General features: G+C 43.5%; 6 protein-coding genes across 6 annotated transcripts; 2 read left to right on the top strand and 4 right to left on the bottom strand.

Moving 5' to 3' along the window:
* The first annotated feature begins 5556 nt into the window (after positions 1 to 5556).
* On the top strand, positions 5557 to 51642 carry LOC149281799 (ral guanine nucleotide dissociation stimulator-like). Its single transcript, XM_089498946.1, has 18 exons — positions 5557 to 5652; positions 40293 to 40304; positions 41258 to 41368; positions 42928 to 43121; positions 43248 to 43322; positions 44628 to 44821; positions 45119 to 45204; positions 45554 to 45769; positions 45854 to 45957; positions 46189 to 46273; positions 48681 to 48758; positions 48886 to 49005; positions 49182 to 49303; positions 49711 to 49806; positions 50093 to 50294; positions 50538 to 50768; positions 50994 to 51108; positions 51467 to 51642. Exons 1-18 carry the CDS (start codon positions 5557 to 5559, stop codon positions 51640 to 51642), a joined length of 2313 nt encoding a protein of 770 aa, XP_089355072.1.
* Positions 51643 to 57190: 5548 nt separating this feature from the next.
* LOC149281798 (bile salt-activated lipase-like) lies at positions 57191 to 63108 on the bottom strand. Its single transcript, XM_089499011.1, has 11 exons — positions 63043 to 63108; positions 62597 to 62750; positions 61688 to 61810; positions 60596 to 60793; positions 60324 to 60454; positions 59946 to 60053; positions 59625 to 59742; positions 58891 to 59077; positions 58367 to 58570; positions 58019 to 58216; positions 57191 to 57365 (listed from the first exon to the last, which is right to left on the bottom strand). The coding sequence occupies exons 1-11, from the start codon at positions 63106 to 63108 to the stop codon at positions 57191 to 57193; spliced, it is 1662 nt and encodes a 553-aa protein (XP_089355137.1).
* A 2500-nt stretch (positions 63109 to 65608) lies between these two features.
* On the bottom strand, positions 65609 to 70741 carry LOC149281797 (general transcription factor 3C polypeptide 5-like). The gene is made up of 10 exons (XM_089498996.1): positions 70597 to 70741; positions 69704 to 69902; positions 68072 to 68267; positions 67693 to 67797; positions 67489 to 67603; positions 67095 to 67175; positions 66877 to 66974; positions 66620 to 66702; positions 66006 to 66148; positions 65609 to 65763 (listed from the first exon to the last, which is right to left on the bottom strand). The coding sequence occupies exons 1-10, from the start codon at positions 70724 to 70726 to the stop codon at positions 65609 to 65611; spliced, it is 1305 nt and encodes a 434-aa protein (XP_089355122.1). The 5' UTR covers positions 70727 to 70741.
* Positions 70742 to 80170: 9429 nt separating this feature from the next.
* LOC149281796 (zinc finger protein Gfi-1b-like) lies at positions 80171 to 83760 on the bottom strand. The gene is made up of 6 exons (XM_089498965.1): positions 83670 to 83760; positions 81620 to 81775; positions 81241 to 81509; positions 80904 to 81041; positions 80583 to 80748; positions 80171 to 80349 (listed from the first exon to the last, which is right to left on the bottom strand). The coding sequence occupies exons 1-6, from the start codon at positions 83758 to 83760 to the stop codon at positions 80171 to 80173; spliced, it is 999 nt and encodes a 332-aa protein (XP_089355091.1).
* A 17067-nt stretch (positions 83761 to 100827) lies between these two features.
* On the top strand, positions 100828 to 110963 carry LOC149281795 (hamartin-like). The gene is made up of 20 exons (XM_089498964.1): positions 100828 to 100933; positions 101054 to 101157; positions 101672 to 101824; positions 102275 to 102419; positions 102607 to 102761; positions 103040 to 103113; positions 103374 to 103528; positions 103742 to 103848; positions 104371 to 104494; positions 105174 to 105257; positions 106046 to 106066; positions 106632 to 107187; positions 107488 to 107531; positions 108184 to 108350; positions 108438 to 108620; positions 108883 to 108993; positions 109280 to 109402; positions 109631 to 109818; positions 110229 to 110390; positions 110537 to 110963. The coding sequence occupies exons 1-20, from the start codon at positions 100828 to 100830 to the stop codon at positions 110961 to 110963; spliced, it is 3189 nt and encodes a 1062-aa protein (XP_089355090.1).
* Positions 110964 to 114078: 3115 nt separating this feature from the next.
* On the bottom strand, positions 114079 to 116154 carry LOC149281794 (sperm acrosome-associated protein 9-like). Its single transcript, XM_089498963.1, has 4 exons — positions 116011 to 116154; positions 115400 to 115602; positions 114818 to 115052; positions 114079 to 114093 (listed from the first exon to the last, which is right to left on the bottom strand). Exons 1-4 carry the CDS (start codon positions 116152 to 116154, stop codon positions 114079 to 114081), a joined length of 597 nt encoding a protein of 198 aa, XP_089355089.1.
* Between the last annotated feature and the right edge of the window lie 5742 nt (positions 116155 to 121896).

The following is a 121896-nucleotide window of genomic DNA, read 5'->3' as shown; positions in this document are numbered from 1 at the left end:
TGTAGCGTGACAATAATACGACTCATTTTACTGGCTATGTGACCTAGGTGACCTAGGCTGCCCATGTACCTACCTGCTGTAAGACCACAAAACCTTTCTTGGCCCATGGTCTTTTCTCTTATTCAATATAGCTTGATGCCTATCACATACAAGCTTATCGTCCCCCACTGTATTAACCTCTACCTCATCTGCTGGAAGGCTGCTCAACTCATCTACCATCCCATCAGTGAGGTACAGTTAAAGGAGCATCCTTTAATATAGCACATATAGGTAAAAGCTATGTTATTCCCCAATGCTTTTTCATTAAAATTCGATTCTAAAATGCGGAACAGAAACCAAAATGTCCATCGCCCGTGACGGATAACTCGCCTCATTTGTTATCATTTTTCTTTTTCAAACCCGTATTCAGGTATTTCCGCTGAACTTCTACGAGGAAGCATTACCTAAACATTCTTCTGCTAAGTACCTGTCAGGCTAAACAGGCTGCCCGGTAGGCAGCCCCGAATCAGTAGAGTCTAGGGTGACGACATCAGTCATATTTTCCAGGACACATATATTTTTTACATATGACCAGCCGAGATAAAGTGCTGCCCTGCAGTATGGGGGATGTATAACTGACTAACTGGTTCATTCCCTTCCGTGAGTCTATACATCCTACATACTGCAGGACAGCACTTTACTTGTGCTGGTCATGAATAACATGGAAAACATGGCTGATGTGGTCACCCTAGTAGGGTCCCGTTGGGTTGGATTAATGTCAGGATTAATACTTGTGGAAAAACATCATTATCTTTCCAGAATCGCTTCTGATGGACCTGATTATACGTGGAACATCAGTGACAAAGCTTTAGCAGAATACAAAATGGCGGACAACATTTAGGGTGCCATTGATTCCAGGGAATGGGTGCGTGGGGCAGAAGAAAAGGTGGAGACCCCTTCAAAATATGCGTGGCTGTCCTTTGTGGAGGCCAAATATGACGTTTAAATCCTATCGACTCAATCAGGAAGTTGTTATAACCCACTTCCTGGAGTCTACCTGCGTCGTTGGGTGTCAGTTTAACGTGCGACAACAAAAATAACGGGAGATTTTGTACTAATGCGTACGTGAAAGTGAAACATGACTGATATGCTGTAACCGGGCCCTACTGGGAATAACGAGGCGGCCCTGGCACTTTAAGGCTGGTGGCCGCCTAGTGACATAAGCACGGCCGAAGGCTGGAAATGACAGACCGCACAATATGTTTTTACGCTCTCTGTAAAGTGTCTCCTCTCTCTCTTCGTAGTTTTCCTCACTCCCTCCTTCTGCTTTCCTCCTCTGTCTTGATTCGCCCCTCTCCCCACCCTCTGTTGAAATCCCTTTGCATGTCTCCGGTGGCTTCTCCGTCCCCAGTGAGACCCCCCCCCCCCTTATCTTTTGTCGTTTAAAAAGTCACTTCCCTCCATCTGCAAAAAAAAAAAAGAGTAAAAACAGCAAAAAAATATATTTTATTTTTGTTTGTGCCTAGACCGGGGTAATATCAAAGGACAACTGCCCCTCCTAATCCCCCTGGATCAGGCCTTCCTGTTATTGTGAATCAGGAAACGCAGTGGAAAGAATCGAATCCAAATGCAGGAGGAAAGGGGGCTCAGACTGTCCTTTTTCCTAGAAATGTTTTGGGACGGGGGGATAGTTTTAGGTTATATTGCTGGCCTCTGAATTGGCGGAGAAACCAACCTTCTCCAAACACATATTTATTGTGGATTTTAGTCCGGTTCCATATCTACCACTAGTATGTGCGAGTATTGGGGGCCGCCGGCCAGTGGGCCACTGACAGTATGGCCGTCCCGGGTCTGCACCTCGTATTTATCAAATAAAACAAATGCATAGTAGCCAACAGTCCTGAGCCAAAAGGTCCAGCATCAGGGGTGTACCACCGGTACCGGGCCCGGCCGCTCTGCTCTAATCTGAGATAGCAAGGAAGCTGGGCCCCCCTACAACCAGCTCCCCCAACTACCTTGGACAGACCGCTAGGCCGGCTCTGCACTCAATACTCGCACGAGTCTGAGTGCTGGAATATGACATCATTTTCCTGTCGCTCAGACATAGCACATGAGGCAGCAGAAGAGCCAACACAGGCCTACCCCCTCCTGAGTATGTTAGTATGTGTGAAAATATGTCGTATGTGTCATATATTAACTTATGTTAGTATGTTATGAGTACATGTAAGCATGTTACCGTGTGTAAATATGTTAGTATGTTAGAATGTGTATAATTATGTCACTGTGAGTGTAGAAGGAGGTTGGGGGTCCCAACCGTATGTCTCTCAGGGGGCACCAGCATTTTTTTACACCACGAGAGGTAGTAGTGTGTGTGTATGTATGTATGTATGTGTACTGTACTTTTGTGTTAGAATCAGTGTCTGTGTAATATACACACTGACTCTAACACTATGCATACTATACACACACGCACTCTCTTTCTCCTTCTCTCTCTCTCTCTCTCTCTCTCTCTCCTTCTCTCTCTCTCTCTACAACAAGAAGAGCCCGTCGTTAGTATTATAAATAGCCATGAAACATATTAATATAACTTATCTTATCTGATTGTCGGTGCTCATAATTTTTATTATATCTCGATTAAGACAAGGGTTTTTTGGCTGCGTTTCGTACCTCCGTTCATTTCTAAGTGCTGTTTATGCGTATTCCGGCCCCGTGTGCGTCGGTATCGCGTCTGTCTCCACATCTTTCCCCTGAATACTTCACTCCGGATGCCCCGTTTCCTGAGAGGTGTTCAGGTCAGGGGCTTCTATCCGACATATTTATTTCTAATCTGTCCTTCCTTCATTTATTTATTTTTTTACAAAGGAAATCTATAGTCAAAATATTCCCTTGACGATAAGAAAAAAGGACAAAAACTTGCAAGCAGAGACATTTTTGTACCAAACGGGGGGGGCTGGGTTAGAAGACACATAATGTAGTTGGCGTTACCAGAAAATGGTAAAATTATAAGGTAAATTCACCTAAAAAAAGGATTGTTTTTTGTTATTTTTTATAATGGTCTGAAAGAAACACTGTATCGCTTGCCTTTGCATGACACATCACTGAGCTGATGCTTTATGGCAATGCTAATGAAGTCTGTTCCTCCATAAACTTTCATTAATCAGAGAGTCCTTTTTGGTGATTAAGACTGAGCCATTCTATTGATCCCCACAGGCAGTATGATGAGGGGTGGGGGTGCTTGTCTCGCAGATTGGGCTCAGATAACAGACTGATTAAGAAGTAAAATATCTGAGTAAATTGTTAGATAATGTCTATGTTTATGCGATATATCACTGTATTAAAAGATAAAGCCGGGTTGCTGTTGGTAATAGCAAAGAAGAGACATTTACAATATGGAAGGTATAACAGGACAAGTGGTGTATAGTAACACCATAAGAGCAGCTAATGAAGAATGTCATCATTAGTAGATGGTCACTGCGAAGAGCCTCCAAGGTGAATTAAGAACCTGTTATGTCATCTCCTTATCCCTCACCTGTGGTTTATGCGGGTTATATGGCAACAATCTCACCCCCTGTCATCTTGATTGATCAGCAGCATGTGGCATGTGGTTGCCCTTCCCTAGCTTAGACTATCATTCCACCGCGCGAAGCCACCCGGTATGCCAGGAATCTGCCCCTGCAAGTGTAGATACACGAGGTGTCCCACAGCGAAAGGGGCAGGGAGTTTGGTTGCGCCCGTCATTTGCAAGAGACAATGGAAGGACGTGAGATGAGTCCTTAGCGCTGCCCTAGGGTGTGCTGTATGTGTATTATTAAATGTATTTGTTAAGGTTCTAGAATCTCGGAGTCCCCAGTAACTTTAATGTTCTGAACTTGGCAGGAACTCAGCACTGTGTTCCTACGGAGTTTATCTGCTCTCCATAGATTAATCATGGCATGAGTCCCAGCTGGTCGGGGTTTTTTTTCACGCTGGGCATGCCGGTCTAATCAATAAATCAAGAGGGTGATGGAATCCAGGCTGAGAAGTATCCCTGCAGGTATGCGTGACGTAATTGTTATTAGAGGAACACCCAGTGCAGGGATACCCCGGGCTGTTTATTTGGTTGTTAAGCTAAATGTGCATTGCTTTCGCCCTGTGGGTAGTCTCTGAATCAATGAGACACGTGAGCCTTCAGGAATCTCTGCTATTTCCATTCTCAGGGAGTTGAATTAGAGTGTCAGAGCTGCGTGAAATTGCGTGAGTGATCTCACAACGAGGGAAGCCCGTAAGGAGTACCGAGAAAGGGTTTGTGTCCGGGCCGGTGGGATACCAAGTACCAGTAATAATTAGAGACATTAGGCTACTTATATAAATACTTTATCCCAGAGGAACATTATATGAGTTGAGGTTACCTCGTCTGGTGAGGTCAGATGCACTAAACCTGGGGAAGTCTCTTTCTTACCTAAACAACCCTGCATGGTTGAGTATCTGATGATGACTTTTAGAACCCTGTGAAAGTTTAATTGCCAAGATTAGAAGATACATGGAACATTGATATATAATATGGATAATAAAATGGTGAGCTATATTGCAGGATGTGTACTTAAGTATGCTTCCTGTCTATGTTGTTACAAAGAGGAAAGGAGCAAAATGAGACAGAAAGCTACATTTATATTACAATTAATTTATAGAGCACCAGCAGATTATGTAGCGCTATTATAATAGGGTCTAATAACAATTTTCCAATAACAGACACACAAAGGGAAAAGAGCTCCCTGCTTTTGCAAGCTTACAGTCTATTAGACCGTCAGCTGGCATGGGTAAGGATCATGGAAACCATGGGCTGGAGACCCTCTTATTAGATTCCCCCTGGGTTATACCTGTCGAAAAGTTATGCAATTTACACAAGTTATCGCACTGGTAACAAAGTCACGGATCAGATTTGATAGAGGTTTTTTTAACGTCATGTTTTTAAGCAGTAGTGGTAACAGGGAAAGGCATCCTCGTGCCTTGTGCAGGTTTTACCCAGGACTGCAACACAGTCCGTTCCAGCAGCTGGCAGGTTAACCGTCTCCGTTGCTCTTAAACGCAGTTGTATTTTCACTCCCTCCCCAGAATTCCCTCTCTCTCCAGTGTTGGGAGACTCTCCATGGCCTTATGAAGCTGTTACTGCAGGCAGCTGCAGGCGGAGGGGCTGTCTGCTGCATACAGATGAGCTGGTGGTAAGAAGGATCTTCCCTTAAAGATCTCGCCTTCTTGTTGTGGCACGTTATATATATTTTTTTTTTATTTTTTTTTTTGGGGGGTGGGGTAAGGGAATCACATAACATTTCAGATCCTGAAGAAGCAAGAAAACCCTTCAAGGAACCCCTTGCTACACGAAAGATACAACGTATCACCTGTTACAGCTCAGTGGGGAAGCAGTTTGAAGAAGGTCGGTGGGGTGGGCAGAGAAGAATAGGGCCGATAATGATGGCCTTCATCACAACTGGTTGACGTATGACTCACAGGGCCTGAGATTCGAGAGGGGAATTCGTAAGGACGAGAAAGAAGATCAACAAGGGGTTGAAGAAGAAGAAGAAACGGCAACATTCTTCAAAGATGGAGATGAAGCCAACGTTCACCCTTCAGAAAGCCTTGCTGCAGCCGGTGAAGATGTGCATGCTGGACATGCCCCTGTCGGTTCAGGACCAGGAAGTGAGTAATTCTAACCTTGCAACCCTCGGATCATTACAGATGGGGATAATGTCTTCTTCTCGAGCCCTGCTGCTTATCAAAAGCGCCATATCCACCCAGCACTTTACACTGTAAAGCAGGTTAATCATTGATAGCCACGCAACCTGGTCTTTTAACCCCTTCTGCTATCACGCATCGGCCAATAACACATGAATAAGCCAGGACCTCCCGTAGGTAGAACCTTTGCAGGTCTGTAACGTTAAACACGGGCTTTACAGCCCCCCAAAAAACATGTCTAGACATCAATTACTAGTAGCCAGAGAGACGAGATTGCGAATAATCCCATAAAATTATAGTTTTGGTTACTCCCGGATGAAGTTCGGATTTATAACGCATGCTTTGTTTCTCGACAGTGTAGTGTTGGCAGCTCAGCCAGAAAAAAAGGGTTAAATTATAATAGGTGGGGGAAACCGTAACGAAGAATGTCCAGGAACATGTATCATGTATGTCGCTATCCCCTCTTCTTCAAGGCCTCTGTGCTCCGAGACAAACACCGAGCTTAGCCAGCGCCGGGGGGGGGGGGATTCATTTATAATATCGAGATCTTAAAGTTCCGTGTAATTCCGTGGACTTCTGGGGGGGAATCCTTTATTTTTCCTGCACTTTTACTTAATGGGCTCAGCCCATTAGATAACCGCCACTTGGATTCTCTCCCAAGGGTGTCGGCGGTAAGCAGCGTAAGGTGTGATTACTAAACTAAGTCTCAAGTGAAATCATGTCGTACGGGTTTTTTTTGGGGGGGGGGAGTGGTGTCCCTCTTAGAGATGTAAAATTTCCGGAAATTTTGAAGCCATGGAAAAAAACAGGGGGAAAAAACAGGTTTTTTTTCCTGAAAACGGAAATTTTCAGAAAAAAAATTGAGTAGTTTTACAAATTTAAAATTATTTTGTTACATTGGGAACATGAAATGCAGTATATATATAAAAGTATCATGCTTGAAATAAAAACATATGAAATAAAAAATAAAATGCACCAAATTTGATTTTCTAAAACTTTATTTCTTGTTGCAAATGGAACAACAAACCAAATGCAACAAAATGAATGAAAAAAACGTTGAAAAAAAACAAATAAACTCCCCTAATCCTCCTCCGTGGATTGGACGGGGAGATCACCATCGCCCAATCAGATTTGCACCTTAGCACCAATTGAAAAAGTTAAGTAACTGCCATTATTTGTTGCATCTTTCATAAAGGTCTTCATGTAATATAGTTTGAATAGTGTGTCATAAATATATTGTTTATCATTGTAAAAGAAGATATTACACGCTCTATTTTGTTTCAATTTTTCTGGAAAAAACCCCAGTTTTTTCCCAATGTTTCCATTTTCTTTTCGAGACCTTCCGTTCTCTAGTCCCTCTGCCTTACAGATTTTAATAATTTTGGAGCTAAATATAGCATTCGATAATTAAATATAGCATATTTACTCAATTATAAGATGACCCCCCCCCCCCCAAACTTTGGAAAAGGCCCGAATATAAGAAAACCATATTGGGGGGAAAAAATCAAAGCCACTGTTTTTGCTTTTGTTGCTTTCACACTTTCACTAACACTCTCTCTAACACTTTCTCTCACTCTCTCATTCCCTCTCTCACTCATGCCCTTTGTGGGAAAGGAGACACAGAAGTGGTCGGCAGAGAAGATAGGGAGACATTGAGAGAGAGAGAGAGTGAATGAATGAATGAAGCCCCTAGAATTAGTTGGCTGTGCAGAAAGTAAATTAAAGTCCCAAAATAATAAATTATATTATTGTTATTAATGTCATATTTTGCCTCATACTAACTTTTTTTAGGGAATGTTTATTTGTCACATGACATGAAAGCAGGCACTGATTGGTAGTTGATTTATGATTTAAACTCTCCGAGGGAAGAATAAAATGGCGGATCTAAGGTTTGTCGAGAGCTGGACATCCGTGTTTCGGTGGAAAAAAAATAAATATTATGGCTAAAGGTGCAAAGTGGTCCAATCAGCATAGCATCGAAAGGAATGGTTCCGCCTAAAGCAGGACACTTAGGAGGTATGGATTTGTGGCAGAATTCTTGGCGTGTTTCTGGAATCAGCGTCCTCGCTCTGCTTGCTTTACCCTGGGTACACGTTAGTTACAGGTAACTAACAGAGCGGACGATTCATGGCTGCTGATGGACGTCTCCTGGAATTGGTTCAGGATTCCGGTTCACGGGGGTTCTGCCGGTTCTCAGGGTTTCACAAGGACACTTTGGCTTCTTTGCCTTGCGTAGTGCAGGTTGGAACATGCCGGCATTCATTCTGGATCTCTCTCTAATCCCAGTAATCTGTCTGTATACAGGGAACTCACAGGAACACACACACGGGGGATAATAGATATCCATCCCTCGGGCGATATACACACGGAACCGTAAGAGGCCCCATTAAGTGGCCATAAGAACCACTTTCTGTGTGCTTTATATCTCATTCTTATATCCACCTACAAGGAGAACGGTTCGCGCATGACACAGAAGAGAGCTGTCTCTCCCTCTCTCTCCAGTATTAGTCTCATTATTCCGGGTTCCTGTGACTACGATGGTAAGCAGAGAAAGTACTGGGAACGGGTCAGTTTGCCGACAGTGTACCCTATTGTGACTTTATGAGCTGGTGGGTACTTGGACATCGAGATGAGTACAGAGCCCTCGTTGTATGCGTCGGGTATTTTGCCCCTAGGCAGTGTAAGTGGTTGCCTACAGCTCCTGGCATTTAAAGGAGCCTGCCACGGATCTCAACGAGTGCTGTAGGGCAAGTATATTCTCTACTGCCCCCTACAGCATTCTAAATTGAAGTTGTATGTGTAGGGCTTATGACTCTGGTTTTGGTGGTAGTTCCCCCCACTTGGTTTCTTCTACTTTGACAAGAAAGTGAATGCATTAAGGGGGTGCCTGGGTGTAGATTTTTAAAGGCAGGCATACAGGGCACTTGCCCAGTGGCCAATTGGGCTGCAAATATACTCCAGTGGCAGATCAGGGTCCAGCAACGTCCACCATCTTGATATGCCGCACGTATGTTATGTGGAATGCCAACACTGTATGGATTCCTTATCCCGGTAGTGATGTCACTGATGGAAAGGTAGATGAATTATGAAAAATAATTATCTTCTTTCACATTTCATAGACACGTGAGATCCCGATGTAACTCGAAGCCGCCATGCGGCCGTACTGGTCACCCTTAGAACTAGGTCAGCGTGTCACAGAAGGTGCAGCAGACCAGATGTAATGCGCAACGCTGGCCTACTTTCAATTAATGCAAATTTCAAATGAAATTTTAATTAACGAAATCACCCCTTGGGGTTTTTCTTGATTTTTTCATCTGTGATTACAGCCATGGGCTAAGTCAGACCTTCTGTGCCGGTCCTATTAATTAAACCCGTTCACTGCATGTCGATGTAACACACCCTGCCCTGTGTGCCGCTCTCGGCTCGGTTACAGAGAGAGTAGTAGGTCTATGGAATAGTTGCCCAGTAGATTATATACTGGGGACTGTTTGCTGCAGAAACAATAACCCAAGAAGTAAAAGGGTTCTGGATTTATAAAATAGGGGGTCATGAGTAGTGATTATACTTATTTAGATTGCAAGTTCCTGAGCCGAGCCCTCTTTCTTTCAGTTAATCTTAGTCTGTCGGTTCTAGTTCCTTCAGACCCTTTGAACGTAGGGACCGTAAGAAGAGCTACGGAAATTGTTGGCATCATATAAATAAAATATAATAACAACAATGGGGAATTTAATTGATTTACTGATAATTAGTGTTATTTGTCAATCGGTATTATTGTTTTGAAACATCTTTAGCGTTAAAAGATAACTTATAGAAGCTGAGATGGGTGGCAGCCTGTGGCATGCAGAGCCAGCATTAGGGAACTTCCTGTTCCCGAAGTTCTCTTCCTGTTCCTCCTTACTTACACAGGCTGTCTGAACCAATCAGCAACAATCAGCAACATGAGAACAGGAAGTTAGGATGGCTCTTTGGTATAATTATTATTGCGTGGGTTTCCGAAACATATATATTGCCTAAATCTACAGAATTGGGTTAAAGGAGTAGGGTAGAGATATGTGCCCAATGATAGAAGCCATTTGCATTATGGTGCAATATTCAAAGCAGTGGGAAGCTAAGAATGCCTGAGTCATGAAGATCCCTCTCCAACCCCCCCCCCCCCCCGCGTCTCCTTCCCAGAAATCAGTCACCTACAAAAAAAAGAAAAGCACATCAAAACGAGCTGAATTATCGGAGCCGGTGATACGGCGATTGCCGATGCAGCCCCACGCGGCACGTGACCCCCCCAGACATTGATGAATGCTTAGCAAGGCGTTTATGGCCTCTCGGTGGCCTCGGCACTTCAGGCTGGATTGTGAAACTTTCTGCTGAGATGAAATCTCGACAAAACATTTTTCAAATATTCTGTACTTAAGCAAAGAATGGCGGGGTCAACAGTGTCAAATATGAGCAGTAAAGACCCACTTTCCTTTCTTTCTTCTTTCATTTATTTTACTTCCTTTCTTCGTTCCCCTGTTTCCTTCTAAGCTCTTCCCTCCTTTCCTTCCTTCCTTCCTTCCTTTCTTCCTTCTTTCTTTCTTTCTTCTTTCCTCCCTTCCTTCTTTCTTCCCTCCTTTCCTCTCTCCAGTCCTTCCCTTGTTTTCCTCCCTTCCTTCTTTCCCTAAGGTAAGATGCTTTTGGAAAAGTCAGTATATTTATATATATATATTTATATTTATGTAGTGTAGAGAAGAGAACAAGGGGTTGTGATAAACCATTTAAAAGAGGAAAGGATATTTAAGAAGGATAAGTATGAGGACAGGAGGGGGGTCATTGTCTTAGGTGCGACGGAAAGAAATGTTACTTTTCTGGAAAGGTGGTAGTCACATTGAACAGCCTCCCAATATAAGTGGCAGAGCATAATACGCTAAGGGAATTTAACCCCTTCAAGACAAAGCCGTACATTGTGTCTGGCAATGAACATGACCCTGGATGATACCCACGGAAGATCCTCCGACACGCAGGGTTACATGGTGCCGTTCTCTAGTGCATCGCTCAGCGGTTTAGCGACACGTCCAGCACATATCACGCGTGAACCCAGCTCTCCGCGTGATATAAGTCCAAAGCAGTTTCGGTTACTTTACCATTTTCGTTTTACTAGAACGACCGCATTCTGTCAATTTCTGTTCCTCTTTTATGATGTTAAGCAATTACATTTTTTTTAAAGGCCCTCGATTGCCTAAGCAGTGCTCTTGTGTGAATGTATACCTGATGCATTGTTAGCTGAATTGCAAACAAGCGCATGGATAAAGAAAAAGAAAAAAAACAAGGTTTTTCGGTTTATTTGACCAAAATCTTAGCGGCATCCCCACACGTCGCCATATACCGATTAAATGGCCTCCGATTAAATGGATACCGATTAAATGGCCTCCGTGACAGTAGAACATTTGCATATAATGCAGCATGAATTTGTTTGGGCCAACAAATCTAACCCCCCCATGATCCATACATTGTATAGATTACAAGCAGTTCTCTATAGCATGTTGTTTAGGTTCCAGAGCCCCCTTAGTGACTAAACGTTAAATATTTTAGTCCTTATTCTATAAACTGTATCCAAAATGCATAACGCTGATGCGTAAACTTGTTTTTGTTAACGTTTAATTATTATTTTCATGATATAATTGACAAGTGATAATCACAGATCTTTTATATTCCATAATGTTTGTGAACGCTACCAGGAGTCTTTACTCAAGGTTGATACCTTTTATTGGGTGGGCATAGAAAAAAATGTAAAGCTACATAAGCGTTGCAAGGTCTCCTTCTTCTAGAGAAGACACCTAAAAGCTTGTTGGACTGATAAAAGGTATCAATTTCCGACAAATTACTTAATTTTCCATCAATTTCTCATTTCTCTTACCAAGGTAATGCTTACCGTCAATCTATTTTGGTTTGTATTATAGAGAAATTGACTTTTTTCTAAGGCGGAATGTAATTTACGGCACATGGCATGGCATAGCAGCTTTCTGGTAAATGTGCATTTCGATATCCGGGTTCTCGAACCCTCGTCCGTTCTGGAACCTCATTCTCTATCACCTGGATCGCCTCTGTCGACAGATCTGTTTTTCTGCACAGTAAATTGGGCACGGATTTCTGATCTGACTCGTTTTATGGTGCCCCAGATCAGCCGCGTCAGCATACCTAGCGGTGCCGGCAACGCCAAGAATAATGTTTATTATTCAGGAAAGAGAAGAGGAAAATTTCCCCATCTGAACATTATTCTGGATTACAAAACCAGGACACTAGGTTTGTCCCAACACCAGCAGCTGGGACTGGTCAGGGGTATTGGCCGTGTCTTCTGTGCTGGATTTACATAGTTTGGAAATCAGAGTGTTTCTCAATCGAGTTGGCTGCACAGGTGTTTCTGATGGACTGGTTGAATCCGTCACTCTGCTTCTCTTTCCTCTGTCTCCTTATCTTCTTCCATCTCCCCAAAGACCCCGACTCTAGGCCTTCTAGTGTGGCCAGGCACCTAGAGTATTTGCCCCCCAGGGCGGGTCCTATATTTGGCATCCCCCACATCAGCCCCTTGTCCCACCGGCAACTCACCTATCCACTGCCACATATTTTTACACACACTCTTACATTTGCACACTTATACACTCATGCAAACACACATGCATCCACACATACTCGCTAACACACACCGACACTCCACACACTCATGTTAACACATACTCCCTCTGACACACACTTATACATACACTTCCATACACATCAAGGCCAGACTGGGAGTAACGAGGCAGGCCTGGCCCTTTAAGATGGACGGCCAATAAAAAACATATGTGGCCCAACACACATAGTCTTATTCTCACGCGGTATGTGGCCTCGCTTATCCAGCCGGTCGGCGCACTGGAGAGTCAGATCGAGTGAGCATGGGTAGAAGTCGGCCAGTGACCCATTGGGCATTTGCCTTGTGTGCCAGATGGCCAGTCCAAGCCTGACTTACACGGACAGTAAAGATCCATTTTCTTTTCTCCTTTCCTTTTCCCTGTCCTTTCTTTCTTTTTTCCTTCCATCCTTTATTTCCCTTTTCCCTTCCTTCCTTTCCTTCTTTCATTCGTTCCTCTCTTTCCCTCCTGTCCCTCCCTCCCTTCTTTCCCCAAAGAAGGACCCTTCCTGCTTTAGCTGGGGGGGGTATCTACGCAGATATATTTTAAATAAGCGTTTCTTTCTTTTTGCAGAATAATGTATTTAATGTTGTCCTATGTTGTCACGTCAACGAGCTGACAACTCAACAATTCTCCAAAACAAAAAAAAAGAAATTGTAACAAAAATGTGACTAGTCGTGCTTGAAATAACAGCTGCACATATTATACAGAAACGGAAATTAAACAGATGCCAAAAGAGAACTTTGTTTCTAAAATGTGGTTTCACAGACCAAAAAGTGACAGATTAAGCAATTTTTTTTAGTATATTGCGTATATTGTATAGATTTAATAGCTAAGTATTCTGAGCGCTCTGCAATGAGTCACAAAAATACATAAATACATAAAGAAAATGCGGAACTGGTTTGAGCAACCAATCAGCGGGAACATTCTATTTGGTTGCTATGGCGATAAATCCACTTTTCAGACCCCATCTGGGGGTTTTTTATGCATAAACCCATTAAATGTTGTCCCTAGCACTTACAAGGAGGGAAAAAAGTATATTTTCACTTAAAATAACAAGATAGTGTCACGTGTCTAGTTTAGAATCCTAAATTAGGGACGGCCCCTGATAATCTGGGACAGTTGACAAGTATGATAATTGCACACACACGCTGTACTGTAAATAGCACCGGTTAATTTGCTTAGTCTGATTCCATTTAATTAACTCTTAATTATCTTAACGCGACGGAAGATCCTTCCTATCCAATGTAAAAAGTGATAGCAGACGCCGGGCTCGGCAGCGTTTGTGCCGGGGCAAATCACAGCCAGATACTCTCTTATTAGCAGCTCAACGGGGGTCTTTTTCACTAATCTAAGGATGATGTCATGTTTACCCCAACGGTGGCCACCCAGCGGGGGGGGCTCTGTAAGCCCCCCCATGGAGACTGCGTGACAGCTGCATGCCAAGCCAATTTCTGGGTATACATCCATTAACCAGATTGTGGTTTAAAAGCCACCGCAACACATGCATTGCCGTCTGGCAATCAAAGAGTTAAATTACAGTTAAATCCCCAAATTGTCTTTTTTCCCCCCAAAAAAGAAAAATTGCGGATGCAAACCCAGCTTCACGGTAGCATTGGGGTAACCGGGAAGGGGTGGATGACACATGGCAAAGGCATCTCCTCCTCGGGGGTATTATTGTATTGAGCAATGTATGTATGTACGGGGTCACGTGACCCTTTACTGCGGACCCCACACGTAGGTTCGCCCTTTTTCTTAAAGAGTCTGGGGATTCTGGTCGTGCCCTTATTTCTTGAGAATCCGTACGGGCCGCGACGATCGCTCGATTGTTCATAAGAGGAGCTGAGCGCGCTCTCCTTGTGCCAGTCGGTGTCCAGATCCCACACACTGCCCCATTGTTCGCCCCCCCCTGCCCGTCCTCCCCCACTTCCAGCAAAGAAACAGAATTTGCCACAAACATTCCAGTAGAATGACAAGCCATACCCCCGCGCATGGGCAATTAGCAGCGCGTGTAAACGGCTTTGATCAGATGACCCACTTGAGCCCCGTAAACGATAAATACAAATGAAAGTTCTTTGTTGACTGCATTATTAAAAGCTGCGTAAAAAGAGAAAACATGTACTTACCTTATGGAGAAGCTGCAGCTCCATAGATACAGTTACACCCCCCACACACACACACCCTTAAAAATATTTAATTAAGATATGGTAAATAAAGCCACAGCAATGTATATATTTACGTTACAGGCTGGTGAGCTCGCTGTAGATGTTAAACATTTCGGGTTCTTTACATAGCGCGTGTGTAAGTATGTCAGAAATGTACTGTATGACGTGTTACAGATGGCATCTGGTGCCCAAGTGACAGCCGACAGGCATGTGGGTGTTGATACGTGACACACGGTGGCAGGTGACCCACTAAGTCAAAAGAGACAGCGGATCCTGTCCTCCTATCTCACCAAAGCGAATTAAATTCCTCAGACTTATCTCGTGTACCAACTGAGACCCCTAGGCATGGGCTTGGCCAGCTGCAGGAGACGTGGAGCCCTGGCACCTGGGGATATTATTGATGGTACTTGATACGTAGGTCTACCTACCTACTACAAACATTCGGAACCACCGGTATTTTTGGATCTTCTGACGTAGACTTCTTGCGTAGACTCCTCCTAAAAGAAACCCCGGTAAAGCGATTGTCTGTTCCTTGTTCCCAAGCGTATTTTTGGATGTTATCATATCACGTTTTTAGGGAAGAGAATATCGCCTTCAGCTCACAGAACTTGGAGAACAAGCTTAGGTCTGCCTGAGAGTGCCGAGAGTGGGTAGAAGACAATAAAGAGGGATTTGGCCACCAGCTAGAACTTCAGAATTCTTTGAGTGTTCCAAGAGTATCGATTAATTGAAGCGACTAGCCATTGAGTGGTATTCTTGTTAGAATGCCGGATGAACATCTTGGAAACATTATAAGTCCCAGGAGCTTAATAGCGTTTAATCATTCGAAAAATCGGAATCTTGATCATTTTTAGAGACCGCCAAACATCCTACAGAGAGAATATTCCCCATCGAAGGCCCCTCTTCTAAACTTCTGCCTTATCGTTGTATCTAAAACCCTTTTCTTATTCTTTAATTCTGCCAAAGTATCCGGTTTTAACTTCATAGTCACCAGAGGACTTGGCAATATTTCACTCGGACCACTAAGACGTCAGGAAAATACTGTGGCGCGAGTCTATTGGAGTGGGTTAAATGTCTCTCCTCTTTCTTGCATGGGTGGAACCGAGATCCCTCAAGCTTTGGCCAAGAGCTTAGCTCCTTGTCTTAGACCGTGACACAGAGACGAGGAGGAATTCAGAGGGGTTGTTAGGATTATACGTCCGCGCTCGGAGCACAGACCCCAAAACCCAAGATTTTCATGAAGGCAAGGCATGTTTTTATCATTTTAATTTTTCATTCCAGTCTAGAAATCTACATGACCTTTGGTTGTTGTCCTAAGTGGGGAAAAAGGAAACTTTTGAAAAATTTTTTATATACCGTTCATAAAGCTTGGATTTATTCAGTTCTAATCCATTTAAGGCGAGCAGCCCAACAACTAAACAGTTAAAACTGACACACGCAGTCCGTCGGTTGCTTAGCTACCGTCATAAGGAGTCAGATTGTCGCTGTTTCTCGGGCTGCTTGGTGTGGTCTCCAGGACGAGGCTCATCAAGAGTTATCTGTTGACCTGTTATTGAACTACAAATCCCATGATTCTCTGGTGACTTAAAGGCTAGCTAAGGATCATGGGGATGTTACTTTGTAAATAGTTGGGGTCCTTATGGAATTCACAACCTTGAAATCCTTGGCAAATAGAAGCGGGAAGGCTACTGAACTTATCAAAGAAACGGTTCGGACGCCTTTTACATGCGGAGTGCCATCCTGGTCCACACTGGCCATCTGGCAAACCGGGCAAATGCGCGGTGGGTCGGTGTAAGATGCGCTGGCCACTCACCATCGTGCCGCTCAATGATACACCAGCCAAATGATGTGCAAAAATGTAGCGTTCCAGAGGCCTCTGGCCTTAAAGAGCCAGGGTCGCTTTTGCCCCCCCCACCAGTCCAGCCCTAGTGCCATCAGTGGGAATAAACTGGTGGTTTCCATAAGATTTTATAGTACAAGCAGAGAGCTAAGTTGCCTTGAAAGCTTGCAATCTAATTCTATTTAGCCAATAAAAGTATCACCTTGACCTTACTTATTTCCATGGCTACCTGTTTTAAAAAAAAGAAAGTTTTATAAATCCAACTGGAAAAATACCAGTTTGTACAAATTGCTTTTTTTTTTTATTTTTTTATTAAATCACGCTTTCTTCCCTCATGTTTCTGCTCTTGCCTCTGGCTGTAGCGTTAAATAGAGAAACATAAGAATAAATTGATACATTGTGCAGTTCCTGTCTTAGTATTTATAGAAGAATGCCTTGGAGGAGAAGGACTCTGTAAAAAAAAAAAAAACAACAAATTATTATCAGAAAACAGTTTTCTCAGAAATTACTCATTTCAAAATAACACAAATGTTACTAAATGCATTGTTTGTTTTAGCACAATTTATTCTGCAAAAAGACGTTTGTCAATGTAGGCGCGGGGTATGTTCTTGATAATCAGATGGCCACTGTGACCTTGCCGTTGGTCATAAGGGGGCGGGGGTTTAGGGATCAGAGTGCAAAGAGTGAACCATTGCCCCAAAAAGGGGCGATGGTTCAGGGGGTATAGTCACTGCCGCAGTCCATGTGACCCGTTGCCTTGTGGTCCATGGGAGCAGAACATAGTCCTAGCAATACCAATTTCTTGCAAGGGACACAAGTGATTGTAGATCAGTGATGTATTCTGGCCCAGGGTGGCAGGTCCAGGTGGGTGGCAGTCCCCCTGCCGCAAAAAATGGTCAGCAGCTCACCTCTTGGGCTATAAGGTCCCCATGGTGTGTGCCACTGTTCAATGGGCTGGTTACAATACTCTGATCTCCTCAACTGGCCCAGTTACTCTATGAAAGACTGCGGAGACTGGGATATCCCAGTGCTCTGTAATGAAGGTGGCCACCGCAGAGGGGATGGCTGAGGGACCTTCCCTATTCCTGACCCAGAGCCGTTCCCCAGGTAAAAAACACCGCTGTTGTACATTGTAAGCCCACAAGGCTGTCCTCTCCCTTTGTACCAGTATATCTCAGAGTGTCTTCACAAAACATATAGACTTGGAAGAAGCACAAGGTAAATTTATGGAGCTCCGCATATCTTCCTGAACTTGCAGTAGACCACCAAGGACATCTTCCCTACGGCAGGTGCCAAATTTCTACACCAATATGTGCCGGGGAAATCTAATGAGGATTGACAGAGGACCTTATATCTTTAAGGCACATTTCCATTTACCTTTGTTCTTCTATGCGTCTACTCAAGGAGCCCCTTCCAAGGTTTAGTGATTAAAAGTGATCTGGTAGATCCCATAATATGTTAGTTTAAAATGACAAGAACGCAAGGACACTCAACTCCGCGTCCTATCCGAAGTTCCTGCTGCTGATCAAGCTAGTCAATCCACTATGATTAAATGCCAAATAACGTAGGAAAATATAGTGATTTCAATCAAAACCACTCAAAATCACTTGACCGGCAACTCGAACAGACATTCATTCCTTTATGGAAGGTCAGGTGGTTGTTAAGCTGAGCCTTTTGGAACGTCACGTCTCTCCCAATGAGTTGGGTGAAGACGCCATAACTTTCCCAACTCCATGGTGGGTTTCCAGTTTGGCTTCAAATTTGAATACATTCTGCCATAGTTATTTTTGGAACGCCATTAACAAAATTAGTAAGCGAACAGCACGTGAGGTCATGCGGGATTATTGCACGTCTTTCAGGACCACTTGCGAAAGTTTACTATTTTAAGAAAAACCACAAAGTGTGTTACAGCTGAAATTACAGAACGAGCTCGGATAATATTTATATAACTGGCAACGGCAACAACATTTAAAGGGATGTTACCAGGGCTGGACTGGTGATGATCTGGAGGCTTCGGCACTTTAAGGCTGGCAGCCGCACAATGACGGAAGTGCGGATGTCGGCTGGATGCAGGCAGTCGCTTGTTTTTTATGCTTACGTAGCCCCGGCCGGCATAGCCTCAGAGTGCACCGCCCCGTGTGTTGCTGGACGGTGTTTTGTGCTGTCGGCCAGCAGCCCAGCGTGCCAAATGGCCAGTCCGAACCTGGATATCGTACCTAATTGGAACCCATCCAGTAAGTTTCCTTGACATGGATCGCCTTGGAAGAAGCCTAAAAAGGATATCCCATTCCAAAATAGAATTCCACAAATTCTCAGAATCTGTTTTGTTTCTTTTTCTTTCTAGAACAAAAGGCCAATAAGACTTTACGTTTTATAAAATAGGCCAACATTTTCCCTTATCAGTGGTTCCTCTGTATTTTATTCATATCTTAAGTGTATTTTTATTGCGTAATATTTGTTTCGCTGTTCAAATAATTTTCCTATTGAAAGCTCGGCCGTACCCATTCCTGGCAGCCCTACCTACCCTTTTACAGAAACACGTTTTTTGTTTTTTTGGATAAAGTCCTTAAAAATCTTCTTTTTTGTTTTGTTCATGTATCTGAGGATCGTCCACCTTCTTCTTTGTTGGAGGACGCCTTACCAGGACCCTTAAAGAAAAGGGCCCTGAGCGGCACGCATACAATAACCTTTTAAATCTAGAAAAATATTAAATTTTCATCGCCAAAAAAAAGTGAAAATCGGCCATAAGAACCTTTTTTTGTAAATTTTAGCAATAACGGAAGTGATGTCTCTTAAAGTTTTTCTAGAAAATTGTCACAGTGTCGCCAAACCTTTATTCTCTATAAACTAACTTTTCTTGATGTAGCTACCTATAAACTATTTTTTTTTTATAATTTTTTCTATTTTTCTTTTTTTTACTATTTTTTCTGCTAATTATTATTATTATTATATTTTATTTAATTTTTTTTTACCTTAATCAGTCGCTGGTTTCGTCTTAGATTCAGGAGCCGTGTCTCTATCCCATGCATGTTTAAATCCCCTCACTGTATTACCCTCTACCACTTCTGCTGGGAAGCTGTTCCACTTATCTACCACCCTCTCAGTAAGGTAAAGCTTCCTTACATTCCATGTAAGCCTCCGAGGCTCTCGTTTTCGATTATTTATGTTTTATACATCCAGTTTTTTTTTTTTTTATCGTTGAGAACTTATGATGACCAAAATCCTCCTGGAATTCCACCTCCACGATTGCTTCATTTAAAAAAACAAAAAAAATTGTTTTTTTATGTGATTCATGCAAAACTAGTAAGCAAAGCTGTGTTTGCTCCATGATGTGCACCGGATACCTTGGCTAATCTCTGCCGCGCTTAAAAACGAAAAACAAAGTGCGAGAACATTATGAATGGGTAACTGTTTAGAATTTAAAGCCAACTTCTCGCCTTCCGCGGCATTTAGCGGATTTGTCAAAACAGCTCGAAGTTTGTGCCTCTTTGTTTTTAATCTGCGGTTTAAAAGATTGAGTGTAAATTAGTACAGCAATCGCATAATTAAAAGGGAACGCTCTCTAGTTTTTTTTTTATACTATTATTATTGCATTAAAAATTATTATTAATATTATTATTCAAATATTTTGCTGTTTTTCTGTATAAACCAGTTTTTGCCCCATGATATATATATATATGCATATCAGTTCTCGCTCTGTTATCTGAGCCCCAATCTACGAGACAAACCCCCCGACTCCTTATCATACTGCCTGTGGGGAAATAGCTGAATGGCTGGGTCTAAATCACCCAGCCAAACACTAATGAAAGTCTATGGAGGAACGGACTTCATTAGCATTGCCATAAAGCATCAGCTCAGTGTGGTGTCTGAGCCGGGAAAGTGACCCAAAATATCACATGACCGACAACAATGGCGGCCTCCGTATCTTTCATATCTTTCTGCATCTATTTGCGGGCTCAGTCGTTTGTTGCGGCATTGAATTGGTTAAATGATCCCAGACACTGATTGAATAGGAGGTCAGCCGAGTCTCTTTTTTGGATTTACGTCCAGCTGTTCCTTCCTTTGCTATGGATTTCTGACGGGGTAATTAACAGAGAGGTGCCGCCCGGCGTTTACTATGCGCGTCTCTAATGAGTTGTCGCCGGTTGGGAGTCCGCGTGCCCCGCGTCATGTAGGCATGGGATGGAAAGGCCAGTTTAATGCGCAACAGGTTCATTCTATCCAGAATGTTATAGAAAACCGGAGACTTTCCAGTCTGCTGGCGTTTCGCAGTCCGCTGGTGTCTGTCCAGCCCGGGACGGAGTTTTATTCCTGGAAACTTTCCCTGAAAGAATGTAATAAATTAACCCCTAAGCATAAGATTTCACAGGATAAAAATTATCAGGAAAGTCTAAGGGATCCTAATATGTACTTTGGGGAGAGAAGAGAGAGGGGGGATGGCATAAAGGGGCCTGTAAAGCCATGTAGCCCCCTGTAAATAAAAAAACCCACCCTTACGTGCAGACTAACATACACACTCACTCTATCAGACACACACTCTAACACACACTCACTCTATCACACACACTTACTCTATCACACACACTTACTCTATCATACACACTCAACCAAACACACTCACTCCATCAGACACATGCATTCTAACACACACACTCACTCTATCACACACACACTCACTCTATTACACACACACTCTATCACACATGCTTTACCAAACACACTCACTCTATCCGACACACACACTCTAACACACACACGCACTCTATCACACACACTCTCTATCACACACATTCTACCAAACACACTCATGCTATCAGACACACACACTCTAACGCTCACTCTATCACACACACTCGCTCTATCACACTCACTCTATCACACTCACTCTATAACCCACACTCACTCTAATACACACACTTACTCACCTCGCACCTTGAGCCTGTAGCGATCTTCTACCATGGGGTCACGTAACTCAGAGCATCCTTAAAATTCAGACTGGCCCATGAGGCAATGTTTAAACGAGTACTTCAATAAATTCCGTTGTACAGCGCTGCTGACTATGATGGCGCTATATGAATAATAACAACATGAATTCTGGTGATTGAGTATAAAGGGTTAAAAGCTGCATCTCCCTGCTTGTTGGACGCTCTGATGTGAAGCAGCCCTGATCACGCTCTGTGGCTAACACGTTAAATTTAAATCATTTTCGGATAATTCGTGTCGATCGACCTCGGTGAAACCTGCCGTAAAATATGCTGTTGAACCAAAAACTGCCATTTCTCTGTGTAATTTATAAAGGAATAATTATATAATATAATTCATACCCTGGGGGGGACAATTGCCGGCCAATCATCCTATGCCTGGGGGGTCGAGACCAAAAACAATATAGAAAGCAGCAGTCCCGGGGAGCTGCGGTTTCACTATGTGACCGTCCACATGTTTACACACTAAGAGAGGCTGCTGTGGGCTACAGCTCCCATCATGCTCAGCCAGAGCATTTATTTTCTTGCTGGCACAGAGACGTCCCCCCCCCTCAATTTGGCTACTGTCTTCAGCAACTCCTATCACGGTCAGCCAGGGATGTTCAAGCACCCCCCCTCATTGGTAGACAACTCTCATCATTCTAAGTACCTTTATTTTCTTATTGTACAGGGGAAAGACACCCCGCGCTCGATTCAGTTACTGTAGCCTACAACTCCCATTATGCTTAGCCACCTTTTAACTGGCATCAGCCACAGCCTTGATGCGTGTCGCCATCCGTGGCAGCCAGCGACTGGCTGAGCGTGATGGGAGAGGACTTATGTTGTAGTAAGAGGCATACATAGTCCTTGGTGCCAAGAAGGTCAGCGCGTGAACTCTGTACATCCCTCCGAGTACACATGCCCCTGCTGACAAACCTAATAAACTGCAGATTTACCAAAAAACATCCAGCGTTCTGATTGGCCGGAAAACCGGGATTCATTCCCAAGGGTTTCCTGTTTGTTCTGCATTCCAGGGTAAAAAACGCCGCAGAGCAACAGATCAGCACTTCTAGGGAAAATGACGGAAACCGAGTTAAAACCCCCAAAACGTTTCATCCTATTTGTCTTGGCTTTTACCCCGTGACCCCAAACTCCCATCAGACCCAGTAAACGCAATTAAAGGGCATTTTATACGAGCTCGGTAGCTGGCAGTATACCATGTTTTTGTCAGCCATCCTTCATACCCCCCCTTCTTGCTTTTAACTCCCCCCCCACCCTCATGACATCTTTTTGTTATACAAAAACTTTGTCCGAGGGTAATTCAGGTCATCGGGCTGGAAAAATATATCATACTAACTCCTTATTTACTTTAAATGGTTAATGCCCCCTAGTTTGTTTTCTTTAACCATGCAGACATTGCATTACATCCCATGCCCCCACCTTGAATTCAGGTGTGTGTCTCTGGTTGCTATTATTATTTATTGTTTTATATAGCACCAACGTGTTCCATAGCGCTGTACAATGGGTTAAAGAGTGAATAAATATACACCTGAGGTCGGAATTTTTTCATCCTGCCGGTAAAAACACTAATTTGGGTAAATCCGGTATTTCTTAAGTAAAGCTATCATTTAGACTGTAAACGGGTACTAATTATTGAAATAAGCAGGTACCGGGTCACCAAATCCTGAGCTGCCCCCCCGTGACCTCATGGCAAGCTGTGTAATGTCACCCATGCCCAGTGAGGATATCGGGCCATTTTCTGTTTTAAAAGTGAGTTTTCAGGAAATATCATTTTTTAATGGCTGTATAACGGCTTTTTGTCTGTGTTCAGGTCTGTAATCTTTCCCCAACCTACTAGACAAAAACATAACATGCTATGTAGTAAACAATAGAATGGCTCCGTCTTAATCACTCATAGGGACACTCTGACTAATTATATATATATAGATATATAAATATATATAAGGAAAGATATCTCATTAGCATAAACAGGACTTCATTAGCATTGCCATAAAGAATCAGATCAGTGTGGTGCTTGTGTAGGAAATGTAACCCAAATATCACGATTGCTTCCCAACTTGTGAATCTATTATAACTTTAATTTTACTAAGTGGGTGGTAGATAAGTGGAGCAGTCTCCCAGCAGAAGTGGTAGAGGGTAATACAGTGAGGGTATTAAACACGCATGGGATAGACATACGGCTCCTGAACCTAAGACGAGACCAGCGACTGATTAAGGTTTGAGCCTTCACAGCATTTATTACCTGGTGTAACGTGTCGCTTTGCTAGCAAATTGTCTCCGAATGTTCCCTTTTAATCTTGTCAGTGTATCAAAGAGAAAAACTGTAGCTTTCTGACACTTTGTTTTGCATTGAAGCTTGAAAGCCTGGCGTGATGATGTCACAATACTCTAATCCTTCAAATAGATACATTTCCTTAAAAAAAGATAAAAACACAGAATGCTCGCGATTGTCCGTAGTCCTATAATTAGAGCAATCGGATAATGCCAGTCCAAACCTCACGTTCCAGGCTCCTGATACCGCGTCAGGAGCTATACTCTTTTAATATAGAGGCAGCAAAAGGCAGCTTTAGCCTTAAAGGGGCAGTTTAATGCCACTGGCCCCCCTACCATACAATAATGTGCATGTGAGTAACCCGTAGCCCTGCAGCTGCCCTTCTCCGTAGCTGTTTGAAGCGGCCAATCCGTGGCAGGAAAGTTCTCCCATTGAATTAACTGGAAACACTTTCTGCCAGGCCTGGACTGGCCATCTGGTACACCGGACAAATGCCCGGTCACTGGGCCACTGGCCAACAGCACAGACGTAGCCGCACTTACGTCATCAGGGGCTGTCGGCCTTAAAGTGCCAGAGCCGCCCCGTCGTCGGCCTGCTTTCTGCACGGGGTTCTGCCAAGTCAGCACATTACATTTATTTATATAGCGCCAGCACATTACATTTATTTATATAGCGCCAGCACATTACATTTATTTATATAGTCCCCTGCCCTTGTGAGTTTACAATCTACAGTGTCCCGCAGACACTACTGATGTAGTATTATTGGACACCCTGTGCCTAGCTAATAATGACTTTATTTTAAATGGCCCAGAATTAGCCAAATTCTAAACACTCTGACGTTCATTGTTTTTTATGCCTCCAGCTTTGGGCTTTGAAAGGACTTTAAAGTCTCCTGTAGGGTTTAAGAAGGTTTTACAACCCTCCTTAAGGAAATGGGACTACTCATTATGGGGAGGATTCCATAGATTGTTACCATTTCGCCTTTTTTCCCCCTGGTTGTTGGCCACTGTTTTTTCGCCCTCGGGGACAGAGATTAGGATAATGACGTCGTAGGTCAGGAACCTCGGGGAAATTGTTGAGATAAATGTATCATTGGTAATCAGATGCCATCTCTGTCAAGGTCTGCATAAAATTGAGATAAAAAAGCAAACCAACATTCCAATTTTGGTAATATCTAGGTTGGATTCTAAAAGCTGTCCTATAAGGAGACAAGTAGGGCCCCATATAGGAGCCACCAGGTTGACCACCCAAAGAGACAACATGAGAAGACCTATAGCTGAAGGACAACCAATCTAGAGATTATTGTGACCTTCTCAGCATCTATCAGACCTTAGTGCTCATGGAATGTACTGCTGGAAACAGGAGACTATTTATTCACACATCACATTACAAAAAACGATTTTTCAGCCCCTTTTTCTATATGGACATATATAATGTCCATATAGAAAAAGAGAATTACGTAGTAGGTATCTAAAATGGACAAAAAAAAATTATAGAATTTGATTTATAATATATCATTTATAAAAATAAATGATGTAATATAATATTTATTGAAATATTTATATGTATTTTTTTTATTATAATAAATCATTTATAATAATACCTTGATTTGTAATAACAAATAATTAAAATAATAATAAAATAATAATATTAAAATAAAGGCAGGAATGCGGTGGCTTAATAAATACACATATATATATATATATATATTTCTATTTGTTTTCGACAAAATTCTACATATATATATAAATATATATACATAAATATATATTTAATATATATACATAAATATATAAATATATATACATAAATATATATATAAATATATATACAAAAGTGATATATTCACCATTTCACTTTTACATTATAGAATTTATTATTATTATTAGAATGTATTATTATTATTATACTTTTATATTACTGTATAAAGTTATAATATAATTATTATTATAATTGGTATGCCATTGCCTGCCCAGGCTAATGCATCAGAAGTGTCTGTAAACATAGCGCAGTGGGAATTTCTTGCGGGGGGAGGGGCTACGCAAATCAGAGTTGTTTTTTCTTTGGGCGTGGTCATGCAAATCCACCCTGGCTGTCAAGCGCGAGCCCGGCCTCGCGTTAGCCGTTGCCAGGCTGTCCCTGTTACGTCACCCGGCAGGCGTCACTCGCGAGCTCTCGGTGAATGGTGATACGTTAGGCTTCACAGCGCTGTGTATTGGTAGAGGCGGATCGGTGCTTGTATTTGGTATCTAGCTGGTGACAAACCGGCCACCAGTGTGAACTATGTCGGCGTGAACATGTCCCGATTGCCCCCATGATTTACTTCACGGTGAAGAAGCGTCGCTATGCAAAAGTCAAGACCACTCTGGAGATGTTTGAGGGGACCAAGAACCTGAAGAGCATTTGGGATGGTGTGAAGCTGGAGCTAGACGGGGAAACCAATCCTGTGGTCCTCAGCAGCTTTACCCATGTGGATCCGGACCTGCCCCAACCCAAGGTGCGATCTGATACATACTATCTAATCAATGGGCTTCCAACGTAAACACCCAATTCACAGAGATACAAAGTATCTGTATATCTATCTATATACAGCTATGCGTTTAACTGTTTAAATGCTGCCAAACTTCTTATTTTAAATCGATGTTTTCAATCTGGTGGAGATTAAAAAAAAAAGTCAAGTAACGTTACTAATCTTTTGTAGTGTTGTTTGCCCGTCTGGCTTGGGAAGGGTTAATCATTGTTTTTTTTTATGGATTTTTTTTTTTTTTTTTTTTTTTTGAATGGTTGGACTTTTTAACTGACGGCTTTCAAACTTTTGGTTGAATTCAGAAATATAAAATGTGAAATTATTGGTAGTCCTTTATGATCCCCCCCCCCTCCTCCCCATCAAATTTTTTTTGTTAACCCTGTGGTTCAACTTTCTCTGGCGGTTTGTGATGTTGGCACTTAGCAATGAAAGGGTTAATTTTTTTCTTTTTCTTTGGTGGCAGAAGGAATTTTAATCATGGCTGGATTACAGTTAGATGGAAAACCACATCAATTTCACTTGGATTGGTTTATTGGGCAACTTAAGTTTCCAAAAGTCCTGGGACTGCAGAAGGAGTTAGATTATCAAAGGAGTTGGAGGGGAGGGGAGGGGGGATGAAGGGGCAGATGGGGGGAATGTGCCAGGGGTAGAAATACAATAACCCAGGTCTTGCGCGCCATTTCCATCATAATACTGTACCTGGGTCCAGAATACATCAAAACCCAATCTATTTAAGGACTTTGATCTTTGTAATGCAAATGAATGAGACACACTCAGCGGTGTAAACAAAAGCAGAACTGCCCCTGCCTGGGGAGGAGAGGGAAAGGGGTGTATATATATTAAATATCATTAGAAATTAGGGTGTACAAATTCAAAGCCTTCCTTTTTTGTTTATTCTGCATAATCTAATGTGTTAACCTTTTAGGCTGCAGCCGGCGACTCATTGCGCTACCCTGGCACTCATTCTTGGTTTTCAAGTGATTTTTTTTTTTTACTCATTCGTTATTCATGGTTATACATCTCTCTGGTTAAAAGGGATCTGTATTGATTCAGACTCTTTAAGGGTTAAATGCCCCCCCCGGCATGGGAATCTGAATATATATATATATATATATATATATATATAATATTTTTTGTGTTTAAGTGCCCCAAGGGGGTATTAAATTCATTTTAAGGATTTCAGAAATGTAATTGGGTTGTTTTTTATAGCAGGGATGCCATCGGCATGACGATGTGTGTAAGTGACAACTGAGCGCATCCATTGTGAATAATGTAATATTTCAGACCGTCTCCCCGTGACGCGCATGGCCGTCCGTCCAGTTAGAAACCAGTTCCAAGCAACAGATTTAATATCTTTTCAAGTGACTGGGGAAAAAAACCCTCCCAAATATAAGAAATATTCCAAACCACCCATTATGTGTGATATTCAATATGTTAATCCTATGTAATTCCCTGTCTGGCTGAGAGTGATGGGAGCTGTAGTCCAGTGACATCCGGATTGGCATGGTTCTGTTGGTCCGTGACCCTCACTCAGACGACAATCTAATGAATATCTAGGCCAGACAGTGTCAGGGCTTAACCGTTTAATTTCTCTTCTGGCAGACGAAGGGTTAAGTAGTATTTATCCATCTGTATCTGATCTCCTTCCCTGGGGACGCAGATAGCTGGCAGGGGTTTATTTTCTCTGCAGAAAGTGATCATTGACCTTTGGAAAAGGATGCTGACCTCTGGGAACTCAGGATGTCACCACAATTCAGCCAGTTTAACCCCAAGAGTACCACACCCTGGTTCCTCAAAGGGTTAATAGCGGTCACTGGGAATAGGAATATGATTTCAAACCCGGCACTGGCAGCTTTGTGTTAATTCACCGTGTGTGCCTTTTTTTTTTTTAGGGTTAATTTTCCTATTTTCTTTCGATATTGAATATTTGAGCTGCATTTTATTCCTCCCCTTGCTGTAAAACCTCTGGCGCTGCGAATTAGCTACATCACCTTTTATTGCCCCATTCTACAGACAGATGCCCTTAAAATCATTATTTGCCTGGGGGGGTATTAGACATCAGTAGATGCCCCTCTATTGCCCTTTTACATGCGCAATAATTGTAATAATCTGTTTTTCAGAATTATTAACTCCTAAATTGCTGCGCCATGTCAAAAAGGGTTAATTTTTGGGCAGCCAGCTTGCGTGTTTTTAAAAGCTCTTTATTTTTTTTGCCTTCCAACAGCAGTGATTGTCCTCTGAAAGAATCAAAGCCATTATTGAGCAGATGAGTCCGTCCCCTGCCCTGCCTGGGGCATTAGCACAGTATGATACAGCCAACACAAAAGGCTTTATCACAAAATAGCTCTGGAAAGGCAACTGTGGCCCCACGACGCTTCCAGCAGCATCCTGACCCTATCGTTTATTTCGCACATAGAACGTAAAGCCCTTTAAATAGAGTGCAAGCTCTTTGGCTCGGCGAGGGTTAATGCTTCCCAGTAGACAGTAGGGGGGAAAAGTTCCTTGTTTATAGTCTTTTGAGCTGCTCCCAGGCAGTGGGGGTAGAGTGTGTGGGTCCCACTTATCCCGGATCACATGGCTCCGTTAATACCTTGCAGATGCTGGCCTGACTCCTTTTATCTGGCTCGCCACATTCCTCCGCATCCTCTCTCTGGGATACTGGAATGGAGAATTGAGTCGGTTCTGCTGACTCCGGGGTTTGAGAGGGGGTGGAAAACTGTTCCAAAAAACATGCGCGCTATTTAAACAAACACCGCCGCGCAGAGCCACATCCATAATATCACGGCCCAGGCAAATGGTCACTATTTTATTATTTATTTATTTATTTATTTTTTATATATTATTGTTATAATATCATTTTTTATTAATATTATTAGTAATAATAACAACAAAAATAATGTTACAATCATAATAATAATTATTTTTATAGTGCCTTCATATTCTATAGACTAAAATGATATATATATAATATATATATATTTATATATAATATAATATATGTATATTTATATATATAATATGTATATATATATATATATTTATATATAATTATATATATATATATATATATATATATAATTGGAAACCTCCTTATGTGTATCTTACTTTTTTCTGTAATTTGAGACCTGTAGTTGGGTGTGAATACTTAAAATTCGTCATATAATAGAACAAGCATTCAACGTATAGATAGCATTTACGTCACTGGAAGGAGAGGAGCATGTTTGGGGTAACAATACAATGCGATAGAATGAAAACGCTTTGGAACTCTAAGATTACATTATGAAAAGGGCTTTACGTAAACGTCTCGCCCCAACAGAACTGGTTCTTATGAATCTTAAAGGTTTTTTTTATAAATTCGTTAAATTACATACCCAGAAATGATTAGCGTGAGATCGCGGTCCGTAGACAATAGCTTCCCATTTGCATGATTTTTTTTTAAGGATGCTAGTGTTTTGCATATCAATATTTTTCTTTTGCCTATGGGCTGCTGGATCACAACTCCCATCATTCCTGCCATGATGGAAACATAGATTTAGCCCATTCGGCCCCCGTCTAGTCCGCCCTTTTTTTTCTGCTGTAAAGACTCAAACCTTAATCAGTCGTTGGTCTCGTCTTAGATTCATTGCATGCGTGTTTAAATCCCCTCACTGTGTTAGCCTCTACCACTTCTGCTGGGAGGCTGTTCCACTTTTCCACCACCCTCTCAGTAAAGTAAAGCTTCCTTACTCTGCAGGTTGACATTTCTACAATAGTAGAAAATGTTGTATACACAAAAGTGCAGGGATGACCAAAAGTTACCCTCCGGCCATTTCTGTTCTACATCGCTACGAAGTATGACGGCGCTATATAAATCAATCAATAATAGTACATCTCCACTTATTCTCGGCTATCGAGGCTAGGGAGGGATCAGGGGAGAGTAGAGCTCAGGAGAAGCTGGAGTTCCACCTATTGTCCAAACCCGATCAAGCGAAACATCATTTAAAAAAAATATATATATATATATTATTTTTATTATTATTTTATTTATTTATTACTCTTAATTTATACGAGGCGTTAAATTTGCTCTTTTTGTGGATGAAAGCGATTGGATCCAAACACCTAGAATATGTTCTTCACGCTCCTTAATTAACTTTCGTTTGATGTTATTGTTACAAATATTCCTTCAAACTTCGGCGCTCGCCTCCTCGTCACCCTGACAATTGGTTTCGTCAATAAGTTACTTGGACTCCATTGTGCGTATCGGGGCTTGGGACCCGCCGCCTATCTAAACGTTTAGTCCCAGTCGCCGGGTGCAGGGAGGGGGGCCGAATATATATTTTTACATAAAGAACGATTAGGGACACTATTTGCTTTAAGATACTGCAGGGACAATGCCTGCAGCTCAAAGGGTCCTTTGTTGATCGATCAATTGATGATTGATCAAGCTGTGTCCGGGCGTATTGTTTTACTTGCGTTAGAGGCAGGAGAAATGTAGAGGGTCTCCGGGACCACTGTGCTGGGATCAGAGCTTTCTCTAAAAGAGTTAATGTCAGGAGGTTTTACTCTACTGAGAGGGTGGTAGATAAGTGGAACAGCCTCCCAGCAGAAGTGGTAGAGGCTAAGACAGTGAGGGGATTTAAACATGCATGGGATCGGCATACGGCTCTTGAATCTAACACGAGACCAACGACTGATTAAGGTTGGAGTCTTTACAGCAGGAAAAACGGGCAGACTGGACGGGCCGAATGGGGCCAATCTGCTGGCAGATTCTATGTTTACCGCTTTAAACCTATATTCCTCTCCGCAATCACAACCATACCTTCCAATAGTCCTTTTTGTAGGCAGGATAGTCCCTCTTTGGGACTCAAATACCTCTACTCTGCTTTACTGCATTGATGTCCCCCCCCAGCACAAAATCCCATACATTTCTGTATTTTCACTGGATGGGGGAAGCAATTTTCTGTTGTACTTGAGAACTTCCTGTGTACCTTCTGAGCAACATGCTGCAGCAGGAAGTCATTAATGCAACACAGAATTCATTCCCCCCCGAATAAAAGACGCTGTTGCAAATACGGACACATTTCACTATTACCTCTTCCCGTTTCCATGACTTTTATAGATCGAAATTTAGCCCAACTAAGTAAATCTACCTTTAAACCTCGAAACACATTGGGATTTCATAAAGAATGAAGAAAAAAAAAGGAAAATAATAGGAAATCATCGTTTTTTTCTGCTGGCAGGAGCCTGAGAAAGGGCAGCAGGAAACTCAGGAACTTCTACCCTTATCTGCTCTAAAGTTTAATATTTACCTCCAGGGACCTTTAACCCCGCGCTTATTGTATTATTGATCTATAAATATTACTATCCTCGGTGACTGTGGAATGTAAGGTACTTAATCTTTTTTTTTGTTTGTTACATTTTTTTTTTCCAGGTTTTGGGGAAGGTTTATGGCCAAATGAAACTATTATGAGCAGCATAAGCCTTTTTTCTAAGTCAAGGTTCAGTGTCAAGCGATTTATAGAAAAAATCTTCTTTTAATTCAAATGATTCTCCTCTACCGCACCTACTAGGTCGACATGACCCGCATCTACTACTCCATGTCTTCATTTAGAAATGTACCTTCCCATTGGTGTGATATGCACCCGGATTTTCTACAGGCTTGTTTCCTGGGTTATGGTTCCCACTTTGAAAATTCATTTTTTTTTTTTTAAAGAGATCTGTATTTTTTGGGTCTCGATCTGCAAAGCGAGGCTAAATATATGACTTTTCCTTAACCATATCCTACGGTGGTTAATGATATTAGGGTTATATATCGCAGAGGCGGGCAGCGTACGGGAATCCGCTGCACAATTTTGGGTCTGGAATGCAAATTATTGTTTTTGGCCGAGGTTAAGTTCCTACAGCTGCTAAAACACATGTGCCTACGGGGGCCCAACCTCACTGGGGTAACAATCTCCAAAAGAACCGAAACATGCAAAAAATTAAAAAAAATAAACTACATACGTCCGATTTTATATTTATTTTTTTATATTTTTTTTAATATTTTTATATATTATCTATTATTTATTATCTATATATAATTATATATATTATCTATTAAATTATAATGTTTGTTTTATTTTCTTTTTACTTACTTACACCCCAATGGTGTATAGCTAAGCTATAGGTGTAAGTTAAGTGGCCTGAAGAGCTTGCACTTTCAAAAATTTTTTTTAAATCCCTGCTTGAGAACAGGTGGTTTGGTCATTACTTGGGGGACAATGAGGGTGTTAAAGTGTTACAATAGCAAATACCTTAATTTTGGTAACATTTCTTATACAGCTCAAGCCACCAGCCCCCCCCCCTTTAATAGAGCCTGTAAGTTGTGCCATGATTAGGAAAAGGAAAGCGACGAGCTGGCAGTGTAGAAGAATTACCCGACGCCTTGTCATGTATTTGTTTATTCTGTCAGTCTATTCAGGGCAGCGAAAGCTGAAGAGTCGGAAACCAAAATGCAGAAGTGGGGTTTTTTTTGGTGTTTCCCAAAGAACGTTGACAGAGGACTTCAGATACATGTTATTAAGTGAGAAGTTCCTCATTTTAATGGGTGGGGGTGGGGGGGGAGAGAAGATTGTGGGTTTCGAAATATAAGAATTGCAGTTTTTCGTCAGTTACTGGGGTTTACTTGTTACATTTACGGATCTTGTTCTCTTTTCACTGATGGATACAATCTGAGTCTGATTTCGGTCTTCTTGGTGGTTATCAGACATGGAATGGACCCTTCAGGTCTCAAACAACTTGATTTCTTAGTATTGGGCTGAGGTCCCCAACGTACAAAGGCCAGTGTCCTGCTACTTAGTGTAGTGGGACAGGGTTCCATCTCATAGGAGGCTTCCTTTAGCCACATGACCTCTTGATGGCCAATGGGAAGGCTCCAACATGAAGTCTAATCATTGTGGAGAGGTTCCATCTTTTTGGAAGCTTCTAGTAGCCGTGTGACCTCTCAATAGCTGATGTGAAGGCTCCACCATTACTGCGTTCTCTCATTTGTGGCTTCCTGTAGTCATGTGACCTCTTGATGACCAACAGTAAGGCTCCGACTATTTACTGTAGCAAGGTTCCACCTTTTTAGGAGCGTCCAGTAGCCATGTGGTCTCTCGGTAGCCAATGAGAAGGCTCCACCATTAAATATTTTTGTAGTGGCTCCCATCTCATAGGGGCCTTCCTGAAGCCATGTGACCTCTCGATGGCCAATGCGAAGGCTCTAACATGAAGTGTAATTAAAATAGTGAGGCTCCATCTTTGTAGAGGCTTCTTGTAGCCAAGTGACCTCTCAATAGCCAATGAGAGCTCTCCACCATGGAGTGTTTTAATGGGTTCTGTCCCATCAGGGGCTTCTTATAACAAGACAAGGCTCATTGTAGTTGGCTTCTTCATATGGATGGCCACCTGTAGTCATATGACTTCTCGACAGCCAATGAGAACGCTCCACCATGAAGTGTACCGACATAAACAATATATATTCTATTTTTAAACGACGACTTCCTGTGACTGTTTTATGATTTACACAGATGTATTTACATTGTGTTTCCAAGCGCATAGAATATTTTTCTTCCGGCAGAGAAGGGATACTCCGTGGCTCGATAGACGGCCATAGCGCGCGGAGTCGGCTTCTCGTCCGCTCTGATTCCATTGTTTTTTTTGGTTTCCTATAATGGGTCTCGTTTCCTCCATCCTTTAATAAACAGCGTGCCGTTCCCAAGAGAACCCGAAGCGATGGAGCTGGTTACGCGTCCCATGGAGATAATCCAAGCTCCAGCCCCTTCGCGTCCATGCCTCTCCCCGTAGAACTGGTTGGACTTCTATATAACATCCAGCAAACTACGTCGGCCGTCATGTAAGGTTCTGGTCCATATTTGGCATCTCGGTTTAAAGTCTCCAGTTCAGTTGATAAGACAATTATCGACCAGAGTGTATAATAACTTGTGGATCCCTTGAGTTCCCTGAGAAGAGCTCTAGGCGTTTGACGTAAATCTGCCCAAGTTCCTTGAGACTCCATCCCAACCATTCGCCGGCAAATATGGCCGCCTAACCCGAATAATCCATTTATGGAACAAAAAGTCTAAAAGTGTGAATTCTATTGTTTTGTGTCGCGTGATGTAATCGTCGTAATTCTTCACGCCGCCTGCGAGATCGCGCCTACACGTCCCCAGTTGTATCTATACATTTGCTAGACGTTTAGTACGATATATCAATTGCGTCAGTGTCTGGCCCAAGTCTGAAAGGCTTTATAATCTAACGCGCGTTCCTCGTAAGCATGGCGGCGGCGGCGGCGGCGGCGTTGCTGCACTCCCACTCAATAACCAGATGGGAGAGTGGGTTGCTCGCTTGGGTTTGGAAAAAAATAATACTTATTAAGACGCCAAAATGATGGGAATTATAATATTTTATCGTGAATGAACCGTGCGGCCAGTATACCACAAACTAATGCATATCATCTTAATTCACGGCTATTCTTCAATTTTTTTTTATATTATTATTATTATTTATTTATGTTGAGTTTGAATTTTATCTTCTTCTGCGGAATTTGTCGATTATAAATCTCTCGGTCGGTTCTACACTTTCATTTTTTATTTTTTTTATGGATAAAGTAGAGCCCTCGGCACATTCGGTTTTCATCTTTCAGATGTTTCTGTTTTTCATCCCAGCCAGCGTTGAGTCTGATCTCATTCTTCCTGGTCCCCCCCCCCCCCCGGGGTGCAGCCATGGACTTGGTTGCCAGGGAAACATGATTTGGGATAATTGTCAGCTGACCTGAATGTGACAGGGATGGAATTGTGTGGAGGCCGAGTCCCTGGGAGGCTGGAAGGGAGGCAATGAGGATACATTCCAGCGCAGCCAACAACGGGCTGATTCCCGGATATATTAATGGGGGGGGGGGAGACTGGAGCTAGTCCTGAATTCATCTTAAACCTACGGCCTGCTATTTCTTTTCGTAATTTATGTGTGTGAACCGGGTTAAAAAGCCACTGTATGAGATTACAATTTCTACTGTAAGTATATATGTGGAAGAGCCTCCCAGCAGAGCTGGTAGAGGCTAATACAGCGAGGGGATTTAAACATGCGTGGGATAGACATACGGCTCCTGAAGACGAGACCGACGACTGATTAAGGCTTGAGTCTTTACAGCAGGAGAAACGGGCAGACTTGACGGGGGCCGAATGGGGCCGATCTGCCGGCATTGAATTGTTTTAACAATATATTACACCTGTCCCTCGTATTGTTGCTGTGGACGTCACCTCCGCGGATCACCTCCGTCGGTGACATTTCTACCTCTTCCAGGATGTAGAGCAGGTGGGGGGGGGCAGAGCGTGGTGTATACGTTCAGACGGGGGGCAGAGCGTGGGGGGCAGAGCGCGGTGGGTTTGTTCAGACGGGGGGGGGGGGGCAGAGCGCCGTTAAGGGCTCGGAGGTCACTATTCCAAGGCGTGTGATTATTGCGCAACAAGCTAAATAAACCTCATAGAACCCGCCGGAATCCTGTACACTCGGAGAATGCTTAGTGTTCGGCAGCGCGCCCGGCACAAAAGGTTTAAGTTATTTTAAAGGTGAGGTCACCTACTTAACCCGTTCGGTGCCAAAATGCGTGAGCGACGACAACAAGAAACCCGGTCTGGGACGAGGTCGGGGACGAGGTCTGGGACGAGGTCGGGGACGAGGTCGGGGGGTTCTTACAGAGTCTTGGATAACCCAGAACGGATCATTTGTAGCCGGATGGGAGACGGTCCCTAATGAATGGTTTCTATCAGAGAGTCATTGTGAGCGACAGGCGGGGGGCGTGGGGGGGGACAAGATACTCGTTTTATTTATTTATTTTATTACTTTTCTCCACCCCATCCAGAGATTCAGCAACAAACACAATAAGACTCTTTCTTTCTTTCTTTCTTTCTCCTTTTCTCTTTCTTTCTTTCTTTCTCTCTTTCTTTCTCCTTTTCTCTCTTTCTTTCTTTCTCTCCCTAGACCCCTCACTTTGTCCGCTCCAGCAGTATCCTGGGCAGGTTTCACAGAGTCCATGCCGGAGAGCTCACACAATGGGGGCGTTTGTTTATAAACATTCGATACATTGTTGTTGTTATTATTTTCCTTTGTCTAATTTGTTTCCTTTTTTCATATACTATATACTGGTAAAATCCACTAATAAGTTTTTATTACATTATTCAGGAGCCGTATGTCTATCCCATGCATGCTTAAATACCCTCACTGTATTACCCTCTACCACTTCTGCTGGGAGGCTGTTCCTCCATTGTCTCAATAGAGAATATCATTCGATTTGACGGCAGATAAATATGTTGGAGAACGTTGTACGTTGTTAGAGGGAGGACTTATCTAATGTCCCTTTAAATATAACATTAAAAGCATGAAGCATTTAGGTGAAGTACAATAGCTGCCGAGTGACTTGCATAACCGAGAGCTGTCCGGAAGAGCTGAAGCCCGGGCTCTTCATTAGTTATCGCAGGTTACATGTTGTTGTTACATGTAGTTGTTATTCGGCAGAGGTGTCCGTCTGCTTAGCCATTGTGTTTATTGTTGACGCCCCTCTCCTTCACACCTTGGTGTATTGTTCTTTGTTACTAAAGCAGACGGCAGTCTTGTTGCTAAAGCAGACGGCGGAAATGCTAAATATATTTCTTTACTTTGTTTTCTCGGTTTCCATGCAAATATATATATTGATCCTTAGGCACGGCGCACTCAATTAACAATAGCGGGGGGCTCGAGTAAGAACTCACGGCCTTGGAGTGCTTGCTTTTGTACCAGGACCCCCTCTGGGGGTTATTCTCTGAGTTGCGAGACGTTGTGGACAACAAGTTTTTTGTGAATTAACCAACTTTTGAATTTTTTTTTGACTTTTTTATAATCGAGAAGCTACCAAGAGCAAATTCAGAAGCCAACCTGAGCCGAGGGTAGCTTCCTCCGAGGTGGTCTTCATACGCAATTACAGAGTTTGGAGCCTCGGTTCCTTTGATTGTTGTTGTTGTTGTTTTTCGGTAAAATCGGCCCAAATCGTCTTTTTCCGCCGTGTTTCCTGCTTCAGCCGTAAGAGGTTTAGGGACCAAATCCCACCTTGAGCTCCTGGCTCGCTCTGGGACGATGTCACAAGACCCAAAATAAACAAAGTTGTGTTCCAGGAATGAAGGGCCACTTGGTGCCGCGGCGGCCGTGATTGGTGTCGGGGACGTACAGCTTGTGCGTCGTGTGTGTTGTGTACATTGTTGTCACCCCCAAGAAGACAACACACTGCGGGTTACCATCCAAAGGTCGGCCGGCACGTCGTAGCCGGGCAACAAAGTAGCTCTCTGATTGTTGTTTGGTTGTGACAGAGTGACTAAGCCCAGGCATAGTAGTCTGACGGGGGAGACAGAGCCCGTGGCGGTTCTCAGTCCCCCCCCCCCCCGTGGCAGTCCTCAGTCCCCCCCCCCCCCGTGGCAGTCCTCAGTCCCCCCCCCGTGGCAGTCCGCAGCCCCCTTCTGTGTATAAGTTTGTAGCACCGGCAGAGATGCTCTGCACTAAGTCGGACCCCCTCTGTGGCCGGCATCTTTCTTGCGTTTAAGGACATGGTGTGCGGGGGTATGATGTCATATCCCGGCAAGGTATGATGTCGTATCCTGACGCTCAGTTCCTTAAAGTCATGCAACGCCTCCATAATGTAAATGAGCCGTTTGGGGCGATCGGAGATCTCTCCTGTACCCGGGAGGAAGCGATCTGCCCCTCGGCTCTGCCCTAGGCCAGGATACGTCGCTGAGCGCCGGGGGCTGGGCCTTCGCTCTAAAATCTGATTTATTTCTAAGAGGGAAAGAGTTCCTCGTACTAAATGACGTTGGATAAGCCGTGTTTGCAGTGATGGGAGTGATGCTTCTAATGCTGCATTCAGGCCTGAGAGGGTTAAGCTGCGGAGCGAGCGGCATATGGTCGGGACAGCAGCACAAATTAACCCCCGGCTGGGAGCTGTCTGTCGCGTTGCCGCTCAATCTATATTAAACGGGTTTATTGCTGCTCAGAAAGCGTTCTCGGGTCCCGTTACTTTTGCTTGTGGTCCTGCCGTATCCCACGCATGTTTAAATCCCCTCGCTGTATTACCCTCTACCACCTCTGCTGGGAGACTGTTCCACTTATCTACCGGCCTTTCATTAAAGTAGACTTTTTAATATTTTAGATTTATAAGAGGTACAAATGTTTGACTTTGCGTGGATTATGAGCCCCTGAAGTCCCCCCCCCACACTGTTGCTTTTCAGAATGTGATCATCAGAGCAGAAACGTCAAATATCTTCCATTTTTTCCTCACCGTTAGAAAGGTCACTCGTTTCCCGCAGCAGGGTCGCGGAGGAGACGAGATCTGAAGCTGTACTTTGTTTCTGTACAATTCTACAAACCGGTTCTAATGCCAATTTTCAAGTGGTTTTGTTGCCGTAGCAACCAGTGTAATGTTGCTGCTGATTGCATGTTTCCATTTGGTTGCTATGGCAATAATACCACTTTCCAAAGTGTCGGATACCCACGTCCATCAAATCTGATTTGTTCGATATAAAATGCAGTCATCATCTATAACTAGGGGGTCAGCGGCTTGGATGGAATATAAGGAAACTTTGGTGAGAAAATAGTAGATAAGTAGAACAGCCTCCCAGCAGAAGTGGAAGAGGGTAATACAGTGAGGGGTATTAAACATGTATGGGATTGACATACGGCTCCTGAATCTAAGACGAGACCAACAACTAGTTAAGGTTTCAGTCTTTACAGCAGGAAAGATGGGCCAACCAGATGGGGCCGAATGGGGCCGACGCAGCTCCCTTTGCATAATGCTGGAAGGTTAACACGTTTCGCATTCATCTCTGCCTCCCGTACCGGGCGACATCAGCTGCTTTGCATGAAAAGCAAAGCAAACAAAACCACCCGGCTAGCATGTGATCGCCGACATGTCTGTAAGGTGTGGAGGCAGTCAGGGTGCTGCTGGGCAAACACGCAGGAATCCCCCCTCTGAACCACCTCTGCCCCGGCCCGCTCAGCCAGTGATTACCGTACTTGAAATTTTCTTACGTCTCTTTCTTTGTTTGGTTTCTTGGATGGAATGTAAGAAAGTTTTAATTTACAGAAAGAGTAGTGGATAAGTGGAACAGCCTCCCAGCAGAAGAGGTCGAGGGTAATACAGTGAGGGGATTAAACATGCATGGGATAGACATACGGCTCCTGAATCTAAGACGAGACCAACGACTGATTAAGGTTTGAGTCTTTATGGCAGGAGAAACGGGCAGACTAGATGGGGGCCGAATGGGGGCCGATCTGATAGCAGATTCTCTTGCCATCTTTTTGCAGTTTGTGTTTTTCCTCCCCTCCTCCTTTCCCCTTCCATCTGGTTCCTCTCCTGGTGAGATCTGGTGTTGGTGGTTGCAGGGGTTGTGGTCACTCCATAGTAACAGAATAAGTACTCGGGAAACACAACTGCATTAACCCTTTAAAGGTCCAGTGGGTCCGGGGACTTAAAAGGGTTAAAAATAAAGGTTTAACCTAAAAAAAAGTAGTTAAACTAAACATATTTAGGGACTGTTATACCAGCCGTGAACATTTAGACTCTCCCCCAATGAAGCGATCCTTTAAATCATTAACCCTTTAAAACCACTTTCCCCTTCTGCATTGTATGGCACTCATCTAAGGGGTTAATTCCCCTTACTCAGTAGTCCGTTTCTTAATCTCTGATTTTGTATTTGACTGAAGCCAAGCTGAGAACCCCTGCTTGAAAACAGGTGACTCGGTGAAGAGTCTCCTATTTAGGGATAATGGGGCCGTCAGTTGCTCGTCTCCGACGATAACGTCCAAGATGTTTTCTTGACATAAAGAGGGGGCTTAAGGATGTGCCGGGGGTCCGCGCATGGGCCACGAGCTCCATGACAGCGACGTGTGAAAGTGTTATTGGAATTCAGAGGGGGCGTAGAACGCGTCGGTTGTCATGGCCGCCGGTTTTCATTCATTATTATGTCAACATTAAGGAAAAAAAAAGGAAGTTTTGGGGGATTTCTTTACTGTGCGGTGATTTAACCCTTTAAAACCACGCAGTATTAGTGAATATACACAATGAACTTACCCATGATGCTCCCTGCCGGCTACACTGCCACCGATCCGAAAACACGAAGCTGTAATCTATAGGAGCAGAGAATTAGATGGAATGTAAGGAAGTTTTTTATGTTACTGAGAGGGTGATAGATAAGTGGAACAGCCGCCCAGCAGAAGTGGTAGAGGTTAAAACAGTGAGGCAACGGGCCAAATGGTTCTTATTGTCAAATTCTATGCTTCTAGCGTGGAGGAAGGGCACGAGCCGCACCCCAGAATAAACCCCTGGGTAATCGGGACGGTCGCCAAGAGATATCTCAACTCGATTTCAGTCTAGTCCCAAAGCCTTAGAATAATATGAGGCTTCATCTGCTCAATGTCTCACCTCGTCACACATCATTGGCTGCGGGGACACCCAACCCCAAGAGCTTACAATCTGGGTCTTGTAGTCTTGGGCTGAAAGGATTAAAAACAAATGCCAGCCATTGACGCCGCGAAGAGCAAATGCCCCAAAATGCCTTTTAATCCCGTAACAGATTTACGAGGTAATCTTATTTTGTTTATTATGTGATACGCCTTCAGGACCATCTGGCTGCCGACAGCTGATGGGGACGCGGCGCGCAGGGAGCCGCTATACGGGGGGCCGCGTATCGGATTACAGCATGTGACAGGATTACAGGCGGCGGCGTGGGGGGGGGGCTGGCGTTGGGGGGCTTTTAAACAGGACAGGCCCGTGTTGGGCAGGAGCGCTCCGACAGCTGCAAAGGATTTATTATATAATCACAGGACAAGACATACCTATTGTACAGCGCTGCGGAATATGATGGCGCTATAGGAAATAATAAGTAATAATAGACATATATGAACGGGAGAAAACATTAGGAATTGTAAATCCAATTTGTTTTTCTGAATAAATAAAAATAATAATAAAAAAATGTATTCTTTATTTTTTTTCCCCGCTTTAGATAATTGTATTTTTCTTTTTTAGCCCCAAAATAAATTTCCTTTTTTTTCCCCCCCATTATATTTTTAAGTTTATCTGTGAATAGTATGTATTAAATCGCCATTTGTTTTTTTGTTCCTCTAGAGCTCCACTCAGGAGATCGGAGAAGAGGTCTACGATGGAGTCGTCTATAGCATCTCGCTCCGTAAAGTGCAGCTGCACCACACCGCCAACAAGGGGCAGCGTTGGCTGGGGGTAAGCAGAGTTCCATCACCCATGGGCAATGTGGAAGGCGGGCTCGCCGGACCCCGGGATGCCACGGTGAGGAAGGCCGTTGTAGTAGACATTGGGGTGGTGGGAGGGTGAACGGGACCTGTGAACTAATGTGGCTCCTCCGGGGAGGTTGGCCGTTCTTTTTGTGGATGGTGCAGAACCTCAATGAACCGTCTGCTTCCCTGCTTTGTGCTCTTTGATGACCCCAAATGTGCTATCGCTCCTAAACTCCCTAAATCATGCATGTCGCTGAGGTTCCTGTGCTTTATTGTGACGCTTACACGCTTATCCCACGATTCCGTGTCCGTTGCCCGCCATTGTTCTCAGCTTTCTCCATTCATTAGAAGTCTCGTGACCATGCCTGGGAACTTGTGGGCTCCCTGGAGAGAGGAGAGAATTGGCCAGCCAGATGTAGACCCTTAACAGCCCCATCATGTTAGAGGTCTACAGTCTAATCATTTCTGGTTAGCCAAGAACTTCCAGGGGAAATGGACAGGGAGTGGGGGGGGGGGTATCAGGACCCCACTCCTGCGACCCGGTGGATCCGGGTATTGACCCGGAGAACCCGAGAAGTGGCGATTCTCCTGGAGTTCTCTCGACCAAACCCGATGAGTTCCCAGGTACGCTCATGATTACGAAGCTGTAACTTTTTTTTTTTGCATACGTACCAAGTTCTGACGGAACCCAGTCTGACCCCGGTGACCCCTTCGGACGGGGTCGGTTTATCTAATCAGCAGTGGTGCTTTATCTTAGTGGCAAAGTGGACATGGATCAGGGCTTCCCCGCTGTCTAGAAACACTTGGAATGTGACGGCGGAAATAAACCATTCAGCCCATCTGTATTTTTTGGTTCCTTTTCTTTTTTGGGGGGGGGAAGAAGGGTGATTTACATGGAAAATCTCCTCCCGGTGAAACCTGAGACAGTTCATACACTGGTTCACCTCCAGCCGGGACGATGAACAAAAACTTAAAAAAAAAAAGAAGGAAATTAAAACAAACTCTGGCTTGTGTAACTGAAGTTGTCTCCGTGTTATTTTTTACATAAGACAGAATCCATAGCATGGCCAGGGTGTGACGAGGAGGTGCGCGGGGCAGGAGGCTAAGCGGAGGTCAGCCAACTTCTTACATTAACAAACAGCCTCGTAAGACAGAATGCCGCGAGCCTACCTTCCCCCATGCTTGTCCCTCGAGACGCAGTTGAGTTTATAGAATCTAGAAACCGGAAGGGCAAGTGTTAGAGAAAAAAAAAAGCATACTCAGGAGAATAAGCAAGGAAAAAATCTATATTCAGACGGTTTTCGAATTCCTTTCCGACCCCGGGTAATATGGCGAAAAAAAGAATCCTGGTCTGATACTTTGTCACGGTGTCAACCAGGGTTTGTTGATGGTCTACAGCTTCCATCATGGTCCACGGCTCAACTTGGTCAAGATGTTGACGTCCAAGCTTTATCATGTCTCTCCGGCTTTTTTATGATGACTGCCATCGATTTTGTTGAGCTTCCTTGGTGGTAATGAGGCAACTTTTTTTCCCCTCATTTGTAGTATGAAAACGAGTCAACTTTGAGCTTGTATGAGACCTGCAAGGTGAGAACCATCAAGGCTGGGACCCTGGAGAAGTTGGTGGAATACCTGGTCTCCGCATTCAGAGGCAACGACTTCACTTACGTCACCATCTTCCTGTGCACATATAGAGCTTTTGCGACCACTAAGCAGGTTCTGGACCTTCTTCTCAACATGTGAGTTCCAGGTGTCACCTTTATCTGCCATAGCTTATGAGCACCTAAAAAAAAAACCTACATCTTAACACCCAATATAAAAATGTAAAAAAAAATAATAATTGATTACCTTTCCTTTCTCAAAAGGTTTGGACGGCTAAACCCCAAGCTGAATGGGGAACTCTCTCATGACACTATCGACGATCGGCTGGAACTGAAAAAGTAAGTTGAACCCATGGGTCTTACATTTGTATGAAGCGCGTGCGTGCCGACATTATGTTTATGGAAACAATTTAACCGTAAATAAATAAATCGGAACCATTTGTCCCATCTGGTCTGCCCCTTTTTTTTCTCTCTACTGTAAAAGGTTAAAGGCTTTAACGTTGAGGAATTTAAAGCTTGCGTTATATAAGACAGGCCAGAAAAAAATCATGTTTTTCTTCCTGGAATACAAAAAAAAATGATAAATCTGTCATCGTTATAGAGAAAGCCACCTCCTTTTGCCTATTTGACTGCTCTGTTGCAAGCGTAATTAAAAGCATATCTTTAGGAGAAACAGAATGTTCTAGAAATCAGAGATGAACGTTATTCTGCCTTCTGGAATGGTTCCTGCCGAGGTTCCTGATGGCCTCCGGCGATCAAGAGGCTCGACAGTTGTCCTTTTTTATATTTATTTTTTTTGCAATGTGCCCCAGATGGTCAGTTTCCAAAAAAAATCTGCCAGCAGAGGGAATTGCCGAGTCGGACGTTGACCCTTAACAGTCTTGTTAGAGGTTTACAGTCTAATCTTGTCTGGTTACCCAAGAATACCTACAGGCTTGGGCTTGTTCATTTAATTGCCGGAAGATTTACACACGAGGTTAATCCTCCGGCATTAACAAATTACAACAAGGAGGGCAGTTAGCCCAAAATGTATTATTGTTATTGGTGCGTGCGTTTTTTTGCTTGCTCTGGTGGCCACGCTGGCTCCTCTAGATGCTTAATATTTCAGCATTATCATACCATTTACCGTATATCAAACTGCCTTCTTTGCCCTTCTTATTCCCCAATATGAAGATAAATACATACCAACAGAGCCGGCTTTAGGTGTTCTGGCGCCCTGTGTGGACTACTCCTCTGGCGCCCCCCCTCCCAAAAAAAGAAAGGGAAATAATCTTGTCACAAAACTCCCCTTTCTCACTATCTATCCCATCTCCCCCTTTATCGCTATCTACCACCTCTGCCCCTTCTCACTGCCTTCCCCCCTCTGCCCCATCTCTTCATGAGCAACCGCTCAGCGCCCCTGCCCGGGACTTAAATTAAAACATTGTTGTTTTTTTTGTTGTTTGTAGGATGTTAAATAAAGTTTAAAAAAACAAACAAAAAACCCCGATGTTTTAATTTAAGTCCCGGGCAGGCGCCCCTGTTGCCATGGCGCCCTGTGCGGTCGCACACCCCTAAGGCCGGCCCTGCATACCAAGTACAAATATGCACAAATGCCCTTAGTGTGTTGAAGGTGGTGGCTCACTCTTCTGTTTCCCCGCGTAGCACCATCTCGTCCATCTTGGGTGCCTGGCTCGATCAATACTCCGAGGATTTCCGTCAGGCCCCGGATTACGTCTGTCTGAAGCAGCTCATCGCTTATGTGCGGTACAACATCCCCGGCTCAGACTTGGAGCGAAGAGCTCGCAATTTATTGGCGCAGTTCCAGAGCCAGCACCTCATAGGGACCGATCAGAATGGTGAGTTGTAAACTTTGGACTCGAACGTGGGAAGGGGAAATTTGAGGAACTTCCATAACGTCTAGAGAATTCAAAATGGCCTCCTTGTTAGTCGTGCACTTAAAGAAACATAACACATCTGCCAGCTCTGTTAGCCTCATGTTTCTCAGCCATCTATTGACTTTATATCGATAACTATTGATACCAAGGCCCAATTTTTTTGCCCATTCTGGGACTGATCATTACCCCTGATGTTTTTATGGTTTTATTTTTTTTTTGCAGTTGTGGACCATTCGAGCTGCACTTTACGGCTGATAGAAGAAAACTCTCTCTTGGAAGGAAAGCCCGATTTCCTCTCCTTCCGGAAGGATATGCTGGCCGAACAATTTACAGTTATGGACGCTGTAAGTGCTCACTTCCTGTCCTACTTCAATTATTTCCCCCACATTGTTATTCTTTCTTCACCATTCCTCCCTTCTGCTGCAAGTTCATTCGGATCTCTCTTTTTACATCTCAGTCCTTTTATAACATATCTTGGAACACATTAAAGTAGATCAAGGAGAACTTCCCCACCCCAATATTGTAGTCCGCATGTTCATTGTAATGGTGTTAATATATTACAATACCCAATATATTTTTGCGTCTAGGAGGGAGGCTATAGATTTTTGTTCTTAAGATGTCCCCCTTAGGCTTCTGTACTGAGAAGATGGTGGCTTTTTATTCATTGCTAACATGGTTGGTGTTCTACTGTAGGACCTTTTCAAGAAAGTGGTACCTTACCACTGCCTGGGTTGTATCTGGTCCCAAAGAGACAAAAAGGGCAAGGAACACTTGGCTCCGACGATCAGGGCCACCGTTTCGCAGTTCAACAGGGTCACCAACTGCGTGATCTTCACGTGCCTGAACGACCGATCTCTGAAGCCCCAGCAGAGAGCCAAAGTGTTGGAGCGCTGGATAGACGTGGCGAGGGTACGTGTAACCATAACTATTCTCTCCCGTTTTACCATCCGTTATAATGGAGTCGAGGTTTATTTTATACTTCCTTGCCCGCAGGAGTGTCGCATTCTCAAGAACTTCTCATCCTTACGGGCCATTTTGTCCGCTCTTCAATGTAATGCTATCCATCGCCTGAAGAAGACATGGGATGAGGTGTCCAGGTAAGGTCAACCCCTTAAAAAAAAAAAAAGACATCCTAGGGTTATTTGGTTTTGCCCATAGATTGTCACCATGGAGCAAAGTTATTCTAATGATTATTACTGCTAATGTGGCTGATGACCCAAAACTGTGTGGCCGATCTTGGTCAACACAGTATTTGCCATACTTGCATAATCACATGTCTTCAATCTTGAAGAAGAAAAACAACCCAAACTCTGTTCTCTTTGGTACAGGGAGAGCTTCCGCACATTCATGGAACTTTCTGAAATATTTTCTGACGAAAATAACCACTCGGTTAGCCGAGAACTGTTGATTAAGGTAAGAGCGTGTGTACGTTGTGTAGGGTTTATGCATATTTTTACATTTAAATGATTAGTAGAACTATTTCTGGGTTCAAAACGCTTACTTCTGGGTTTGGTTATTCATCGGTACGGGGAACTACGTTTCTAATGTCGCATTTATTACATCCAGCACCACCTTTACATGACCCCACAGTTCTTTAAAGACGCCACTTTTTTGACATCAGTTTAAAGAGCCCGTTATCTGATCTCTACATGGTTTAAATGTCTTCCAGACACGCACAAAAGGCCTTTTCTCCCTTTCAAAGAGCTAAATATCGCACTCTTGCCTCCTTGAGCTGTGTTTCTCTTTCTCCCTCCCCAGTAAGATGTCCTCTGCACCAGACAGATAGGGCGTTACATAAGCATTTTGCAACCCCCTGTGTTTCAGCCTGATATGTTTTCTTTGTATGTGCTTAGTAGATCTTCCCCCCTCCTGTCTGTGTCACCCCTGTTATCAGAGAAGGGATTCCCTGATTCACACCCTTCAGCAAACACCCGGCCAAGTTCATGCTCAATGTGTCAGACTGGGCGTCATCCCGATGAGTACTATGTGTGTAGGAGTGTAGAGGGATTCCCTTCTCTTATCTCGAATTCCAGCTACAGACCAGCACAAACGGGTCAACTCCCAGTCCCCATCTACATGTTTTCGTTCTCATTTTTTTTGCCGGTGTATGTCGAGTGGAACCTGCCATGTGTATATATTACGGCTTACAAAAGTATCCGTCTATTTCCATAATGTCTTTGCTATTGGCGTCATCCAAAAGTGCACCAGTTGGATTCCTTTCCGCACCTATTATAATGTTGTCTTCCAGCCGCACGCCGCCCCGGGGCAAATTGGTGGTTGTATGTACGAGAAATGTTTGTTAGAGACATTCCATTTCCGTTAACAATAAAGTCTTATGCCAGCCTATGTCTTCCGGGCATTTGTAAATACCTCCTTGCTTATTCCTGCGCTTGCAGCAGGGCAGGGGTGCGTCTTGACTTCCAGATCTCGTCCTGACTGCGATTGCTCATCCATAGTTGGAATATCAGAGCAGGGAAGTTCCTTGAGATGGCATCGATGTGGGAGGCAGTGACACCTCCATGCAGCTTATGCTCATTCTGCATACGTTCCAGAGCTGTTCTATGAGTTATTTCTGTCTAAAGATAGGTGGGCGGCTGCAGGGCGAACCAGCCTTGTATCTTGCAAACGTGCACGTGTTCTGGAGATGGTTGTGTTCCGGAGATGGTTGTGTTCTGTAAGGAGGTTGTGTTCTGGAGATGGTTGTGTTCTGGAGATGGTTGTGTTCTGGAGATGGTTGTGTTCCGGAGATGGTTGTGTTCCGGAGATGGTTGTGTTCCGGAGATGGTTGTGTTCCGGAGATGGTTGTGTTCTGGAGGAGGTGGTGTTCTGGAGGAAGTGGTGTTCTGGAGGAGGTTGTGTTCTGGAGATGGTTGTGTTCTGGAGATGGTTGTGTTCTGGAGGAGGTGGTGTTCTGGAGGAGGTGGTGTTCTGGAGGAGGTTGTGTTCTGGAGATGGTTGTGTTCTGGAGGAGGTGGTGTTCTGGAGGAGGTGGTGTTCTGGAGATGGTGGTGTTCTGGAGGAGGTGGTGTTCTGGAGATGGTTGTGTTCTGGAGGAGGTTGTGTTCTGGAGATGGTTGTGTTCTGGAGGAGGTGGTGTTCTGGAGATGGTTGTGTTCTGGAGGAGGTGGTGTTCTGGAGGAGGGGGTGTTCTGGAGGAGGGGGTGTTCTGGAGGAGGTTGTGTTCTGGAGATGGTTGTGTTCTGCATTGCCTGATATAAATCTCCTTAATAATCCACCATAACTGGACACCGATATCATTATAACCCAACAAGGGAATCTAAACACACATGGGATAGGCACATATCCACAGGCAGCCATATTTACAGGCCCTTAAAGGGACATATTTGTAAAGTTAGTAGTTATAGTGACCATGCACGGTCACCTTTTAATGCGTTATATCTTCTAGTGTACATTTTCTATAGAATGTAAGAAATGTACTGAAAAGAAAATTAAAAATCTCTGTTTTCTCTATGAAATGTTCCACAAACAGATATGTAATGAGATTAGAAAGCAGACAGAGCGCAGCAAGGTAAACAAAGGCTTTGGAAAACCTATTTTATTACCCCCCCCCCCCCATAATTTTACTATGTGCCGCACACATGGTGCCACTCATACAGTTGGGAGAGATTTAGAAAACGCACAGTGATGCTTTACTGCTGCTGAAAAATGGTCAGTAGATATACCGCAGTGTGCCAGTGCACCTTCCTATAGGGAGCTGATAAAGGCAGGCTGGGCAACGGATAAAGCGGAATGAAAGCTTTGGGGTGATATATGTCGCAGGTATTATATTTAACATATACCATTTCTACTTGCGTTTCAGGAAGGGACTTCCAAGTTTGCAACGCTTGATATTAACCCTAAAAGGGCACAGAAGAGACAGCAGCAGCAGAGAGAAATGGTAGGAGTTAAGAATATACAAGACCGCCGCAGTAAAAGAATGTATGCACGTGTGTGCGTGTTAGGCGTGTGAGCGCCCTCTATTGCTCATTGAGAGAATTGCTCAGGGTTTCCTCTTCTCTACGCAGGGTGTAATGCAAGGCACCATTCCTTACCTGGGTACCTTCCTGACAGACCTGGTGATGCTGGACACAGCCATGAAGGATTATTTGGAGGGAGGACTCATCAATTTTGAGAAGAGACGGAAGGTGAGTGATTTAAGCTGTTAAATTTCACTTTAGTCTTTTTTCCTTTTGACCTTTTTTTAAAAAAAATTGTATTTAAATAAATCAGCAGGGGGAGGGGGGTAAGAGCCAAATCCAGCTCTTATATGACAAGTCGGTCAATCAGAATTCATATGTGCCCATTTGTCTTTTCCTGGCAGGAGTTTGAAGTAATTGCCCAAATAAAATTGCTGCAGTCAGCTTGTAACAACTACAGCTTCCTCCCGGATGAATCCTTCGTCGAGTGGTTTCAAAATATGGAACGACTAACTGAGGGAGAAAGGTGAGTCACACCTATAAATTAGTTTATATTAGCATATGTAAATAAACAATAATCTATAGACATGTCGTAAAGGTAATTATGGTTTTCAGCTGGGGGAAGTAATTCTGCGTGGCATTCCTCACTTCCTGTTGTATGTGCCAGCAACTTCCTGTTTAGTATTCTTCCTCGAAGTGCTCTTGAGAGCAAATGCAAAGGAGGAGATTTTTCCATGCAATGAAATATCTCTATGCCTTAGCTCGGGGCAATTTCTCACGCGTCTTAGCTGTATTTCAAATCGAAAATAATGCAATTCTAGACGGGTGGGTTATCTGGTCAAATCCAGAACGGCGGCAAAGGATGTTATGGCTTCTCACTTATAGTTTAATTAAGATACTTATTGTAACCTAACATAATCTATTGTGTTACAGTTACAGCCTGTCCTGTGAAATCGAGCCTTTGTTGGACCCTGCCAGCAACACATTGAAAGCCAAGAAGAACACCGGCATCATCAAAAGATGGAGCGAGTAGGTGTCCCCAATATGCTTCTCTAGGTGTCTTCTCTTGGTAGACCTCACCCTCAGCTCTAATTCCAATCCATTTAAAGTCATTTAAACCTCAGCGAATTGATATTAATGTAGTGTTGGGTAGGATTTGGGGGTTGAAGTCCTTCACAAATAGTCCACCATCTCTCAAATGGTAGGTGGTCAAGTGAGATTAGGAGTCTAGTCTCCTACAAGAAGAACAAGGCTGTATTGATTAGAATACAAAGTCTTTAATCAATTTTGGTGTTTTTTTTTCTGTCTCTTGTAGTAGACAACCGGCCAACTCGGAGCCTTGTACCAGTGTCAGCTCCCATTCCAAGTCCTTTGACCAGCTCAGGTGCAGTCTGCACTTTTGTGGAAGCGAAGCACCAGACTCTCTCAGCGTGACCTCCGCTGGCTCAAGCAGCTCAGACGTGGAGGAAATCAACATCAGCATTGTCCCAGACTCCCCGGATTGTCAAGAAAAGAAGGTACAAGAGGAACCGGCTTGTTCATCGCCGGCAAAGCCCACAGAACACTGCGTTCCCAAGGGGGTCAGTTTCTGCTCCCTGTGCTTTCATGTGTGGACGGGATAAATAAAAGGAGTGGGCTTTTCTAGACAAACATAGAGTTATAGTTTATATGTTTAGAGGTGGACTTCTCCACTGTTTTGTCTACTTATGTCTACTTTATTGTCTGTCCTAAACTTGACCATCTCGTTAATTTCTCTCCAGTTTTGGGAGTCAACCTCAGTCTCCTCTTTGGACACTTCTGGAATCGGCTCAGCCTCTAGTAGCATGACCTCAACCCCTGTTTCAGCCTCGCGGGCTCACAAACGCTCTGTGTCCGGTATATCCAACTACTCCTCCATGTCCCTTCCGCTCTACAACCAGCAGATAGACGACTGCTGTATTATCCGCGTCAGCTTAGATGTGGACAATGGAAACCTGTACAAGAGCATTATGGTGAGTGGATATCCAAGACCTTCCTGGCTTCCAGTGGAACATTCTAATAAATAAAAAGAAAAATTAATATAATTAATACATTCAATAAAACCCACATAGGACACAGATGGAACCTGTGCTGTCCATCTGCGATCCCACACACTTTAGCTGTCCCAGATTTTTGGCACCCATGAGAAGATTGTATGTGTTAAAGTGTTATTCTGACCCTTTTTCATCCCTTCTTAGGTGACGAGCCAGGACAAGACCCCAGCTGTTATCAGGAAAGCGATGGCTAAGCACAACTTGGATGGAGAACGTCCAGAGGATTATGAACTTGTTCAAAAAATGTCTGAAGAAAAAGGTGTGTGTCTGACTAGTTGAGTCTGTACCCCAAATGTAAACCCTTTCAACAAGACCTTATAGGTTAAGGTTGTGTTTGAATAAGCAAGGGGCGGACCAGTCTAACCACTTGTCTGCATGATTTCTCTGTGAGAGAGGGAGGGAGAGAGAGCGAGAAAGAGATGGAGTAAGAAGAGCTTTGTTTAAGATGGGACAGTGTGTGGGAGAACAAGATAGTAGTCTGTAGTGGATGGGGAGAGAGATCAGAGCGGCCATTGGTGGATTGCAGTTTAGGGAGTAGAACATTCAATATGATTCACTTACTTGAAATCTCAACCATATTGATATTTTTTTATTATATATTTTCTTTGCCTCCTCAGAATTAAAGATCCCCAGCAACGCCAACGTGTTTTATGCCATGAACTCAGGCGCCAACTATGACTTTGTACTGAAGAAACGCGGCTACTCCAATGCAGTCAAGATAAAACATGGCTCGAGCTCCACCTTGCCGCGCATGAAGCAGAAAGGACTTAAGATTGCCAAGGGCATCTTCTAACCGACCTGATGCATCCCCGACAAGCTCCCTGTATCTTTAACGGGAGATAGCACTTACGACTCTTACGACTCCACTTTACGGCAAAATTGGCCGTGCAATGGTCAAGACCACCATGACCATCAGACCACCATGGCCGTCAGACCACCATGAACATCAGACCACCATGAACATCAGACCACCATGACCAGAGAACTGTCCCACTGTCTCCTTCCTTTAACTGTGAAGAAAGAGCAAGCCAAAAAAAAAAAAAGAGGTTGCCAGTCTTCTACCCAAAATGGAGTTATTGTGTGCTGCCGTGCAACCGTCAAGACCACCATGGCCGTCAGACCACCATGGCCGTCAGACCACAATGACCAGAGAACTGTCCCACTGTCTTCTTTCTTTAACTGTGAAGAAAGAGCAAGCCAAAAAAAAAAAAAAAAAGAGGTTGCCAGTCTTCTACCAAAAATGGAATTATTGTGTGCTGCCGTGCAACCGTCAAGACCACCATGACCATCAGACCACCATAGCCATCAGACCAGCATGACCACAGAACTGTCCCACTGTCTTCTTCCTTAAACTGTGAAGAAAGAGCAAGCCAAAAAAAAACAAAAAACGAGGAGGTTGCCAGTCTTCTACCAAAAATTGAATTATTGTGTGCTGCCGTGCAACCGTCAAGACCACCATGACCATCAGACCACCATGACCATCAGACCACCATGACCATCAGACCACCAAGGCCATCAGACCACCAAGGCCATCAGACCACCATGGCCATCAGACCACCATGGCCATCAGACCACCATGACCATCAGACCACCATGACCATCAGACCACCAAGGCCGTCAGACCACCATGGCTGTCAGACCACCATGTCCATCAGACCACCATGTCCATCAGACCACCATGGCCATCAGACCACCATGTCCATCAGACCACCATGTCCATCAGACCACCATGTCCATCAGACCACCATGTCCATCAGACCACCATGGCCATCAGACCACCATGGCCATCAGACCACCATGACCAGAGAACTGTCCCACTGTCTTCTTCCTTAAACTGTGAAGAAAGAGCAAGCCAAAAAAACAAAAAAAAAACGAGGAGGAGGTTGCCAGTCTTCTACCAAAAATTGAATTATTGTGTGCTGCCGTGCAACCGTCAAGACCACCAAGGCCATCAGACTACCATGGCCATCAGACCACCATGACCATGTCTCCTTCCTTTAACTGTGAAGAAAGAGCAAGGCACAAAAAAAAAAATTGAATTATTGTGTGCTGCCAATATAAGACCACCAATGCCCTAGCAAGCAGGACCCAGAAATCGCCTCCATGCCGCGCATGAAGCAGAAAGGACTTAAGATTGCCAAGGGCATCTTCTAACCGACCTGATGCATCCCCAACAAGCTCCCTGTATCTTTAACGGGAGATAGATCTTACGACTCCACTTTACGGCAAAATTGGCCGTGCAACCGTCAAGACCACCATGGCCATCAGACCACCATGACCAGAGAACTGTCCCACTGTCTTCTTTCTTTAACTGTGAAGAAAGAGCAAGCCAAAAAAAAACAAAAAAAAAAACGAGGAGGTTGCCAGTCTTCTACCAAAAATGGAATTATTGTGTGCTGCCGTGCAACCATCAAGACCACCATGGCCATCAGACCACCATGGCCATCAAACCACCAAGGCCATCAAACCACCAAGGCCATCAGACCACCATGGCCGTCAGACCGCCATGACCATCAGACCGCCATGACCATCAGACCACCATGACCATCAGACCCCCATGGCCATCAGACCGCCATGGCCATCAGACCGCCATGGCCATCAGACCGCCATGACCATCAGACCGCCATGACCATCAGATCCCCATGATCATCAGACCACCATGGACATCAGACCACCATGGACATCAGACCACCATGACCAGAGAACTGTCCCACTGTCTCCTTCCTTTAATTGTGAAGAAAGAGCAAGCCAAAAAAAAACAAAAAACGAGGAGGTTGCCAGTCTTCTACCAAAAACGGAATTATTGTGTGCTGCCAATATAAGACCAACAATGCCCCCCCACCCTAGCAAGCAGGACCCAGAAATCGCCTCCATGCCGTAGGTGCCTTCAAGAGAAGGGGTTGAGAAGATTCTGCTAGAGGGCTGTGAAGAATGACGGTTGGGCCGTTCCAGTGGATCAGTATTAATATAAGATGAGAACAGAACAAACCCAGGGAGGGTTTTGCGCTCGGAGATTCGGACAACATTCTAATCCGTACGTCTCTTTTGGCTATGAGAAAGGACTCAGATTTTAATGGCTTTGGAGTCGTATCGTAGAACGATGAGCCGCTTTCCCTCTCAACGGGTCACTGCTTCCATCTCTTCCCTGTGGAGACATTACTTGATGACGTTTTATAGTTTACTATGGATATTTTAAGCACTTTAAAAAAAAAAAAAAAAAATGTTACAAAAAAAAACTATTATTATTATTGATAAAGAATCCTTACAGAGATGGAGTTGTTGCATTTCGTCTGCGTCTGTAAACCTCTTTATTACTGCAGGGTTTATAATATAAGCCATGCTTTTTCTTAAAACCCGGAGAAAGTGGGACTTTGGTTCAATCTCAACCGATCCAGCATTTCAAAACACACCAAAGATGAAGCTCCGCAACATTGACCACATAGTAAAAAAAAAAAAAACTCTCTTTAATTTTTATTTTTGCAACAAACCACAAAAACAAAAAAAAAATGGTGTAACTTTCCCCCATCGGGCTGAATAAGTGTTACAATTTACAGTCAAAATGTACATTCATACAACTTTTTTCTTTCTTATGTAAATATTCTAATATTTATTTTTTTGCCATTACAAAAAAAAAAAATTTGGGGCCAAATCAATGTTTTTAGCTACTTTCCGGCAGTGGCTCCGAGTGCAGGCTATGAAATCGGTCAGACCAGTGAAAAAGGTTTTTTTTAATGTGTATAAAATGAATATTTTTTGTAACTTTTTTATCTTTATAAATATTTATTGGTTGTAAATAGATGCTAGAAAAATTATACATTGAGTATTGTTACCTATTTTTCTTTGATTTTTTTTTTGTTTACTGTAAATAGCGTGAAAATGTGGCAAACCCCCCCCTTGCCCCCCACCCCCTATCCATTACCCAATGTAATCACTTTAGCACCATAACGGCTTTGTAATTGATCTCAGTGTTTTTTGGGGGCAATTGTGGTGCTAAAATGATTAAACATATTTTTTTTATTTTTATGACACGCTAGCACGGCAGCAAGCGAAAGACTCCTATTGGTTCTTTTAAGTGCGTGCCGCGTCTTAAAAGCGTTTGGTTGGAATGTTTACATTTGGTTTTATTTTCCAATTACATAGAAAAAGAAACATTTTTTTTTTATTTCTAATTGTCTTTCAATAACGTGGAAGGATGATCTGCTGGTGATTAAGGAACTGAATCATATGCATTTCGAAATGGGGCATTTAACCGCTAGGTTATGTATCTCGCTGCTGATACAGGATCTACGGGGGTCGGGCTGCAATTCTCATAAAAGCCTTGGCTGAGGATGGTGGGAATTGCAGTCCATCAAAGCAGGAGTACCAGAAGATGCCTTATCCCTGTTACTGAGTGATTGAGTTTGCTGCGGATAACCAACCTGTTATAACAGAGACCCACCACTAGGGGCATCAGTTGTCCATTTCAATGATAGAGAGGTCCTATGCCAAGCATCTAGGGTTCTGTCTGCTATATGTATAAGAGGGTCTTTAATGGACCCCTTAATAATATATTTAAACAGCATTGGGTTAACCCATGCATAGCTGGCCAGAGAAGATATAGGTATGGTCACAGAGGAACCAAGGAGTTCTCTGAGATCCATAATGCATATTGCCTCTATAACACGCGCCTTAACGCTCCTCTCCTCGATTCCTTAAACCATTTATATTTTTTAGAAAGGTGGGCACAAATACCCTTAACGCCTCTCGAGCGCGGTTCGGAAGAGGGCAAACCTTACAGTTTACGTGGAATTGCATTTGCAACCTGTTTACCTGCCATTATCGGAGGTTACCCTCCCGTCTCACAAGTGCCAATCAAACCTAGCAGGGAAACGGCATTTATTGGGTAATATTCTGATATACCCTGACTGGTGCATTCTGGGACGTGACGTCTCTAAGCAATCTCTTTTTTTTTTTCTGGATTAACGTGTATTTCTCACTTTACCAGCCACAGTGAATGGTTTATACCCGTTTAACGATGCGGCGCCATGTTCCTTTCCGTCTCACAACTGGAGCGACTCAACCTGCCCATCTATACGGCCTAAACCTGTATTATTTAACTAGCAATGGGAGTTTTTCTCTTTTTCTTAAAATTTTCTTAAGCGGCCCCGGAGTTTGAGATTTCGTAGGTTAAACAGAAATCCCTTCAGAGTCTCCACCTAGATTAATAAAAAGTAATGTATTATATGAAATCGAAGGATTCCTTAAAGAGCTGCTCACTGTAATTAGCGCAACCGGCAGATGGGATCTGCGGCGTTTTGTAATTTAAATGCAGTAACGTAAGATAAGTGAAGGAAACCCCCCCCCCTACCTGGGGTATCCTATTTCAGCCATAAATCACCATTCGGTGACATGCTTGCTGCAGTCATCAAATTACATCTAATGGCTTCTTGGCTACTAATGCAAAACCAGACAGCTGCCTGCATGGTAAATTACCCCTTAGTAACTATGCTTCTGGCACATTGTCAGATGTTCTTTTCGGTGGGTAGTTTGAGCGCTGAGCGATGCGTCTGTCTCTTTAAGGAACCGGTAACAGTAACAGACCCGACGCTAGAATTCATAATTCCTACAGGTCATTAAAATGTTAATTTGCGACAAAGAATGTATTCTTCCCAATACAGATTCTCTGATTGTACCCGCTACACAGATTTAACCCTTACATGGGGCCGAGTCCGTTTACTGTTGCTAAAGCCCCCAACTGGACTGTGATTTCTAACAGCACCCCCCCCCCATAACAAAGGAAAGTATATTCGGTTCACCACCAAGACTTTATGCGATTCCCCCGAACACGGTATTCCGTTTGCCCCGTGTTTCTCCGTTTTTTTTTACCCCCCCCTCCCTTTAAGTGCAATCTTCTTTTTTGGTGTAGAAGCCTGGGTGTTAGTGTGTGCGCGTGCGTGTTCGTGAGACTGCGCCACGAGGCGTCAGCGTTTACATTTGTTAATGATGTCTCTGATTGTATGTTGTGTATTTTGTAACTCGACTAAAATGAAGGAGACTGTTCTACGATGCTCAGTGTACACAAGCAATGTAAATGAATCTTTGCAATAAATCACTCTGTATAAAGGTTACTTTGTTACGCACGGTGTCCTCAGCATTCTTTGTTACAAAAGGACTATTAATCTAATATAATGGAAGCCGTGGGGGTAGCGGCACCACCAAACTATCCAAGGACCCGAGACAAAAAAAGGTAAATATATATATATATATAAATAAATGAAATATACTCATATATGACGTAGAAATAAGTCACGATGAAAACACTTTAGAATGTTGCTAGAATGAGCGTTTAATGGTTTGCTCGCCTAGGCTGATGGCAGATTACGGTAAGTCTGGGCCCAGAATCTCACGTACGGTGAACGGAGGCTCTGTTTCATGGACTGGTAGCTAATGGAGTTGTTGATTTCCAGGTACATGCCGTAGTGAGTCGTGTAAGAAAGCCAAGGAGTGGGGACTTTGGATGGCCCGTTAGTGGGATCTCTGTAAAATAGTTAAAAAAAAAAAAAAAAAAAAAAAAAGAAATGTAATGGCATGTTAATGGAGACGGGGTGCAGGAGATATTCAGGCTGATGCTATACGTCCGCTGGTCCATGCCCCAAATTTTAATGGTAGCATATAATGCATTCTATCTCAACCTATGGTAGATACACACCATGGGGTATTCCTGAAAGCTTTAGGGGTAGTTAATACCAAAGGTTAAAGGTAGTTGAGACATGCGCTGGTCAGTAATGGGACAAAAGGCCAACCCAGACCCTGGGCCCTGATGGCAATGCTGAGCCCGACAAAACATCAGGACTGTTGCCTTAGCCAGCTCCGCTCCGGCTCGTGCTGGTCCCCTCCTGACAAGCCGACCCCAGCCCGTGCTGGGAGTGCTTTCTGTACATCCGAAGAAGAGGTCCCGTTAGACCCTCACATATCCAAATATTGGAGCTGGCTGATGGCGGGTATCCGCACCTATCTACCGCTATGCAGAACATGCCTTCGACCAAACGCGTCTTCTGCGATGCGGGAAAACAGTGCCCATAAAACAATTTAAAGGGAACACTTAGCTATCAATATTCTTTAAAGTGCATGGGATGGCTGGGGTGTCCATTAAGGCGATCCCAGGCAGAGGGATCGCTGCTAGTACTTACCCGGTAGCAGCAAAGTTGGTCCAGTAGGCGATCATTGCAGCGGCAATATCTCTATCCTGGGGTCTGTAAGCCAGCTGGTTTCTGAAGGGCTTCCCAAACAAATACTGCAGGTCTTCGGCGTGGTCGGCTCCTGCCCAGCTTGGATATATCGGCATACGCGATGGATGTGAAAAGAGATAGCTGTATGTCCTGGCGCTCCTAGGATACAGAGAGAGCATCGAGTTAATGAAGGTGCAAGAGAGGAAGAGAAGATGCAGGGTACACGGTGGTATGAAGCTAGGGTTTGCTCCTTGAGGTCTTCAGAGTCCTGGGTAGTGTTTAAAGATACATGATACTGTTTGCACTTACTTGGCATTCTGACTGTGATATGCCAGGGCTTCTTGCGTGGGTACCAGGAAAATATAGTCTGTTTCGATATCAATGACTGTCTTCTTCATGAGCTCCTGACTCGGGCTGGGTCCCCAGTTTGCGGTGTAGAGGTCATAAGCGATAGTTAATCCTCCGGGGCCTTTTGGAAGGGTCAGTCCCTGCACCAGTTGTTGCACGGTATCCCTGCAAGACACAAAGACACACGAGACCAACTATCAACATGTCCAGCTTTCCAGCGAGTGCCATGAAATTAAGGCTCCAGACTTAACGTCTCCGCGTGCCGTACGCCTGAGCGACACGTTCTTCACCCAGTCTACCAACCAGTGTAGGAACCCCCAAAAATTATTGGGAAGTTCACCGGTGGCGAAATTCAGGGCAGAATCGTCTCCCTGAACTAACCTAGAGCCTACAACAACGCAGCTTAGACGGCTTCTCCCAATAGCACTGCTCATTATGAACTTTCCCAGCTCTCCCGCTGGGGGGGGGTGAAAGGAAAAACTTACGCAGAAATTTTTTGTAAGGGCTCGTTGATAACCGGCAAATCGACCCCCGCAAACAGATGGCCATCCATGTCGTTTACTCCCGCTAGGTAATCTACGTCGGCTGCGTTGGTGAACAGGTTCCTCGGCTCATCGGGAATGAAGTCGCCGTCGATCACAGGGGCGTAAGCCAAATAATATACCAGGGGATCTGCAAGAACAGAGACGCGAGAATGAACAAACTGCCCTGTAGGAACGTATCAGTTTAAGACCCGCTGGGGCTTCCAGGTGCACATACACACGCACACATGCACATAAACACACTCACATACACACACACACAGCTCACGGGCCCCTAGGCACATGTACGCATCACGGGAAATGCCTGGATTCTGGCTTTCCCATTTTCAATAAAGCCAATGCCCAACTAGTCAACAGACAAATCCAGCAGGACCCGGCAAGAACAAGGCTTTGCTTCATTGCGAATCTTTAATTACAGCAGCGGGTTCCCAAAACACTCCTTGGGTTCTATTCACTAATGTTTGCAGGAGAGTTATGGCTTCTACTCATTCATCATGGACAAGTTTCCCCAGTAAGAAGGGCTGAGCTGGCCCTGAATAATACATAATTTTTGATGGGTGAGGAGACTTAGGAAATCTCAGTGACTTTACTTATACATTATACAGGGCCAGTCGAGCTGCTCCTGCAGCAGACGCTCAGTGGGGTTGGACCTTCGTAATGTATAGTGATGGACTTACACTGCATGTTCCCTAGTTCCAGCTTATAGGCCACAGTAATGGCGCGAGGATCTGTCCCTCGCAGGCAGTTGGCCAGAGCCGCGGTGTCGTCGACGGGACAGCCAACCCTCGAGGCGAGCTAAAAGAAAGCGTTTTCATGGAATGATCACCAAACCACAGCTCCCAAGTCCTAGGAGCATGGAGTGGCTATGTCATCAACAATAAGAATCCGCTATATCAGTTAAGGATGTCCATATGCAACCAGGAATATGCAGAATTCAGTAAATGGTTATAAAATTGGGTTTTAAAAGCACCAAACTCAAGGTTCCATTTGAAAGTTACCTGCTTGGCCCACTTGAGGGGCTCTTGTTGAATAGCCCAGGGACACAGCCCAACTCCGCTCTGGCTGATGGCACGTCTGATCAGGCCGACATTGTAAGGGGTCAGAGTCTGGAACATGGAAAATGCAAAGTCAGGTTTAGAGACACAGGTGATGAGTATAGCTGCATTGAGCCAGGTCGACCAAATCTTAGGGTTGAGCAGCCCTCCAGCCGTGAAACATTAGGTAGGACTCTCCACACTTGGGGTACTTTGACGTAGTGGCGGGATAAGCAATATATGGCCATGTAATGTGACGGACCCCCAAAATTTTTGCCACAGATTGATGGTTTTTTTTTTTAACGGCATTTGGTGGGAATACACTGAATTCTTGCTCTGTACCTGCAGAGAGACGCTGGCACCTCCAGCCGACTCTCCAAAAAGCGTGATGTTGCTGGGGTCCCCACCAAAGGCGGCAATGTTCCTCTTCACCCAGGCAATGGCCAAATGTTGATCCCACAAGCCATAGTTACCTGCGTGTTAAAAGCAGAACTTAATTTCAGGGCCGTAAATTTTGTCCAGCCAAAAATATTAATCAAAAGCCCAAGCACCAAATCGGGGTCTCCAACAAGCCACGTTCTCCAGAAACAAGAACTCATAACCAGAGATCTTACCTGGAACGTTGGCATCTCCAGTGCTCAGGAAGCCCAAAGGCCCAACACGGTAGTTAAAAGTCACCACGATCACTTTTCCACGCAGAGCTATCTCCTCTCCATCATAAAGATAGTTGTCCCCGAAGTTGGCGCCTTGTCCTCCACCCAGAAGGAAACCACCACCATAGATCCAGACCATCACAGGGAGTTTTGTGGAGACTGAAGAGAAGAGAAGGTCATTAGAAACCTCGATATCACCCTATTTCCGTTTCCCTTTAAATCTTAAACACACTGAATTCTGAACCCTGATACTCGTGGAAATGGGTAATTGTTCGGTGATTCAAACCCCTGAATTATTCTAAGGGCCATGGCTGATACCCAGGGGGACCTAGTGGGCACTCAATGTAGATACTTTCCAGCATAAAAATGGCCAAAACAGGCCATTTTAGGGGCTATACCCAGACTTTTTATGTGACTTTGCGTCCTATTAATAGCTACTTCTATTGACTAAGTGAGGCAAGAAGAATAATAATGGTTTTTATTACGTAATTCATCACATACCTTAAATGAAGATGGACAGACTCAAAGTTTAAACAGTTGGTCGCAGTGACCATTATTTGATGCTTTTAGAAGAGAAAACATGCTCCGTTGGGTATAAAGTCCTCGAATGTGGTGCCTACTCCTTACTAACCGCTGCTTTAATGTTTTTTTAACACAACAAAATTCATATTATGTCCCAAAAGCGGGCAGACCAATGTTATTAAATAATAAATAAGAATAAAATTCCGGATCTGCTAACGTTTAAGTGCTGAACATTCTGAAGAGTGCGATTACAAACCTTTAAATGCTACAGAAATACATGGAAGAATTAGTCTTGATTTTGGAATAGAAACATAGAATTTGTCCACAGGTAAGACCCTTTCGGCCCCGTGTAGTCGCCCATCTAGTCTAGACTCAAACCTTAATCAGTCAGTCGTTGGTCTCGTCTTAGATTCAGGAGCCATATGCCGATCCCATGCGTGCTGAACATCTGCCACTTCTGCTGTTATCACCCAGTATTGTTATAATGATTCCATTAGAAAACCTAGAGCAGCCCATTATTGCCCAACTAACCTTCTGAACGGGACTGGGGTACCCAAACATTTAAATAGAGACAGTCCATTTCTCCACGAACATCGGTTTGAGTTAGGGTGGCTTGCATACATCTCGGCTTGTAGTCTGTGGCCTTCAGGGTACCTGTAGAGGTAGGAAGTAAAAGAGGAGGAACATCATAGATTGAGATAAATGTTAGCAAGAACTGTCACAATAGGATATTATCTGTTTTATAAGTTTAAAAAACATGTCCAATGCCATTACATGCCTCCAGGGCTTCAACCGCACCTGATCTCCTCTACCTGACCAGATACAAGTCATTATTTTACGTCTACCTTTTCTGTTCAATACTTTAAACAGATAGAAGTCCCCATAAATGAGGAGGAGGGTTGGTTCATGAAGGTATATCAAGGATCCAAGCTTTATGGATATCCGTATTCAAACAGGATGGGATAACCCTGAATGTTCAGGCGTCGGTGGGCCTGGAGGACCAGGTCATTGTCTAAAGGGTCAGACCACTCATGGACAGGGGGCTTCGAAATTTAAGGCAGGGGCTGTAAACATTTTACATTTCATTTTGGAGGACTTAGGTAGTGAACGCGTTTTGTTACACAGTGTTAACAATTCAGTCGGGGATTGGGCTTGAGGTAGAAGAGGACCGGCGAGTAAAAGAAGATACCGTGGCCAATGGAGACAACAAGACTGGACTTTGACAGGGCTAGGATGAGTTGAATTTGTATTAAAACTTTATATGGTGGTCGGGGCGCCTGTATCTTGTTGGAACATTTGGGGTTGGAAATGCAACGTGGTTAAAAACAGAACCAAAACCCAGCAACAGTATCTGAAGACCATGAGAAGATCCAAGAGATGGTGGGAGACGTTTGCTTACAGCATTCCCCCAAACAGAACAGGCAATGTGGATGGACATACCTGACCAACCAGTATGTTTTTCTGGCTTTTCAAGGACTTTTGTTGGGAGACCAAACGGGATCCCCTTGAAAATATCGAGATATTGTGGGGAAAGGGTTCCAATTTTCTTACTGACTCCCTCCACAAATCCTCCTTCTGTATGAACCACTCCCAGCTGCAAGACGGAGAGCTCACAATCAGTACGAAGCAGAGCAAGTTACGCAAGTCAAGCGTATAAGAGTTATATTCTCCGAGAACTGGCCAGTCCCTCCATCTAGACTTGAATAGTCCACAACCATCTTTTATAAAGCTTAATGTGGTCACATTTGGGGTGAAAACCAAGTTTTTTCAGGTGCTTCCCAAACATACCTGGGCAAAACTATCCAAAAAGTTCTGTATATATATATTTATATATATACTTTTCTTAAAACAGCCAGTTCTTCATATAATATTCATAGATATCTTACCGTAGCAGCATGAGCTGCAGCCAGGAGGCACGTAAACGCCAATGCTAAGGTCACCCGCCGAGCCATCGCTTCTGCCAGAGGGTCCTTTCCCAAACTTGGGAGGAGTACGAGGAGATTATATATATATATATATATATATAGATAGATAGATAGGGAGAGAGAATCACCAACCACCTCTTATTGCAGCTAAATTCCTGCGAACGAAACGCCCATTCATGCCGGGGTTAGATTGGTGGAAGAGAAGGTTGGTGGAGGTCCAAAACTCAACCGGAGCGTGTGAGACCCTCTCCAGGTGCACATACACAGCTTATCTAGACATGTTGTTGAACGGCAGCCCTGAGTGTTTTACAGGACACAATCATAAAGTCCTGCGAGTCCAGTCGAAACACCAGTATAGATATATATATATATATATATACTGTATATTCGGAATCTGCAAGGGAATGTACATCATTGTCCTAAATTAGTAAAATAAATTCGCCAACAGAAGATACTTCCCACTGGACAGACACAGTTTGGTCGCACGGTGTGATATAGCACAAGGCAGTCACTGACCCATTTGCCATCTAATCATGGTTCTAAACACACTGCAAAATTACACTTTTAAATTAAAATCAAATTAGTATTCTTAGTAAGTCAGTGTCGTTCGACCTTCTAAAGGGGAGCTCCCGACATTTCTTTTATTTTTTTTATCACTAGTATTAGACTAAAGATACGTTTTCGGTCTGTTATCCGATCCCCAATCTACTAGACAAACACCCGACTCCTTATCATGCTGCCTGTGGGAAAAATAGAATGGCTCAGTCGTAATCACTCAGTCTGACTAGTGAAAGTCTACGGCGGGACGGACTTCATTAGCATCGCCATAAAGCATCAGCTCAGTGCGGTGACTGAGCAGGGAGGGTCATTTAAAATATCACATGACTGACAACAATGGCCGCCTCCAGGTCTGCAGATGAATGTAAAGTATACAGCATTGGGGCTTGTGATACAGAAGAACATGTTTTTAAACAATCAAAGCAACAATTATTATTTAAACAGGTTCCCTGCCGTAACATCTGACCTGTATTTTTCTTGGTATTTAAATTGCTTTTTAGAAAACAGAGCCAGCCGGACAGTAAGAGATACGTTATCCACGTTATCCAAGGTTATGCGGCAGGCCGGGGTTCTCTGTTTAGTGAACACCTGCGTGGTTTCCATCTACCGTATCCCAAGATAAGCAGATGTTACTTATTTTAATGCCAAGTGCGGCAGCGTGTCCATAATTCCAATACACCATTTAGTTTTGGGAGGCCGGTAAGCTCAGGATATTATTTTTTTAACCCTGTAATCCATTCTTCCTAGAAACACAGCTGTAATTTTGCGATTATCCCAAAAACAGGTTAAACATCCTGAAAATAAATACAAAAAAAAGGTTTTTTTTCTTCTCTGAATTCAAATTTTTATGATATATATATATATATATATATATATAGGATTCGCGCTGGATCCTTGGATTTCATCTGAAGGATAAAAAAAGGAAAGTTTCCCCAGTCTCAAAACTAAATCATTTGGATTCGTATGAATTTGTTTAAATAAATTCTGCCTAGATCGTGCATTTGTTCGAATCGCCAAAAACGAGGAGGAACCCCACAATGAAATAAAGTTCCGGCCCCTCACCTCGCTCTTTCTATTCTTAACTCAATCACTTGGAACCTGGTCAAGATTATCTGGGATGTTATCCAACAGTCAATAAACGCTTGTTCCGTTTTATTGGAGCCATACTTAGCGATGTAACAATCGCTAATTAACTGTTGGATGATATCCCTGAATTTATTTTCACACTGAAGCGGGGCACTTTGTTTAGAGATCCCCTTGGGGGTCTTTCATGACCCCCAGGGACTTCAGTTGGCACAGAGGGGACCTGTACAGCAATCAGAGATGCTGAGGCTTGAAGCACATCTTGTTGAAATGTGAGTTCAGAAGACCCAGGGACCCCCCCCCCCAAAGTTTCATCTGAACTAAAAGTTTGTCCGAAGCAATTTGTCCCTCTGTGCCCAGGTCTAGCGAATGTGCATAGGTGCAGAACTAGGGGGAAATTAAAGTTTCAGTTCCGCCTTCACATCAACACGGAGCATGTATTAGAAATAAACGTCCTTTATTAAATATGTGTACTGAATGAGCACATGCGCAAATCCCTAAATAGCATTGGCATGAAGTGTATCGAAAACGTGAGCGGACACCTTCTCGGCGGCGAGTTTAGAAAACAATAAAAGAATTCCCCGATTTATATTTGGGCATCAAATCGTTCAAATAAAAAATCGTTGAATGATAGAAAATCCACATCGAGCTTCAGCAAATAACAGCGTAACGTGGAAGCCGCGATAGAACGTTAAGTTCCCTCCGGCTCGAAGGAAGGTACCTCTGTGCGCAGGAATAGCTTCATTCGTTCGAGGAGCTCGTGCCGCCGCAGATACCCGTCTTTCACATCTCTGTGTTCTGCTCCAGAAAACATCACTCTCCGATGTCACGGGTGTAAGGTGACCAAGCTGAGCTCCAGAATACACTATGAGGCCGAAAAGAGTCTTTAAACATAGTCCAAAAGTTCTGTTTCCATCTCATTTTCGCTGCCTTCGGACGGGTGGAATTCCTCCTCCTCTTCGTCGTCATCCTCTTCCTCGCCAGATTCGTAAGCCATCTGCCCCTTGGTGTCAGTGGAAGCGGAAGGCCCGGTAAAGAGAGCTAAGACACAGCCAGACAGTATGAAGGCAACAATATGTTAAATCAACAACTTAACAATGAGATAAAGAAATAATGGCGCAGATCTTAAGAACAGGGAGTAAGGATGGCTGATACAATGTATATGCTATAAGGGGAAACACCACTGCACAGGGCTACTTAGTGTACAGAACCGTAAAATGTAGGATAGGTCAACGCATTCATTCCCAACCTGCTTGGCCCGTACATGCACTGCTCCTTCCTACCTGGTCTCTTGGACCGTATGATCTTTTTGATCATTAAAGACATTGCGTCTCGCAGCTGGTCGCTGGTCTTCGGGAGGCACCAGCCATCTCTCTCCGTGCAAACGCTTTCATTGCCATCGTTTTTCAGGATCATAGCCTGCAAGCTGTAAAAGGAGATACAGAGAATTTGACGTCCAGCTGCAGCCCGTTTCCTAGCAAAATACACCTTGTTTATTCATAGTTACTAGTAGGCTGAATAATGTCCGCTTAGGACTTTGTCGCCAAGGATAACTCATTGGTTGGTTTACCTAAAAATGAAACGTATTCCAGGTTTCTGAGGTTGTTAAGAGGAATTGGGCTTAAGGCTGCAACAGACTTTCCACACCTCGGCGAGTCCGTGAAGAAGATAATTATTTGGCAGTTTTTGGTTCCGACGAAGTGTGAAAGGTTCTCGACAAAGCAAAATGGCAGCATCCCCTGACAAGAGTACAGGTGGACCTTTTGGAAAGAGCGAGATCATGCGAGGAGATCCTGCAAACCTACCCTGTTGTCGAGACTCAAATGAGGGAGAACGATACCAAAAACAATATCTTCCTGTACGCTTTAGTCTGTATCGGTGCGGAAGCAGTGATTACCTGTCTACTTGTAAATCACAAAGCTGGTAAAACATCTGACGATACGGGGGCAAGTTACCTTCTCGGAATATATAAACGGAATCCTGCGGGGAGAGGAAAGAATGGGGTTAAGAAAAAGCCACGAAACAGCAAAAAACATTAACGTACAAGCGAGGGAGAGAGGTCGGTAAGACAGGATCTTAATCCAAACAAGTTCCATTTAGGTCATTAGTAATACCCAATGGTCAACATCTGATTGGGACCACCGCGGTACTTACTTTTAGTTGGTACTTGTTAGCAGCGGTCTTCTTACCCCCTGAAATGCTAGACGAACTGAGCCCTTGCGTGAGATCTTGCATGCTTAATGTCTGTGGGGCTGGAGAAACAATTTATTAGTGGATACGGCAGAGCTAAGCGGCTGCCCAGATCCAAGGCGGCGTGCGGATGAAGCTTGCGGTAGAGAACGGGGTCGAACCGAGTCTTTTTTCGCACTCACTTGGCTTCTTCAAGGTGATGGGCAGGCTGTAGTTGTAAGTGCTGCGCTTGGCTTTAACAGGCATGTCATTCGGGGCATACCCTGCCGGAAGAGAAAATAAAAAATGGTCTGAATCAAGTAAGCTTATTCCCCTGATATCAGAAGGAACATTCAACTCTGGCTCAAGGGGACAAAACAAACACGTTTTCAGAACGATACATTAACAAGTTACTCAGCAATTCACGATATTAACTGTTCCATAATCTTAGGAAAAATTATCTGCCTCTCCGAATTCCGGAAGTCAAGTTGGACAATAGTAACGACTAGAACTAGTGTATGTACCAGACTGTCGCGATCGGGGCCATTAACCCTTATGTTATGGATATGACGTTTCGTTCTATGACTTTAATGTTACCGTATTTCATTCCACAACGAATCCTGAAATCCAGCACTTGATACATTTTCGCTTCTGGGTGTTTTCTGGGGTCGTACCCAAAACGCACCCAAAGACTTCTCCAGGGACCCGTCAGCTGCGTCGGAGCAAAGCGGAACGAGGTTAGACGGAAAACATTGCGAAAATCCGGAACCAGCAAGAGAAAATAAAGTTGGAACCACTCACCATGTAATAAGCCACATAAGGTAGAAGCAACTTGAGTTTATCTGGATGGACATTTACGTTGGCCTTGATTGCACTCCGAGACCAGATGGGACGGACATCAAAGAGCTAGAAAAACAGAAGTTTCTTGAAATGTTCCAAGCAAATATTCAATAAAACCCACGAAACGGGTCGGCGTTCTCTGTATTGCAAGAACAATGGAATCATACAGCACATCACAAAGTATCTCCGCCGTCTCAGCCCCTATACTGAGCAGATATTGTTACTGACAACACACAAAACTGAAAATAAAATGTGGCCATTTTTGATGAAACGCCCGTCCCCAATCAGACTCGGTAAAGGGGACGACGTGATGAAGTAAGACTTCCGATACAGGACTTACCCTCTTCATCTCCTCCTCTGCCTTCACGTCTATAGGGTTTGCCGACAGCTTCTGCCAATTCTTTTCGGCCGCCGCGTGCGGGCTGGTGGGCACCTCGGCATCGTCAAAGTTGACAAAGATGGCATTGTGTGGCCTTCGCGCCCGGCTCAAACCGATCAGATTCTCGCTGGAAACGGAAGGAGGCTGGAAACCCTCCCTGCGATGGAAAGGAGCATTTCAATGAACAAAATCAGGGGAAACCTTCTGGCTTCTCGCTAACCTAGAAAAGCATGTTTAGAATATACATATTCCGATACAAAAAATAATTACTTTAATGATGTGCTTTTCACCCCTTTTACCGTGGTACCTTGACTTTCAGCATTATGGGGGGGGGGGGGGGGGAACGTACCCGTAAAAACCTTTACTTTTTACTACATAAGTGGAACCGACTCCCAGCAGAAGTGGTAGAGGCTACTACAGTGAGGGAAATTTAAACATGCATGAGATCCAAAGGATTAATGACTGATTAAGTCTTTACGGCAGGGAAAAGGGGCAGACTAGATGGGGCCGGATGGGTCTGATCTGCCGGCGGATTCTGCTTTTAACCTTTTTTAGCAAATGCTTCTGTTGAAGCCTAAATGGGCCACTGACAGTGTTATGGGATTTGCAGTAAAGCGATCGTAGATCACTTACCCCACTATTTACTACAAGTATCACACACATCTCTACTAGAAGAGACAACTCACTAAGTCTACAAACTAACAAAAGCATTAGAAAACTATTCTGGATTCTGGAGAAAATTATTACTAGGACTGAAAAAGTTGCTGAACCAACATAAATAATACTATAACTAAAAGGCAAGTTTATGTTTTTATTAACGAGAGGGGATTTTTAAAGAGACCCTTTAATGGGGGCACGGACTAAATTGGTATGCAGGAGGAGAGAGAGAGACGGCAGATGAGATCGTGACCCAACTGTTAATAGCTCGGGGTCTGTGGGCACCCCGTTCCCTGCCAGCAAACGCTGAGAAAGAACTCAGCTGAGACAGCATTCACCTTCCAATTACAATGCAAACACCGCACCGTCCCTCCGCGATCTGCCAACAAACTCAACAGCTTTATCGCGTCACGGCCACCTTCATCTTTATTCTTACAGGTGCCGGGAGAAAGTCTGCCAACCTGCCAACTGCCCCAAACCTTAAAGGGAAATCCCTCCTGTACAGCAGCATAAGCCAGGCTTCCCACGGACACATCTCTACACGGCGTCGGGTGCGTTTTCCCGCATGTATGTGTTCTGGCATTCTGATGATACAGACTTCTTTCTCACTCCCTCCGGCTGCCTCTACTGAAAGGAGGACGTGTACTTTAGTACACTTCCTGCGCATGCTCTGCCGCACTCCCATCAAAGGCATCAGAAACCCAGCTTCACAGGAAGGTTCACGAGTAGAATGTCCCTTTATAACATGAGTGTCAAAACCTCTTGCAACAGCACTCCCAGGGGACAGAGCTTCAGCCCGTGGGTCCAGAATGCTGGGAGGTGACGCTCTGGTTTGCCCAATAAAGTGCATGGCGAGTAAGCCTTCGTGGGAATAAGCAGAGAGCCATACAACAGAGTGGGGTCTGAGTAACAAACGTGGCACTGATCAGAACGTACCGATGAATGATGTTGGGTCGGTAATAATAATCAACTGGGTTGTCCAGCCGGGAGAATATGGGTGGTGGAATGTGAAGGACGATGTCCTGGTGGAAGAAATCTTCCTTCTCCGGCTTCTTCAGGAGAACTTTGTCGTACAGAGACGTGCAGGAGCCATCAGAACTGCGGCTGAAGGCCAGATACTGGAAATCGGACATACCTACGCCCAGAGAGTCAGAAGAAGGAGTCATTACAGGGGACACACGGCATCATTTCAAGTGGTTTTTTTTCCACTGAATAAAGTGCGACTCTTGGGCATATTGGAAGTATACATTTTATTTAAAATGTCAAAGTCCCTACAGCCCTTGTTTAGTTAACGTCGAGGCATAACTAGCCACAAACTCACAAGTCTCTTTAATGTCTTTTATTTATATGGCGCCCACAATTTCAGCAGCACATCTTACAGTCCATACGTTCAAAGGGTCTGACTAAACTAGAACTGATGGACTAAGACAAACCGATACATTAGGGAAAGGGGACTCGGCTCACAAGCTTACAATCTAGAGTATATATATGCTAAATATTTTATATAATTATGGGTTTATAGTCTATTTCCCAAATCAGAGCACAAAGCACAGCAAGCATCTATCTGCCTATACACATTATATATATATATATATATATATATATATATATATATATATATACTGTATCGACATACTATATGTAAATTGACCCAAAAATCTGATGGGGGTGCTAAACAGCAAAATATTTGGGGGTATTTTTAGAAGACGTGGTTCGATAAGAGGTCTTCTGAAGTTGTGTTGAGCTTTAGGACTCCTGGATTACCAGCTAATGTAGTTCGTCAAGCTGTAAATTACTTGATGACCAACAAAGTACCAGGAGATAAATACCTTGGAATTTATAAACTGCGCTTACAACCCCAACGATCTCCATATCTATAGAACCCTCCTGGCTGGGCTCAGACGTTTCCATCTCATTTGCCTTCTTCTTACGGATTTTCCTCGTCACGCGAAGAATCATCGCGTTTGTCGGAAAGCGGTTGGCACACAATGGATGGCAGTAAGGATCTTTAGGTCGGAAATACAACTCCAACCGCTTGGCTGGGTCGGTGTACACCTACAGGAGAGAGAGAGAGAGACACCAATCAGAGAAGCCGCTTAAGCATGACATCATCGCGGATACCGATCTCATCGTCATTATCGGTGCTTGAGATGACTGGTTATCAAAGACTAGTGAAAATGTACAAATTAGGCTCAGTTATGGTTAATTAAGAGAGAACTTGCTCCATGGGATGGTGTCCGATTTGGAGCATGACGCTCTTCCCATTACGCTGTTATATGGTCTTCTGCGTTGAGGGTCTAGGTCCGCTGGTCTACACCCCCTTAAAAAAAGCATTTGGCCATAAGGTTCAATTGGAATGATGGGCAACCAACTGCCACACGGTATCTGTAACCTGGCTCTATCCAGGACCAGCCATTAAAAATACAGGTGCCAGGAAGTGGCATATTCTTACTAGGGAGACAGGTCCAAAGTGGCCCTCCGGCCAGTTTAATAGGGGCTGATTATCACATTAAAATCAAAATCCAATGTGCCCTTTTTCCTCCCCTGATGCCCAGAATGTTTGCTGGGTATGAGGGTATCACAGGGTTCTACAGCCCTAAAAGCCCCAGTAATTTATATAGATAGAACATGTATGTAATTTAAGTAATGTAAACGAAAAAGTTAAAAACTATTGGGGGTGCCAGAAACGGCTTGGGGTAATACTTGGTCAAAGAGCAGTCCTGGCTGGATCCTTTCTGTGCTCTGCTCATCAGCTTTATATATACGGATTGCTGACTGTCGAGGGTGACGGACAAGACTAATCGGTGCATTTGGTTAGCTATCCCTGTCCTTATCAGCTGAAACCTGCCAGCTGGTCCCTGTTTGGTCTCCATGTTTTGCAGATTTTATGCTGTACATTATTGCTGTAATACTCGGTACTGATGTATACAGGGGATAGGTACTCAGTAGCAGTGTACACGCTGTATATTATTGCTGTAATACTCAGTACTGATGTATACAGGGGGTAGGTACTCAGTAGCAGTGTACACGCTGTATATTATTGCTGTAATACTCGGTACTGATGTATACAGGGGGTAGGTACTCAGTAGCAGTGTACACGCTGTATATTATTGGTGTAATACTCGGTACTGATGTATACAGGGGGTAGGTACTCAGTAGCAGTGTACACGCTGTATATTATTGGTGTAATACTCGGTACTGATGTATACAGGGGGTAGGTACTCAGTAGCAGTGTACATGCTGTACATTATTGCTGTAATACTCGGTACTGATGTATACAGGGGGTAGGTACTCAGTAGCAGTGTACACGCTGTATATTATTGGTGTAATACTCGGTACTGATGTATACAGGGGGTAGGTACTCAGTAGCAGTGTACACGCTGTATATTATTGGTGTAATACTCGGTACTGATGTATACAGGGGGTAGGTACTCATGCAGACACAGGGACCACATGTAACGTGTCTCACCCGGGACACCCCCTGCTCCCCTCCCAGGGTGAGCAGCATCTTGTCCACGTTGCGCACCAGTCCCGGGTACTCCACGCAGACCATGGGCTTCTTCCGCGGCAGGAACACCGTACCTGAGCCCTCGATGCCCGCCATCGTTCCGACTGTTAAAACAACCCCCTACGCCACGCACCAAGGGTTCCGCAACAGAAAGGTTCCTACCCTGTGATCCAAAGCAGCACGTGACCCGTTAGACTCCCAGAAACCCCTGGGGCGTCCCTGTCAGTGTCAGCACGTGCTTGGGGGCTTTTCCTGAGGGCTTACAGTCTCTGGGGCATTTGGGGTAATATGGAGGGGCAGTAATTTTTAATTAACCAATTTATAGACCAGCTCCATCACCACAGGGCAACACGAACCTTAATAGTTGCAGAAAGTCCACTTTTTTTTAGTACCCCCTAATATGTCATTTTATTGAAGGTTTTACTGTTTTACTTTGTAAGGCTGGGCAGGAGGAGAAGGGAGAGGGCATCAGGACGGGATTGGATTAGATAATGCTGGCTCTGCCACAGGCTGCCGACAAACCTCGGTTTCCTGGAAGTGAATTTTAAACTCAATATCCCCGCTAATATTAAATTAAAAAAGGAAAAAAAAAAATAACGGGTAGTTTGGATAAATTAATTTATTTAACCCAAAAAGTGTTTTCTGGCTTCATTTGTTCTTGGGAGTATTCCCACGTTTTGGGCAGTAGGTGGCGCCGCGGTTCCACTAAACATTATTATATGATCCTTCTATATTTATTATATGTTCCAAAAACACCATCCATATAAACCATAAAACACGTCGTTTGCTGTAGAGCGCAGAAACTGTCCGTTATAATCCTGTTATTTATCTGAATTTATTATTTTAGATCTATTAAAAATCCAAGTGATAAAATAACTAAAAAATACAAAGAGAATTTTTATGCTGATACCAGTGTGGAAAATGGTATTAGGTTATAAGGGTATAATAAATATCTCATTTATGACTTGAAGTTATCAGTGCCTCAAATTATCCAAGTATGAAACCTATTATACTCGTTATGCCTCACATGGAACCAAAGGGATCCAAGGATAATGGCAGAAAAGCCTGGCCAGACCCTGGAGGGTCTCCTTCTCATATAATTGTCCCAGGACCCATCTAAAATTGAGGTGAGATCGAGTCTTGGGCTTGGGACAGAGGAACGGACCTCTGAATACAACCTGTAGGTTGTGAAGGGACTGGAAAAACGAGGAAAAGGTAGGGATGAAAAGTTAGGAGAATTTAGAGCATGCTATCTTATAAGTTATCTATCTAACAATGTATAATTAACGTGACATTATACGATCTGACGGATCCGCCTGATTTTTTGGTGTCTAGAAATTCCTCCATTGCAAATAGGATTGGAAACGTCGAGACTTGTGAGACCTTCCACTGCTAAGAACAGAAGTCTTTGTGAAGACGGCCAACGTGTCATAACCGCGTAACCAAAAATAACTTTCTTATATTGGCCACAGCTGACGGACCTCACCGCTTCGCTTTATCTCTCATCGGCAGCTTCCTTCAAGAAGAAGCCACCCCACCCTCACCCTCTGAATCAGCACTTTTCCCCCAAAAAAACAAGGCTGAAGAAATCACACACCCACTTTGCAACATCTACTAGAAAAAAATTAAAACTGAAACCTCGTGTCCAGCGCCTCCCACCAATTACTAAATGTTGGATCAAAGTTGTGCCGATTTTCACCTAATGTCCCTTATGGTGACTTTTTTTATTAATTTTGGGGAGTTGCTGCAGAGCTTTAGGTTGGTGGCCTTGGGCATCCATGGTCAAGTCGGACAGTCTGGAGGTTTCAAGCAACCTAAATGGCTAATAGGTCCCTTCTCTGGGCAAACTTTTCCAGCAATGGGATTCTCCCACATATTCCAAGATGAGAGAAATACTCTCTGGTTCATCAAAATAAGGCAAACGCTTCATACGGGTGATAGAGCCGTCTCCTTCTATCCTTGGCGATATCCCTACTGCCTCAGACCACACACAATGGTCCATAACCTCTGAAGCCTACAGCTACTTGGTTTTGGGTATCATGGAGGCTCTTATTTGGTACCCTGTCCAGAGTCATCAAAAACTGACTGACAATTACGTAATGAGATACTCCACTACTTTAATAAAAGAAACAATTGTGATGTCTTGTATTTGGTAAAACAGAGGAATCCCGCAGAACTTGATATTTTTGATACTGGGCTCCTGGTTGTGTTCCATGGAATGTCCTCGTACTACCTCTTCACACAGCGTTACGCAGTAAGAACCACAAGCCCTGTTGACTTTAACAAAATTTTCCATTTATTAACTCTGAAAGCCGTAACCCTAGGGAAGTCCGTCATTAATTGGTCATTCTCATCCAATTATTACCCAAATTATCCTTGGATGGCTCCAGGTGGTAACTTTTCATACAATACTCAACATTTTTATTAATGTCCAAGCATTCCGAACGCCCAAGTAGAGGAATGGTTAACTCTTCATAAAGCCTGTTCTTCTGAACCATCTTCTTCCTCGCGAGGCTAGTTTTAGAGCCCTCAGATGGAGCCTCAAGATAATTTGCAAGGAAAAAGGCTCCCTGACCACGACTTCCAATCCTTCTGGCCACGTCCGGGATCAGCAGCATGCGGCGTCCGATAACCTCGCTTATTTTTAAATTGCCACCCAGTCGGACTGAAGGGATTTCTATTCTCCATGAGAAGAGTCGTGGTACCTTCATAGAAAGACGAGGATCACAGCCGCGTACATGAAAGAATATTAGGATGCAAAAACAGCCTTAGGGTATAATATTAGAACATACAGACTGTCCACGGATGCAAGGGATTCTGGGTAGCGTTGCTTGGATGAGCAACACTTTAGTAACCCAGAGCTGAAATCTCTCTACAATAGAACAAGAGGCCATAGTCTAAAACTTTAGAGGTTTAGATGAATGTATGGAATTGTTACTTTACTGAGAGGGTGGTAGAGAAGTGGAACAGCCTCCCAGCAGAAGTGGTAGAGGGTAATGCAGTGAGGGGATTAAACATGCATGGGATAGACATACGGCTCCTGAATCTAAGACGAGACAAACGGCTGATTAAGGTTTGAGTCTTTACAGCAGGAGAAACGGGCGAGGGGCCGATCTGCCGGCAGGTTCTATGTTTCTATATGTCCATCATGTCGATTTCTGGCTAAGAATGTAAAGAAATGGCTGTAAATACTATGTAAAAAAAAAAAATTGTGGATATCCTTCACCAGTTTGAATTTCACTCATTGGCCAGGTCTCTGTTAAGCCAGACCACCACATCACATATCGCAACATCACTCCTCTCCTTGGATCCTTAGGTGCCGAAGATTCTATATACTATATATATATATTATACTATATACTAAATTTGATTTATCTCATTATTTTATGTAATTGTTGCCGCAGCGTCCCCCGGACCTCATCACTCCCTTGCGATGGTGTTCCTGACAATCTGTCTCCCGAGATTAAACAGTCAGAAGGTTTACTGCGTCTCCAAAACTGCCACAAAAGGTTTTTTTTCCCCCAAGCGTTTGATAAACTGTGGGTTGTATCCTTTAAGGACAGCCACTCATTACTTGACAGTTTGCACCCGGGAGGAACAGATAACGCTATCAGCCCAAAACAACCCCTGGAGGCATCTCACCGCCTTCCAATCCTCAGATTTGTCAGAGTTCTTCTTGATACGTTAGGTTCTTTTTTTAATTCTTTATTTACCCACAAAACGTCCTTTCCCGTACTCGAGAGGAGATACGGAATTTAAGGACATTTGAGAACCGCCTGTTCCAAAAACTCCCAAAATTGCCCCGTCTTCTGTGAAGAAGACCTATAAATTGCTAATAACCTTTTTTTAAATGAGGCGTTGGTCGACTAACTTGGGGTACTTTGACGTAGTGGGGGGCTACGCAATATAGTGTGACGGAACCCCCAATATTTATGCCGCAGATAGGTGTTATTGAATGATGTTCACCGGGTATGTGCTGAATTCTTGCTTTTTTGTGTATTTATTGGTCATTATTATTATTCTAGCAGCAACCCCTATAAGTAAATTTAATGTAGAATGTTGGGTTATTGGCTCTTTCAGTGCCAGGAGAAATCCATATGAATGCTCAGCCGGTGACATGAATCATATTGGGACATTACAGAGGCGTAGGGTGCCTGGTTCCTAGCCAAGAAGGGTCGTCTTATTTCAGTTCAAAGTCAGGGCAGGACAGTGTAAAGAACCCCAGATCACAAGCTGAGGTCAGTAGACGTGGCTATAGAGATATGGTGCCCGATGGCCGTGTGTTGAGGCTGATCAAGGATAACACCTGGTGGACACACCTGACATTTCATGACTACACAAAGGTGTTGATGAGGCAGAATTTTAGGGGACATGAGAGGGTGAAGAACAAAGGTGACATGACACAGCTCTATGGACCCCATCGGCCTCTACTCATAGGGCAGAAGAGTCGGGTCAAACGTCACTTCATCTGCCCAGAAATTAAACAGTACATTGCCCGCTACCCACCCCATCCAAGGTTAGTGTGTCTAGCCGTGTGCAGGACGTGGACAGAGAGAGGGCAAAGCTGAGCATTCCTGCCCCATCCCCAAGACAATGGACCCACTGACTGGGAGGCCAAGTAATTAGAGAGTTCCCAGGGATGCCTAGATGCCCTTGGACAAGCCATGCCCTCAATCAGGGGATGAAGGGGGCATTAGTTCTGCAGAATACCCCCATATATATGGTATATGTGTCCTGTTTCCCATCTATTTGCCATGCTGGGGATGTCCCAAGCATGGCGAGAAGCGCTGGACCACGGAGTGGGCATTCTTTTGCAGCTGGCCAACGTAATTATTAAAAACATACGATGATTTTGGGTGTTTTCTCCCTTCCCCTGCGGCTGTGACAGCTTTACCTTTCCGTAGTGTATTTACAGAACAAATAACCCTGTCTTTATTCCTTTTCTCCGGGGCGAAACAATTAGCCCTGGCTGACTTAACAAAACCATAAGTAACGCCATTTCCAAACACTGCGTTACGACCGTCTACACCATCTCCGTCTATCGAATAATTCCTATCTGATAGGACTAAGATTGCTCCTGAATTATTCATTAAAATTCAAAAATATTCAGGTTAAAAAAATTTTACATTTTTTTTAACGCTGCTGAATCCCAATAACAACAGGTCCAGGTTGGGGTATTTCTGTGCTATGTGCCCATCTTATACCACCCAACATGGCCAAAAGAGGGGTACTTTTGTTTTGTGGGTGTGGTAAGAGGTGTGGCTAGGGGCGGGGCTTTACCAGGATTTTTTATTTAAGAAGAAGAATTCATTATTATATTTAGTATTTAATTTATAAATGTACACATTATCGGAGGCTTTTAGGTCTGTAGAACCCTGTGATACCCTCATACCCAGCAAACATTCTGAGCTCCAAGAAAAGAGGGGCATCAGGGGAGGAAAGAGGGGGACACAGGGATTTAGGTATTGCACTACTCTGTATCACAAAGGGTTAAGAGGAACAGATATATATATTTGTCTGCTTATGACAGGAAGAATCTGATCTATGAAGCAAATGAAAATGAGATTGATCTGGATGAATATAATGATTCCATTCATAAAGTATGCAAATACCGAGAGATTAAGCTGATGGTTCAGCATCCTCTTCAATGTAACCTGTAAATATCATTAAACGGACGCTAATAATAATAATAATATCTAATAATAATATCCCCATTCCTGGGAATTCTCCGGGTTTTGCCCGGAATCTCAAATGTTGGTCCAAGTCATGGCTGCATCGGAATCCTGCTGTCAGCCCAGTGTATACCTACATCGGAATCCTACTGTCAGCCCAGTGTATACCTACATCGGAATCCTACTGTCAGCCCAGTTGATACCTGCATCGGAATCCTACTGTCAGCCTAGCTGATACCAGCATCGGAATCCTACTGTCAGCCCAGCTGATACCAGCATCGGAATCCTACTGTCAGCCCAGCTGATACCAGCATCGGAATCCTACTGTCAGCCCAGCTGATACCTACATCGGAATCCTACTGTCAGCCTAGCTGATACCTACATCGGAATCCTACTGTCAGCCCAGCTAATACCTGCATCGGAATCCTACTGTCAGCCCAGCTGATACCAGCATCGGAATCCTACTGTCAGCCCAGCTGATACCTGCATCGGAATCCTGCTGTCAGCCCAGCTGATACCTGCATCGGAATCCTGCTGTCAGCCCAGCTGATACCTGCATCGGAATCCTACTGTCAGGCCAGCTGATACCTGCATCGGAATCCTGCTGTCAGCCCAGCTGATACCAGCATCGGAATCCTACTGTCAGCCCAGCTGATACCTGCATCGGAATCCTACTGTCAGCCTAGCTGGTACCTGCATCGGAATCCTACTGTCAGCCCAGCTGATACCAGCATCGGAATCCTACTGTCAGCCCAGCTGATACCTGCATCGGAATCCTACTGTCAGCCCAGCTGATACCTGCATCGGAATCCTACTGTCAGCCCAGCTGATACCTGCATCAGAATCCTGCTGGGAGCTGACTTCCCAGACTCTCCCTGCATTCTTTTAGCACTAGAGACTGTAAAGTTATTGTCACAAACACCGCAGCGACATGGCAGCTCACAAGTCAACAGAAAATAACAGAGGAAACGTTTATATTAATATGTAATAAAAAAGAAAATAAAATCCGATCAGTATGTGGCACGTAGAAGATTAAGGATCAGAAATATTAAGGTGTCTGGCGTGTCCATAACAACCCAGTCATATATATGATATAAAACTGCAATCCTGATGATCCAGGATTATTATCCAAGTTTATTTTATCACAAAAGGCATTTTTTCACATTATCAGAATACAGCATGGTATTACTAAAGTTTGGTAAAAAGTAACAAAATTCAAAAAGTGATGAGAATAAAATATAGTAATTACAATTTATTCACCACTTTGATAAAACATTCATAGATCTCCAGCGTCTGCAATAACATTTCACATTCAAATAATCTCATGTTCCGCGGTAAACTATTCCGAAAAGCTCCGTGGATTAAGGCGCCATCCATCTTTTCCACTATTACAATATTTGTTATAATAAAATGCAGTGATTTGCATAGAAACCATCAATGTCATAGTTTTTACAACATGGATTTATTGGGATTTATTGGAGATATTTAGTTCCTGAAGTTCTCTCCCTTCTTCTCCCGTCAACCCTTACAGAGGCTGTCGGAGACCAACCGGCAACAATCAGCAACTTAACGGAAGGGAGAGGTGCGGATCCTGAGAACACGAAGTTTAGCAACATGTTTGCTTATTTTCTTCTATAAACTGTAACATTTAGGTCTCTGAAAAGTGGGCTTAAAGCTGGAGTGTGCGAGGTGACTTCCCCAGACCTGTTATACGACAAAGTCTCTCTGAAATGCTATTTCCTTCTTGGGCCCCCTGCCAACGTGGCTCCTCCGACCATGTCTGAGCTCCAATGGGGTTGAGACGGGACATTCCGTGGGAGAAGCGTGTTGTGACGTCCAACAGACACCCGTGTTACATGGAAGACAAGCACGTGGCAAGGAAGTGAAATGCCTTTAGATTGTAAGCTCACAAGCCGAGTCCTCTTTCCCTAATGTATCGGTTCGTCTTAGTCTGGCAGTTCTAGTTTTGTCGGACCCTTTGAATGGACGGACTGTACGAAGCGCTACGGAAATTGTTGGCGCTAAATATAAATAACAGATTATTTGATAAATACAAGATAACACTAATAATGTTGGCAGTGGTCACTAAGCACGATCGTGGTGTAGAATTTATTTTATTACTCCGCTGGAACCGCGTGGCAAAGAAAAGCGTGGCCAGTAACACGCAGAGCAGCCGTACAGTCCATAGAATAGGTGCGTTCCGTGATTTCGAGTGGACTATCTTCATTTTATCCCGTGCTGGTTCTCTTTGTGCCGGCGTAGATCCACCTTGCGCTGGAACCCTTTGCCACAAAGATCGCAGGTGAACGGTTTGAAACCTGTGTGCTTGCGGCTGTGAGTGATGAGGTTGGAGCTTTGGCTGAAGGCTTTCCCGCAAACCTGGCACTTGTGAGGTTTTTCGCCTAGGGGGACACAAATTATTTAAGGAACGCGGATACGAAAAAAATGGAAAGGCGAGGGCAACGGATGGAGTTAGAATTGTCCTACACGCGGCTTCTGATCTACCATGATCCACTCTGGCACTGCTTGTATTATAGTGATAGTTATGGGTACCCAGGGTTTTTATCTAGCCTTGTAGGACCTGCAAACCATTATCCCACCGTAACACATGCTTATAGTGGAGCCATTGGCTCACCTGTGTGAATGTATGTATGCTTCTTCATGTCTGACTTCTGATGGAAACGTTTGCCGCAGAACTGGCAAGGGTACGGCCTGGTGTCCGAGTGAATGAGGAGGTGGGTGGACAGGGTGGAGGAACGTTTGAAGGTCTTCCCGCACATCTTGCACTCAAAGCTTCTCTCCTGGGACGTTCAAAGAGAAGAATTCATACATTAGAGGCTAGCTTCAGGACCAGATCAAACAAAAAACCAAGACAAGCCTTCAGCAACAGGTATATTAATTCTTGAACCACTAGTGTAGGAATGTTGTGATCGTTGTTGATATGTACAGCTCTCACCTGGGAATGAACATTGAGATGTTGCTCCAAGCTGACCGCATGTCCAAAAGACTTTCCGCAGATATCACAGACAAACGGACGAGTACCACTGTGAGACCTCCGGACATGGACCTCTAACCCGTGTGACGTCGAGAAGACCTGGTGAGAAATACAAAAGCTAACAGCAATTGCTTTAAAGTCTGACCTTCTCCTATTTGCCACACACGTTGACTTGTTCCACGTATAATGGCCTGTATTGATGTATCAATATTAAGGTTATCAACTCCGACCTTGGATCTATTCTAGTTCTCGAGCTGAAAATGTCTGGTCAGACATTCCAGTCCCTGGAGATACTCACTTTGCTGCACTTGATACAATGGTAGGTGTCCGTAGCAGACGAGTAACCCAAGCTATAGTTGATGGGGTTCTCTGATTCAGTGTCTTCTGTGAGAGGTGCGCGGTACATGCTTACAGAGTGTTGTAAGAGCGCCGGGTGCATATGCGAAGGGATGTGTTTAAATCCATAAGCTGAGTGCAGAGCGTCCCATGAGAAGTTCTGCTTATAGAAGGCGGACAGCGGAGGTGGCGAGCTGTAGGGCTTTATGGGCACGGAGCGCAGGGCAATTCCTGAAGAAGACAAAGGAGATCGAGAGTCATCGGTGAAAAGGAGTTCATGGGTCATGAATACAGAATATTATCTGTTTTGCGTTGCGTTGTTCTTGTTGGTATTCATGTACCTTGGACCGGAGGTGTGGAATTACTTCTGTCCACGAAAACAGCTTTTCCTTCATCATCATCATCGCATGGGTCATCCTTCACGTCTTTTTCTTCGGCATGTTCTTTAGGGACGGGGCACAATGGATGGATTTCGGCTGGTGACCCCGAACTCTGAGCTGAAGCGAAATAAAAGAAAGGTAACATGAAATTGGGTGCAATACCAGTAAAAGTATCCATGACTATAGCCTTAAGAACGAAGATGATCTGATATAGATGTCATCTTTAGATGTGGGTGGACATTGTGTCATGGCTGATGTTGGATACTTGCACAATGCATAGGTCTAGCTTTAAAAATAAAGTCTCTAGGGTTGTCTCGCTGTCTCATGATTTACTACGCGATGTCCCCATTTTAATATTTGACGTGATTTAACATCATTGAGACACAATATTTGCCAAAACCAATGTTATAAAAGAAGATTGTTGACACAGTGTGTGTGAAACCACAGTGTTTGTGCAAGTTCGATGCCAATTTATTGTGTCTTAAATCCGGCATTGATTGAGCTGAAAAAACATTTCCTCCAAAAGCGGAGTATCGTCTTTACACACAAGGTGTCCATGCAGGTGGGACACACCCTTATCACGATTTCTTCATGGTTTCTCCTTCCCAGAAGTTCACTTCGGCAGAAATCCTGATAATACGTATGGGGGAAAAAAATACATGAAGTAGTATAATGATATGTTTGGAAACCGCACGGATTAGAAGAGCTAAGAGCCAACGAGGAAGGCTTTCTCGATCAACGATGAGTATCGATGGGTCTTGTGGAAAGATGTAGGGTTTAATTCAACTTGGAGGAACTTGTGGCAACTTCAGCCGTTCCAAAAATATTTACTTATCATATCTGATGGACCTGGAATGGAGTTCTGTGTAAAGTAGGGGTTGGCTGAGATGCTTCCTGAGAACGTTGGTCAAGCTGTCATTGTAACCTACAAAGAACCACCAAGGTCCTAAAGTGTGAGAGTCCCAGCTGAGTTTATTCCCTGAGTACAGAATCAAATTTTAGATACAAAGGTTCCATTGGGGAATAAGCCATGGAAATATAGATTGCCCGACCTTTACTCGCGAGGTGAAATCCTCAAAATCGTTCCTGTTTTATTGACCGGGGCTGATTTTGCTTCTAACACCTAGTTTCGACAGCTCCATTTATATCACAAACAACGCGGAGTCCAAGCATTACCTTAGAATCCTTCCAGATGATGATAACTGGATTGGTAATCAGACTACATTTCGTCAAACTATGAGTCGATCTCTAGGGTCAACCATGGCATAGGATGGCAAGACGGCTTTATTGCCATAAGGAGACTTATGAGACCTTTTGATGACCTCAAGGCGGTGAGAATTTTTATCCAACAGCCCTGTTTCATTGGTCATGATAAAAATGTTCCTGTTTCGTCGTTAAACGTGGTCTAGCCGTGAAGGCTGGTTCCAGGAAAACAGTTATAGGTGCTTAGGGATTAGCCAGAAAACGAACACACAATGGCATATTTGAATAAACTTCATTTGAATGAGCCTGAAGGGTTGGCATTCCTCCCGCTGTAAATAAGACAGAGAGCCACACCAAAGCAGCGTTTCTCAACCACGACTTCTCAAAGGACCCCTCTTACACCCGTCAAATTGGGTTTTGAAGGCATTCCTGCTTGAATGCAGGTGAGTTAATGAAATGGTTCAACTGGAAAAATTCCATGTCTATGAGGATCCTTCTTTGTCACATGATTATTTCCCTTGAGTTATCGTACACAGATTCTAGTAAACAGATGAGCCAATGAGAAACAAGCTTTTCGGAGATTACATCTGTGATTGGCTGCACCAAGTCATGTTCCATTTTTTCGTAATCTCCTGTACAACATATTCTTCAAGCAGCATAAATATTATTATAATAAATAATATAAGCGATAATTAAAAAAAAAAGCTTAAAACCACCCTTGAGGTGTAAACCCGGGCTGTACCCAGACAGCAGTTCCACAATCCCTCATTAATCCAGTTTAAAATGATTAAAATACAAGTTTTCTCACCATAGAATTCATTAACTGTATCATGATCCACGTATCGGTGCCGCTGATATGTGTGCGTCTTCTTACTCTTTACCAAGAAGGATCGCGGCATTTCCTAAAAGGATATAGATAATACGTTATTATTCATATATGATAATATTAGCCCAAACAAGTGGAGTGGAGTGGGCCTTTCCCATCTTGGCCACCCAACTTCTTGAACGGTTTGGAAACTTCTGACAAAATAAAATGTGTATGGTCAAGAGACGATGGAAAATAATTTTTCTGCTCTCCTGTTAATACAGCTTTGTATGTTTACTTCATTATTATATATTATATTTTATATATTATATTTTTTATACAATCTCATTCTGGCATTTTTTGGGTTATCAGGCTTTTTTGATTGGGTAACTTCCAAGGCAGCCCAAAAGGTATTATTTTCCTTTATAATGTATCGAAAACATTCTAGTTTTGGGTAGAGACAGCGGCATTACAATAGGGGGTTCCATCGCTCTTCATCCCATTTGACGTTAGTTGATGATTGAGCTGTGGAATGTTGTGATCTGTGGTTTTTGTTGGCATAATGATTGTATAGATGTGGGGTGTTGAGTTATGACATCAGAACAAGGAGTAATTGGGTTTCCAAAACTCAAGGTACCCCACAGCTTTGTTGCCCTAATAAGTACTATACAGTTCAATGACTTTGAACTTTGATGATGATGATGATGATGACGATGATGGCATCCTATCACATTTATGATAGTCCCTTGGAACCAAGGGTCTGTTCATTAAAAGTTGAGTTTCTCCAGAAAGCTCAACTGAGTTTGCTTTAATAGATCATCTCTCAAGTTATTGAGACTTCCACATTGGAAATCCCAACTACACTCCTCAAACCCAATTCTTCACCTTCTCTATGTTGAGTATCAGGGGTAATTGAGTTGAGACGGTCACTCAACATAGGGTTCCAAGTCAACAAACTCAGTTTGGTTACGTTAATCGAGAATTAGTAAATTAAACTCTAAATGAATCAAACTCACATATTAATGTTAACGATCAATGAATCTTATTGTTAGCCCAAAGTAGTCCTTAACCATTGGTTTTGCAAAGAACTGCATGCCTGGCACAATGGGTTCCGTGTAACTTTGCACACAAAAAAATCACCGGTTTTGCATTTTATAGTATTTGCATTGGGTCAATAAAAGAACTATCCCAGGGCACGCCAAACAAACCCGAGCCTTTAATAACTGAGGCTACGGAGAGAACTGTGACCTCTGGCACATGCTCTATAATGCTATATCATTATGTATTTGCTATCTGTATAATCCAATAGGACAAGGTAGGAAACCAACTCTGGACTGGCATCTAGATCTGCTTCAGCTGGCGCTTCATTTGTTTGAGATTTGCATTTATTCTGCAATGAGTTCACGTCCATCCGAACAATTACCCGGTCCGGTGTTAAAGGGACAGCGGCTCCGTGGATAGTCCATCATTAAGGTGACAGAGATGCATGGATAATGTATAGCAACAAAAAAAAAAACAATAAGAGAGCATCGACTAAGGTGGACAACCCAATGATACCAAAGGGAGATATCCACCCCCCAAAAAGTTAAAATATTTGCCAATTCTGCTATGGGTAAAACATGCATCAGACCCATTTTAATCTCTGGATCCTCTTGAATCATCTAATATTAATATGATTAATATTAATATATATTTTATATCATATATCTAATATTAAATATATATTAATATTAATAGTATTAATATTAGATGATTTATTAGATTTATATCATATAATATATCTAATAGAGAATGGGGGGGTAGGGAAGGAACTGTAATACAATTAACAAAGTTCATGTACATATATTATAATACAGCAGCTATATCCTACTACAAATATAAGGTCCTTGACTAATAAGACTTGCAATTTATTGCTTTGTTGCGGGGTAAATACGTTTATTTTATGGAACAACGTAACATGCATCTCCTTTGTCACTGAAATGGTTAAAGCTATCATTTTTCAAGTTCTTTCTTATTACAAAAAAAAGTTAAAAGAAATAATCTCAATCTCAAAATGTGTAAAAATAAGAATTAAAAAAAAAAAAAACAAAGCAAATTGGATTCAGAAAGGCAATGATTTTTTTTAAAGTTTTTTTATTTTTTATCATGTTTTTTTAGAGGAACGATACGGTGATGGTTTGAATGATTTAGTCAATTAAACAAGTGATTTTTTTTTTACTTTTCCATAGTAGTTATCTACTTTTAAACTTTATGATGGAATGATGTATTGTTGCTCTTCTGAATGAAAAAAATGTAATTATTTAATAAATTATAATGTAAATACAGAAAAAAACTCAGTATGCAAATACACACAATAGTGTGTATATAGTGTCCGATTAAACCAGACATTCCAGTATAAGAAGTGAATTTCTAACATGCATTTTTTCCCAGCTCATTGTCACATATTTTATCATTTTTTTTACTTTTTTTTCAAGAAATTGAAATTTAACAGAATTTTTACATATTCTTTGAATGGTTCTGAAAACTGGAAGACTCCAGACCTGTTTGCCTGCCTCCTCAACTTCTGATACAAGCAGCAGGAATATTTGAATTTCCTTTTTTTCACTTTTAATACATTAAAATTTGTAAAGTGGAAAGTAAAGTAAGTGAATTTAGTTTGGAATCACCTTTCGCTGGCTAATAATTGTTTTATATCATTTTGATTTTGTGATATTGACTTTAATATGTATAAAATGATTTTATTAACTCATTTTACTTTTCTAGTTATTATGAGATGGAATATACTGGATTTATTATAATGTAATCAGTTATGATATTAAATATTATATATTTTAAAAAATAGTAAATTTAGTCTTGGCAGTAAATTCTTATCTTGTTCAAAAATTGTATTTGGCTATATTATTGCAATTATTCTAAATATTATTTTTTTTTAATTTTAAATTTTAGACATTAATCTATGTCTTAGGGGTTAATAAAAATGTTCTCTTGCTCATGTTCTTTCTAGCTAGGTCATATAGTTAAAAAAAAATAAAAAAAAATGATCTCACAATGTAAAATATGTATTTTAAATATTTGTAATATAATATTATTATTATTAATAAAATAATATAATCTATTATATTATTATGTAATAATACTATTAAATATAATAATAATAATATATAATAATATAAAAAAAATTATATTTTTTTTAAAATCTCATAGTGCTATGACATTTGGGAATAATAGTAATTTATGTTACAGTACCTTACTAAACGTATGGGAACGGGTTGCGGGATAATATTTTCGTCCTCCTCTTCTTGCTGGTGATTCAGCGAGGTTCAATAACCTCTTTCATCTGTTTCTCTTTGGCCTCTGTCTTTCCCCCCGCCCTGATTTTTCAATCTGATTACTTGTGTCAAAATCTGAAGTTGTCGTAGCCAATAGGGAAGCTACGTGCTCGCCGCTATTTGCTTATCAAAACTCTCGCAGACTCGCCGAAATCAACAAAACTCAGCACATTTCTTTTTTCAACTTTAAACATTTATAATGTTTTTATCTTTATTTTTTTTTTATTAGCCGTGTGCTTATCAGTAAGAAGCGAATGTGCGTAATGCAACGTTGAAAGGCAGAATTTTTTTTATATTTAAAAAAAATTAAAAAAAAATACATATTGACTTCTTCAAACATTTTTACACCCAAAATGTAGCTCCAATTCCACGCAATATTTTGGTTGTTCTTCTTGAGTTGTCCGAATGCTTATAGAGTACCCAGGGTATATTAATGTTGGGGTAAGAATGGTTGGCGGTGCACTTGATTTCGGAAAGGGGTGGATTAAAAGTTGGTCAGCATTCTTGGGGTTTATTGGGTGCTTTCTGGGACACAACTTGGTGGGAGTTTATTCCAGATCTCTAGATGTCATTATTATATCAAAACATCTTAAATCCTTTTGTAAAACCTTGGGTATGGAAAGCATTCGCGTAATATACATAATTTTTAGAAGGCTACATATGGGTCATACCACTTCGCACTCGTGTATGTGAACCCCCTCTCTAATTCTCCTAAAAAAGGAAAAAGGTGAACATGAAGTCCTTTGGACAGATCCTCAAACTGTAGAAGGCTTGGACATTTCAAAGGTTCCCTCTAGGCTCTCCTAGGATAAGTGCAGATTAGCATTTCCAAAAACCTGGTTTTATCTTATTTTGTCCCAATAAACTCCATTTATCTGCAGACCTAGAGGTCATGTGATATTTTGAGTTATTTTCCCTGCTCAGACACCACACTGAGCTAATGCTTTATGGCAATGCTAATGAAGTCCGTTCCTCCATAGGTTTTCATTAGTCAGGGAGTCCATCTGGGTCATTTAAACCGAGCCATTCTATTGTTTCCCACAGGCAGTATGATAAGGAGTCGGGGTGTTTGTCTTGATCAAGGATCAAGGAACAGAGCAAGAACTCATACAAACGGCTGATATGCAGCTGCCTGAAAACAGGTGAAGAAAACAGACTAAAGCCAGATTAACCCTTCTCCAAATCAAGTAATGTTTCACTAATTCAGTTCAATGCTGTGAATCCCTGCATCTCTGAGCCACCATCTAACGTCAGATATCTCAGCCTTCGTTAGATAAGAAGCCTGCCAGGGGGGTCATCGTTAGATAATCTGGGGGCTCATGTCATACTCCGAACCACAATATGAAGAATCCTCCCAGAACACGCCTTGATTAAACTTATCTTCCTTTTATCAGCCAAATCACATTACAACAGCCATGGGTGAAAATCTTTTTTGCAGCCAAAAGACAGGAAATGGGGTTCTTTCAAATCAATGAGGGCTCATCTACATGAAAAGTGTTCTCTCGTCCATATTAACTCCGGAACGTCCTAAACACTAAAAATCTTATTGATGTGAGGATTTTTTCCAGTTGAATTTGCCAGCAGATCAGACCCATTCGGCCCCCGTCTAGTCGCCCCTCTCTTTCTTGTTGTAAAGACTCAATCAATCGTTGGTCACTTCCTAGATTCAGGAGCCGTATGTCTATCCCATGCATGTTTAAATCCCCTCGTTGTATTACCCTCTACCACTTCTGCTGGGAGGCTGTTCCACTTATCTACCACCCACTAAGTAACATAACTTATGTTAAGTCTAACATTCAGACTCCTCCTATGATATAGCTATGTAGTGATATATATATATATATCACTACATAGATATATATGTGTGTATATATATATCAGTGGAATATTACACTTTACAGGGTCTTCATATGAGATATTCTATTTAATGTTTTATATTAATATTTTTTAGAATATATATTGTTCAAACCTATTTTAGTCTGACAGATTTCAAAAGGTCATATTATTGTGAAGGTTTGTCTCTATTTTCCCAAAAAGACTCTCTCTCTCTCTCTCTCTCTCTCTAATTGTCATATGATATTGATATGATTATGATATGATATTGATATGATTATGATATGATGTTGATATATGTATCAATAAATAATGATTGTATTAATATTAATATATTGCTCAATAGTCAAACATGCCACCTAGTGGCCATTCGTCATCACACAACATCTCCCGTGTATTATGGATAAAACTAGTTTTATGCTATTAAGTTTATCTGTCAAGTAAAGTTATCTGTATGTCCACATAGAACCTCATACCGTTTCCGTTGTCTAATATTATTCTTGAATCATATGTCTGCAATGTGAGTGGTAGATAAATGGAACAGCCTCCTAGCAGAAGTGGTAGAGGCTAACACAGTGAGGGAGTTTAAATAAGCGTGGGGTAGGCATATGGCTATAGGACCAAATACAGCAGCTTCATCCAGTTAAATAAGATTCATGGAAGCAAGGCAAGAGAAGTGGTGCTGATCGAAGAGCCGATCTGTGTGTCTTCAAACCAGCAACTCTGCTGAATTAAACACTTTTATAATAAAATGCACCATTCATCGCATCATTCCTAGTAATGCTGAGTGCCCACACCCTTTGTAAAAGTCTTTAATCGTGTAAAATGTTGCCTTGTTCATAATTTTTCAGGGAATGCATAATTGTCATGTGGCATAAAAGTAGGCACTGATGGGTTGTTGCTATGGAAACAGGGGGGAAAAAACAACTATGTTTATTTGTTGTCTTATGTGATTAAACCTTCAAGAAAAAGAATGAAATGAAAGATATAAGCTATATTTTTTTTACCTAAGTGGAACAACAGCTTTAATTAACATGGTATCTCTTTGGCTCGGCCGGGAATAATTCTTCCTGTGAGACCGGCCCTCGCCGCTCTGCCTTGGAGGGTTGATATGCAAACCCTTGAAAGTTCAAGTAATTTGGTAGGAAGCTTAGTGTTTACACTAATAACACCGCGTATTTAATATTTAACCTCCAGAGGGGAATATTTAAAAAAAGCATACAATAATAACCTGAAAAGTATCTCGCGCTTCCCCGTCGCCATGTGAAGATAGGTGACAGGGATACCTGGGATCTGTCTGGGTTTCGCCTGGAGAGTCTGGGTGTAGCGCAGCTTCTCCGGGTCGTGGGATCGACCTCGCGGCACCCCCCCACACACATACCCCCCACTGGTGCCAACGGGACTGACCACTGACAGCGACGGGACTGACCACTGACATCAGCGAGGCCACCCGCCATGTCAGCAGGACCACCCGCAGGGCTCCAGGTATCTGGAGCCAGAAAGTTCCCGGGGATGACAGGGCCACAGTAGAAACCTGATCCATATTTTTCTTCTGGGGCTGCACCTTCCATGTGAGGAGATGCAGCCCTTTTCTCCCTTCCTAGTTCAAAGCCTAAGGGAGGGCCATGTCTTCTAAGACGCCCACCGCCCCCGAGGAGCGGGACCATTGAAGTCTTCAAGGTGGAGTGGTGGCCAAAAGACTCAGACCTCCCCCGGCCACCAAAAAACTAGTATTCAGGGACCGGCATTTCCAACTCAAAACTGGGATTCCAGATTAAAATCAGTGATTTGGGGATTTGGTTCTCTTACTCGGCCAAGTGAAGGAAGGTACATCTGCTTTTGGGGCCACATTCTTACATAAGGGAACTCTCCGGGGGTTTGCGGGAATGGCGTTGCAACAAGCCCTGCTCCCTTCCCACTTCTCATCCAGTCACACCAGTTTTCCTGCAACATCAGCGGGGCCACCCACCGACGGCAGAGGGGCCACCCACTGACAGCAGAGGGGCCACCCACCAACAGCAGAGGGGCCACCCACCGACAGCAGAGGAGCCACCCACCGACAGCAGAGGGGCCACCCACCGACAGCAGAGGGGCCACCCACCGACAGCAGAGGGGCCACCCACCGACAGCAGAGGGGCCACCCACCGACGGCAGAGGGGCCACCCACCGACATCAGCGGGGCCACCCACCAACAGCAGAGGAGCCACCCTTCTTGCCGACCGGAGAAGGGGACAACTAAAATACAAACTCTGGCCTTAAAACCCCAAAAGTACACAAATGTACATAAAAAAATAGTGTCATTAAGACCCCTGTCTATGGCCGGTATGAAAATGTCGTTTTTTAAGATCTAATTAATCATTTATACTTAATCAGCAATATTAAGGCTCGGGGTTCGCCTTTGTTAAGTGGGAATAATGCTGATCTCCCCCAAACGGGATGTTTTTAGAATTGGATATCTTTACACAGGAACTGCTTTGCATAAAAGAAACGGTGAATAATCAGCACCCAGGGCGCTTTGCATAAAAGAGAGGAATTTTGGTTACGCTCCTGGCCATAAAAAAGCTATTGTTATTTACTCCGTCCACGAAAAAAAATCGAAAACACGTACCTGGATAGAAACAGAGAACCTCCCAACAGATCGGCCCCACTCGGCCCCCGTCTGGAGAATCTGGTGTAGTCCATGCTATACATCACATACTTTACGTATTACTCAGTTTCAGGTTAAATACTCTGTCCCAGGCCCACAGTATTCGCATTGACTTCTGTGACCATAGGGAGACATTCTACACCAGACGGCAGTCTTCATGTAGCATATATATGATGTATAATAATAATAATGATGATGCGATGCACGGATCACATTAAGGTCAATGCGAGTGTTACTCACCAAGCGCAGGAAGCAAACTTAAGTATGCTTCCCCCTTCAGTGGAGGCTACCTGGGGGTGGAGCCGAGCCTAGACAGGTGCACCCAGGTGCTCTGATGCTAAATAACAGGGGCTCATTGGGCAGGACAAACTTCATGAGCCCCCCCACACACACTTGGCACCTGGTATAAAGTCAGACCACCGACACATTCAGTGTCATGCTGTTTGGGGGGGCAAAGATGTCACTGGCAACCTGGTTAAGGCACAAAAAATGGCTCTAACAAGCTATTTTGGGGAAAAAATGGTAAAGGCAAGCTGTTTGGGGACAAAAAATGGCACAGACAAGCTGTTTGAAAGCAAAGACAGCCCTAAAAAGCTATAACGTGTACACAAGGATGACGGATGTATCCATATTGGTCCAAGAGACAATGGAGTGTTTAGTTAAAGGTGATAACTTATACATAATATTATATATTTAATATATTGTATATTTAATATATTATATGGAAGGACTGGGTTAGTAAGGCCATTTATTTTACCCGTCCATTAAAAGGCGGCTGTTTAATACGCCGGCGTCTCTGGAACTGTTTATCCGAGGCCTCCCTTGGCTCGGCTTCCTTTTGGCACGCTGCTTCTTTTAAATATTTAGTTAGTTCCAGCGCGCCGTGGGCAGCCCTCTCGCCGGCTCTGGACTTAACCGTAGCTTTGTCGTAGCGATTGAATTTCCTTCTTAATTACTGTATTATTAAGTCAGATTTCACTAAGCAAACCAAACCAGACCTTCAGCACAAGGTACAAAGGTAGACTTAAAGGGCCACGTTTGTTAGGAGACAATAAATCAAATATCTCATAAACTTTAGGACATGTGACCCCAGCATACCTCCCGACTGTCCGCGTTTAGAAGGACCAGTCAGAGCAAATCCAGAACCGGACTGGCGATAACGAGACGGCGCCGGCGCTTTAAGGCCAGCTGATGACGTAAATGCAGCCGACGGCTGGATATGGTTGGGGTCAAATGCTACGTTGGGGTTTTAAGAGGATAGATTGTAAGCTTCTGTGTACCGGTGGGTGTTTTAGTATGCATTTAAAGTTCGAATAAATAGGGGGGAGTCAGACAGAATGGGGCAGGGAATAAGTACAGCCAGGGTAAAATCATAGAGACGGGAAGAAGTAATAGAAGGAGCGGAGCAAAGAGGGCAGTTAACGGAGGGTGATGAAGAATGGATGTTTCCTGCTGTTTCTATACACAGTATGGGGGCTTTTAGGACCGTAGAACCCTGCGATACCCTCATACCCAGCAAACATTCTGACCTCCTAGAAAAGAGGGGCATCAGGGGAAGAAAGAGGGGAATCAGGAAAATAAAGCGGGGCATCAGGGGAGGAAAAAGGAGCATCATGAAAATAAAGAGGGGGCATCAGGGGAGGAAAAAGGGGCATCAGGAAAATAAAGAGGGGCATCAGGGGAGGAAAAAAGGGGCACAGGGATTTCAGGAATACGTGGCCGGTGTATTTCTACAGTGTGTTAAAAGAGTTGTTTTTGTAACACGGTGTGGGATCTTTATCTTTTGTACTGAAATTTTCCTACAGAAGTGCCTAGTTTACTTAATTGTGGTCCCCTGGCGCCATGCCCTGGAAATCACCCACGACGCACCTGTTCTCCTATGCTGAACTCACCTTTTATTTGCTGTCATGCATTGGTGCCCGTATATCAATATCATTTATTTCCAGACTGTTTAAGGCGAGGGAGTGCTGTGTTTTCCCATGAAAATGAGTTACACGAGAAGCATCGGTTCTCATATAGATCGCTCGGGCTGGCAGCGATGATACCACAATAGAGCCTTTTTCGTGGGCTATTAAATGGTTAATCAAATAAGAGTCTTGGGGTCAGCTCATTAGGAAAGTTCCAAGGTATGGAAAGGGATTGATGGATGGATCAGTCTAACAGGATCATTCTCATCACATCAAGTCATTTAAGGAGGTAGAGAACCCGGATAGAGAGAAGAGAGCGAGGGAATGGGAGAGGAGAGAGAGAGAGAGAGAGAGAGGGGATGGGAGAGAAGAGAGGGGATAGGAGAGAAGAGAGGGGGTGAGAGGGAATGGGAGAGAGAAGAAAGAGGGGATGGGAGAGAAGACAGGGGATGAGAGAGAAGAGGGAGAGATAGGAGAGGAGAGAGAGAGAGAGATGGGAGAGAGAGAGAGAGAGAGAGAGAGAGAGGGGATGGGATAGGAGAGAGGGGATGGGAGAGGAGAGAAATAGGGGATGGGAGAGAGAAGAGAAGGAGGATGGGAGAGGGGAGAAGGAGGGATGGGAGAGAAGAGGGAGAGAGAGGGGATGGGGAGAGAACTGAGAGAGGGGATGGGAGAGAAGAGAGAGGGGATGGGAGAGGAGAGAGAGGAGATGGGAGAGAAGAGAGAAAGGATGGAAGAAACATTTAAACACATGAAGGGATTTAACAAAGTACAGGAGGGAAGTTTATTTCAAAGGAACAGAAATGTTAGAACAAGCGATCGTAACATAAAAGTAGAGGGTCAGAGGATGAGATGGAATGTAAGGCAGTTTTACTTTACTGAGAGCATGGTAGATAAGGAGAACAGCCTCCCAGCAGAGGAGGTAGAGATTAATACAGTGAGGGTATTAAACACGCATGGGATAGACATACGGCTCCTGAATCTAAGACGAGACCAACGACTGATTAAGGTTTGAGTCTTTAAAGCAGGAGAAACCGGCAGACTAGACGGGGGCCGAATGGGGCCGATCTGCCCGCAGATTCTATGTTTCTATGTATTTTGGCAAAAAATTATCTCCATTAAAGGTACAAATAGCCAAAACAAGCCATATCGCTATTTTATGTTCTTGAATAAGGTTTCCAACCCCCTACAAGATGATGTATTGCAGCACGACGCACAAAGACAACCGAATGTGTTGTTTCTAAAAGTGTTTTTACTCAGTTTTAACACTTTGGCGGCCAGATGCGTGCAGAAAAGCATTCCTTTCAAAGCTTCTGGAGGAAATGGTTGGCCGAGAAGCACGTTAACGTTCTAGATTTATAGCGCCGGGCACAGAGTCGTGCCGAGAACAAAGAACTGAAAAGGCAGGGACGCAGATCCTATAGCAAAGCAGGCAATTTTTTTTTTTTTTGATGGCTTAATCTGCATTGTTCTTCTAGAAAAACAAACTGCAATTCAAGAACCGTCCTCTGGGGGGAGCAAGTGGTTATTTTTCAGATACACCGCAGCAAAAATCTGTTTATAAGTACAAAGAAAGTAATTTTTTATTTATTTTATCTGCAGAAAATATAGGATTTTGTTTTGCTTCTTAGTAACTAATTATATTTAAAATATTTACTAACAACCCTGTGATAAGTGTTACAAATTGCCATTCAATTCTGCAACATTATTATTATTATTATATTTTATTTATATAGAAGTAACAATTTCCGTAGCGCTTCTTGCAGTCAAAGGGTCTGACAAAACTAGAAGCGACAGACTAAGACGAGCCGATACATTAGGTAAAGAGGGCTCGGCTCACAAGCTTGCAATCTAGAGGAATTTGTTTTTTAATAAATTATTTTTCAGGAGAAATATATATATATATATATATATATATATATATATATATATATATATATATACTAAACAATACAGATGGGATATTCCTTTAGGGCATGTATATATATATATATATATATATATATATATACTGTTAAGCAGTATTAATAAAGTTTTTTTTATTGTATATGTTGTAGATATGTTTCCGTTAACCCCTTGTGCCTGTCAGATGAGGATCAAACACAGAACAGATCGTCAACTACTCCTACGGAGGCTTTTGCACATGACCCCATTAAAGACATTCTCGGATTCTGCTATATCCAATCAGAGGCTGTAAAACGCAACTAGAACAAAGCAGAAGACGTTTCTAGAACAATATGGCCTTCCGTCCTAGATACCGACCCCGACGCGTTTCTAGCGACTCAAGCTGGTGCCGCAGAATTATAATTTGTGCTTCTAGTTTGTACATTTTTGGGACAACAACACATCGAACCCGGCTGAAGGCTTCTGCGTTCCTCACTATGGCCTTGCATTATACGAGAATATACAGACGTGTTTTATCAAACGGGAAGTGAATGTATTTCCCGAGATATATAAAGAAAATCAGTCGCCATAGCAACATCACCTAGACCACCAATGAAGGGTTGCTTATGGCAACTTGACAAAAAAAATGTGCTCCCCAACAACTAAATGATTGCCCACCCGATGGCTACTAACAGCATTTATTTATAAGCCCCTCGCAGAGAGTTGGGAGGGTAAAAGTGGTTTTACTGCAAAAACAAAAAAAAAAGCAAAAGAAATAACAAAAACAACACTTTTCATGGAAGCTTTCAGGAGCCATGACACACCCCCCCCCCGCCCTGAGCTGCCAATTTAATAGCCTGCCAATGACGTCACTGGATCATGTAGTCCCGTCTCTCAGTCACGAGTCGCACGTCGGCTTCTCGTGTATCCATCCGCCAATATGAGACCTAAATATCTCTCTCTGTTGCGGAACACCGGGGTCGGTAAATCGTTGTGTACGCGCTGGAGATCGAGTTTTACCACGGAGAGGTAGTCTTACAGCAGCTGTAAGTAGGAAGTGAGCCGGATAAATCGTCGCACTTTTTGACGGCTCAGGCGGAAGGCGAGGCACGGAGGGAGAGGTGGTGCGACGCAAGATGGCGGCGCCCTGAGGAGCTGGAAGGTAAACAGGCTGTTCGCTGGGGAGGACAAAAACACAGGCATCGGGGCGGTGATTCCAGCCAGGGGTCCTGCTTCTGGCTGGTGGGTGGAGAGGCGGTACCCCCGGGGGGCAGAGGCTGCAGCCAGGTAATGGGGCTTTTATTTTTGGTTTATTTTTTTGTTATATTAAGCCAGGTTCCTTGTATACCCCATATTAATATCCTAAGTTACCCAAAAGGTGCTGTTTTATTAGGGTGACAGCCCCATTACCCGGAATTGCCACCTGACCCATGGGCAAATAGCTGCTTGCATTGGCGTTGATACACAGAGCCACCTCTGGGCATGACAGCCAGAGATTGACAGGATCTGTCTGGAAACTCTTGAGATACGTAGAATTTGATTGCAGATAATCCTTAATCAGTCGTTTGTCTCGTCTTAGATTCGGGAGCCGTATGCCTATCCCATGCATGTTTAAATCCCCTCACTGTATTGCCCTCTACCACTTCTGCTGGGAGGCTGTTCCACTTATCTACCACCCCCTTTGTAAAGTAAAACTACCTTGCATAACCCCAGTAGGGGTTATTACTGGAAAAACTTCTGATGGGATGTGATGAATGCAATGCCTGAGAGTAAATATATAACCAAGTTCTGCTGGCAGGAGGGAAACTTAATACCGCGTACAATGCTAGCTGCGGGGGGTGCGTGTGAGAATGTACGCTACGGTTCAAAAGTTTGGGGTCACAGATGTTTTCATGGAAAACAAGGACATTTCTGGCTGTAACATAATTACAAAAAGGGTTTTCTAAGCATCAATTATCCTTTTAAACTTAAACTTGGATCAGCGAATACAACGTGCCATTGGAACACAGGAGTGATGGGAGTGATAAAGGGCCATTGGAGCCCAGGAGTGATAAAGGGCCATTGGAGCCCAGGAGTGATGGGAGTGATAAAGGGCCATTGGAGCACAGGAGTGATGGGAGTGATAAAGGGCCATTGGAACACAGGAGTGATGGGAGTGATAAAGGGCCATTGGAACACAGGAGTGATGGGAGTGATAAAGGGCCATTGGAGCCCAGGAGTGATGGGAGTGATAAAGGGCCATTGGAACACAGGAGTGATGGGAGTGATAAAGGGCCATCGGAACACAGGAGTGATGGGAGCGATAAAGGGCCATTGGGACACAGGAGTGATGGGAGTGATAAAGAGTGATGAGCGCCTATGAAGATTCCATTAAAATCAGCCGTTTCCAGCTACAATAGTCATTTAGAACATTAACCCTGTTTGCGCTGGATTTCTGATCCATTTCAAGTATAGGAAAGCCGTATACCGTTGTATATAGGTTGTTGTACTGCGCGGCACTCCTACCGCCTGTAACATGTACAAGAAATGAGGCTCGGATCCGTTAGTGACGACAGACAAGGATTATGTGACTTGAATTCTTGTTTTTATTACCTTTGCAGGCTGATGGCAGCGGGGAATCGACACCCAGCGGCAGCCTGCCAGATAATACAATTCAAGTCATGTAATCCTTCTAGTTACGGATCCAAGCTCCACCTTATTGTACATTTGACCCCAAACTTTTGAGTGCTGCGTGTGTATATATTTTTATTTTTTTATATATTTTTTTTGGCAGATTTAATACCCAGCAGATATGAGTCGCGCCAGGCCACTCGCTTCTAGCACTCGGTAGACATTCAGAAAGCGCTTCAGGAGTTTTCTTTAAAATGATTGTCAAGGAAAATTGTCAGTCGCTTCATGACGGAGAAATCTTAAGTTCTGATGTGGTTGAATAACTGAAAAGGGAAGTCTCGTGGAAAAATACACTCTCTCCCCCCGTGCGGCATTGACAAAAAAACCTGGTTCTATTTAATTTTCTTCCAATAAACCCCCCTTATCTGCAGGCCGCCGTCAGTCATGTGATATTTTAGGTTGCTTTCCTGCTCAATCACCACACTGAGCTGATGCTATACGGCAATGTTAATGAAGTCCCTTCCTCCATAGACTTTCATTAGTCAGAGAGTCTTGTTGGTGATTAAGACTGAGGCAGTCTATTGTTTCCCGCAGGCAGTATGATAAGCTGCCTGAAAACATTATATTATGGGGCAAAAACTACACCTGTAGTTTTCATGGCAACTGAACTAGGGGTCTCCCCATCCCACCCGCCCCTGTATGTGATTCCTCCCCTTCTCAATAATCCTAAAACATTGAAACGGAGCTAATCCTAACCAGAGCCCCCTTTTCGCTATCGGCGGCGTATCTTAAACACCAGAAATAGCCGACCCCCGTGACTTTCCACCCAGTTTGAGGCATGTTTAAAATGAATGCAGTCAGATGACAGGGCTGGAAACTGATTTGATGTGTTTATCGATAGATGTCTCTCTCCTTGGGGTAAAATAGTCTCTCAAACTAAATTTGCTCGAAACAAAAAGCACACATTGTGAGCAGTTGTGTTATGAGTTTAACTCCTTCACGGCAAAGCTTGGGCTTGTAAGGCATTGTGCTTAAGGGGTTAATGGTGCAAGAGGATGTGCTGGCAGTGACTGCTCTTTAAAGGATTTAATCATCTTCGCTGCGGGCGATCGGATGCGGGCGATGTGACCCCTTTGCGATGCCATCCATGTTTTACCCGTATTTATTACCAATGTGCCAACTGATCACCGGCTTTAAGAGTCTCTCGTAGCAGGCAGCGAGGTTAGAAAAGCTACCGACGGCTCCGTGTCTATTCCGATCCCCGCGCCGTTCCTGGAAAGCTATAGTTAGCAGATCGCAGTGATGGGCGTCCCGTCGGCCCGGGGGGGGGGGGGGGTCTGAAAGTCATCTTCAGCTTGAGCAGCGTCACAAAGCCACAACCTGCTAAGGTGTTACTGTTGGCACGGAAAATGCTGTGAAAGCCCCTCGGCTCTTTCACTTACTCCCCGTTGTTTGTCAACTCCTGTCCTGGGGTTTTTGTGTCTGGAATACAGATGGAGACGAAGCTTTGCATGCCGTAGGAAGATAATCGGACTGTTAAACACCATTAAAGAGAAGTTGCAAAGGATTCAGTCATCTCCCAACCCCCCCCCCCCCCCCCCCCCCCGGCGCTGTATGCAGTAATAGCGCCCCACCCCGGCGCTGTATTATCAGTTGTGTGATATTTTGGGTGACTTTCACCTCGCTGAGCCGATGCTTTATGGCAATGCTAATGAAGTCCATTAACTCATAGACTTTGATAAGTTAGTGTGTCTGATGGTGTCATTAAGACTCAGCCATTCTATTGTTTACCGCAGGCAGTATGTTACGGACTCAGCTGCCGGCATGGTGCCAGGAGGATACTCGTTAATACGCCCCAAACGAGTGTCCTATTGGCGCTTGTTCTTATTTTGCGTCGTTGTAACTATTTTGTTCGACCCGAAACGTTTGGTTTGCTGGCACGGTACCCCGATTGCCGACTTTCAAGGTGCTCGAGGAACGGAACTTAAGACGCTACAAAGAAACAAGTCTCGTGCCAAATATGTTTCCATTGGCTGCCGGCTGATTGACACCGCGGCCGTTTTCTGAAGTGGGGGGGCTACCAGGATATTATGTGGGGGGATCTACTCCTGTAGATGTTGCTGGTGGATTTCCCCGCCATCTGGTGCGCTCGCTTCGAATCCTGGAAGGCAGATCCTTCATTGCTTCCAGTTGGCTTCTTCCATCAGGAGCTGAAGCCGTGGCTGCGATGGTCACATGATCAAAAAGCTATCGGCTCGGATTCTGCTGGCCGGAGGACAAAGCGTTCGTTTTACAGTTGGGTTCCTTATTTGTCGCAGGGCCGATCTTTTATTTGGTCGGAAGCCACCATCGCCGTGCCTGTCTATACGCAAATTCTTATTGGGGGAGGGAGGGGGTAATAAATATTGTGTTTCATGCTTAGATCTGGGGTGTATTTACATTATTTGGCTGGGTCATACTGGGCACTTTTTCCTATTAAAAGCTCTTTATCTTTGCTTACGATTGAGCACCTTTTTTAGAGTGAAATGCGTCTGGTGTGAGGATTGCCAAAGATCAATAAAGCTTGTTGAAGTAATCAGAGTGTTAAGCCTATCCTGCTGTGGTTTTCGGGGTACCCACCATGTGTCTGCAACTCTCAGAGGACTCGCTGCTTTTTCTAACTGTTGGGTTTCCGGGAGTCAGTTTTTTTTCTTTTATTTTTTGCCTTAGGAGGAAGCCACCTTCCTGTTCCCGGGATCTTCATTTTTATTTATTCCTCCCCATGGCCTTCTCTCATCTGTCCATTTGCTCGTTGAACGGCTTAACTTGTTGAGCCGTTTCCTTTTTTTTTCTAATCGTAGAAATTAACTTTTCTTTTCTTGCGGTCTAGTTTGGAGGAGGCACAGATGAGGGACCCGCTGTGACCTTTCCCCTCCGATTTTCAGTCACCAGCACGTATACCGTAGAGCAGGATGGCTCAACAAACCAATGTATTGGACCATCTCCATCTGCTGGAATCTCCAGACCTGCAGCAACTGGACGACATCCATAGGCTTATAAGAGACCACCTCAAATCAGGTGTGTGACGCCCCCCCCCCCCCCCCCCGGCAAGATGATAAACACAACATTTAGCGTAAAGCCATTCCTCGAGCGGACTGATTCCCTAACCCTAAATCATGGCTTCTCTCTCTCTAACAGATCGTTCCCCCGTGTTGGTAAATAACCTAGTGGAACATTATCTGGAAACCAACTCAGAGCAAGCAATGTTAATCCTATCCATGGTTCCAGAACCTCATGACAAGGTAAATGTGCCTGCTCAATGCCATCAACTCACAGAAACCTAAAGGGGAAGCCCTGCGAAAAAGTGTGTTTTAACACCTAGTTACCGTCCTGGATACGATCGCGTACCTTGGCGTCGCGTGTGATGCTTTGGGGGACTCTCCCAGCTCAAACACCACACTGAGCGGATGCTTTATGGCAATGCTAATGAAGTCTGTCCCTCCATAGACTTGCATTAGTCACAGTCCTCAACTTTGTGATTAGGACTGAGTCATTCTATTGTTTTTCCACAGGCAGTGTGATAAGGAGTCAGGTGTTTAGTAGATCGGGGCTCAGATAACAGAACGAGGACTCATACAAATGGCTGATATGCAGCTGCCTGAAAACATTATGTTATGGGGAAATATGTTAGTGATGTTAATTATATTTAAAAGGGAGCAAGTAACTAATTTATGCTAGAGCTGTTAACGGAGTTATCAAACTTCCTAAATATATTTAACCCAAACTACTATTTCTTATTTATTTCACCCACTACAGCACCTTTTGGACAAAATAAACGAGTATTTGGGCAAAGCTGCTACTCGTTTGCCCACCTTGGCGCTGCTTGGTCACGTGATTCGCCGTCAGCCATCCTGGAAGCACAAATTGTCCCAAGCAACCGTCCTGCAGTCCTTGATAAAGTGTCTGAAGGTACAGCTCATTTTTCTAAATGTATTTATACAGCCATCAAAAAAAAAAAAAAAGCACGTGTTTAACCCCTTCATGATCACAATGCATTGTTTTTAATGGGTTTAAGGGCAACCTATTGCCGCAATCAGACGGTCACTCACGCAAACGGAAGTTCTTTCTGCACAATGGGGGGCTCGACCCCCCTGGATATCTCGTTGGACTAATGTATTACCTGCAAGCCAAGGAGCTGGCCGCTTGGAAACTGCAAACATATAGAGGGGATTCTGAATCCCCCCCCCCCCCCCCGCATGCATTTGCACTGGAATAAAGTTAATTGAAGCATATCCTATATGCATTAAATGCGTAGGACGGCTGAAGTTCCCCTTTAAACAGAAATCACTCCAATTTCCATTGTTTTGGGGGGGTTGTTTTACAAGTTTTATTTTACTAATGTCTTGTACCGGTTTGCAGGTGGACACGGATATCGTGATTCTCACCACGGGCGTCCTAGTTCTAATAACGGTGCTGCCAATGATTCCACAATCCGGGAAACAGTATCTCCATGAGTTCTTTGACATATACGGACGTCTTTCGGCCTGGTGCCTGAAGAACCCCGGTAAGTGGACGTGAAATAGACATCAAACAAGCCCTCCAAAGCAAAAGTGTTGCTGGCACACACAAGCTCACGATGCAGGATTTTGCCCGTTTTAAAGTAAATCTATCTCCCGTTAACCATATGGATGATGAGTTCCGCTCCGTGAATTCTCTCGCTCCCCATAAAACACGGACTCTCGCTTTTTCAGGCCACGCGGCAGAGATTTGCCTGGTCCATCTCCACGCCAGCGTGTACGCTCTTTTCCACCGGCTTTATGGGATGTATCCGTGCAACTTTGTGTCCTTCCTGCGCTCCCATTACAGCATGAAGGAAAACTTGGAGACTTTCGAAGAAATAGTCAAGGTACGACTGGGATTTTGAGTAATGTGACCGGTTCATCACGCAGTTAATAAAATAAATAACCCTACTGTGTTAAAGCAGGGCGCTCCAAGTGAAGCCGGGGATGGTTTGTGGCCCTAAATGATGTCTTCCACTGAGATTTCAGCTCAAACTGTAGTCAAGGATCAAACTAGCTCTGTATATCGGATAAAGTGCCTTTTTGGAAGAAGCCGAGTTGGGTTTGGCCTGTAACATACATGAAGAATTCAGCTGTGTATATAATACATGCGTGTTCTTTTCAGCCAATGATGGAGCATGTACGGATACACCCGGAACTGGTCACTGGCTCCAAAGACCATGAGCTCGATCCCGGCAGGTATGATGTCATGGCGAAAGCTTGGAATACGCAGAGATTCCATCATCAAACCATCTCTTGGAATAGTGGGGCTTTTTCCCTACATTCGGGTATTCTCCCCCCCCCCCCCCCCCATTTCTTAGCGTGGTTCATGTTTCTTATAAACGGCTAAGGATATAATGGGTGCATTCAGTGGGTTGTAGTTGAGGGGTTTTCATTTCTCTGGATATTCCTTTGATCTAAAGGCTGGCTCCTTCGTGTTTTGTTGTTTTTGTGTCCAGATGGAAGAGGCTAGAAACCCATGACATCGTTGTCGAATGTGCCAAGATCTCACTGGACCCGTGCGAGGCGTCTTACGAGGAAGGGTACTCCCCGCATTCCACCCGCATCTGGAAGAGACGGCAGGATTCTGCGTCCAGCCCCTACACCGAAGTTGGTAACAACTATGGTGGGTAACTTTATTTTTCTCCACCGCAGATTTACTGTATCTTATAGGATGCCAAGCTTTATGCTTCCAGAATGAGAGGGGGGGGGGGTTCAAGTCTGTCCGTTTGGAGCAGACTGATTACATACCGAACCACATTTAGAGGATCTGTCCTTTTTTTAAAAAATAAATAAATTTAATGTAACTACCCTCCTTCCCATTTAGGAAGCAACCCTTCAACACCCTTTGCGTCTGCCAGCCTATGTACACAGGGCTCGCGGCTTCACCATATTGGCACCCACGCCCTCCGATTGCAAGCCGAGACGCAGCAGGTAAACCTTATGTTTTAATGAATGCACAGATTGGCACAAAATCCTTATTGAAGAAAAGGAGGATAATGCGGTCTCCTCTAGGGATGTCTAATTTATCGTGGCTCCCTTGGACCGTTCCCAGTGAACTAGGTAACGTGAGCCTGAAGTGTCCTGTTGCGGTTACAATTTATGTGTTGTGCCTTTTGTCCACAACACACACACAAAAAAAAACTTGGTATTGATTGAATGTAAAAAAAAAACCTGCCTTTTTCTTGTATTAACATTTTAGCGCTCTAACGCATTGGCTGTGAATGATATCGGCTTACCTAATGTGAAAGTTGTGATGCGTTTGCAGTAAAAGGAAGCTTACAATGTTACACGAGCAGCCGGTCAGGATGTCCTCATCCAAAACCTCATTCTTGGCACAGCGCACGTTTTGTATTTTAAACTAACTTGCCTAAAAAGTTCCTAATTATATATGTTCTGTTTTCTTTAATTTCATGCCATACAGTTACTTTTTGTGTTCTGCATCTCTGTTCTTAGGACTCTATCTGGAGCCCCTCCAGTGTATGTGGAATGACCACCCCACCCAACTCTCCTGTCGCTACTTCCACCGACGGTTCGCAGGCTCCCTTTCGACCCCCCAGCAAAGCACTCGGCACACCCGGTAGGCTTTGGAGTTAAAACAAGTTGCCCGAAATGGTTTCGAAAACGTCCGTCCTGCGTTATAATGCCCTCTTCCCTTCATTTTTATTCCTTAGGTGCAAAAGGCACTCCTCTGGGAACCCCAGCCACCTCCCCTCCTCCAGTTGGCACCTATGATGATGTTATGCACATACAATCTACCGCAACTCCTCCAAAAAAGGCAAGCCAACGTGGCGTCCATATGGATGTTCCTCTTTATCCTGTTAGCACGTTGACTTTTATTATTTTTTTTATTTTTTTTGTCATTACAGATAGAACCTTTGGATCATAAGAGGTCCGTGGGAAACCAGCTGCAAGTCCAAAGAGGAAAGGATCCAGGTGAGATAATGGGGTCCATTAGAAAGCATTGTGTGATACGTACACTGCGCCTGCTGATTTTCTATTAGCCGCTGGAGGCCGGTGAATATCCTGAGATTTGGGGGTACTTGAAGTGGAGATAATATATTCTCTCACATATTGAACATACCAATTCCTTATACTACGATGCATTTATAGTTAAAGGGGTTTCCTTGGTGTTTGAGGCGACAGCTAGCAGGTGTGTAGATGGAACCCATCAATTTTTATGCTGGCAATATTGTGTGTGTTTTTTATTTATTTATTAATTATTATTATTAATAAACAATTTGTATTTTTTTCCCTAGAAGAAACACCCAAGACGGTTTCACTCAGCGAGCTTCAAGACCTCATAGGCTCTTTAGCTGCCGACCACAACAACACAGAAGAAGGTGAGATACGCTGTGTATGTAATATATATGTTTCGCAGTTTGGGGATGGGGTTAAAGAGTGGCTCGTTGTCCCTGGAAGCAACTATTTATGGCTGATTTTCCAATGTGATGGGTAAAATAAAGCAAGTATTTTTTTCTCCCCCCGTTTTATAACCTAAGAGCTTGTGCTGATGATATACTACACCTGTACCTGCTGTAAACTGCAGCTGATAATCATCCCAGTGTTTTTCTTTAACGATGGGCTCATGTAAACGGGTTACGCATATGGTCCCGCACATTGATGCTGTATTGTATGTAGAAAGATCTTCTGTAACGATGCAATGAGAATCTGATTAATCTGCCATAACGCAGCACAAGCAGAGCCAGACCCTGGCTGACTATGGCCAAAACCACCGTGCCCTCTGGATGGGTCCTCTGGTACGTCCTTCTGGACATGCAGACTGAAAGAGCCGGGCTTTTTAGTACGATTTGGCTTTTGCGTCTCTGGTCAGTAAAAATAAATGGGAGTCCCTCTTGTTAGATGGGCCATATTCCTTGTATACCTGCCCTGGCAACAAATCAATCTTTGTGTACCTTGTATGGTCCTAAAATAATCTTTCCTCTGATGGCCTTTCAATGTGATGTCCTATAGATGGTCTTTTACTCTGCTTCCTCCACAATTTGTATTGTAGTCCTCAAAGTTTGTGGCACTTGTTGCTGAAACTTGCCATAGATAGTGGACCTTTTTATAAATGTTGTTTTTTGGTTTTTTTACCCAACATGAGGTCTAATAATATCTCCTGTTTCAGGACAGAAGATGAACGGTGATGGTAGGTTTTTGTTGTTGAAAGGTTTTCATCTTAAAAGGTAAAACCAGCAGTAGAGCTGGCAGCACCTGTGCTCGCGGTGATGGATGGGGGGTCACATTAGTATTTCTCGTAAGGATTGAAAAAGAACGTTCGGCTTTTATTCACACGTTGGGCATCGCTTGGTGGCATCTTTAGAGTCCTTTTTGGTTTTGCCCACTGAACCCTTTCTTGTCAAGTTAATAATTGTTTGTTTCTATTGGTGAAGTCTATTTTTCTTCAATACGGATTTCTGTGCCTTCCTTTTTTTCCTGGACGGTTAAACGTCTTCTATTAGACCTGCACAACATCGTCTGAATCTTCATGATCTATGTGGAGTCCATAAATGGATTCACAGATCTTGGTGATCCACTTCCGTAATGACCAGGAGGGAATCATGTTTTCCAACACCTGATCATCAACTGTATTTGATTTTGAGTAATGTTTCTGAGGTCCAAGATGCATCGATGAGGAGTACATATAAGACAGGTCTGTGGTGCGTTTCTTTTAAATTTTCCCTCTTGTCACCATATCTCCTCTTCACCCTCAGCTGCCATATCCCAGGAGCTATCTCAGTTCACCACGATTGATCACGAGCCAGCTATTCGACGAGGAGGCTTCGATTCACCGTTTTGTCCCCCATGTGACAGCCACCACGGTTCTCAGAAAAAGATGGCGGCATGTGGGGTATCCCACAACTCAGAGCAGTCCGCAACAGACAGGTTCCACAACGGATCTCAAGACCCCTCCAAGCAGGCGTTCACCCCCATCGAGCCACCCAACGGCATTGAGAATGGTAGCCTCTCAGGGAAACAACAAGCCCCAAACTCTTTGCCCAATTCCAGGAACATCTTCACTCCCAGCCCCTGCAATTCTCAGGCTCACTGTAAGGCGTGCTTCAGTTCAATCTCCTACGAGCATCTGTTTGAGCTGGCCTTGCCCAAAACCGCCAACCTGTTCATTTGTAAGAAGACAGATGAACTCAGCAAGAATGTAAAATGTAGCCCAGAAGAGGCAGAAGAACAGAGAAGCTCATTGTCCCCTGCAGAGGTGCTTGACCGGCTAATACAGCTGGGAGCTGATGCCCATACCAAAGAGCTGAACAAGTGAGTGATCTTTGCCATTGTGGGTAATCCCATTCAATGCCTTCTGTTCTGTCAATGAAGCATCTTGACTTGGCTTTCACTCTTGACGCCGACCTTGCCACTGTTGCTTTTGGTCACTTTTACTTTACTTGGAGTGTGGTAGATAAGCGGAACAAGTACCCAGCAGAAGTGGGAGAGGCTAATACAGTCAGGGAATTTAAACGGGATAAGCATATGGCTCCTGAATATAAGTGAAAGCGCGTGCCCCCTTTAACATTCTATGATTAGAGATCATTTCTCTTTTTGTGATTTATTTTCCAGGTTGCCTTTACCCACCAAATCAGCTGACTGGACGCATTTTGGAGGTATGTGCTTAGCCGCTAGAACCAATGTAGAAACAGAGCATCAAATATTCCTAAAACTTATATGTGATACTACAACTTTGTTAGTGGTTCCCCTTTAAATAGCTGTTCTTGGATTAGATCATGCAAAAGTTTGGGGCCACTTACAAATGTCCTTGTTTTGAGATAAAACCCAGTTTTGTTCGATAAAATCCAGCACAGAAAGGGTTAATGTAAATGACTATTGTAGCTGGAAACGGCTGATTTTTTTTATGGAATCTCTTCATAGGCGTACAGAGGCCCTTTAGCACCCCCATCACTCCTGTGCTCCAGTGGCCCTTTACCACTCCCATCACTCCTGTGCTCCAGTGGCCCTTTACCACTCCCATCACTCCTGTGCTCCAATGGCCCTTTATCACTCCCATCACTCCTGTGCTCCAATGGCCCTTTATCACTCCTGTGCTCCAATGGCCCTTTATCACTCCCATCACTCCTGTGTGTGATTGAATAACAGCTTATACAGTTTACCTGAAATTAAAGGGCTAACTAAAAACACAATGCAATTTTTTTTTTTTTCTCCCCTCTTTCGGAGAAAGCGCTCGGTGCAGTTGTTGTCCAGGCTTAAAGGGAAATTGATCACGTGTAATATCTTGGCCTGGTGTATTTTTAACGGCAGGTTCCCCGCCGTCAGATGAGATCCAGACACTTCGAAACCAGCTGGTGCTTCTCCATAACCAACTCTTGTATGAGAGGTTCAAAAGACAGCAGCATGCAATGCGCAATCGCCGTCTTCTGCGCAAGGTCATTAAAGTGACAACACTGGAGGAACAGAATGCTGCTATGGTAAGGTTTTGTACCCCCCTTGTTTCCCTTCTTCTCCCTTTCTGAAGGTCATTGTAGTGATTCACAAACCTTCAACGTTCTTTGCAGAGGAACCAGTTAAAGATGCAAGAATTGGACATCAATTCGTTTAAGCAGAGCCTCTTTGCGGAGCAGGCGCGGTACAAGAGACTTCAGGAGGAGCGAGACACTGTGATCACACAGCTCCACAGCCAGATCCGGCAGCTCCAGGACGACCGCGAGGAGTACTACAACCAGAGCCAGGAGCTGCAGGTGGGGGGCTCTCCTCGAACACCAGATCAGGGAGCACAGCCCTGAATGTCCCGTGATGCTTTGAAATGGTCTCGTTAAATCTGTCTGACTCTATCTGCTAAAGATTTAGGATCTAGGTTTTTGAGCAGTTGCTGGAAATATCCCTCGAGTTTCTATGACCTAGAAAAATTGTTAACTTAATTGTCGCTTCATCGGGTTTGCTTGTGTTAACCGCAAAGTGTGCGGAGTGTGGTGTAGATGACTATCTGTTATCTTCACCCAGACCAAGCTTGAGGACTGCCGCAGTATGATTGCAGACCTGAGGTCAGAGCTGAAATTAGCCAACAACAAGGTGTGCCATACTGAACTTCGGCTCAGCCAGGTGTCTCAGAAGGTACGTTCCCTGCTGCCGCTTTCTTTCTCCCTTTCCCCGTTTCCATGTTTTCCACCTTGGAGCAGGTTTTTTGATCCCGATCCACCCGCCGTGGTGGCTTCTCAAATTAAAGATCCCTGGGATTTCCATAGGTTCACAATATCGCTCTGCAACTCCGACCGTACTGTATACCAAAAAAGCTAATAAAGCATATCGCACTTTCCCATCCACAGCAACCAGAAACCTGCCGTCACCATCATGAATGATAAAAGCATTGCCGTGTAACCCTTTTATTTTATTCTGCTAGCTCTCCAACAGCGAGTCTGTCCAGCATCAGATGGAGTTCTTAAACAGGCAGCTGTTGATCCTGGGCGAGGTGAATGAATTATATGTGGAACAGCTTCAGCATAAACACACCAACTCAACGAAGGTATAAGTGATGTTGTGAGTCTACAAAAAGGTTTGGGGGGGGTGGTATGTGGCAACAGCAAAAAAACCAAAAAGAATGCATCTGTATCAAGAGCAGCTACCAAAATGATATTGAAACGTGTTCCATGCTAAATTTGGTAATTCATTCGCTTATTCTTTATCCCCAACTTTTGGAATGTACACACCTTTCTCTAATATGAATAAAGGGACGGTTTAATTTTTTTCCCAGGAGGTGGATATGCTGCAGGCCTCCTTCCGGAAGGAGCTAGAGAAGGCACGCAGTCAGGTTGCTCAGCAGAGTCAAAGGTTGGAGTTCACCCAGAAACGCATAGTGGAGCTCGAGGCTCAGCTGGCCAAGAAGGAACTGCTGTTCTTGGAGCAGAAGAAGTTCTTGGAGGACGTCAAAGCAAAAAGCAGGTAACTGACCTCCTTCCAAACTTTAGGAAAGCAGAAATGGATGCCCCATCAGTGGGATCATTTTGTATGTATATTTTGTTGTTTGCACCAAAGGACATATAATAAAGGGAAGGTACTGTAAGTGGGGGATGTGGGACAAGAAATAAAGGATGGGAATGAGAACGGCAGAGTATTGAAGGTAAGGAGGATGCGCTTCTTTATAGGAAGTCGGGATACCGACTTTATTGTAATGAGTAATTTTCTATCCTGTAGAGGGGAAAGCTGCTATGGTCCCCTAATTACTAAAGAGCCTACATAGTAAAGAACATGCCAGACAAGCTTAAATATACTTGCTCCAAATGACTATAGCGAACAGCCAATGCTTTGAAATAAGGAGGCGTTTGCTAACTTGCAATGTTTCGTCTGTCCAGAGGTCAGCTACAGGCCGCAGAAAGCAGGTACAGCGCCCAGAAAAGAATAACGCAGGTCTTTGAAAGGGAAATCCTTAGTCTGTACAGCAGGCTCGAGAAGGAAGGTCTTACGAAAAATCGTCCAGAAGAGAAAGCGGAAACCGCGGAAGCCGCAGAGGAAAGGTGAGAAGAATTTGTCGATGGTTCACATTGAGCATCTCATTAGCTTAAGACATACGATGTTTAGGTCTTTTTTTTTTTTTTTTTTTTTTTTTTTTTCCCCCCCCTTTATATTAATATTGACTTTTAATAAGGATGTCCTTTTTCAGGTGCTATACCACCAGTGCAAGTGTTCTCATCCCTGAGGTTGGCATCCAAGAGGAGGTGAATGGTGGTAGCAATGGCAATAGGTCGCCCACCCACCGGATGGTCGTGAGCAGAGGTGGCAGCAGCACCTCCACCCCGGAAAAAGGCGCGAGCTTACTGCTTAACCGCCGAGAATTGCTGGAGCTTCCTCCCGCCGGCCATGTGACTATCGGCTCGTTCCCGAATGCCAAAAGCATCCTTGGCATCAGGACCCGCGAGCTGTTTCGTAATAAGAGCGAGAGCCATTGTGATGAGGAGGGCATCAGCAGCCTCTCTGACTTCTTGAAGACAGAGTTGTGTCAGGATCCAAACGCAGAGGACATCTCCCCCGACACGAGCAACGCGGAAGCGCCATCTGTGACTGATATCCAAATCATGGACTACGAATAGACCCGCCGCCACAGTTAGGAGATAAGCAATCAGTGTTACTTTCCTTCTGGCTCCTGGCTTACGGACTTGGTGTCTGAGCCGTCGATAAACTCTCTTGCTACTTCTGTGGTGCATCGGTAGCAGGCCTTCTGAACTGGAAAGTAGCATCGCTAGACTCTGACCTATAAATGGATGTTTTCCTCCGACCCTTCTCTCTTTAATTTCCATCATCTCAGTTTGATTTCAGGTCTCTCTCTTTTTTTGCTTTCATTTTCGACACTCCCATCCACAATCAGTTTTCAGATTTGACAATAGGGCAAACAATGACACCCGACGTGGTTTGCTAGCCCCCCCCCCCCCCAAGAAAACCCTAATTTCTGGACATTCCCATCTAATCTCTGATACCCGGTGCAGAATGACTTTAGTTTTGCTTGTTTTTGCGTAATTAGTCCTTGTTTTTCGCTCTTTATGCTGTTCTTGAGACCGAGGAACGAGAAGGTTGGATCTCTACCACCATTTCCACCTAGATTGGCAGGGTTTATTTCTACGGCCTCGTCCTGTCTTCCTCTCGCACTGAAGTATGACAGCTTAGTACGGCATATATGGCTTATTAGAAGTGACCTCATTATTAGCTGGATGACAAAATGACATAAGGGACCAATTGCCTTCAGGGTCTTAACTACTCCCATTTCACGTTCTTATTTTGTTTTCCCCTTTGCAGACAAAGCAAAGGCATCGGTTTGAGACCTTTCCTAAACTTTGCTATAGCACCTTAAAAAGACCGTGTTGTCATGGAAACACTACACAGCCACTTATTTTTTTTTATAGAAAAAAAAAATACTTAAACACTTCATCTGAATCTGCACTTTTTTTTTTGTGGAAAATTCTTATTCAAAAGTGAAAGTTTGTTACTTGCCACCATTTTTGAGAAGTCCTGCAAAAAAAAAATCTAACGTTATCCAGTCTTCTGTACTTAATTACAGATGTCGCCATTAAAATGCTCTTGTTTCAAAAGATTGCCTGAAATTTGGCAAAACTAATGAAATCATAAAAAATGATCTTGTCTTACAGAAGAGATATATGATAATATAATGAATTCAACCGACCAGCCACCTTTATATGGATTTTTTAATTTTTTTTCTCACTTATTTTCCTTTGCTTTAAGCCTTTCATTTTGTAGTTAATACACCCGCAATCCATATTTATACATCGTTGAAATCCTACATTTTTTTTTTTATTTATTTGAAACAATCATAGTTTAAAATCCTTAAAAAAAATAAAATAAATAAATAATATTGTGAATTTCACTTGAAATTAGAGTACTGAATTCTAAAAGCTGATTTGCGCCTCCCGGCTTTCTCCTAGACGGTTGCTTCTGAAATTGATAGAGAAGTATTAAATGAGACCCGAATAACCCATTTCTATCAGCCTATCGATGCAGAACCGACATCCCGAAATGAAGTGACTCCCTAGCACATGAACTGACTGGTTGCGGAGGAAGACGCTTTAATTGCATTTTGCTATTTTTTTGTTAATTTGTTTGCAATCCTTTATTTTACTGTCCAGCAAGTAGATCATTTCTCAACGAAGTTTAACTATTGTTTGGGGAGGGGGCTGGGGGGAACAAAGGCCGCGTTCATAACGTTGGACTCCAGCCGTGGGAATCAGGATGCCCAGAAACGTTTGACTATTTGCTTGTGTAACTGTGAACAAATAAAAAAAAAAAACAAATGATTGTTTTGCACTATCACACCGTGTCTTTGGTTTCTCTGGAATGAACTTGCCACAAGTTATGGTGTCCTGAAAACCTCGTATAGCAGAGGTCCACAAGCTGGAGGCCATGGTGGTGCGGTGAGACATCCACATCCTCATGGGTTTTTTTTTTGGAGAGCGGCCTTCGAAGCTGCCGCTAATGACGTCCTCTGGCGATATGCTCATTTTTATGCAAAAGCAGCACCTTTTTAGGTTTATTTGTTCCATGACATAACCACTTGTGTTGAGATGATGAGTTCCTAGATGACCAAGGAAGGGTCCTCATCGTTGGTATTATGCCGCTGATGTCATGGCTTCCGCTAACCTGAGCTATAACTTTGGTTTAGAGTTAGTACACCCCAAGAGCTTGCAATCTGCACTCGGGAGAGTGCACTGCATGACACCGGTGTCCCTCCAGGGCCTATTCGTATGAAAGAGGTCTTTCCCTGTGTCAGGTTATCGAGGGCTTGGTGAAGATACTTGGTTTGATTCTGTTCTATATAAATACAGCTGTGATTGCTTATAAACATGTATATTTACCGTATAGTTTATAGCCTATTTTGTACATTTATCTCACGTTAACCACCAGATGGCAATATTGTATATGTTGTGTATATTTAACTCCGTGCGGAACATGAATGGCCCGTTGCATTGTGGGAATAGCATTTTTTGGTAATACAGAGAGCCTGAGTAAGTTAAAGGAACACCCCAGCCATCATATGGGGATAAAAATCCTCAAAAAGGGACTGTCCCTATTTAATAGGAGACATTGATGGTTAGAAGAGGACGGTTGGCTTATGCGGATGATAGAGCTCCATGATAGAGCTTCACGAAGACGTCAAATTTTACCTTTTTCTCAAAGCAGCTTTATTTAGTAAAATAAGAGGAGCCGCGATTGTGTGTGAGTCTTATTGAGACCTTGTGGTCGGACTCGACACAGGGGAAGCTTTGATATTTGGTGAATAACATAAATAAAAATTGTGAACTGAAAACCACAAAATAAAATTTCCATTTGCTTATGTAAAGTTCTAAGTTCTAAAATATCAAATCTGAAGCCTGGGTGTTGAAGGACAGATGCTGTTTTATTATTAGTGAGGATGAAAACCTGCAGCAAAACGGGATCTTCTCGGCTACTTATCCTATGGAAAAAATATATAATAATAATAACAATATAATGTTGAGTTGCTGATCTGGAATTTGTGAGGTATTTCATCTATGTATTACGCCTCTATTAGCAAGATCAGAAGCCGCCCATTTAAAACTCATGGATTATAAATGGAAATTCGCTGAATTTGGCCATTCTTAATACAGAGTGATCTTGGTAAATTGAAATCTTACAGAAACAATCAACAGTTTTGTGAAAAAAACCCTAATTAGAGAGTAATTAATCATCAAGATTCTACAGGTAAGAAGACAACAGTTTCATGCAGTAGATATTCACAAATCAATAACCGGTAAATGACTGAATACTAAATACCCCAAATAACTAAATTCTAAATTAAAACATTTATTGGTATACTAAGGTTAACAGAGATCCCCTTTTACTCGTCCGCTATTAAGTTATGTTGAGGGCTATGATAAAATTAATATAGGAATCCGGGTATACCAATAGAAGTTATGTTTTAATTTAGAATTTAGTTATTTTGGGTATTTACAAAAGGCCAAAGAAAAGATAGTCATGGACGCAAATCGAGCGCTTGTTGAGAAGCACAACCATCGATCGATCTCCTGTTATATGATGATCCATGGATGGACTAAATGGTGATCGACTGTTCTGCTTCTACGCGGTTTGGATTGGTTTTAGAGCATACATTATGAAAAAGTATCGGAATTAGAACTGGGCAAGTCAGCATAGGCTGGGATCGTCCAGAAGGGCCGGATCCGAGTTGGCTATAATGCAGTTTCCCCTTCTCGTTTGGGTCTTCGCTTATCCCAAATCCAGAGCCGGGCTTGGTCGATGCTCTGCCCATGGCTGGTTTGCCCATTTCTAAATTCTCGATACCGAACAGGCTGCTTAACATTAGAGCCACTGCATTTTATATGGTATGGATTCTTCCTGATGGTCTCCAGGCTGGTCTGCAAAGTTCATTAGAACCTCTCTTTGTGTTGTTTCGCTGACTAACCATGGTTTGAACCCCTGTGGTTTGTGTGACATTCTTTTCCCCTTTGTTAGTTCCGTTCCGCTCTTTGGTTCTCAGTTCATTGCTCCCCGGTTGCTTTTGGTCCGACTGCGTCTTTTCCATCCTGGAGATGGCCTCTCGAAGGTTATCCAGAAGTATAGGGATCAAGCTTACTACTCCACCGTAGAAGTTCTTTGCTTCATCGCAACTTAGATGGTTCACAACATCATGAGGATATCTGCATATAAATATTCAAATATATTTAATGATAAAATGTATCTAAACTGATGCACTCCATGCCACAACATGGTTAGGGTTCCAATATGGTGTACTAGGCGCTTGACCAAACTCTTCTGGCCCCTACAGCTCAGCCAAGACTAGTGCCATGAACTTAGAGCCCAACTAATACTTGGAGGATGGTAAACAGTACCTGTTATAAACTGATTCTTAGCGGTTCCTTTACTGATCCTCTAGAATTGTGTGAGGATGTGACAATTCATTAACGCAGACGCGTTTCACAACACAAAGAGCTCTTAGATCTTAAGTATGATGAGCTCTCCTAATGCCTATAAATAGTACACTTACTTGGCTCTCAGACCAGAGATGTCATTGTCTGGATTGAGAAGATTCATATTTTCTTCTAAAATATCACTAGCCGCCTCGGTCCCAGATTGCAGCTCGGCCAGGTTAACAGAGAACTCTGTGAGATCCGCGCATACGCTCAGAAACATGGACAGGATGCGGCTGTCTGTGCTGTTGTTGCAGTAATTGTCCAGATAGCTGCGGACCTGCAGGGCAAACACACACATATTGACCTTAAAGACTGCAGTACGTTGAAATATGATTGTAGACCCTTAGAATGAAAAACTCTCTATGTATTTTGGAAGGGATATCATAACCTTGCTACCTGCACCATCCCTGCTTGAATTAAGGTAGGTGAGTCCAATGTTGATGATGGGCTATTAAAGAGTTACTTAGGGTTCCTTTAGAATATCACGTAGTGTGACTATTGTCTGTCCACCACACATTGACTATGAAATACAAACTTCACCCACAAAGTATAAATAGTGACGCTCATCATTAGGTCAATCACTAGAGGACATCAGTCCTTGGTCTTTAGACCTTTGCCCACGCCGTTCCGTTGGTGATACATCCAAAAGGAGAGGAAAATTCAATCACAAGTATATCAGTATTACCTGTTCCAGGTTCCTCACGGGCTTGATTCTATCATGGGCATTTTCACGAGTCCTCTCTAAAGCATTGATGAAGGTCATCTGCTGTTGGTACAGGAGTTTGCAGCTCTGCTCCAGCTCCTTGAAGGTTTGCTTTGCGTCGTTCATTGTAGGATTTCTACGTTAAGGACCTTAAGAGAGAAACATAGCTATACATACACTGTCATTCAAAAGTTTGGGGTCACTCTGCTGTTTTCATGGAAAACAAGGACATTTCTGACTGTAACATAATTACAAAAGGGTTTTCTAACCATCAATTAAGCCTTTTAAACTTAAACTTGAATCAGCGAACAGAGCGTGCCATTGGAACACAGGAGTGATGGGAGTGATAAAGAGCCTTTGGAACACAGGAGTGATGGGAGTGATAAAGGGCCATTGGAACACAGGAGTGATGGGAGTGATAAAGGGCCATTGGAACACAGGAGTGATGGGAGTGATAAAGGGCCATTGGAACACAGGAGTGATGGGAGTGATAAAGGGCCATCGGAACACAGGAGTGATGGGAGTTATAAAGGGCCACTGGAACACAGGAGTGATGGGAGTGATAAAGAGTGATGAACACCTATTAAAAGATTCCATTAAAAACCAGCAGTTTCCAGCAACAATAGTCATTTACAACCTTAACCCTGTCTTTCATGTTATTTTAACAAAATTTGCCCCCCCCCAAAACAACCAAAGAAATTTCTAAGCGACCCCAAACTTTTGAATGGTATGTATACTTATTGCCTATTCTAGATCCGAACTGGACCTCAAGAAGGACTAATCTAAAAAAGTATTGTGACAGTGAGTCATTCATAAAATATTAAACCTATTCAAAAGTGAGCTCCAGTCGTGACTCCAAGGGACAGTCCGAGCCAAAGTGACCCAAGAGCCCAAAACTAATTGTAAACTTGTATACAAGCCATGTCCAAACAATTCTAAAGTCCAAAATAGAAGACGGATCGAGTCATAATGGAAAGGCTAGCTACAGACCCGAACACACCTTACTCTACTAAACCTCATCACCATATGTTGGAGTCTAAGTTGAAAAACAATAACCCAGCCCAAGTTCTTCTAAGCGGAGCCCACAGAATCATTAAACCCTTGACACCAGCAGCTAAAACAGATGAATCTCACATTCATCAAGGAACAAACAAAACTTTCCAGCTGCGCTCTTGGGAAATCCACATACATTGTATCAAGAAAACAATATCAACGTTCCACCCATAACTGTCATCAGGTAACTTAGGAGGTCCACTTGGTCAACGTCTCACCTGCAGATGGAAGCCAGATGCTGGGATGTTTCTTGCCCTCGGGGCTCTCTGATACCCTCTCTGTCTGTGTGTCTGTGTCTGCCTGAAGTAGTGTGTGTGTGTGTGTGTGAATGTTTGGCAGGTTGCTAAGTTACCGTCAGATAATCGCAGGAACACTTTGGCTTAACAACAAACTCTGCAGGGAGTTAAGAAGTTGTAAAAACAACCTTTTCCATAACTGAACAGAATAGGATATTCTTTTGTAATAAGACAGACACCTTATCGTTACGGGTGACGTTTATAGTATTATTTTTATTTAATGAAATATTGACGAAAAGGGGATTCTGATACAAAGTTTGAAAAGTGCTCTTATCACCATAGCAACCAGTGGAAGGTTCCAACCAGCTGGAGCATACCATTGGCTGCTGTGGTGACAACACCTCTTTTTAAAATTTGGTGAAGCCATCACTTTTTATATATAAGCAGCGGACCCAGACTGGCCATCCCGCACAGGGGGCTGACATCGGCGCATACTCGTCTGGTCTACTGCCCCAGTGCCATAGCCGGGAACTCTCCGGATTCCGCCTGGAGGCTCCGGGGGAAGAGCTGCTTTTCTGGGTCACAGGAGCGTCGTTGGGGCATGCCCCGCCCACTTCCCCTCCAACAACTGAGTGTGTCCCGTGACATCAGCGGGACCGCCCAGTGACATCAGCGGGACCACCTCCAATGTCAGCGGGACCTCCTACCCGCATTCCGCAAGGGTGGGCTCCGGGTAGCAGAAGCCGGAAGGTTTCCGAGGTCGGCGCCACTTCCGCCAACAGGGGGTCTCCTGCCTTCAAATGCCAGGACCGCTCGACCATCACCATTCCTCCCCGATAACCAGCATTATCTAACTTACCAAAAAGCACCCAAACCCCGCACCAACAATATTCTTTTTTTCCTTATTTATATATTCTTAGACAATTTTAATTCTAGCCTGTAGTCATGTGACACAAGATGAAGGGATTTTTTTTCGCATTTCTGTGTTTTTATTATGTGTTTTAAAAGCTATTGATGAAAAATAACTTGGCAAATCTGCTTAATTGTTTACTCTAATTATCTAGAAATTAACTTGACTGCTAAGTAGGACATTATAGAAACATACTGCCTAACAGTCCCAGTTCCCGCTGTTCAGTCCCGTTTTTTTAGACACTGTCCCACGTAGCTACCCCACTCTCCCACTTCTAAAAAGGAATCCTGATGAACTTGCGGGCTGTCTAAAGGGGGGGGGGGTTGTAGCCAAGTGACTACCTAACACCTATAGGGCTTCACCAAAAGGAGACCCTATGCTACCACCAATGCTTTGTATGGCACCTCCGTTTCCGCCGCACACCGAGAAGGTGTATCTACCCTCACCCGGCGTAGGAGGAAGGGTGAATTACTTTGTTACCCACCAGCAATTTGTCTTTAAACAGAAGATGTCACGCCAGCCTCTGAGGCACCGAAGATATGTGATGTTCCTTGTTATTCTCCTTGAAGGATCTGCGTTGCCTTTGTTCCTCAACGCCTGGTTTTCTTAGCGTTATGTCACAATGCAACAGACGCCAGCCAGCGCTGCTTTGATGGCAAGATACACAGAACCGGTTTTGAACTCTTTCAAAGTCTTGAAATCAAACATTCACGGGGCAACCGAGGCTTGCACAAGAAGCGAGAAGGAAAAACAGCTCTCATAGTGCATGTTATCTCAATCAATAGAGAGTTGGGGAAGAGATAAAAGACCGTAAATTTGACTACATAGCTGCTAGTACCAATACGGCGAGATAAAGGAGAGCTATTCTGAACAGAGTGAGTCTGGGGAATGAATAGAACGAGATGGCCAAAGTTTTTTCTATGTTTCTTTTAGAATCGAACCGGAAAAAGGAGTTGTCTTCTCAAAAATGTATAACGAGAAAGGAAATTAATTATACTAGCCCCTATGAATTATTGCTCTGTTTTGGGGTGTCTGTTTAGATGATGTGTGAGTACCCGTGACGGTATGGAGCTAGAAGACCCATATCTGCTGAGGAACATCATCGAAAACTGAGCTGTCAACCATGGGTCCACCGATGGGATGGCGAATTCCACAAATTTATATATTTTACTAAACGTGAGGTTCTGGAAGAAGTCTTTTCATCTTAAGGACCCTTAATAAAAGCACTTAAGACATTGAAATCATCTCGAAGAGGATTATTCCTCATCAGCTCGCCAGAGCAACTCATCTCAGAGGAAGCTCAACTGAACTCAATTAATTGTCCAAAGAGGGGATTGTTCCATAGCCGGGTAGCTGTAAGTGCTTTTGGCAGAGAAGTACATTGGGTGGCCTAGGCTTTTTATGTAACTTTGTGAGCTATTGATAGCGTTTACCCCGTTTAATTTATAAAGCCATTTCCTACTGTCTCTATACACATTATCAGGGCTTTTAGGGCTGTAGAACCCTGCGATCCCCTCATACCCAGAAAACAGTCTGACCTCCTAGAAAAGAGGGGCATCAGGGGAGGAAAGAGGGGCATCAAGGCAACGAAAAAGGCATCAAAGGGACTGGTCCAGAAACAACATATGTGTCCCTTGTGGTCTAGCGGTTAGGATTCGGTGCGCTCGCCGCCGCGGCCAGAGCTCGATTCCCGGGAATATGCTTTTTATTTTTATGTCATCAGCGAAATCCTAAAAGATTTGCATTCTGCAATTAAAAAGTATGGGATGATTTCTGTTAAATTAACAAATACCATGTTAAAAGAAAGATTGTTAAAGGGATAGTTTGCTTTCCCTGACAGCCCCTGCAAACATTCTAAGCTCCTAGAAAAGAGGGGCATCAAGGAGGAAAGACCCAAGGGTTTCAGGCCAAAGGAGAGACTATCACCACTATAAAAAAGGGATATTTACGAAAGATAATAATTCTTCGCATAAATGAAGTGGGTCCGATAAATGCAAACATTGGGATTAGTGAATAAACCTGTTAAATTAATGGGGAGCCCTATGGAGTGTGTGAAATCTGTGAACCCAAAGGAGAAAACACTGATCCTCCATGACTCCAGGCATGTTTACTTCTTGCGCAAGATCCTAGTGTTGCTATTTGCACTGGACACGCACAATAACACAGAGCAATGTTTTTGCAGTCATTTTATCAATGGGCATCCGTTGACTTAACATCGAATTAAAACGGGCTGTGATTTCCAGCCGGAAGGCGTAAGAACGCAAACATTCAGTTACAGCGCAAACAATAACGAAACAACAGAGAGTAAATTATCACAATCTGAAATCTTACGCAATAGTCTCTCACATGGCATTAGAATAATAGGGAGAGAACAAGGCAAATATCAATTAACCGTATTATGGCAAAACAATGCGAGACAACACGCCCCGAAGGGCACTGATCAATAATATGGTTGGCAGTAGACTGGGTGGCACTGAACGTGGTACTGTCATAGGATGCCACCGTTGCCACAAGTCACGTTGTGAAATTTCTGCCCTGCTAAATCTGCCCCGGTCCACGGTAATTACTATTATTGCAAAGTTGAATTGTCTAGGAGTAACAACAGCTCAGCCCCAGAGCGGCAGACCATGCGAGGTCAGAAGTATTGTGCATCAGGAGCTTCATGAAATGGCCTTCAACGGCAGAGCAGCTGCTCACAACCCGAAGCTCGCTGTGCACAATGCCAGGCGTCGGCTGGTGTGATGTAAAGCCGTCGCCACTGGACTCTGGAGTGGTGGAAACGTGTTTTTCACTATCTGGAGGTGTTATAGTATAATCTGGGTTTGGCGGAAGCCAGGAGAACGTTACCTCCTGGAATGCATTGTGTCTGCTGTAAAGTTTGGTGGAGGAGGAATAATGGTCTGAAGCTGTTTTTCAGGATTTGGGCCCCTTAGACCCAGTGAAGGGTAATGTTAATGCTTCAGCATACCAAGACATTTTGGACAACCTTGTGTGAACAGTTTGGGGAAGACCCTTTTCTATTCCTGCATGACTGTACCCGACGCACAAAGCAAGGTCCATAAAGACACGGTTGGATGAGTTTGGGGTGGAAGAACTTGACCGGCTGACCTCAACCCTATCGAACCCCTTTGGGATGAACTGGAATGGAGGCATATTTTCCCAAATTTGTTATAACATCCCCATGATGCCCATGCATCCTTGGAAACCCTATTTAAGAGCATTAAAATGGGATTACATAGGAAAACCAACAATTATTATATAATCCTACATGTAGGATATTTTTTATGGCGCTGAGCAAAATAGGATAGCGGTTGAGGGTCCCTTTTCACAAACTAAGTTTTTCCTCTAAGGACAGTCACGGAAAACCTGGGACAGGGGGTAGGTATGTAAATGTAATTACTTCCATTAATTTAACGTAAATATAGTATACACAAAGACAAAGACTAAGCAGTGAAATGGACCAGTGGCAAGGTGGGAATGGAGCATATATCCAAAAATAACTTCTTTTATATTGCAAAGCATTTAACAGTAAGCCAAAATCTGTGTATTTTTCATTAAATCCTTGTTTTATTTGTAATTTGATCCCTTTACATTAATTATGATCCATTCTGTTTATTATTGAGTTTTCCCATGCACAGACCAAGCACACACTGCGCATGCCCCAGGTGG

This window comes from Sceloporus occidentalis, unplaced genomic scaffold (genome assembly GCF_023333645.1).
Source record: "Sceloporus occidentalis isolate IW3139 unplaced genomic scaffold, rSceOcc1.0.p SCAF_127, whole genome shotgun sequence".
Classification (NCBI taxonomy): Eukaryota; Metazoa; Chordata; class Lepidosauria; order Squamata; family Phrynosomatidae; genus Sceloporus; species Sceloporus occidentalis.
Note: the sequence above shows the minus strand (reverse complement) of the source record. Positions and strands in the feature narration are given on the sequence as shown.

What these genes read in the sequence shown, in the direction of transcription:
- LOC149281799 (XM_089498946.1), top strand. Translation starts at nt 5,557, where the DNA reads ATGGAGATGAAGCCAACGTTCACCCTTCAGAAAGCCTTGCTGCAGCCG. An exon ending in ACATGGGATGAGGTGTCCAG is followed by an intron (nt 45,958 to 46,188) that starts GTAAGGTCAACC and finishes TCTTTGGTACAG; the next exon opens with GGAGAGCTTCCGCACATTCA. An exon ending in CGACTAACTGAGGGAGAAAG is followed by an intron (nt 49,304 to 49,710) that starts GTGAGTCACACC and finishes ATTGTGTTACAG; the next exon opens with TTACAGCCTGTCCTGTGAAA.
- LOC149281798 (XM_089499011.1), bottom strand. Translation starts at nt 63,108, where the DNA reads ATGGCTCGGCGGGTGACCTTAGCATTGGCGTTTACGTGCCTCCTGGCT. An exon ending in AAAACATACTGGTTGGTCAG is followed by an intron (nt 61,811 to 62,596) that starts GTATGTCCATCC and finishes CTACCTCTACAG; the next exon opens with GTACCCTGAAGGCCACAGAC. An exon ending in GGAACTAGGGAACATGCAGT is followed by an intron (nt 59,078 to 59,624) that starts GTAAGTCCATCA and finishes CTGTTCTTGCAG; the next exon opens with ATCCCCTGGTATATTATTTG.
- LOC149281797 (XM_089498996.1), bottom strand. Translation starts at nt 70,726, where the DNA reads ATGATTCTTCGCGTGACGAGGAAAATCCGTAAGAAGAAGGCAAATGAG. An exon ending in CGACCCAACATCATTCATCG is followed by an intron (nt 68,268 to 69,703) that starts GTACGTTCTGAT and finishes TTTCCATCGCAG; the next exon opens with GGAGGGTTTCCAGCCTCCTT. An exon ending in CTAACAAGTACCAACTAAAA is followed by an intron (nt 66,703 to 66,876) that starts GTAAGTACCGCG and finishes CTCTCCCCGCAG; the next exon opens with GATTCCGTTTATATATTCCG.
- LOC149281796 (XM_089498965.1), bottom strand. Translation starts at nt 83,760, where the DNA reads ATGCCGCGATCCTTCTTGGTAAAGAGTAAGAAGACGCACACATATCAG. An exon ending in ATTGTATCAAGTGCAGCAAA is followed by an intron (nt 81,042 to 81,240) that starts GTGAGTATCTCC and finishes ATTTCTCACCAG; the next exon opens with GTCTTCTCGACGTCACACGG. An exon ending in GCATACATACATTCACACAG is followed by an intron (nt 80,350 to 80,582) that starts GTGAGCCAATGG and finishes GTGTCCCCCTAG; the next exon opens with GCGAAAAACCTCACAAGTGC.
- LOC149281795 (XM_089498964.1), top strand. Translation starts at nt 100,828, where the DNA reads ATGGCTCAACAAACCAATGTATTGGACCATCTCCATCTGCTGGAATCT. An exon ending in CAAAGCACTCGGCACACCCG is followed by an intron (nt 104,495 to 105,173) that starts GTAGGCTTTGGA and finishes TTTTTTCCCTAG; the next exon opens with AAGAAACACCCAAGACGGTT. An exon ending in CATACCAAAGAGCTGAACAA is followed by an intron (nt 107,188 to 107,487) that starts GTGAGTGATCTT and finishes TTTATTTTCCAG; the next exon opens with GTTGCCTTTACCCACCAAAT.
- LOC149281794 (XM_089498963.1), bottom strand. Translation starts at nt 116,154, where the DNA reads ATGAACGACGCAAAGCAAACCTTCAAGGAGCTGGAGCAGAGCTGCAAA. An exon ending in CCGTGAGGAACCTGGAACAG is followed by an intron (nt 115,603 to 116,010) that starts GTAATACTGATA and finishes TTTGCCCTGCAG; the next exon opens with GTCCGCAGCTATCTGGACAA. An exon ending in ATCTCTGGTCTGAGAGCCAA is followed by an intron (nt 115,053 to 115,399) that starts GTAAGTGTACTA and finishes ATTTATATGCAG; the next exon opens with ATATCCTCATGATGTTGTGA.